We start from the raw sequence: 144,179 nt of genomic DNA on the forward strand, positions 1-144,179 counted from the left end.
ATAAAACGAAACAGAAAACTCCTTTGCCGTTTATCAAGCACACCTCAATCGTTATTCAGTTTGCAGCAGGAAAATAATAAAGGCGGTGGCTGTCATCATCAACTGAGTCACACATATGGCCAATGGACATTCATCTGAGGGAATGACCAACATTTTAGAGTCCTGTCCGCCTTGCCTTACTATTCAACTCCCATGTTTATTGTCAATTGCAGCCAGCAGGGAAAGCTCTCTGCTCTCTCCACAGCACTTATTTTTATTTAGCCAAAGAAAAACAAGATGGTATAAAAGTGAAGGCAAACTAATTTCTGCACACCGACATAGACAATCACTTTTTGTATTGAAGAAAGATATGAGCGACATGGAACTATTGCAAGTATGCATTTTAATATAGGTATTAATATAGAGGTATTAGCATAGAGTATTTAATATAGAGCTAAAAATATGCTATGATCACAACAATTTTGTACAACTTAAAAAAAAAATGTTATATTTTAAGTTCATAATTTTATGATCCTTACAGTTAAAGTTAAAGGAAGTATATTAAGGGGTCTTAATAGACCGATTAATCGCCAAAATACTTCGCCTTGAATCATTATTGAAATTTCATTTTCATAAATTTAAAAACATTCTATTGATGAAAGACTTCCCTAATAGACATATATAAATTTTAATAATTTTAATAAGAAGTATAACGCCGTATAATTTTCGGGTTGAGAGTATTGATAGTGAAACATTATCTTGATTGAGAAATAGTTTATAGTTAATGATATTAAGGTTCGTTAAGTCACCATATTAACCCTTGGCAGGGTATAGCAACCAAGAAAGACTCGGCGTGAAAAGATACTTTATCCGTTTTTCAGAATGGCTGCGTGTTGATTGTCGGGCAGACGGACTCTTGTGTTGCCTCTTCGGTCGGTTGGCCGTATTTACAGGTAAAAACCCCATTGAAATGTGCACCCGTGTTTTGTTTGGTAACAATCTGCTTTTTGTTTTCGCAGTCTCGTCGGCGCCAAGCAGCAACAAAAACAAAAAACAGCAGAGAAGACACAACTTCATTTTAATGGAGTAGACAACGTCAGCCATGGCGACACAAAAAGGGCGCCACACACACATTCTGGTTGGTCCTGCGTAAATGCCACGCCCCTTTTTGGCACATGGAGTGCGTCCTTGTATCTAGATTGAGTAGGTGTCACTTCCCTCCTTCATTTTTCATTTCTGTTCTTAATTGTGACATTAAATTTTAGTATTAGCAGCCATAAATTTCTGCCACCTTCTGCAACGATTAAATGTGACTATTAACCTCTTCGGTTCATACTAATGTGAAAGTAAATAAAACGCAAACCAAACCATAAAACCAGCGTCTGCTTAAATTAAAAATAAACTTGAGCTTAATTAGATAGAAATAATATTATATTTGTATTGGATAGATAGATACCTATTTGGTAAGCTAAGTTATTCATAGATAAAGATGATGATGATTGATAATTACGTTACAACATTTTTACAACTTATTATGTTTTAATAAAAAAGGTAATGTTGAAATTATTACTTGGAAAATATATTTTATTTTTTAACTCTTTAAAATTTAGGATAGGCAGTAAATAATAAAAAACAAGAGAGAACGCTATAGTCGGGTGCCCCGACTATCAGATACCCGTTACTCAGCTAAAGGGAGTGCGAGGGAGATGGAGATAGAAACTTTGATCACGCATAACTTTTTAACGAATGGTCCGATTTGAAAAATTTCTTTTACATTTCGATAGGTATTGATAAACACAATAAAACTGCATTTTTACTTTTCCGAAATATTTAAATTTTTAAAATCGTATATAAGCGATTGTGGGCGTTAAAGGGGGCGTGGCACCATTTTGAAACAAACTTGCGCTGCGTAGGAACATCTAAAATCTACATGCAAAATGCCAATCTTCTAGCTTTTATAGTTTCCGAGATCTCAGCGTTCATACGGACAGACAGACAGACAGACAGACAGACGGACAGACAGACGGACAGACGGAGAGACGGACAGACGGACATGGCTAGATCGACTCGGCTAGTGATCCTGATCAAGAATATATATACTTTATGGGGTCGGAAACGCTTCCTTCTAGCTGTTACATACTTTTGCACGAATACAATATACCCTTTTACTCTACGAGTAACGGGTATAATTAAATGCACATGGATAACTTGTTCATAAGTTTGGTGTTTTTATATGAATCACATCTAATTTATTTAGGGTCTCTGAAATGGCAGCCTAATATATTTTTCAAATGAATATAATAAGTAAAATGACTTGAGTTTTGCAAATATTGACCTCTCTGTTCATTCAATTTCCAACTTTAAATACTACTTTACTCTGGCAAACCTCTTGGGCTCGTCAATGGAAGTCTGTTGTGCATTTTGCAACCCAGATTTCCTGCGGACAGGCTACCCGCGTGTGATGCAAATGTAAAAGCTATCCCCCAAGCTTTCCGATCCCGCTCAAAATGGCCGGCTCAAGCGATTGGGAAAGGTGTCATTAACGAAGGCCAGCTCGGCGAAGCACCAGCAGCTATAGAACCACCCACCAAAAACCACCCACACCACCCACTTCCCGAGCCACTCAGCTATTTTCCAGCCGCGTCAACATAATTGATGAGTTTCGCTCTAAGCAAGAGGCGAATGTCGACATCGGTTTCCCGGGAGCTGTGTTTGGATGTTTGCGGTCAACTCACACACAGATACTCACACAGATACCCACGCACACCTCCAAACTATGCGGGTGTGTATTGTGTGTTGGTAAATTGGCTTACTTTGTCGACAGCTTAAGTCCCTTGGGTGTTTATTGAAATTTAGTTGAAAATAGCTAAACACTTAAGGTGGCATTTCGAGCCCATCGAAAGATAAATGATGGCTATACACGTGTATTTAGTTTCTTTATAACACGTCCACAATTTTGCTGAGAGCCGGCTTAGTTTGGTTTTAAATGGTTTTAAAAATACTTATTGTATAGCCATGAGATCTGTTTTAATAAATACTTTTTTAATAAAAAGCTTATTTAATATCCGATAGTACTTTAAGTACATTGCGAAATTCAAGAATTCATGAATGGCAAGAAAGCTTCTGAAAAGGAAAAGATTTACTATATTCTTAAAGTGCAATGTTAGTAATAAGACAAATTAAATCTTGGTCTTGGTAGGACCAATTATTCTTATTCCAATTTCTTTAAAAAAAAAACACCATACTGCTTTTATAACCAAAATATATATTGAAAGCTTGCTAACCCAATACAAATATTTAGCAAAATAAAATAATTGTATAGTGGAGACATTGGGTCAACTCCGCTGGCCTCGTGAATGGGCATGGCATTGTCCACCCTCGGCAACCTTTTCTTGACCTCGCACTGGTGGATCATGGCCCTGCCCATGCTGTCGCCGGCGAAGGACCGCAGTTGCCTGGCGACCTCGAGGCCGCACAACAAGGCAGCCCTGGTGTAGTAGCAGTCCAGGACATCGTTGAAGATGTGGCACACCTTGGTGGCATTCCGCCGTTCGTACCAATCCGCCGGAGCCTCGCACTCGATCATGTCCGTGCGGAGTTCCCTAATGCAGTTGTGCGACTCCTGCAGTCCTGTGCACCGCTTCCGGTTGCTCCCATCACCCCCCTCACACACCTCCGCCCGGAAGTAGCTCAGTCCGTCCGCCAATCTGCCATAGATATTATCCGGCGCCAGGACGCAGTTGCGCATGGAGCTGTGTATGTTGCCAAGGACATCGGTGATCTCGGCACAGGAGTCGGTGAGTGAGGGCTGCGCCAGCAGCAGGACAATCCGCTCGGGACTCACCACGTAGAGGCGGGCCAACTGCATCAGCACGGGATTGTCATCACAGAAGCGTTGTGATCCACCTTCACTCGACCCTGTAGATTGTTCACAGCCAGCAATCTTTCCGGCCATCCTGGAGGCCAAGGACTTGGGCTCGTAGCCAGGGGGACAGGTGGAACCCGACTGGCTCTTGTTTTTCTGACCCCCGCCATGGCGAAACAAGTGCGGGATTAATCCGTAGCGCTGGAAGTACCAGGGAAACCAAATCGCCTGACCCGAATCCAAATTGCCAAGCAGCTGCAGCAGAAGCAGCAGAGCTCTCCACTTCTGTGACATGATTATCGATTCTTTATGATTTTTATGAAAATTCGAGATTTCTCTGAGTGAACTTGGTTAACTCTAGAGATTTGAATGCCCCGAAAATGTATTAAGTATATATGGTGTTTATGTTTACAAATTCCATATAATTAGAAGTCTAGTAATAGTGTTTTTGAATCAGTAAATTTTCGTATGCGGAATTTATGAATTTTACGAACATATGTATATTTAAGTGGAACTGTGAAGTGAGAACTAATTTATTTAATATTCCTAAATAAATTTAAAATCCATTTTGTCAAGATAAAAAATGCAACAGCACAAACCACTATTAATATTCCATGCGAGTAGAATTTTATAAATGGGAACCAACCAAACTGCACACAATACGGCTTCTCTGAAAATCATAGACGTAAAAGCATTTCTAATAATACCCAATAAGCTTATGCATCGGAGATTTTATCAAGGTTTCTTTCGTCATTCGGCATCCGATTCATTCCATGCGAAATTATCACAGAAAAGCAACTACCATTCTTTGCCTCCGCAGAGCTGCCACAATAAAATGTTAAATTTAAAATGAAATCCTTGCCTTTTATTCTGTCCATTGGGATCTCTGTCCCACTTAGCCCCCTTCCAAAAACGGACTCGCTCGAAGGGGAATTCTTTATCAAAGCGTACACCTTGAAGGACTCGCACAATTCCGTTCGACTACATTTTTTTTTTGGAACAAGTTGTGGGGTATATATGTGCCGAGTGAATTTTATTAGCACTCATAAGTTGTAAAGTGTATGGGCAAAAGGCAAGCAGAGACAGAACAAGATGATTTCCGAGGATCTCCCTTTGCCTTGGCAGACTTTTGTGCGTTTGCCGCACTTCATGTTAAACAGATTTTTATTGCAGTTTTTTATTTGCGCCGACTCCCTCCCACTATGAATTTTACTTTGTCGCTCATTCCGCCTGCCTTTTCTTTCTTTTTATTATTAAACATTTCGCTGCTGAAGGAAATGAAATATTTTTGCATGTAAAAACCATTCGACTTCATGCTGTGACAATGTTTTCGCGCTGTTTATGTGGACGCTGCTCTCGCCGGCGTTTCTCTTTTTATTTTATTGTATTTTATATTTCTGTTCATTTCCGTCACGTAATAAAATAACAAGGTAAATATGCAAGGAGCAACAATTTAAACGCATCATAAATAAAAAAGGAGCTTTGAATTCCCAAGGACTCGGCACTTCATCACACTGTCATTGTCTTCATCGAGCCCAGGGAATCGAATTCGCCCTCCTGTCCGGAATAACTTCATTAGACATTCCTGATCATTAATCTCTGGCTTCGGGCTTATAACAGATTGTTATGTGTCCTGGGCAGGACCTACAACAATTAACTGGCCAAGGGCATGGGGAATAAGTGTGTCCTGGGCATTATCTAATCCAGTCAATGGCGAAATTATGTCATTAGCTTCAGCCGTGTTCAAATTTGCCCAATGAACTGTGTTAAATTTTCTGACTAATTGCTTCTGTATGCGTATGTCCTGTCCAGGACGCTATTGGCAAATTGTTGTTCGCCACACACAGCACAAGCGAATAAAAAAGAAACACTGAATAAAACAACCCACACAACGAATAAAAATTAATTGGTTTTTGATGTGCTGGCTAGGGAAATGAGATGAAGGGACCAAAAGATGAAGCTTAATTAAAGTGATTGGTTGTGGAGCAAAAAACCGCAAGTGAATATGCAGCAATCCAAAAGGTTGTGGCTGTAGTTGAAGGTCAGTCCGATTGAATATTCCACCAACTATTTATTGATTTTAAGCATAAAGGGGATTCTCTGAAAAGAACACCACAGTTTTATTTATGGAAACTACATTTTATATTTTTCCGTGGCCATTTAAATGAACTAAAATTTCTTTTATTGTTAAAAAAAAATGTTAACGTTTAAAATTGAAGTGCTCCAAGGCATGGTTTTTGTATGATGTTTTTTATCCAAGCGAGAAAATGTGTAAGCCAACACTATTTTGATGTATTTTCGCACTGATCTGCCGGTCAATTTTGTCTATGGGCGGAAACATATTAAGAGCATAATTTTGCGCATTATTTAATGCAATTATTTGAACATTAAAAATTGAACAGCAAACAACAAAAATTGAAACAAATGGCCGGAAATTTAAACGCATAAAAAAAGACTTAATGAAAGTCACTCACATGCCGGCACATAAAGATATCTGCATGATTGTTTGTTTGTTGCTGCGTCGGCGAGCATAATTAAAATGTCAAACACGGCATAAATCATTTTTCAGTTAATGTTAATGCACTTATGCCTGGAACTTTGCTAAATTTTTAATTGCATTTCCATTAAAATCAATAAAAAGCCAACGACTTGCAGCCAGAAGAGCTCTATATAAAAATTAAAAAAAAAACTCTCTCAAAACTCTGCTTAACTACCGAGTGCACTTTTCCATACCCAAAAACTACTGAAAACAAAATCGAATAAAAATGACACTTAATTTCGCCTAGAATGAACTTTTTAGCTAGCATCCAGGTGCGGCTGCTACCGAATGAAAACCTAATGAAAAAGCCAACAAAGTAAGGGCATTTTGGGCGACCAGCAAGTAGTAAATGGAAATTAGATTGCCTGGCGCCTTGGTCACCCGCCAGACAACAACTTGATACAACTTTTGCCCCCTTTCCCCCCGTTTCCCCTTGGGCCATCCCAAAGGGGACTCCAACTGGCGGCGTAACTAGTTCAAGTCGCTTCCAGTAATTATAAATTTACCTAGGGAATTACCAGGCCCCGCTGAGTGCCCATCCAAGGGAGCTGAGGTGAGTTTGGTTAAAACTTCTGAGTGCGGCTAGTGCAACCAGCTGAGGAGAACCCAAACTAACTACCTCGCTTCAAGTAATAATATTATTGATAGATTACGGTGCGCCACGAGTGGGTTTGTTTTCGATGATGGGCCCTGAAATGGAATGGGGTTAAGTATTTTAATGCTGTAGCTAACAAAGTTGATCCGAAAGTCTGTTTGCACTGCAGTTTCCCGAGTGGCTGTCATGCCAAAGGTAAAACTAGTTTAGACATTTGTTCGAGCGTCTCTGAAGAGCGGCTGGAAATGGTTAGTCCTAGCTAATTAAGTTGCCAACACTGAAAATGAGCTTGGCAAAACTTCCATAGGCCAAAACAGCACATGCAACTGTGAAGAGTTCATTTCACAGTGTTTTGTCAAAGTTCCAAGTAATTCAGTTGCTCATTAAATATCATGTTAATACGATTGTTATAATTTAATTATTCGATTTATGTAGTTAAATCAAAGAAGATGTGAACTCTGTCTGAGATAAATGATTTTAATTGTACATTTTTCTGTATCTAAGAATGTTAAACACAAAAATCATACAATGTTTTGTTAACATATAATGACAAGTCTGTCAAGTGGGTTCTTAAACTTTACAAATTTGATAAATATTTAAAGGCTAAACTAAACCTTCATAAAACCTTTTCAAATTAAACTTTAACATCTCCAAAGACAGAAGCCACAATTTAAAGCTAACGCGCAAATTAGGAAACTCCGAGGAAGTCTAACTTCAAATCGAAAACTGAGGCCGCTTTTTTTGACCTTTCCTTCTGGGCCAAAATAGGCTGAATCGAAAGCATACGAAGCGAATACGGAAGTGAAAGGTGTTAAGACCCCAGAAAATCCTCGTAGACTTTGAGCCAAGTCTTAGCTGGGTCATGCTGTTTCGGTTTTGCTTTCCCAATCCCCGAATTTCGTTTTGCTTATTCCCTTCAATTGTCTTTTAGGAAAAAAACGTGCCGGAAAAACTATTGGGAGAAGAGTGGTTAAAGGAAACCCTAGAACAATGAACAGTACAATATTCTTGAAGTGCAAAGTGCTTTCCGTTCTCTACTCTTTTGAGACAAGAAAAAAAAAACGATTTGGAAAAGGACCGACTGGAATACTTCGAAAAACGTTTTTAAGAAATCTAGTTCACTTTTGAGCACTATGGTATACTGTGGAATTACACGTGTAAATATCAACTAAGTTTTGTGATTAAAAAGTTCTCGACGTTCTTTAAAGAAATTAGCAGTAAAAGAAAGATCTATCGTTTATTATTACAATTAATCTAGAAATAAAATACATAATTCCACAGTTCAATCATAGATAAACTGTCAAGCTTTTCATATTTTCATTGCTTTATTCAATTAACTTTAGGTCTTGGATTATTATTCTACTAGTGGAGTCGCTAATCTTTACATTTTAATGCCCAGCCCAGAATTAATCAGCCATAACGGTCCCTAAGCGCGCTTTCGCGGAAACTTTTACCTAAATTACAATCACTTAGAACACTTTTAACAGACATTATGCACTCATTTTAGACTTCCGTCTAATTTACATGCTATTTAAATTATGCTGCTGCAAGGAGCAGGGCCACCCAGCGAAAGCCCGCACCCAATATATAAGGCAGCTTCATCAAAATGCCTGTCTGTCCTGCCCTCTACTCTTCCCTTCCAGCCCTCTGCCCCTTTGCCATCATGGATGCTGTTCAAACTTGCAGCAGCTGCCGCAGCTACTTTGTAAAAACTTTTGTATGGCATGCAGCGGCAGAGGGATGGGGATCCTGAAGGACGAGGGGCGGCCGGCCGCATCCTTTGGATCGCCTTGCTTAGCATCTCCAACTGCATAAAATTCTGCCCAATATAATTTAAAGAGCACACCCAAGTGGCCTTTACTACTCCTTCGTCCTGGCTGCGCTCGCTCCACACCTATATCCTTTCCCGCTATCTGTCTGTAAGCTTTTGCAATAAAAATGAATTAAATGCAATGAAGCAGCAGTCTGCACCGTGGAAAACCATTCTTCAGTTCAGTTTTTAATCCGAAAAAATGTTATACAAAAAATGTATAAAAGATGCCAAAACAAAATCTATGTTGTTACTCTTTTCTTTCGCACTTTTTATTTAATAATTTGATAAATAAAACGTTTTAGAATAACTAGCTTTAATTTCTTTTTGTATTTTTTACAACAGCTGAAAAGACTTTTATAATAATATTAAGAGTTACTCGAAGACTTCTGTATTTTAGTAAAATATTTTGTTGTGTATAAAAATATAACATTTTTTATGGAAGGTAATAAATTAGCTTTTTTACAACTACTCACAACTTATTTCGATTTTTTAAATTTAAATATAATAATATAGCTTAATAAACATGCAAATATACTGTTTTTCCTTGTGATTTTTTGTGAAACTGATATAATTTTTTTCAAGTGTAAAATCATCCCTCAGTCCCCTTTCGTCCCACATCCTCAGCCAGCGCCTCGGGCGCGCAAATTGTTGCAACAAAGTGGAAAGTGGAAAGAGTCGAGCAACTGGTGTCAGTTATTGTTGGGACAGCCAGGTGAGGTGGGAGTTCTGCTGGAGGATTCGTTAACGGCCACGCCCAGCAGCCACCGAACGCCCCTTGTTTCTGCATTTAATGGCAATTTGTAGTCGAAGGCGACGGCTTCATGCAAATTTGTGGCTTACAGTTTATCAAGCTGAGCTTCTCCGCCTCGTATTACGGCTAAGTTCCTCCAACCCCACAATCCATCAGGCATTGCGAAATGCGTAAGCTTGCATAAAATGCGTAAATGGTTGGTTTTCTGTTGCCTCGGGAAATGGATGGAAGAAGACTTCCCCAGATAGAGTTTCTATTCTTGTGGCTTCAAGCTTGCGCAAATGCGCTTAACATCGAAAGGGGGTTCGGCAAAGGGGGCCAATTAAGAAGTTGTATTGCTGTTGTGTACTTCGATCAGGATGATAAATTGTGGAGACCTAACATGGCAGATAGATGAAAGCAGATGCATTGAAAAGTGGATTACGCTGTGCAAAAGAGCAGGCCTTGTAAAATTGTGCTCTAGAATGTAGATATCAGGATTTTTAACAGCGGAAAAGAATGATGATGCTTATTAATGAGTGGAACTTATATTTTTTAAACAGCTTAAATTAATGTAACATAAAATGTTATTAAAATTTTTTTTTCAAAGTCCTCTAATAATTTTAAATATTATTTTGAAAATTATCTTGACAGGAAATCAATTGCACTTAATTCGATATAGAAAATAAATTGGGTAATTAAAATAAAAGTAAAGTAAAGTATTTTAACTTTAGATGTAGTTCACAAATAATACAACAAAAGTTATAGTTTGTTTAAGAGCATACTCTTAAAAGCTAGCAATGGCTATCAATTTTATTATTTCAATTCTCTAGCGATAAAAAAATTGTATGTATAAGGAAAGTAAACTGCAAATTCTTTAGTTCTTAATGAATTAAAATATGAGAAATTGTTCACAGAAGACTAAAAGACTTATGTCTGGGTTAGTAACCTTTTAAAAACCCCAAAGAATAAAATTAATGGTATAAAAGCTACTTTTAAAATCACTTACATAGTTTGTAATAATTAAAGTTAAAAATTTATTTAAAATAAAATATTAATGTATATGATTTTAAAAATGGTTTAAGAAAACCAATAAAATGTGTGTAGATGCCACCCCGACATTGTTACACATGGCAGAAGAGACAATACTCTGCCAAGGGCATACAAAATTGAAAGTTTTGCTTACTGAAATAAAAGTTAACTAGCTGCCGGAGGATAACAATAAAGGTCAGCTAAGGGATTCCAAAATTCTATCAGTTTAAAAACAACTTTCCTGGCCATTCCTTTTTTTTCTCTTTCTTTGCAGGGCTACAGAAAAAGTGCGTCCCACATGGCGTATGAAAGTTGGCAACTTGTTCGCGTGTTTTTTTTCATCTTCCGCTACCGCTAAAGTAAAAAGTGATATAAAAAGAACTGCAAAGACCGGGACCTGGGGAATTGGAGTGGTTGTTGTTTGAGAAAAAAAACGAGAACCAACGAATTGCAGTAAGCTATGCAAATTTTCTTGTTATTGTAGTGGCTGGTGTTGCGCTACTTCTTCTTTGGCAAATCAAAGCCGAAAGCGGCTAAGGAAACCGGCAGCAGCAGCTCGAGCCACTCCTGTGATGTCCTGTTGCGTCGGGAAAAAGGAAAACGTGCGCCAGCTGCTCCACCACTTACCACCATCCTCCATCCTCCATCCTCCGAAGATTTCCCTTTTGCCATTATTTCTGCATGCTTCACATGGCGCCTCGTCCTTGGGGATACTCGCCCCAGCTTTTGTATGCACATCCTTGTTTGTATTGTGTTTGCTGCCGCTGCTCCACCTCCTGCTGCTATTTGTTTGATTGTGGAAACATTTGCATGCCAGTATAGTTTTTATTGGCACAGCGTTGACACTGATAAGTTCCCCTCGGGCAATCCCCGTTCCCATTGTTGTCTGCGGGAAATTAAATAACAACTCGAAGGGACAAATGGGTGGGGCATGGAGGTGACTGGGTGCCCAGCAGACCACTTGCATATTAATTAATGCTTTTGGTTATTCCCACAGTTCCCGCCCCGATTTCCCCCGGTGCGTTGCACCTTCTGCTTCTGCTTCTGTTTTTTTTTTTTTGTTTCATTTTCTGATATTGCCCCTTCGGCTCTTGTCATTCGATTTGCATAGTAAACATCCAGTTCGAGTTTTAGCAAAGGGCACTTGCTTTCAATTAAAAATTATTAAGTATCAACTTGTTTTTGTAGAGGAAAACAAAGTGGCCAGCAGCTACTAAAAATATCAAACACCAAACAAAATAAAATACATTTTGAATATAACGACCTTAAAGATGAGCCCTGCCCTTATATTTTGTGACATTGTCTTATAGTTAATTAATCTTAAAATTATTGGCCATTATGACGTCCTTAGGTCGTTTAAGTATTCTTTGAGCGAGTTTATTTGTTCAAAACTTTTATTGACATTAAATCTCTTAAAAACAATTAAAATGTTAATTTTTTCAATTTTTAAGGGGATACCAATCTAAAAAAAAAAAACCATAATAATCCGAAGCCTTATTTTGACATTAAAACTTAAATTCATATACATAAAAGGAAACCTTTTCAGCAGTTGTATTACTTATATTTGTCTGATTTGACGACCAATTTCGAAAAAATGAATGAGTAAGAACATTAAACTGACAAAATTCGTTTGTCACTTCTCAAATTTCGCCAACCATATCGGTTGAATCGGTATAGGACATTGGGAATATTAGACACTCTCGAGACCACTGCAAGCACTAGCAAACAGTCATTGAAATTGAATCGCCGGCACAAAAACAGTCACAAAAAACACAATCTGTGTCTTGCACACTCCCTAATAATAGACAAAATGCCAAAGCGACAAAACTGAGAAATGCGGCAAAAGGGAGCGAAATGGGGAAAGAGTGTCGCTTTTGGTCTGCCTATTTTCAGATGCATGTGAAATGGAATTGAAAACAAACTGAAATTTCAAAAAAATAGTTGTATTTCCAAGCTTAACCTGATAGACGGTTAAATACCCTGATTAGCATTATACACCATTTGTTAATTTTTACCTCTAGAATACGAAGTTTTTTTTAACCAATTTTAAATCTAACTAAATAGCCTCTAATTTATGGTTTTGAATTAATGCTCAAGCTTGGCTTAATCTTAAAGTATGCATTTAATAAAGTACAAATTCACCAAATGCATTTATATTTTTTAATATCTAAGATCCTCAAGGTTGTATGAATATTATAAATGGAAAATGTTTTAGTTTGTAAGAGCTCGACTTTTATTTAAAAAAAAGTAGTGATGGAGTAAAATCGAGCTTAATAGTCTATATACCCGACGTTTTGAGATACTTTCTCCGTATTGAAACCCACAGAAAGAGTGTATTTCCGCCTTTTTTGCGCCTGTGGAGCTCTGTGTCCATTCATTAAAGGACTTCGCATTTCGCGGGGCGCAGTCAATGTCGTTGCATATTTCGACGGCAAACAGAAGGCGGTAGTTAGATTTGAAATCATCGCCGGATTCGGTTTCATTTTGGATCCCGCAGGCGCGTTTCTGTGTGAAAATACATACGTGCCCGTGACGACTGAAACTCATTTCAGCGTAACGGTATGCCTAATAAAATATTTATTCACCGCCCAAACAGGTGCGAAATTTTAAATGCATGCATTTGCTTTTTACACTCTCCTGTTTTCGTAATGTAATGTAATTTTATTTACTTATACATTCAGTGGAGAGATGCGAAAATTGTCCCTGTATTTTTTTTTATTATTTCTGGGCTGTGTGGCCCAAAGTGAATTTGTTTCCCTTTCGTTTCAGTTCGTTCAATTTGCGCTTATAGGTCGGAAATGATTTCGAGTGTGCACTTCATTAACAATCAGTGGCGTAATGAGGGGGGAAAATAAGGATATGTGCGTGCTTATCGACTAATACGTGAGCGGGGTTTTATTTGTATTTTTTCACTGCATATTTTTGTTTTGTTCATTATTAAATTTCTGTGTTTCGAAATTGACGCCTGGTTTGCTCCGGGCGCGTGTGTTGAATGGATTTGCGAATTTTATTATTTTTCCATGTTTTTGTTTAAGCTACAATTATATTCAAACTAATTGGAAACTGCTCTTACTGGATTGGCAGTTGGAATTTGTGGAAAAACTTTACCTAAGCGGATTATCCGTTGAAAATTACATTTCATGAACAGATTTCAATTTTTTTAATGTTTTGCCTAGGATGTAAGGAAATAATCCAGATCATTTAATATAATCATTGTAAACAATTGTACATTGCAATCAAACATAATTATAAGTTTATAGTCATCATTTGTTTTATGTGACTACCACAAACTTAATTTAATTTAAGTTTTTAATAATCCTTTTAAAGCCTTTCAATTGTAAATTTAAAACTTTTTCAAAGGCAAAAATCGATGGCTTTTGAAGGACTTCTTTAATTTAACCCTTTTGCGACCCCAAAAAATGACTTCTTTAAACGAGAGCACATTTCACTTATCTTTCACTTTACACGCAACATCAACTAGTCAACTTGTCTGTCTGTATCTGCCGACAAAGGAAAAAATATGGAGGAAAACTGGGAAATATTTGTTTATCTCAACGTATCTAACTATGTTAGGCTACATGGCTGCATTTCCTACCCTACACTCCACATTCGACCGCGGGCGAATTTGAAACCGAAAATGGCGAAATATGTATGCGAATCCTTGGCTCGCCTCAGGCGTGTTGTTTTTCTGTCCCGGCTTTGATTTTGATTTATGTTGCAGTAAACACAGCCAGCCGAAAGCAGGAGAAATGGCAGTGGCAACCTCATTTGCTACTTACTTTGTCGCATCATTTCACCATAGGAAACATACCCTGCTGGCACCACCAAACCCAAACACCCCCCACCCCCACCCCTGTACCTCAGTTAGACAACGCATGCCAACGCAAGGAAGTTGTGATCTTTTTTTTGTCTCTGGTTTGGTTGTTGTTCCGCAGGATTCTCCCCGGCGACAGAGCAAATGTTTGCCATCCCTCGAAAGCTTCTCACATAATTGTGGTGACGGTCGGCGGCGGTGGTGTAAAAACCCAACAGAAAAGAGAGTCCTGGTTCTCGGTTTCAGCGGTATTAATATTTTAGTCCTCGATACTCACTTTTTATTTTTACTTACCATGGTTTCACTATTCACAGTTTAAAAGTTCAATTTGCTTTTAAGTATGAAAATTATTATTACTGAATGGCAATTTTTTAGAGATTGTAAAACATTGAAAATTATAAATATATTTTTTAAAGTTTTTTAAGGTATTTTTTTAAAATTGAATGAATACAAATTTCTATTGTGATTGATTCAAAATCATCAATATAATTTTAAACTTAAATGAAAATTGGTTTAAAGGTCTGTGCTGCTTTAAATATTACTGTTTATCTTTATACAGATAATAAATATAAATTTATTTATCTGCAAATTTGATTAATTACTTAAATATTCCTTGGCATTTTTTTTGTTCTTTGACTTGCTTAAAAACCAAAAATTACTTATATTTCATGCATGAAAACGCCAAATTAGTAACCACTACCTTCAAGATTCCGAGAACATCGTGGAATGAGTCATTTTGGCAGACGCATTGTGAGTGTTTACGCTTTATAAAATGCAACATTTTCGGCGATGGCAGCATTAGAATTCAGCCTGGCAGTTGGCAAGGCGACAAACTTGCTTTTAGCCCAACTCGAAGCTTTGGGCAATAAGACGCGTAACGCTTTGTTTGACTTGAATTTATGGTGATGTTTCTTTTTACTTCACTTCAGTGCTTTTTCTGGCAAAACTCCCAGCCGACTCATGGCAAAGTGCCTGAGCCGGCAGACAGTGTCTGGTTTCTCTGGCACTTGCTCCAGAAATGTTTTAATTTCTTTGGCTCGACACAATAATTTACACACTCGTGCCGGCTGCTCGGCCATAAAATCCTTGTTTGACTTGCATTTCGGCCAATAATTATGTTTGCACATTTTATGTAGTCAGCGGCATTCCCTATTAAAATTTATTTGACAATTCGTTAGTTTGTTTGCTCTGTCATAATAATTCATTGCGTTTATGTGTTGTACTTGGTATTTTATTGCTGGGAGGTCTCATGTCGATGAATGGAGTTCCATGGTAGTTTCGTTCTTTTTTTTACTATTTGATATTCTTTCTTCTGGTTTTAATATATGCCCATCAATGTTGATTGCATACTCTTTTGGCTGCTGCGCGAGTTTATGTGGTTAGTCAGACGCAAAGAACGTAATAAAATTTTCTACTCCGCTGTGACATTGTACTTTTTACGGGTTATCAATATTCCTCGATCATAACTTTTCGTTTCAATATTTTAGATGTTTTTATGAAGCCAACGCCATCGAATGTTGTCATCTGTATTTATAGTGTTTGCTTCTATAACCTTGCATTCACTATTTTTTAAATCCTCTCTATTTTATATACGAAATTGGGTGAGCACTACGTTAGAATATTGTATTCCTTTCTATCCACAGGAAATGATTTACTTAAAAGAAAAATGTATCTGCTTTCATTGCATTTTATTTATGTTATGAAGTTACCTAGTCAGAATTTTATGATTCCAAAAGCTCAAATTAAAAGAGCATAAAATTCTACAAAACTTCCCAAATAACTAATTGCATTATTAACATCTAACATGAACTTCTCAACGAAAGGGCAGCTTTAGAGCTTTATTTAGAAAAAAAAAAACTGAAACACAAATCATTCAACTGAAAACTAAAAACCCCCAAAGAATAACCATAACCAGAAAAAGAAAAAGAAAATGTTGGTAAATCCAAAGAGAATTTTCCATTAACGCACGTGTGCTGGAGTCGAAGACCACATTGCAACAAAAAGAATTTGAAGCTCGGTTTGGGAATCTCAGTCTGAGTTGGCATGAGGGTTGCGTTGCGTTTTGGGGCGAAAAGCCAGCTTCACAAACTGACTGACAAAACCTCAACGTGCCACTAAAAGCATAATCATGCACTTAACTAAAGCCCAGCCAAAGGATGTTGTAACCGCGTGTGGGGCAGGATGTTTCGGGTGCTGAGGTAACGCACGTAGAACTTAAGTCATCATCATATAAATAAAAATTTATGACTTTAAATGTGTGCGTGAGTTTGTTTGTTTGTGTGTCCTGTGGTTACTGGAGTGCGGTGGAAGCCCCAAGTCATGCTTTATCACCGGTGTGGAGTTCCCCGATTGAGTGGCAGAGGGGGGAAGGAGGGGGGTTGTAGGTGATGACGACATGCGTGACTTTATTTGCACTTGCAGCTGCTGAAAGGGTGATTTAAAAGTGGTGCTATAACTGGTTGAAGTTTTTTTCAGAAGGCAAACAGTTTTCCAGAAACGTTTAACGTTTTGTGAAATTTTTAAAATACAAAACTTTATATTAATAAAATTTTAAAAATATTAATTGAATTGTCAATAAACTAAAACATTACCTTGCTTTAATTAAATAAAAACGTTTACCTAAATGACATCGCTTTGCAATGTATATGCTATTTTCTCTATGTTAGAAGTTAAGTAAGTTAGTAACTATCTATTAAGCAGTATGTCTATACATTTATTTAAATATCCTTTAGCCGCAGATGAAGAAAACTCAAGTAAATTTCCCATTTACTCAAATGCTTATCTAAAATAACACACCCCTTCCAGCTGTGTCGTTTTTGATGGCCTTTTAAGTGCTCCTAATCACACATAATATTCATGGCAAACATCTTGCCAGTTTCCTCACAATTATAACAACAGACAGCTTTTACTTTCGCCTACTTAGACGTATCCCCAAATGTAAATTTCGGTTCCATGAGGGGGCTTGGTAATGCGAGAAACTAACAACGGAAAGCCGCTTGCCCGGCTACTTTTCAAGTTAAAGTTATTATCCTGGGGGGCGGAGCCACTTGCAGGACGCGGCCACGCCCTCGTGCCAGACTTGACAGGACTCGGTAGACTTTTGAATAAATTTTCAATCTCCAGGACAACGAGTCGGGCGGCGAGGGGCAGGAGGAAAATCAGCATTATGAATATGTAGCTACATCTTCTTAAATGTATCTGCCTGTTGTTCGTGTTGTTGGCTAAGTGAAAAGCCAAAGCCGAGTTGCGCCTGCAACATTTTTAAAAGCCGCTTTACTTTCCCTCTAAGACGGCAACTTTATTAAGTTCTTTTTTTTTTTTTTTTTTTGGGCCAGCGAAAACTTTCTTTAGCTGCAGCCAACAACGAAAAAAAAAATAGCCAAAATAGAATGGAAAGTTCTTTGGCTTTCGTCTTCTTGCACTTCTTATTTGGCCTGACGTTGGCTGTTAAATGCTTTTAGCAGCTTTTTGTTGAGAACTTTAGCCAAAAGTTACGCTCGAAATGGTAAACGATTTTCGTACTAAGCCAAAATATGATTTAATTTCAGCTGATTTCGTGATAGGGAATTAGAAATAATTAAGCCACTAAACAGCTGATAACAAATACCCAATTAAGCCGAGGACAATTAATTGTAATGCCTCTAAGACAGAGAATTGTCTTCGGGCCGATAAAACGTGGCCAAGAACGAAGTGCGACTATTTCTCTTTGTGGTCAACCGCCATTAACGTTTATTACACCCACAAAGTGCCAGCAAAAACCAAAGAGCACATGCACAAAAATAAAACCCCCAAAACGGAAAACCCAGGCAAAAACAGCAATGGGCGAAAAAATATAATTAAAAATAAACATTACGCGGCGACAGACAATAAGAGGAAAAACCAAGGAAAAATTCAAAATCCAAAAGGAGAGCGAGCAAAAAAGCAGAAAAGCGAAGAAATGTGTAATAAAATAAAAGCAAGAGCCAGGTGAAAATTGCATTAGCCCGAAGGAGAGAGATATGGACAAAGGATCGAGGGTCCTTGTGCAGCAGCATTTTAGGCGCTTAATTGAGCGTTTTAGTTATGCTAATTGTTTGGCACCAACAAGGACAACAAACACAGGCTAATGGCCCGGTGCGAGATGTCCTTTTGGGTCCCCAATTTCAGCTCACATTTATTGTTGGTCATTTGTTATAAGTGGAGAGCCAGAGATCATTAAAACAAGGGGCTAGTGGTCTGCCTTTGAAGCACATTCCTCGAATTTTTTTTCCACCTTGAGGAACTGACAAATGTGCTCCAATTTGTTATGTTATTGTGCGGAAAAAGGAAGATGATAGTGGTTTAGGGGAAACTCCCATTAAGGTAACAATTAAGTGGTGATTCGGGGAACAAACAATTTCTTTTTGCTATAATTATGTGGATGAGATGTTAAATTTAATTGTCAGAATGAAGAATTGCTATTGATAATTGGGTTCTCTTTGGTTTAGCCACCATTTTCCATTAAATTAAACAGCCATTTTATTTTCCTCGCCTTTTTTTATTTTGATTATCTACCGTAAATTCTTATATCATACATATCTCGATCTTTTTGGTTTTCGTTTCATTTATATAATATATACAAGTACAATACATATATACTTTGACATATATAGGCAATATTTCGACTTAGGTTCTAATTGCTTACTATTGCCTTAGATTTTTTTCTTTTGTGTTTTTTTTTTTGGGGGGCAAATACATTTAGGCGTAGTATGTTTATATATATATTTTTTGGTTTTATATGGAACATATACATATATATAAATATCATTTATACGATTTATAAATAATCTTGACTTTGATATATAAATATAAATGTTTAGAGAACCTAAAATTAAAAGCTTAGCACAACATTTTTCATTTGCTTTGTGAAATGAATTTCGGAGTTGGCGGAGTGGCTTTGGAATGGATTCGGAAATCTCACAAAAAAGTATGAAATTCGTAGATATTAAAATTTTAAAATTTTTCAATAGTACCCCCGTGACCATCTCCGTTTTAGATAACTTAAACAAATATATATCGCTGCATTTTTTGATGAACTAGCGTTTTGCTTGTATTTCGCTTATCTTGATACATTGTCTTTGTATGTTTTGTATTCAATCCTTAAATGCATTTGAAGTTACTTTGAGCTAGCTGAAACGAGTGTCTGGTGTGTTAGTGTAAATATTTTTAGATACATCCTGCAGTTGCTTCTGGGTCTTGGCCTTGGGCTGAAATCTCCCCTCCTTTCACATCCTCTAACTATAGCTGGACTCCATATTACTGGCTACCTCCGAATCCCATTCCCTCCCTGAAGTGTGGCACTGGAGTTGCGTGACAATTGAATCATGTTAATTGCCTGATGCATCTGCTGTTGGTCCTGCCGCACTCGCATCCGCATCCTTTCCAGCTACATTTCGACACCCGCAGGCAGGATTTGGGATGCCCCTTTGTTGCGATGACCCGCATTCCAACGGCTCCTGTCCGTCGGATTGTGCACCTTTCGCTCGTGTTGCACGCTGCACCGCCGGCCTTTGTCATCACCACCATCGCCTGCAACGGCGACACTAATTGCCGGGCCAGAGTCCAACTGAGCACCGCCGCCACCAGCGATCCACCGAGTGCCCAGGATTGACTTGCACTTGGACGGCAACTGGATGAGCCGGCTCCCCGCCAGGCTGCTCCTCCGTCCTCCAATCCGCCCTCGGTTCCGTCGTCTTCTTCGCCTGAGGGTACAAAATGAAAGAAAAAGTCTAGCGAGAAATAGAAAGAAATGCAGACAGAAATGCAGGCCATGTATTCGATGTACTCTGGTAGCTCCTCCATCTAGCTACAGGCGAACTTGTGTAACTCAAGCCATGTACTCGATGTATTCTGCTAGTTCGCTTTTTTCTCCCATCTTCCTTAAAGACGAACTTTTATGACCTAAACTATCACCACTGGTGTTTTCACATGTGAGACTGAAATTTGAGCTTACTTAAAGCTGCAAGTAATAAATATCTGTTATTTTACATCAGAGTTTTGCCTCTGCTTCAATAATATCTTGTTATACAGAACGGCTTTAACCAGTGATATTTTTGAAAGAATTTATAAGATCTCAGAATAATCTTTTTTTATGTTTAATTTTTGTTGCCTATAAATAATGATTATTTTCAAATTAATATATTAAAAACTAAAAGTAGAATGTGCTAGTATATCATTATATAACTTGCCATTAAAACTATTTTATCTATAAAGCTGGTCTTTTTTTGTGATTTTCTTGCAAGTTAGAGTTTTTGATTTGCTTATTGCTATGAATGAAAATTTGAAATTAATTTTCAGAGTTAATGAATTGAAGTTACCCAAGCTCAACTGTAGTTCTATCTTCGAATTTTCTTTTAGTGTTTGTGTGTTGTGAGTTTTGTGTTTAAGGATAACAATTGGAGGCTCAACTCACCCTGTAGCTGCGTTAAATAGCTGTTCTTCTTGTTATGGAAATGGCTGTCCTCGTGCAGCGCATATTGGTCATAGAAATCGTCGGGATTAACATGGTTTCCATTGGCCCCGTTTCCGTGCTTGGGAAAAAGATCCGTTTCGAGGACGATTTTCTCGGTGGTTTTCCAATAAACATCATGTAACTGGGCACTGCAGCGGAGCTGAAGGATACAAAACATATAATAATTCTCACTCGGGAGTAAAAAAAACCCAAGTTACCTTAAGTTTTCCATTATCAAAGTGCTGATCGGTGACCACAAAGTGAATACCCACTATCGCGGTTTCCATTTCGTTGCGGGCATCGCGGAGAACTTTGTGGTGTCGCACAAGGGCGGGATTAACCTGGAAAAGCGAAATTTTAAATTATTATTAGGTTAACATAGATAAGAATAACTAAATAACAAAGTCGGACAAAAGAAAATATCTACAAATATATTGGATTTCGCAAATTATGAATGTAAAAATCTTCATATGCATTGCTTATGTTATTTAAGTTTAGCGACTGTTTAAATCTAAGATCTTAGAAAATGTGTTCTTAAATTCTACCCGCTTGGCATTATATTCAGATTTCTTTCCATAGAGTCATGGAAAGCTTCTAATAAATGAAATGTGAAATGAAAAAAGGAAACGCTTTTAGTTGTCTAGCGTCCTGGCATTTGAGAACCATTATCTTTGACGTGTTTTGCCTCTTGAAACTGTGACTTTGATTGACTGCATTGCTGTCACTTAGAATGCCCTATGCCCCAATTTCACTTTAAAATCTGACCAGCGATGAAGGTATTCTTTTCTGTTTTTTTGCGTCCCAATTTAGCGAGTTGCAATTGTTTCGCGTTTATTTAGCTGGTTTGTTTCCTGGTTTTGGCGGTATGTCTTTGTTGGCTTATTGTTTAAGCGCATTTTGTGGCCAGCGAGGGGAATGAATGGGAAATAGTGAGGGCTTCGCACATCCAATCAACCGAGCGTGGCCAACTCAACTTGGTTCGACAACTGGTTCAGCGGCATTCGCTTTTCCATTCAGCCAACGCTTCATTGTGGTCTGTGTAGGTGTGGGCTTAAAGTGTGTGTGTGGGTGTGGGCTACACATATGTATGTGTGCGTGTAAGCCTTGTTTTTCCGCCGCCTGTTACCCATTTTACCGATTCCGCTGCGGCTCTTATTATGCAGCATCAATAAGCATTGTTTGCCATTGAGTGATGCTGAAACTGTCGGTGACGATGCCCATACCACTCTCACTCCCATTTCCGATTGTTCAGGATATGTAATTTACTTATTTTCCATATGTTTTGGCCTTGTTTTGTTCCAGTTGAAAGAGCCCAATTTTATTTAGAGCTTGAAAAAGTCAATTAGTCATTTGAGAACGTTGATGAGGTACAAAATCATAAACTGATGGAAATTCAAATTCATTGATAAATATTATTTAAATATTCCATTTCAATTATTAGGTACAAAGGAACAACATTTTCGGGGCTTACAAAGTTCATAGTAATTATTAGTATTAATTTTCAAACGCAAATCATACACTCCATTGAAATGCAGTAGTTTTATTTTCAAAATTAAAAGTACACTTTTCCTCTCAGAATTATAAGTTAAGATAAGTTGTCCATTAGTAATGCTTTCCTTTAGTTGATATTTTTGGGAGGGAGTGTCGAAGATAAACCAAACCTCTGTGTAATTTTGAAACGACCTTCCGAAATAGTTACACCTTCATATTTTATCAACCGCATCTGATGGCCATTGCTGTTATCCTTATGTAGTCCTTTCAAACTGGTTTACAATTGGGAAGGCATTGCTCCCGACAAGTGTCAAAAATAATTGAGAAATGTAATATGCAAATCGCTGAAAATTGTCCACGACTCGAGAGGGCTCTTAATTCTGCACATTTCCCAGGCCCATTTCCATTTTCCCCAAATGCCAGGATATGGAAATGTATGGTTAGTTTGGAAAAAAAATGACACCTAAAATTTCACGCTCCCTTCATGGGCGGCATAATGTAGGGTTGTGCAAGGGGGCGTGTCGCCATTGCGTTGATCTCCCCGAATGCGTGTGTTTTTCTGGTAATTACAGGGGGCCTTAGCCCCCAAACAACCTCCCCCCCTCCCTCCTCCCCCTTGCCATAAAGCAGTCGCATAAATTCGCGGCAGATGCCAACGCTTGAAAACAAGAAAATTGTGTTTGCATAATTTCGGGCGTACTCAGTGTTGGAGTGGGGTTTTTGTTAAAAATTGGTGGGGGTGGGGGCGTGGCACTCACCTCTTCATTATTCACTGTCCATGTGAGATTGGCCGCCGGCCGCGAATGTCGCGATGTGCAATTACCTCGCAATATGTCGCCGACCCGATATCGAGGACGTATGCCCGATATGAATGGCGCATTGTGCGGCGTTTCTGCAACAAAAAAAAAGAAGGTGGTAAATGGGCGAAAGAGAGATGGCATCAGTTGCCAGGTAAATCGGATCGATTGTCACTATATTTTTGATACTCTGCGGCACACGGCAAACCAGAATCCAGCTCGAACCCCTGACCCCAACCTGTCGTCCTGTCAATTGCGATTGCCAAGTCTGAGTGTGTGTGATGTGTGGGTCCAATCAATATCCGATGGTTGTGTGAGTGCTTGTGTGTGTCGAGGCCCATTTCATAATTGAAATAATTACGAGTTCTCCAGGTCGGTCAGGCTGGAGTTTAAATTTCGAGACCCAAAGCAAAACGCAAAAATATGCAGTCAGGATCAGGCCTCAACACTATGCTTAAATACTTCTCACGTGTTTGCCTAAAAAGCTTCTCTACAAGTTTAATTTATTAAATTAGTTTCAAATTTTAGTTAATTAATTTGTTTTTAAAGAAAACTTCTTTCTGAGAACTGAATAATCCGTTTTTGAAAAGATTATATATTGAATTTATGTACAATTTGTTTTACTTTTAATATTCATGAATTTTATAAAGGGAAGAAATGTCGTGCAAGCTTTCTCTCAAAATAAATAATAGTAATAACATAGATATACATTTAATTTTTGGTCGATTTTCAGTAGAAAAAGAAACTTTTCTCTCTGAATTTGATTTTGTTTTAAGTGCAGCACTGTCAGACATATTTTCTGAAAAGAACTAATTTCTCTGGCTGTCCATTATCCTTGAAAGTCAGAATGGAAATCGCAGACACACATCCGGATGCATGGAACACATAAACATGAAATAGACACTTTCAAAAGTTTGTCAAGCCAATTCGAGATCACCTACGTCAACATATCCACCTACACACCAATCCACACAACCCACACAGTCAGTTCGGCAGTTTATTGACCGTCTCCATTGGCATTGGCCAAATGTTTGCTCTCAAGGCCTTCACTTTGTTTGCCGGCTTAAACGTCATCATCTTTATCTCGTTTACCCTCAAATTTGTTTGTATTTTGTCTGCTTAACTGCCAAAACATTTGAACTCGGAGTTTATTTTTAAGTTTTATGTCCACAAAATCCCCCCACACAAGTATTTCGAGTCGGTCTGGAAGGACTTGGTCCGGTCAATTGAATACGACAGTTGGTCAAGTTGGCAAGTTTGTCTCTGTCTTTGACTCCGCCTCGGGCGAGGCTTAACTTTTCTGGCTTTCTTCGACAAGTGAAATACTCGAACTGAAAAATTAATTTAGTCGGTTTAATATTTGCACTCAAGAACTTAAAGTTGCCACCCAAAAACTCTTTAATGAAATCCACCAGATACAATGCGCCTTCGCAAATGTAATCGGAAATGTTTCGTTACTTATTTTTCTGTATTTTTCACTTACCAATAACTTCCAATTCTGCTGCCGCTATTAATGTATGAAATGAGGGCGCATCCGCCGATACTTCGCAACTGTATTTACCGGATGTAGCCATTGTTACTGCGTCGAGCACCACTTGGCTCTCGTTCGAGGACACGCGCTGCAAAAAAATTGACAAAAATACAGGTGAGTGGAGAATGAAATAAAATGTGTGTTTTTTAAACTGTCCAGAGCTTACATATACCCATATTTATTTATATATATTGCTCATGTTGGTCAGATGAAAAATTTCAACAAACGTATCTCGTCGGATTACTTCCGGTTTTTATATATATTCTTTTTACACATATTTAATGGGGGCGTTTAATAATTGAGCACTTTCTGCTCTCTGGAAACCTATATAACTTTTCTTTTGTCTTTCATTTATAAATTATAATTTAGTATTCTCGTTTAAGGGACTATGACTTCTAGGCTCAAGTAAGGTTGTAAATCTTTTTGGTAAAGAAAATCCACACACAGTTTGAAAAATGAAATATAAATATTGACTTTGAACCATCCACACATCAAAAATATATTCGTTCACCAACATTTAAACCCGTTATCAACGTTTTTATAACATTCACTACTGTATATTGTATATATTTCTGTACTTTTTGTATTTACATTTTCTTTTGGAGGCAAACAATTCTATTCTCCCGCTATTTTCACCATTTTCTATATAAAGCAACTCTTCAAATGAAAAGAATTTTGTTTTCTGGTATTTTTTGTCACATGAGTTGGAAACAGAAATTTGAATGAAAAATACGAATGCAAAACACAAAAGCAGTAAGCAAATAAATAAAATGCCCACGTGTTTCTTTATACGCCTGAATAATTTTCAAACCAATTTAAAAATGCCAATATTTATTGAAAAATATTGCCTGCTGCACGGAACGCATTTCGAAACTAAATAAAAAAGAAAGCTCAAGACCCGAAAGGGAATCCAAAAGTTCAGCACACGTGTGCCTGCATGTGGGCTTCTGTTTTTCCGGCTCCTAACTGCCATGAAGCGGAAGTTAAAAACCGTGTTTTGATTTGATTGCGCATTGAAATTTCACATGTCTCTGCCCCTCCTTGTTAACTGTAGCGTTTCGTTCGATTTGAATGCCCTGGAAATGCAAATGTTTTACATTGTTAAAGCCGCAACCCGTTTAGTTTAGTTTAATTTATTTGGCTTCGTTTTTTTCCCTTGTTCATCCTCTCTTTTATTGGCTTTTCAAATGGCATGGGAAAACTAAAATGAAAATCTGTGGCAATAACATAGTTTCGCTTGCCAGACTTATTGGAATAGCTGGTGTGTTTTGATCACCAAAAAAATATAGGTGTGATTTAGAAAAGACAAAAATGTGAGTGCAATAGAGCATTACAATTTTATAATTACCAAGAAATAAAATATATAAATATAATACCATAATAATACAAATGATGTTTACTAAGTGGTTAAATAGTTAATAGTACTGAAAAGGAATTGTTAAATCATTAAAAACTAATACGCAAATAACGACTTTTTCGATTACCCAGAAAAAGTAATAATAATGGAAATGAAATATTTTTAGTGGGAAATCAGTTCATTATCTTTTAATGTAGTAATGATATTTTCATATTTTTTAAATTGAAAGATAATAAATTTAAACTTACTCTCACTTTGACGCCAGGAAAGTGAAAGACCTTCATGGGCGGCGTCTCCTTGGGAGTGTACCTGTAGAACTCCCTTCTGCCCTTATACCATTTTACGGAGTATAAACTATCATCCTCGATATCGTAGAAGCATTTTAGAATGGCCTTCTCGCTGCGCCGCACCGCGTGCGGAATTCGAACCCGGACATCCTTTAAAGCTTCGCTCAGCTCTGAAATGAAACAATAACACGACAAATAAGAAAAACAATTCTCCAACAATTATATTTAATTATTTAAAGCTGGCATGCTTTCAGCGAAAAGGGACTAAACAAACAAGTCCCGTGGGCCGTGCCTAATAGAAATCAACTGGAGGCGATAAAAAATCATCGCATTTTTAATTCACTGTTTGCTTTTATTTTATTATCAATTTCATTTTTTTTGTTGCCGCTGTTGTTTTGTGTCTTCGTTTTGGTTTACGGCGTTGTGCATAATTTATTACCGACATTTTTTTGTTTTTTATTATTTGGAATTTTTATTAAATAAATCCCTAGCCAATTTTATTGACTCGACAATTCCCACGATATTTTAGATGGGATTATACCCTTTCGGATGGGTAGATAAACTGAATAATAAAGTATTTTATTGTAATTTCAGCATTTATGCGAATAATTATTACTAATGAAATAGATTTTATTAATAATTTTTAAAACTATACTAACCTCTGCAAGGGTATTAAAACATAAAAATATAATAGTGTAACCGCAACAATATCTAAATTGTTTTGAAAAATATAAACAAGGTGCACAGTTGAATATTTAGTTAGCTTTCATTTATTTGAAAGAGTAATTCAATATCGACCATCCCTCAATGAAATTTAGCCAATTTTAATATCTAGTCTGATCACGTATTGACATGGCTTTCGGCATGGTTTTATGCCACAAATCTCTAACTGACTGAACACTTACATACCAATATGCTCGCACATCCTTACATATTTATAAATATATATATTTTTGGGATATTTCTGACATTTGTACGTATGGCTGATTTCCGGTTTTATTGCCATGGCGTTTTTAGGTCCTGGCTTGGCATTATAAATCAGCTTATAACATGAACAAGGCAAACTGGCCCATGTGTATTCAACCCGCTCCATTCCACCTGTTTGCATTTATTGTTTTTCCCTAATAAAATATGAATAAATTGTTGCCTGATTATGTGAGATGAAATTAAAAAAGATTTTATGCTATTGTCGTAAAAATGTAACACTGCTGAGAGGCCATCAAACATTTGTCACACATTTATAAACTCGGCAGGAGGAATTATTTCATTTTTTATGGCTAACATAAGCGTTTGATGAGAATTGAATGTTTTATATTGCCTTGGGGATTTTATCTTTTTCGATGCATTTTAAAACCAAATATATTTATGTTCGCTTGATTTTATACATGTAGTATTTTGAGTATTAAATTTCAGAGCCTGGGAGCAATATATTTACACAACACAGGAAATCTAACTGTTGTATTGATTTCATATTTTAAAAGTACTCATTTAAACTACTTAAAGCCCAATTTATCTGATACATTAATAAGTTAGTAACTTTAAAGATTTGGAGTAACTTTTGTTTTTTATAACAGCAATTTATGTTTAGCCAATTAAAAGTTATGGTTCATGTTTTCAACGATATTGTAGGTATGGATATAATTTAAATAAATTGGACCTAACTATTTCCGATGAGTTCTTTTGGAATCCGAACTCGAAATTGTAGTTACATTTCAAAAGCCTAAGAATGTAGTATAGTGTTAAATAGCGAACCCGTTCCCGGATGTCGCAATTTGTAACCTGTCATAAGCCAAGGGTCACTTCATGTCACGAAACTAAGCTAATTTGCAGTGGCACTGCCCTTGGAACACATTCTACTTATTTACAAGCAAAGCTGCTATTGTAAAGCGATTTCCCCCGACTGCAACTCAATTCCCTTTCATTAGGTTAGACTTTCTGGTTGCTCCACTGTCATTTAGCGCCTTCTGGCGTCGCTGTCTGTGGCTTCCATTTCATGCCACACTAAATAGACAAGGTTGCAACAATCCGGCAACAAATGAATGTCCAAACAAGCCAGCACGACTGTGGGAGGTGCTTTGTAAATCCCATCAAATAACTGTAATTGCAAAGTTTTTACAGCCAGACACGAGGAGCACGCCTATGAAGGCCCCTCAACCCTCGACTCTCCATTTCGCAAGGACAATGCACATGCAACCCCTCCATTTGTTGGTGAGCAAAGGGGGGGTTGGGATGTCCCACAGGACTCCTCCGGAGGAGGTGGAACTACGTCCCCACAACGTGTGCAATAAATATGAATAACGAGCACAACGTGAGTGGCACACAAAGTAAAAACGAGACCGCACTCGACATCGCAATGGCAGTGAAAAGGCAGAATCTGCAGGCCATCCTGGCCAACCATCCTGCAAAAACCCCACGCTCCAAATCCTTGGAGAGCACCCAACCTCATTGTTGGCGACACGCGGCGGCAAATATTTGCCTCTGCCGCTGCCTTTTGTTTAAATCTTGTTTATGCAACATGCATGGCATATATTAAGAAGTGCCGACCAGACTCGAGTGTCAAGCAAATGTCCAGCAGTGCTCTGATTTACACCCGGCCACCGCCAGATGGGAGTGCTCCGGGTGTCGGTTCAGTTAACAGATTGCTCTGCGGGTTGCTCACTCTTGTCCAGCTCAAGGACCCCAGTTGGATTAGGCGACATCGCATAATCGAATTGGGTAGTGGGTCAAGGGGCTTGTAAGCATCATCTCCAAAGCACTTTCTCATTTTTCGATTAGGGGAATGGTAGGTATTAAATTTGGTGGGGAAAAACTTTTGGATATTATGAATTAAAAAGTAATTGGTCCAATGTTTTTCTTTATCCTTAAATAATCACGCCTTCAAGTTTGTGTAGATTGAACACTATTCTACGATTGCTATAATTCTTTCACTATACAAATATCATTTACCCTTTTAACTCTCTTCTATCATTAAAACTGTCTTTCCGAACTCTTAGTTTTTAAGAAGGAATAATTAAAATTAATTTAAAAAAAAAGGTTCGTCAAGTTTGTCAGTCATCTTGTTTTAATGGAAGTCTTTATGATTTTTGATATATATAAATAAATACTTTTTAAAATTGTTTTAGCTTTGATTCCAATTAAAAAGAAAACTATTTTTTGATAGTGCATCGTATTTTTTGGATCTAATGTCATTTTTAGACAGGTTGTTGACCCTAGTTTGAAATAAATTAAATTTAACCCTAAGCATTGCCTTTCCTAACTCTTAGTTGTTTAAATTATGACACTTTCTGTCAAAGCATATTTCGGAAACTTGCAGAGCCAGCTAATTGAAAAGAGTAAGACTGAGAAGGAGCAAACTGAAAGTTTGGCCAGTACTATGACCTGAACTGGTACATAATTTCCCTTCCACATGAACTCCCTGCACAAGAGCAGCATTTGCCTGACTGACCACACAGTGTACACGAAGAAACTGACGAGCAACTATGAGTTTCCTGGCCAAGTGGAAACTTTGCAAAGTACAAGTTTATGGAGCTTGGCTTTTGAGTTACACTTACACTTATGCAACAGATGGGCCGAGGCAGCAAACTGGCGTTTTAATTTTCTATTAGCAGGAAACTTGGAGTTCTGCGGCACTTACCCCTCAACCCCAAGGAAATTATGTAGAATGTCTGGCGCCAAATTCATCATAATTTGTGCTGACGTTAAAAATGTAAAATCCCATTTCGCTGTAACCCAATACGATACCCAGCTTTCAATCCCACTCCCAAATGCCTCCATCGACCACTATTAGTGTCTCGACATTGTGCAGTCATTATTCAGTCAGATTTGACTGCCATCTGGGGTTATCAGCCTCCCGTTTCGAAAAGCGAGGGAGGTTTATTCAGGCGGAGTTGACGCCATCGCGTCGGGGATGCGACTCCTTCGTCCTTTGGGGGTGGCTTGAAAAATTGTTGACAATTTCAGCTTAATGCATTTTTATGTCACTTCTTCTGGTTTAGCGAAAATGAATGCTCCTGCCGTTGTTTGTTTGTTTGTCCTGCACAAACACAGACCCACTCCGTCAGTCACCAGCACATGAGCTGGAAGAGGTCCTTGCATTCGCAGAGCCACCAATTCTGACCAAGTCTCCCCAAAAACTTCACCCCCTGCCGGATCGCTGGAGCCATTCAACGTCAACATACAGGACACTGTCTGCGTCTGTGTCTGTCCTTTGTGTTGATTATGAAATTTAAGCACAAAAACCCGTGACAGTCTGGCCGTCCCCCGTTTTTTGTTTACGCTTAAAGAGTTGGCTCCTTGGTGTTTGGCTTTTAATGGCACATTTTCCACTTTTCGGTTGGCTTTTGGGGGATGCTACATTACAATTTAATGTTTTCCGCTCTGTAATTGCGAACAGATTCGTGGAATGGCATAGTCAATGTGGAACCAAAGGAGATCTGATACCCAAAAGGATCGGTTTCACCACTTTTTATAATTTTGTTTGGTTTTTAAATCAGTTTTTTGAGGGTAAAGTTATTTAAAATGATTTCTATTAATTTAAAACAATAAATGTTTACTATTTCTCAACCTTAAAAGCCACCAAAATGATTTTCTAAGCCCTTAAGATATTAGCGATTGAGAACGAATCGGTTGGAGAAAGACGGCAAAGCAAATCCAACAAGTTTCAGGCACTTCTTCTTAACAGTGCAAACCCAAAGCCAACTTAACATCCTTGGCCATTTATTTAAAAACTAAATAAGACAAGCATCGCTAAATCGCCAACTAAGCTCATAAAATCCAACGAACAAGTGCCCGGGTGTAAAGCAACGTGGGAAATGTTCAAGTACGAGCAAAAAAGAATAAAGGGAAAATAGATAGTTGGGTGGTGCGGGGTGGTGGCGAGGTGAAAAGCTATGAAAAAGTGCAAGGATCAAACAGCTGAAAGTGAGGCACACTCACATAGCTAAATAATAAAAGAAAGTGGGAAAAGCAAAAATGCTGGCCTCTGGAATGAGTTGAAAAACGAAGGGACCAAGACCAAGCGTATCGTGTGGTGTCTGGTCTGATTTTAAAACCTACTCCCCGAAAATCCCCGTCTCTCGTTTCTAATCTAACACTGGAAATTGTGCAGGAATTTGTTGCAATGAGCTTTTTATTATCCTTTTTCGATCTCACTCGTATGTGTGTGTGTGTGTGTGTACTACTAGGTTTCCTATTTTTTGGCGATTTTTGCTCGCTTTTGCATTCATTTTCCGATGCGAGAGGCGAAAATTGCAGTGCCAGCGTGTTTTTCCTCGCACGGAGCACAGGTTGAAATTTATACTGTTACCGTGTTGCCACGCCCCCAAACACACACACACACATACACACACACACTGTGTTGCGCCCAGACGTTCAAATTATTTGAGGATTTGTTAAATTTCCCCGGCTTTCTCTGCATTTTTTGTCCACCAACCTATTTTATTTTTTACACAATTTGTCGTGGCAAGGCGGACAAAATGGGCCACACAAGTGTCTGTTAAATGGTCGTTTAGGCCGAGGGGAACTTTATTTGTGGGCCGGGTGGGTTCAAGGTTCCCTTTTTGCCTTTTCTATCGCGAAAAGAGCTGCTGACTTGTTGACCTGTAAATAACTTGAGTTTAACGAAGAGATTAACGTTCCAGATTCGCTGGCGAAATTTTATACATTTTTTGTGAGCTCCTATTTCACGGGGAATAAAAAATGGTAGGGTTTTGTAATGGACAAAAACGAGCAATGGTGATTTACGAATTGCTGAATAGAATTTCTGAAGCTTTAGATTTCTTTTAGCGACTTGAGATCTATGATGAAAGTATTGCTTTAATAAACACAGTTTATTCTGTTAAAAGTTAAAATGTTATATGATATATTTATTTATTATATTTACACAAATAAAACGACTTAATTTTTTTACATATCCAGTGATTGATGTTTTTTATTCATTATTTATTTTATGTTAAGTCATTTAAGCAACCATTATGCAAATGTTAGCCATTTATCAAAATAATCATAAATCTCTGGCCATAAAAACTATTTCACATATCCGATCTATGCGAAATGGAGACATTACCAAGCAACCCCCATGTCATTTTATATATCTTTATTTTCTAATCTCACCCACTTATGGACTTAACCCACCCTTGCCATACCCTCACCCATAACATCCACCCTTGGGATTAACCCTCCCCCGCCGGAACCGAGTTTACTTGTAAGATGGAGCGACTGGGAGCACGCGTAATTTTTAATTTACCATGACATAAATCGTATAAAACTGTCAAAGTCACTAAAAGCACGAAGCAACAGCCTGTTCCCTGCTGTCTGCGATGTCCTTTGTCCTGCGACCTCCTCGGGGGCACAAATTACGTCCCAAGCACACAGAAGGGTGTCGAAAGTCAACAGAGGAGCAGTCGAAAAAGAAAGGTATAGGGGCAAATGGAGCGACTTCAAAACAAAACAAAGGAACAGGATGTCGGCCCAGGACTCGGGACAGGCATTAATAAGTAAATCTGCAGCATGTGACGGCTATCAGTGGCACTTCTGCTTCCCCAGGACCTGCTCGATATAGATATGTGTGTGGATGTCCGCCCACTCGCAAGTAAACCGAAGCCATTTATATTTTATCTTGTCCTTGTCGTCGGTTCATGCGGAGCGAACTTCTCTAAAGTTCCAGCTACTGTGAAATGAAGTTGCCACTCCTCAGAATCTGTGGAATTTCCCGAACGTGTGTGTGTGTGTGTATCTCGGCCGGAAGTTGCAATTCCTGCCCTCAATGCCTATAAATTTAACTTAGTCTTTTGCGGAACTTCTTCGCCAGCCGCCTCAGTGGCTTTTGTTGTTTTGTCATGTTTTGTTATCCTATTTGTCCTGGCCAAAAGCAAGTCCGTTACGGACCAGCTGAACCAACACATATCCTGGCTTGACTTAACACTCTGGCTGTTGATTTTCGGTCGAGGATTGCATTAGTTTAATTAGGTGAACAGAGGTGACAGCAGCCAAGATGGATGCGGTCAATTTGCTTGGCCTGGCTATAAAGCTGAGGCCATAAAGTTTGTCACTTTGTTTAAATTCTTAATGCAGATTGGAAACTTGATAGCCAAGTAATTGCGAAATCTAAATACCTCGTTCATTATTGAACAGGTAAATAAGATGTATCAAACCGAAATCGTTTGTTGCTCGAATAATCATTTAATTAGTGCAATACAACAACCCTAATGAACAAATTGGATAGGAAATATTATTTTTATTTATTTGATATCTAAACATTAAATATATGAACTTTAATCAACAGAATTCCGTATGTTAATGCGGAAAAAACGTTTTTCTTTTTCCAAGTCTAACCGAAATCCTTTTAAAAAGGTAGAAAAACAGTGTGTTTGCCTAGAATAGACTTGTCTGACATGTCTGCCCAATCGATGTGAGTGACATTATGATAACCCAATGACAGCTATTTGCCAAATCAGTCTTGTTAGCGGGAGGGGAAGAGCCTTTGTGTAAATCAATTGATTGGCAATGCGTTTTGATTGCCAGCCAAAATTTTGCACGGACACGCGACTGGATGGGGTGAAGATTTGTGGCCGAGGGTGAATCGATTTGGTTTGGGTTTTTGTGCGACGAAAATGGGATCTTCCCCTCTTTAATATATTATGGCCCGACATGCACTCTGAACGACGGGTTTTATTCTCTAGAAATCAGCAGGCAAGGCAGTCGAAGGGGGCTGTGATAAATCCAAATGAATTGAAATTGCAAATTAAAGCGGCTTGCGTTAATTTCCACTTGCCTGCTGCAGTTCAATGACACAAATAACCGGAGTGGGAAAAGAGTATATAGAGTTTTCTTCAGTTTTCGAGGGGAGTGGCAGTTGGCAATTTATTGAAAGACGAATTTCTGGCTCTGAGCTGACAGCCTTAATTCGCTTTGATTTGTTCCGACCGGCGGGGAAACAAAATGTTCAATAAAAGTTTTCCATTCAATGTGAAGCGCAGACTTCCAATGAATGAAACGAGTTTTGCAAGTCAACGTGGGCTACAAATATTTGCCATTTTCTTCGGAAACGAGTAATTAATTACTTAGTATTTATGTTTGTTATTCTTACTATTAATCAAAATTCACAAAATAAAATAATGAATAACAAGAACTAGTTTACAATACAATTTGAATGAAGTATAATAAATAAGTGAACTGGTCAATATTTTCTATACAAACCTTTAAATTATGATAACAAAGCTTGAAGTAAGTGAATTAGTAATAAGATTAATTTCCATCTTAGACATTATTTGATTTTTTATTCGTGTTATATAACAAGCCAAAAAGCAATTTTATTAAAATAATAAAGCAAGGGCATTAAACTGATAATCGGATCATATTGTTGCTCTTAGCTTCAGCCACTCACTCAACCGAGCCATGTTCTTTGTGAACACATATGCAATATTCTCTTAGATATATGCTTATTTTCTTAGGAAATACATTTTTTGGCTTGCTTATATCCGTCAAACTTTTCGCTTTTGGTGAGTTTATTCCTCTTGATTTATTTTAATATTTTATTATATTTCTCGTTTGATGCAGAATGCACTAGAAACTTATCTGTCCTTTTTCGCATCTGGTAGATTTCATTTTTTTCTTAATAGGTTTTGGCCTTTAACATGAATCAGTTCAACCGTTTTACATGAATTTTGCTTTTGGTTTTTTTGGAATGCAGTGTCATAGCATGTGGATTCAATAGTAAATTCATATATTTAAAAACTAAGTAACATATCAAGCTAGCTTGCATAAAAAAAGTCCTAATTGTTTTATTAAACAATCAACCTAAAATTAAGCGTTAAAAGTTTTTATTAAAGAAAGATAAAGATATAAGTACAAAAGTACTACATATTAGTATTATCTAGTAGAGTAAGAATAAGTAAATTTTATTGCCTTGACCCGAATAATTGTTGTCAAATGCACTGTTTCCCAGTGCCTCCATAAAAAGGGGGTCAACGTTAACAGCAAATTAAACGCAAATTACCTGCCAGGAACACAATATCGAGCTATATGTATATACACCTAGCTGCATAGATATGTGCATGCATCAAACATCAGGCAGTTTGACATTGCTTAGCCTACCGCAACAACAATAAATGTGGGTTACCTAGTGGGTGGGCGGATTGGATGGGTGGTGGGGGATGTTTGGGGGCCGGACAATTACCAGGAGGGCAGAAGGCCAGGAGGCAGACACCGCAGAACAATAGTTTCCTGTTTCCTGAGTGCTAAAGTTTTCATATGTCTGACCCATGGAGTACAATTTCGTCCCCCCAATTCACCTTACCTGTTCCATGGGGGAAAAATCGAGTCGTATTTTGGAAGCTCGCATGCTCAAGTTATTACACAGAAAATATAATACTTTAAACAATGGTGTTACTAATATTTATATACTCAGCTATATTGTCAGCCATAACAATACATTGATATACACATTTAGTAGTAGTGAATTCGATTTTATAAAAAATAAAAATAAAATTTATTTAAACATGTTACTTTTGATGATTTTTTGCCTTAAAAGTTGTTTAAATTAAAAAGAAAAATCAATATATTTAAAAAACATTTCTTGTTGTTTAAAACAAATGATACCAATCTATAGAAATAACCATAATAAAATGTTAAAAGAAGGTATGTAAAAGATATAATGTATGAACATTGCTTAATCATGGGATACATTAGTTGTAAGTCACATTTCTTCGCAGTGTAGTAGGAGTTTGTGCCCCCTACTGGAACATTTTTAATGCAATTTTCACCTAGCTAGGGAATCTCCCTCCTAATCGCCCCTTCTGTCGCTCCCTTGACGTAATTACTAAATACTCCTGGCGCTTTCTCTGTCCTGGCGAGGTCCTTTTCTCCAGCACTCTCCTCCTTTCTCTCGTCCTGCATTGTTCTTTGTTACTTATTTTCTTATCGTCTCGGATTTGTGGCCGCAAAATGTTTCGTGAGCTTTTGTTTGGAATTTGGCTAGTCCGGCTTTCATTTTTCTTATTTGTCTGGATATGGGTTTTTCCTCCTCGCCTTCTGGTCTCTCTTTCCTCTTTTTTTTTCTATTTTCCTCTGCCGCCTGCGGTCTATTTTGGTTGGCATTCCTTAAGTACAAGCGTGTGCCATGTTTATTTTTAATTAATTTTCCCTAAGCAGTCTAAGACCCTGCCACCGCCCAAACCAAAAAATCTCCTTCAGGCCAGAGAGAACTCATTGAAGCTCTCGATTTAGTGTCTTCTTTTCTGTTTTGTTAATTTTTGCAATTTTCTACTTAATTACCTAACGGGTTGAGGGGAAACCAGTCTCCTCTGCCATTTGAGGCCAACCGCATAAATGTTTATTGTGGTAATTGCGGCAGAAGAACAGAAGCGTCTAATTTTCTTGAAAGTTTTGTGTACAGACAATGGAAATATTACTTAACAGATATTTAGTATTTGAGATTATTTAACGTCAGTAACATTCTGTATGTATGAAAGAATGTAATTAATTAAAAGTAACCCAATAAACGCTTATGATTCATTGCACATTGCCATGGGCAACGTCGGTGGCCCAGAAAACATTTAAGTCGCATTCCGATTTTCCCGCGATTCAATTCCAGTACGCTGGCCTGTCGGAACGTTCCGCTAATCGTGCAAATTTCAAGCACAATTGAAGCCAGCTCAATTAAACCCACAGAGATTGCGGGCGATGAAAGGAAAAGGGTAAAGGGGAAATCCTGCCGCTTCCATTGCCCCACTATTTCCCCGCCCGGAAATTCACTCGAGGATTCCGTTGGCTGGGTCAAATTAAATCGAAATTAGCCAGGTTTAAAGTATAATGAGCGTATAAATGATTAATTGTTTTTTTCGGGAAATTGATAAGGCCAGGAGGGCAGGCCGTGCTGTCGCTTAATTAACTTGACTTTATTGACTGCGCGAATTAGTCTAATTGGTCACTTGTCACTCGATACCCGTAAAGGCTCCTCAAGACCGAACCTTTCTTGGACAATTTCCATTTGGAAAAAATCATTTTCATTTTTTTCATCATTTTTGTCCCTAGACGCGCTTCGCTGAATGCCGGACTGTTGAATTAAATAATCTTTTATCAATTCCCAAAAGCATTGTCAACAACAATTGAGGCCGGTCTTTGGGGGCCTCTCAACGATTTGTCACAAAGCGATTTCTGCTTATTTTCACAATAATTCCATTTGTCCTTTTGATGGCAAACAACAAAAAAAAACTTTTCCATTCTCTTCTCGAACGACCGCAAAGTTTCAATTACTTGAACTAATTTATTAATGTTGTTGAAATGTTATTCGGGGACTTGTATATCTGGCTGTCGGCTGCGGCATACTTTGCCTGATATTTTATGTCTGGGAAGGAGAAGAAATTCAAGAACTAAGGAGTCTGAGGAATTTTGCAAAATTAAAATGAAATAGTTCGAATTTTTGCGAAGGAGAGTTAGATAGTTAACTTTGAATATTATCAATTCGCTTTTTTTTTATTTTATTGTTTGTAAATAAAATATATTAAAACGACAAACACCTTTAGGCCATCCTTTATTTAATGAACTTCAACTGTTCGTTTTTTTCGCCATCAAATTAATGTCTGTCATGAATGCTAAGTGATGGCTAATTCAGTCAGACTTTAAGCCCGGCTCCTGTCGAGTATCGGGAAATCAATTTAACTTTAATTAGTATGCCAGACATGCATGTTCTGAAAGCACTCATTTTACAGAGTGCCGAGAATAATAAAACGGCCAGCTGGAGCTGCATAATTTTTGGCGTTAATTTAATTTACACTTTTCAAAAGCGAAACGGAAGTACACCCCGTTCACCCGGTGGCCGTTTTTATAAAACACAGTTTTAAAAACTATATAGAAATAGTGAAATTCCAGTGAAAATGTGTGCAACAGCTATAAAATATTTGACAAGCAGTAGAGAAACTTTTGCAGCTAATAAAAAGCGGAAACTCCGCGCAAACCGGATGGCAAGGGAGTGTAATTTGACTCAGACATAAACATCAGTGGAAAATGCGTCTTGTCAGCCCGTCTATTGGCTGTTTTTCCCCCCCATTTCGGCTCCCGCGTAGCGAGCATAAATAATAAATATGGCATGTAGTAAATGTAAATGCGCACTGGAAATTCCATAAATTCAAAGGCCCAGCTGCGCATTCCCTTCATGACATTTAACACTTTGGCAAACAGCAGCCCGGCGAATCGGTGAGGCGGCAAGTTAGCAAGCCATTCAAATGCACTTGAGTTTCCTGGAGCAACAGCTGCGTCCTTCCGAGGACCAAGCGAAAAGGATACCCGTCAGCGATGTCAGCGTGACGTGATTGGCATGGCCAACTGGCAGTGGCCAGATGGAAATTAGTTGGCAACTACTTTTGGATGCGAAGGCACAGTGATTAATGATCTGTATGCCATATCGCGAAACGTGCTCAGATTTTTTGAACTATTTAGACATGAGCTGATGAAGAACACTTGGCTTATTTGTTGACAAAATTCTAGACTAAAGAAAATACAAAAATAAATAAGGGTGTTTTACAACAATTTGTGAATAAAATTTAATAACATTTAAACATTTATAAGCACTCATATTGCTTAACCAAGTTTTTAATTTAGTTATGGCTTACAATTATTATTCATTTGTATAAGTGTATAATTATAGGTGCATATTTTAAATGATTTCGCTTGCATACATTTTGTATATGTTATTTGTATAATATTATTATTTAAGTTTTCTAAAGACAATCTAATTTTATTGTTATTTTTAATTTATAGGAAATGGTTTTGTTTGCATACAGTTTGGATATGAATACTTTCATTTCTAATATGAGATTTTGACATTCATACAAGCTTTTATAACAACAATATTATTTCTAAAGCGAAAGAAGAAGTCCCAAGTTAAAAATTAGAATGTGGAAAGAGGCCATGAGTAATAAAATTAAAATCTAGCAATATTAATTGACCCACTTTTAAGAATCCCCTCACGAGGCCATCTCTGCCGAACGAAATGGAACATCGCTGACTGGTTGGCGGGCGAAGGCGGCAAATCCAAATTAAATAAGATTTGTTTGGCTGCCGTTCAAAGATGCCGAACGGCAGGTCAGGTCCTTCTGGCCACCCGCAGGATGTCTTAGCCTTCTTTGCCGTCTTTACCGCCGGCAGCCACATCGTTGGCCCTCTGGCCTTAACTTTCGTTGATGGCACCGACCCGATGCCGCGCATTTTAATGAGTCAAAAACACAGCCCATTTGAGTCGGGGGCGTGAGATGTCGGATGGTTTGCCAACAAACATGCGTCAAGTTCAAGTTGGCGTGTGAAAGGCAAAAGGAACCAACGCCTCTGTCAGAGCCAAAAAATAAGAAACCAGAGGCAGGCAAACACAAGAAAGGGACAAAAGTTTTTATCATGACGTCTTGGCCTTAATTTCGAGTTTCAGTCTCGGCTTTCGAGGTTTTTGGTGTCGGCCACATTGTGTCGTTTGGAATTGTTTGCTGGGCGGGGCCAAAGAAAAATGTGTTTAGAATGCGGAAAACTTGTTGAAAATTGAGTTTTGTGTGAAGTTTTATTCATTGATTTGCGGCTCTTATGTGGCTGTGCTGCGATGTGGTTTCCTGGTGGAGTTTTGTGGCAGGGAACGAGTGCGTAAGGCCATGACATGTGGTTTCTGGGACTAAATTACTCTGGAACCTCTTAGTTGTCCTTAAAGTTTCAGAGTTCATTGCACATAAAAACAATTAGGGTTTTTTGGAAATAGTATTAAATATTTGATTTTATGAATTTCAAGTGTGTTACCACTTTTATATCAAAAGTGTAAATTCACTTATTTATTCAGTCGTTCCTTTAATTACATAAACGATTCCCAATCAACTCTTTAGTTTGTACCTTGAATGCGCGAATGAATGTATACCCCATTGTCAATAGCACATTGGAATGGTATTAATTAAATTGACAGTAATTCTTGGAGCTTACTTGCCACACTCTTCGATAAATCGGGCCACAACCGACTCCCCGCAAATGTCAATCGCAATTGGCGAATGCCAGACCTCTGGAAAGTTTCCCTATGACCCGCTAGTGCCATTCGATACGTACGTGTTTATTGCAAACTCGCTTGCACGTTCATTATTTGAGGTCACAACAATAGTGAAAGCATCCGCCACTGCGAAATGTGCAATAATTTTTAGCTGGAAACTTTTGTTACGAACGAAGCCGACACGGTTCGACGTTACGACATGGAGATGGCATTGCGAAAAAGGGAATTTTTAATCAATAACTTTGATTACTTTCGTTGTTGTCGCAGCAATTACCAGGTGTTTGTAAATGGTATGGGGGAAAACTGTCAAGTTTATTAATTTGCCACTTGAAGGTTGTTGCAGTGTCTCGTAAATTTCTTAATGGCAACATATTCATTAAGTTTTTATGGCTGCGTTGCCGGCGAAGGTGAAAGTTGAAAGGCTGGGGCAATGGTTATGTTTTGTGCCGTTTGTTGATTGCCCGACTTGCAACAACCAGCAGTTGCACATGTGAAGGCAATATGGCCATTAAAAATGCAGCACTACCTCTTCTACCTCTTCCCAGGATTGCGAACCTTCTTCGCTCCGGTGTTATGAATTGCAATGCATTTCGTAGTGGCAGTCCAAAAGGTCAGCTTCCAAAGGTGAAAAGGAATTTTGTTTGGAAGGAAACTCGTTGGAATATTATTTAAAACAATTTAATATTTATTGAAAATTTTAAATAAATCTCCTTGAAATCACAATGGCCCTTTATACCAAAGGGTAAGTTCAATCACTGACTTATTTAATTTCTCTATATTTATTCAATGACAAAACTAATTTAAATTCCATAATAACCTACTTAATTAGAAAACAATTTCAGCATTCAGTATTTCCTCTTCAAAATTGGATTTACATGTAATGAAAAAAGCCCTTAGCTTTTGAAAATCGTTACTATATTCCCTAATATACCTAAGATATAAAATTATACTAATGTTTAAATTTATAAAAAAGTCGCCATCAAAGGACAGGCAGTTATCATTTTCTGAATCAAAGGTCGTTCAAGAGCAAAAACTAATTAAGTAATTAGTTGATTAAAAAACTTCCGCAGTATATGTTGTAATTTCACTGCCCCGCTTTATAATGCATTTAAGCAAAGCTCGGGTGGGCGGTCAGCAGTGGGCGTGGCATGTGGGAGGGACGGATTAGCGGTAATGGATGTGAAAATTGTTGATTCTCCGCCCGTTTGTCGTGTATGTGGAACGCTGTGGTGTTATGCGTCAGGCATTTACCCACGTAGATATTAATAATGATTATTAACTATTCGCCAGTGTGGCAAGGAACAGGATCGGGCAACAACAACCACAAATTCGGATAATGGCTGGCATGCATGGCATATATGTTCGCATACATGCGTATATTAAAATTCTCGAGCATGCAAATCTGTCGCCAACCCGAGGGCGAGCCAGATAATTAGTGTGTTCTAAAAACAATAATGCGGAGGAAGGGACTTAAATGCCGTATATAATGTTCTTTACAAACTCTCACTCTACAATTTGCTTTCACGGTGTAAACTTTTCATTCAAGGGCTATTTATCCTTTTATCTCCCCTTGTATTTTGTTTCTTTTTTCCTGTGCAGGGTAGCTCACTTCGCTCTATCACTACTTATAATAGTAAATTAATAAATTATTAACAACTGCGACATTATTTAGCTATTTAAACCATTAAAAATTTATATACGACCCTAAGTTAATTCTAAGAAAGATAAAAATTTGTCTTTTCCAATGAACATGAGTTTTATGAACAGTTTTTCCATTACATAATGTCTTGACATAGATTTACCTTTTCTAAACAAATTAAATATAATACTATATTATTTTAAAAATGTATTAGGGTAAAATACATACAACGGCATTTCATTCTAGCCATACTAACAATATAAATTTGATGTAGACTTTATGATTTTGATAATTGAAATACCTTAAAATGGAAAATCAAAACCGAATTGGATAGCTAAAATCCTCCGAAACTATCCATGTATTTGTTTTCGGTTTATCCCTCTGCTGTTTGCGTTCCTGCTGCATTTTGTCAAACTAACACATCGTTTTCCGGTGCATAGTTTTGGGTCCCAAGCCGATGCCAATGACCGGGGTCAGATGGGACCCTAATGGTCGCATAAGGCACGCACTCGCACACAGGCGAAATTGTTTCCTGTTATTATGTAAATTTCTTCATGGCTCGAACCGGTCCTTCTTGCCCGCCAGCCTGCCAGGGAAATAGTTTTTCGAGGGCTTTGCATCCTCGAATTGACCTTACCAGAGCAATTAAGCCGCTTAACCCATGCCTGCAGCCATATTTTGCAGCCCCGCTCTCGATGGGACGTCGCCATAAAAATTGTTAAGCTTCATCCCATCCGCTTGACAACGAAAACGAAGCGAAAATGAAAAATAAAATGGCCAAAAACATTTGGCCGTTACAGCTGCAGTTTGTCAGTCGTGGCTAAAGCTTCAATTTGTTTCCCTTCTGCTTCTCCACTGCACGGTTTTGGTTCGCTTTTTTTTTTTTTTTTTGCTCTTAGCCGAATCGAGATTTTTATGCATTTTATGTAACGATCCGGGCACCTACCCAACCACCCGCACAGGTCTCTGCATCAATAATAGTTGTTTGGGGGTTCCCATCGGTGCACTGGGGAAAGAATTTCAATGTAAATTCAAAGCCAAAATTTTTGAATTAACACTGATCCTGATTCAAAATATTTATGAGCTGAAATGTACCAGGTTTCACTTATTGTTATAAGACTTTCAAAATGGTCTCTATAATTTTTCTGTGTTTTTGAGGATTAAAATAAAGTTTTTGTTTTAATTTTAAAATAATAGGTTTTGAAATAAGAGCAATAAATATGTACTAAATTAAAAAGACAACATTTTAGTATTAAGACTAATTGTTGGTTTAACATATTATTAATCGAAAAGGTATCAGGATTTAAGACCTTTTTTTTATAAAATTGTTTTGCTTGCCATTTGTCATTAACATCCAAATACGCTCTCCTACTTTTTTAAAACTCTTTATTTTAAGCACTATATTCTCTCTGTGTTTATTGGTTTGGTATGGTTTGGTTTGGCGTTTGCACTTGGCTATGATTTTTTAGCAAACGAGCAAACGACTCAAATTCGAAATATCCAACACTCTGACAGGACTCAGCTTATTCATATTTTGCAGTTCCCCTCGTCCATGGATTCCGCCTGTTAGTTTTAAGCATGCCAAGCGAAAGGCGAAGCCAAGTCGAGCATCCTCGAAGGGGAATGTGCGGTGGCCTGTCTCGAGTGGAGGAGTGGTTGGCGGGATGACATCGGATCAGGAATTCTACGCCACGGATTGCACTGTAATTGGTTCGATAATATATACAGGAATTGATTTTCCAACCAAAGAGGTTGCCTCGATAGAGCTTTAATTAAAGACGGAATGAAGCTGTCACTCGAGGCGACAATTTGTGACCTGTTTGCTGGTGTTGTCGGGTTCGTTGTCTTTATTCTTTGAGGAAAATAAAACTACCAAAGGAAACTGCTAATTGCTTAGAGTGATTTATTAAATTAAAAACTAGAATTTGATCTTGTGAAGTTTGCTTTATATAACGAAAGGAGAAAATATCTTGAGTTGAGCCATGCACCTTAAACCATAAATGTTCAAACACATATTCATGTTTCACTTTCCCTTGACAAATTATAAACTGATTGAACCCAATGGAATAAAATCAATAAACTTTGGTAAGGCCATACCTTTTTCCCTTGCAATTTAAATCACATTTGCGGCTAATACAAATTACAGCCTATTCTGCTTGATAGCCACTAATTTTCCCACCGACAAACCTCAAGGCCAGAAAAGCCCAAATAAATGACAATTTCCCCTTACATTAAGACATTAGCACGAGTTTTGAAACAAACCGAAATGGAAATAATACTGTCACAAATTTGCAAGCACTCTCGGCATGTGGTTATTAAAAGTAAATCAAGTGCACGACCGATTTACGTAGCCCCAGACTAATTAGCCTCTTGTGTACTGAGCCAGGTACTCGGAGAACCGAATCCCCGACCCGCCAAATGTGGGTACAAAAACATTTTGCTCTTTCCCCATTGTTGTGCGTGTTGGAGATTGTTATCGGGCGCATGAATTGTGGGTGTGTGGGTGTGTGGGTGTATTGGTGTGTTGGTGTATGGGTGTGTGGGGAAGGTCCTGGGAAGGTCCCCGGAGTACAATGTCGTCGTCTACACCCAGTGCACTTGGGCCCGGCTCGATAATGGCAGGTTAATAAACGTTTTTGTGCGACATTGAACGTATGGCGAGACGCAGACGCCCAGGTGTGGGCAACATTTTGTCCTTCGTCCTTTTTGCATCGCTAATGTCTGACCCGCCCATGCCAAGGATTACCCGAAAAACAAGTGGGCGGTCTGAACCTGCGATGCAGGGATTGTGTGCATATCGCACTGAATCTCGGTTCAATGGGGCTTTATTTAAGGAAAATGCCTCGAAGGTATTGGAGCCAATTTAAAACTGGTCAATAACCTTTGCAAACTGTGAATAAATTATCACAAACTTAAAAGAATATTTAAATTATTCCATAATTTATTTACATTTTTGTAAAAAAAGAACTGTTAAATTTTTAAAATAAAAAAAATATTTTCATAAAAGGTTTTTTCTTGTTTCACAAATTTGTATTTGTATTATTATTTGTAAACAGCAATTCAGGTTGAAAATTTTAAAAAATGTTTAACGGAAATAAAAACTACCAATATTATTAAAAAATGTTGTTTAATTATACAACCATTTTTAATGATGATATAGATTTCAATTGCTTTAAGATTCGAACTGAAGTTTCAGTTGTATCGATTTGTATTGTTGCAATAAGTTGTAATATTTTCAAATATGAAAACCAAATATTAAGCATTGCTTACTATTTTTGCCTTGTATTTTTATTCGTAAGCTATTGTAATCCCATTTTTCCACAACTTAAAGCTGGTGTTATTTTGTCTGTAGTCTTATAGGAAAATAGTGAAAGCTGGGCCCGACAGTCACTTGTCACAGCATCCACAGCCTACACAAAAGTAGTGGGCCAGACTCTAAATAAAGACCGAAAAGGTAGGCAACACGAAACAAATGCCAGGCACGTTGGAGGCATTTATCAAGAGTCCTAGTCCTTGCATACACCTACAGATGTGTCGTGTGCAAAACAAGGAGCCGGGGCGAAAGGAGCTGTGGAAAAGGATAACAGGCCCAAATCCAGATCGCTCCGAGTGACAAAGAGTCGAAAATTTCAGTCACGCGAAGGGCTTAAATGTCGTTTGATGTATTCGCCGTCATTTAAGTTTCTGCTGATGGAGTGGCCCATAAATATACATATGTATATACATCTCTCTATATATATTTATATAGATATTGGAGAAAAATCAACTGTCAGATCCCGCTTTACCCATAGAGAATATCTACGGCTCGGGGGTTAAAAGGTAAAGGCAAATGCATTTGTGTGATATATCCCGCCTTTATTGACATGTGTCCTGGCAGTCTGCTCTGGAACCGATTGACTGGGCCGAAGTTGCAGATAAAACTTGAATCTGCGGCGCACGTCCAAGGGTTAAGACCAGGTGAGTGGCGGCGGTGGCAGCAACTTGTGTGATTTATTGAATAAATCAGTTTGGAAGTCTCCTCCCAGCAGATGCTGAAATATTTATGTGTACGTACGTTCGGCTGTGCGTGCGGTTTTTCAAATTTATGTGCGATGGTAAATAAAATGAGACCTCCAACGGCGGCGAAAGCCGCAAAAGACGAGGCAATAAAAACTTGAAGTGTGTGTAAAGCTCGGCCAGATATAATCCTATATGGAATGTTTGTTCGTACGCCAGAAGACGCCGACAGCATGAGTTATTAGTTTAAAGTATTTCGATTCGAATGTGGCCACAAGTTAAATAAAATTTCAGAATTATGATTTAGTAAGCTATGTTTGTTTGTTCAATTTATTAGCATAATTTATGTATTCAATTGATAAGCACTTTTAGACACAGGATTAATTTATTTTTATTTCATATTTCTATTCATTTTTATACACACGTAATTTAAATGTGTGCTGAGCTTAAATAATATATTGGCAATTATGGTGGTGTAATTTCAGATTCTGTTTCTTGTTTAATTGACTATTTAAAGAAATTCATTGATTTGTAAGACGCTTGATTTTCGTATTTTGTACACCCTAATCTCTTATTTGTTCTCTATTTATGGATATTAAGATTTAAAGAATCCTTTATAGTGTCAAAAAGTGTCATATTTCGTTTTCAACTGCATTTCTATGCCATCAAATTGAATTAAAACTCATTAATATTTCGGGCAAAAGCTTTTATTCGTGCAGGAAAAATAATAAAAATGTTTCCCACATATATGCTTTTCAGTTTCGCTTAATTAATAATTGCATTTCGATGTTTTCCATCAATTAAACTTATTAATTTTATGTTTTGTTTAGCTCTGATTAACTTTTTCTCTTTATTAAATTTATTATTCCGTAATGTTCGACGTAATTTTTAATTTAATAATTTGACTAAAGTCGTTAAGATAATAATTTAAATATGCCGCTGATTACCAAGTCATAGTTTGACATTAATGAGCAATTTTTCATTTATTATTGCAATTTTATATTGATTGAAATTTTCTGCTATTATTTTTGATGAATTTTTAATTCACTTACCTAATGTGATTGCCAGAAGAAATGTGGTCAAAGCCGTTTGGTAAACAGTTTGTAAAAACCGCATGTTGATATTCGTTTGTTTCGTTGCTGAAATTAAGATGAGAAGAGTTTAATTTTAAAAGATATGGAGGAATATGAGGATATAGGTTACTCATTGGTTAATAAATGCCTTTCTTTCTATGATAAATTGTTGTAAATGAATATAAAAGTAGCTAAAAGCCAGCTATGGTATACAAATATTAAAAAAAATTAAGTATAATGTTGTTTTTTTGGAATGAAAAGCTTATGGGGAGTTTAAGTCTAACTTGAGCAAAGCCCCAGAAATATTCTTAAGGGCGCCCACAGCTAAGCCCCAAAATGCCGAAACGGTGGCAGACAACAACATCGGTTCTTAATGCGTTAAACTTTGGCTGCAACACGTAACTCTCGTTGGCCAATGCACCCAAATGGGCCGACTGGCTTCCTTGGGGCAGGTGTTGCAAAGTGAGTTTCTTATAGTCACTACTTTGGGCCAAAGTATTGAAAGCAATTTTGTAATCAGCAGGAAAAGAACAAGGGGAAACTGTATAAAGTAATAACTATAAAGAAAACTGCAGCGATTTTCCTCGCCCACATACACATTGCCAAAGTCGGAGTGAAAAGTTTGCCATTAACTTGGGATGAGGATGTGGCCGAAAAACACATTGTTGCCTAACTGCACATCAAATGCTCCTTCCTTGACTGTGAGCATAACATTTTTCCATAAATTCTTGGCTTTTTTTTTTGGGAGCCCATTTAAAGTTGAAAATCGGATTATAATAATCCCCTGGTCGACTTGAAAGAGCAGTCCAAGGATTCGACGGAGAAGCTTTAACAAGTTGTAATCTTTTATGGCAGCAAATTGTATTACAGCATCGGGCCAAAAGGAACCGGGCCAAGAATATCTCGTATGCGAATTGCCAGTGCAGCTCACACGGCCCAAAGACTCCACCAAATGGCTATTCTGTGTACACTCCATTAACTTTGCAGACCCTTGGCTTAATTGCTTTGGCTTCATTAAGGTCAGCACAAAACTAACCCACAAAGGCGGAGAATTGGGTAAAAACTTTCAACTTTTTAATTTATGCATTGACAAACTTAAACGACGGAGTGCGACAAACAAAAGGGCCAAGTCTGTTCCCAATGCGATAAGCCGCAAACTGCACTCCCAGACATTCTGCTTCCCCTTTTTTTTTGCAGACAAGAGACCGAAAAAAAAGGATATAATAAAAATCCGTTGCCCTTAAACCCGTGTTCCTTTTGTTAATTGCATTTGGACCAAAGCTAAGTAACGAACTGAAAGAAACAGATTCTTAAATCCCCCTTTCCCATTCAGCTGAAAGCCAGTGCAATCTGAAGTCCGAATGAGCTTGGCGATTTTCCGGACTTGTAAACAGGATTTTAGGTGCTTGGGCTATACTTTAGTTGTTAAAGATCCTTTTAAAGTGGTATTTAAAAATTTCAGGTTGGTTAAATGTTGGTAATATACAGACAATTGTATTATTTCAGATCCCAAAATACAACAGAAAAATTTCTACACATTTTCTTCAGTGTTCATTGTTCAGTAAGTTACATTTTCTATACCAATAAAATACTGATATGTACATATTTACTTGTTTATTTCATTCTAATTGACAAAAGCTGAATTGCAATGCAATGGTTATTTCCCAGACATTCTCTCATAATTCTCTACTTCAAGATGAAAATTTTCATTTTTAATCCCAAAAATCAAGTTCATAAATCCTTCAATGGTCATCTAATCAAAATTTTCCTGCTTCCTTCAGCCATGGCAATTTGCAAAACTATTATTGCAGCAAATATATCCAGTCATCCTTTACCAATCGCTGTGCCATCTGCTGCTGTTGATTCTGTAGCATTTCACAGATTGCTCGATTACAAAACAACTACGGAACGGCAATACAATGGCAAGGACATACATTTTTAACCCACCAAGATAGATTGCAGAGCACTGAGAACTAAATCAAAATAGGTTTGCTGAGAGGAAGAGACCGATTAAACCGCTTTTAGCCTTCAAAGGCACAAGGCTCACACACACACAAATATGGCAATAGCAATGGAGTTGCATAGAACTTGTGAAAATTGGTAAACAATTTATGTGGTCAAATAAAATTGCACCGAAGTGGAGCAATGCAGCAGCAGAAAAGCCAGACACCACAACAGGAGCAGAAACAAATTTATGACCGCTCAGGCCAATACCAGAAAACTCGCCAAAACTTCCGCCACAGAAATAGGGATATTTGGCAAAATGAACAGGGGCGCAGTTTTTTTTTAATAAGAAATATTAACACATTTATAGTAATACAGTTTACTTGAATTTATTTATATATCATAAAACTTAAGATATAAAAATAAAAAGATATAACCGCATTTAACATTTACTTTAAGAACATTTGGCAAAATGAACAGGGGCGCAGTTTTTTTATTAGAAGATTAACACATTTATAGTAATATAGTTTACTTGAATTTATTTTTAGATAATTAAATTTAACATTTACTTTAAGAACATTTCCTTTAGTTTATGTGGGAAGGTTTTCACTTAGATCATTTTGAAAATAAACATTATGGTTTTGTTTCCCTAAAACACTTCTCCGGAAACTTTACAAGGTAAGCCCATTGGAAAAGCCCTTCTAAATGGCCTCCTTAATAATTTCACTGCCCACGCCCATGGGCATCGGCAATAACTGCATAGATGCAGATACCAAAAACCCAGGAGAAGGCCGAAAGTGAAGTGGGCTTGTATGGGGGCAAAAGAGGGGCCATTCAAGGATATAAATTACATGCTTAGCTACTCGAGGTTTCCTAGCCCGATTCGCTCGCTCATATGCAAAAGTTTTCCCCCATTTTTTTTTTTTTTTTGGTTGCAGCATGGGATTTTTGTTGCAGAGATTATGAAATAAATTTCCACATGCCACAACATTTTCGCAGCCGCAAAAGAACAACAAATACGCTAGGTACAGATATGTATGTTACACTTGAGATGCGCCTTTAGCGCCAAAAAGTAGGCAACGAAGTCCTGAATTACACACATACTGCCACAGCTTGGGGAGCCACTCCAGATCCTTGAAATCGGAAAACCAGTGGCCATGCCAATAACAACAATGGATTTGCATATGAGATATTTTTCAATCGCCCACAGGTCTTTTGTACCGTCATGTTTTTGCATTTGCCGGGGCGAAGTTTCAGTCGGCAGAAGATTTGTGATGCCGGCAAATAAAAAGTTGTCCATCCCAGCGGTGGAAAATTGTGCAAGTTTCTTTCGTTTTCAATTCATATATCACAAGAGATAAGAACTAGAATTGGGAGTTGTTCAAAACTTTTCCGCGATATGGCAGTTTGATCTTAAAAATTGATTGGAAATCCTTGGTCCCATTGAAGTTATATTTATAAACAATTGGCCCCTATAAAAGCTTTAAGCAAATCGATAGAAGTCTAGTTTGCTTAATTTCGCGGTGTAAGCGGTTATTTTTGCTTAAGAAAATATTAAAACCGCAAGGCATTTATACCGTGAAGTAAACACAAACATTTTGTTCATATATGTAAAGTACCAAACTAAATAGTCAAACTCATTATACAATATGCAAACTTTAACTCATAACCCAACAGAAAGCTTATAAATTAATAAGTTAATTGCAAGTATAACATCACATTATAAGCAGCATTCGATTATGCAATACATATTAAATGCCTGCCAGAAATCAGGACTAACTCAGTAAATTTAGTTATAATTAAATCAAACGTTAGGTCTGCCAACAGATTATAAGTCTATGCTCAAGTGAGATAACGAAGCAATAATCTGAAAGTGAATTCCATTAGGATAACTGGCATTGATTAGCTAACTTATAACAAAATTTTAAGAGCAATTATTTGCGCTAAATAGACAAATATTCCTATAAATCTGTACACAGAAATGGGTACAAATATGAACAAACAAGCCACTCAAGAAAAATTGCAAGATTTTGTAGAGACTCTCACAAAAAGCAAGAAAACTAATTAACACCCACGCCTGGTTATACTTTTCTTTTGCATTTTACACTGAATTTCGCTGTGCCTCCTTGCAGCGTGCTTTTTCATAAGCCACAGCAATCGCATCCAAACCGAACAACAAAAACGAAGAAAATAAAAGACCAGGACTTTAAGAGAAATATCCTGGCCAAGAGAAGAATGCGACACCGTTGCAGGTGGCAGTAAAAAATGGCTGAAATTTCTCCAGCTGAACAGCGCTCTGGAGGACGGGAGCCGCGGGTCATCCGAGGCTCAGATCAGGACACAGCTCATTAAATGCTGGGCACAGTTTACCGTTCACCCCTCTCGGCTGATTTTACACAGCGAAAATATATTAAGTAGCCCCGTCAACAGTATACCACACACCATTTATCTAAGTTAATAATTTCCTGACACTTTTAGTTCAAGAAGGAAGAGATATTAAAAAAAAAGTCAATTTGGTCACATTTCATTTCATAAAAATCAATAAATGGTAATTTTCAACTTTTTCAGAAATACGTTTTGCTTATATCTGCAAAGATTAATAAACTTTGAACTACCGAGGCTAGCTTTCTTTCTAGATTTAAATATTATAATTCCACCAATCTAATATTTTTTTACAGTGTGGTTCTGTTTGGCTTGGTGCTGATGTTATTTTTAAGCCGGTTGCAGGATAATCCGAAAAGGCTGGCGACGACTTAATGCGCCCCTTGGCTGTGCTAAATAGCTTTCATTATTTACTTTATTCTCACATAAAGCGTGCGAAAAAGTTTGGTCCAAGCCATTTTTACAGAGCTGCAAATTTTCAACAGAAAAACAGAACAGGATATGGAGAAAAGTAGAAATGGAGCGGAAAATAAATGTCCCTACTCGACTGGTTAAAGGTTTTCTCGTTTTGTTTCGAAACTTTTTTTTTTGACTCAGCTGCTTGTGGACACTTGCCTGCGCTTTTCTTTCTCCTCCTCCTCAGGCGGCAATAAATCATTTCACATATCAATCAGTCAATCAAATAAATGTTTGACTGCCGCCCAACTGGCTGCCCTCCCTCATCCGATATTGATTGTCCCACTAAATACAATTTTTGCCTAGTCAGTGGGTTGCCGGAAAGTATGGAAGAAAAACTCTGCCAGGCAGTTGACATTTTCCATCAACAAAAAATGGGGAAATTGAAGGAGCAGGGCCCAGCTCAAGACATTGTTGCCTAGTTCCCCGGCAACTATGGGAAATGTTTACGAAAAGAAGGAGCCCGGGCTCCCGGAGACATGCTCCTTGGCAATTGACAAGTTTTGTTTGCCTGTCGGATGAGTCGGGGCACGCCCCTCTGTCTATCTTCCGGCTTATCTTCCGCTTTCTGGGATGTGAAAGGTTACCCCTGAATTTATGAAATTGGCTTGCCAATCGCAGGAAAGTTGTGCATCAAGAATTAAACGTCGAAGATTGCGATATGTAATTACAGAAGCATAGATGATTTTGCAAACAGCACGACTGCTCAGTTAGTATCGGTGATCTTCTCTGACAGCTTTTTTTAGCATTCCTTTTCATGTCAAATAGCTTTTATTTATTTTAATTCAAATTAATTATTACCTAATAATAAAGATTTAATATTGAAAACTATTAGCTTTTTGTATTATTATTAAGCTTGTGTATGTTTAAGTTTTCTAATTATTGGGAGCTAAGATATTTTATTCATAAATTAAATCAGCATAATGTTTTAAAACAGTGTTCAACTTAATTTGGGTTTTGAAAATTGGAGATAAATGGAAACATTGTTTTCTGATTAATCCTATCAAAGAAGCCCAAAATCAAATAAGTAATCTAATTCTTCAGTACTAAAACGTCAACTAGACATAGTAAATAAGAATGTACTCCTACCTTCAGATTAGTTTTTCCAGTGTTTTTTCTCTCAATATTTTTTTTTTAATATTTTCAATGTTATTCGCTAGTTATATTTCACATGTGTACATGCATACGATTTTTGTTTCTACTGGTTTTTGTTGGTTCTCTTGCTGCGCACAATTTGGCAAGCAACTTTATTTTATGCAATTTTCGGTTGATTTATCTGCGAATCCTTTAAGGCGCACCCAGCGAGTATCCTGTGTGTCCTGGCGAACGGGGATTTGGTTGTTGCTCCTTTTTTTGTCCACCTAAGCCGGTTGCTTCTCCGCTTTTGCTCCTTTCTCGTTCCTTATCTCATTTCGCGTATCACGGAACTCGTTAAAATCACCTTAGAACACGTGACTGCACAAACACACACTGACACACACACACAAGCTCAGGGGAGGAAGCAACAGCTTCACCCACTCACACACACTCAGTTTGGGGCTAAGGCAGATCCTTTTCTGGATTCTTTTTCCTATTTTCCGCCTTCTGTTTTGGTAAATGCTGTGTCAAAAACACAAAAACTGCATCGCACACACGCACGCCGAAGCAAAGAGTTCAATCCTGCGGTTTCAGTTCAGTTAAGGTTTTTTCACTATTTTTTGTTGTTCCTATTTCCGCTGTTCGAAGCCTGCGATGTTCGTATTACGGCGAGTATTAAGTGATGATCTACGCACGTCCTCACGCAAGGACAACGCAATGTAAACTGCAGCAGGAGTCGCAAGATTCGCGTCACTGCGAGTCCTGTGCACAGATTTCCCAATTGGCGAACGGGCAACGAAGTCGGTTCGGAAAATCCGAAGTCCTTCGGCGGAAAATCACGAATGGAAAAGCGAGGGGAGAGAGAGAAAAGTTAGTGGTGGGTTATCAAGGCGAGAAATGCTCAAATTTACTCCACTGCTTGTTTCCCCTTACACTGCTTATATTCCCCTTCGCACTGCTTGGCTTCTGCAGTTTTCACCTGCTTGATAACTGCTTGCCCATACTCACCACGATTCCCCTTCAGCAAAGTTAACACACAGTGGGCGAAATGGCTAGAAACCCTTAGCTACACTACTTTTCAGTTTAATTGCTGATTTTATGTGAGAGTAAAGATATAATGGGATATAAAGCCAAGGCATAGCAGAAATAAAGATGTAGTTTTCAGCTATGAAACATAGAAAATTGGATTTATTTAGTTAGAATGTTAGAATTATCTTTGTACACTTTCATTTTTGATATATTTAAAAACTTGTTTGGCAATACACGTTTTGATTAGTATTTGAGAATAGGTTTTGATTTGATTTATGATTATGGGTATTTGATAGTCAAAATGCCACGACAAATGGTAGCAACATTGACGCATGGTCAGCCACTGACCAAAATTGGCGACTCTTCGGCTGGCCAGTGACTCCAGATCCAGATTCGGATTCAGCTTAATTGTAAATCAAATCGCTTGCCAAAAAGTCCCACAAAAGCCTACTTGAGGCACTTAAGTGGAACATAGCCCATGTAAATGACCGTCAGTCTGAGTTTGAGATGGCTGCAGAAATTAGTTGCCATTGGCAGAAGCACTTTGCGCCCAAAATGTCATAATCATAAAAATTTGCAATTATGCTGATGCGTATTGCGGTATACGGTGGCAACAACCGACAAAGTGGAGCAAAACAGTTCCAGTTCATTAGCCCAGCCACGCCCCTTTTTCGCCTCACAGTTTGCTCCGTGTAAGGACACACATTCGATTTTGTTGTTGCCTTGGGAGTTTTTTCTTGGCACGACTTCGAAACTAAATATAATGCAATACAAATTATGCAGACTACTGGAGACAACAAAGTCATTAGCCTCTATTTTTAGCTGTCTGCCAACCAGGCTGGAGTACAGAAACCTAACTTGTTTGTAATAAATAAAGTAACACGGCAAAAGCTGTGGAAATGTACTCCTTAAAATGTCATAAATAATTTAATGATCATTTCATCGTTTATTCAAAAAGGACGAATGTTTAATGAAACATATCAGATTTAAACATTATAGACTTTAGCTAGTTTTTCATAGACATCAATTTATTCATATCAAATGTTTGTGACTGTTTTACTTATCACTTAATACATTGTGTGGTTTCCTTTTTAAGGTTTTTTCTTTTTCAGTTAATTTACATAAATTCATTTCTTACAATACGTGATTTCGTTTAGTTAGATTTCATAAATAATTCACAATATTTTTGTTTAAGACTGCTGCTCTGTGTTTTTCTATATAAATAATTTCGAAATAAATTAATCGCTTAAAACGAGTGCTACTACGACCTATTGGCAAACTGCTGGGCACTTTCCCGTGCGCAGCTCTGCTACTTGGAATTTGAGTACAAATGCGAGTATAAGTCAAGGTCAAGGCTGTGTTTTCGGGAAGGACATCGCCGCAGAGAGTTTGCCATTTTCTTTTCTTCCTTTTTTTTCTACATTTTTCCGTTTCGATTCTCCTGATCTTAAGACTATCAAATAGATGGGCATGCAAAAAAAAAAAAATGAAATAAACAACAGGGGCGGATCACCACTGGTTGGAGGGACGGCGCTCAGCGCCGGGGGCCGCACTGCCGGAGAACCGCGGCGAGGAGGAGTTCTGCGAGGAGCTGCTGCTGGGCATTGTGCTGCAGGCCGCCTCGTTTGCCAGCAGCGTGTGAATGGCCGTCAGCAGCTTCTTGCGAGCCCCAAATGCCGCGATACCCAGCTCCATCAGGTTGTCCTCGGTCAGCGTGGTGAACACCTCCAGGTCGATTTCGTTCAGCACAAAAATTTCTGCAAGGAGAGACACGAAATGAAGCTTCAGTCGTACACGGTTCTTCAAAATACACAGTTTTAAGTTCAAGAACTTGTACAGATGGGATCTTCTTAAAAAATTATACTTCTACTAGCATAAAATACAAATCGCAACAAAAGATTTGGAAATGATGATTGCAGTAACGAAAAACTGTGTAAAGCAATTGTCTGTAATTTTAAACTATGAGTAGATAAAAACGAAAAATAAATAATTCACCATTAAGAAACTAGAAATAACTAAAAATAACAATTTAACGCAATTTTTCACTCTAAATACAAATAAATTTTGTAAAATGCAAAATAATTAGAGTCTAAAGTATGGTCTAGGAAATAGAATGACGGAAATAAATAAATAATGGGTATTCATAAGATATATACCTAGATATATGAGAAAAGAATAATTAAAATTTATATTCATGACTCATTGGTCATTTTCGTTTACCCACAAATAGTGTGATTTATGAAGTGTTTGTGAACTGAAACCCCTCATTGATTGTGTGGAATGAAAAACTCCCTCCAGTCGAGGCCAGACACATAAGTAAGCTTTATAAAACAGATCTCGAGTACACAATTGGTAAAAACGGGCACAATCGGCGGGATCTACTCACTGATGTAGTGCTCCAGACCCAAACTGGTGAGCAGCGTCTGGATGTCCTTGTGCTGGGCGAGCTGCAGCCGTCGATTGACTGGTGTGGCATCCAGCAGACCGGTGGTGGCGCTCAGTCCGTAGGGGGATCCAAGTCCTGGTGGCAGGCGCCACCCACCGCCGGCACCGTTCTCCCCGTTCTCCAGCGGGGCGGGGGCGGGCGAGGTGCTACTCAGGCCCATGCCCATCCAGGCGGGCGTGGGTGTGCGCAACTCCCCCGCCACCGGAGAGCGCTCCATGGCCTTGTAGCCCAGGGCCCGTTTCATGTCGAAGTCCAGGGTGCGGTGGTTAGTGTGCTTGGATGCTCCGCCTCCTCCAAGGTCGTAGTGCAGACTGCGGTAGCTCTCGGCACTGCCGGGCAGGAGATGTGCCCCACCGCCCGAGGATCCTCCTCCGCCGCTGGAGTTTCCCAGTCCCAGAAGCACTCCATCGCTGAGGCGGCGACCCAGCCGCGCCCCACCGCCACCGCCTCCTCCTCCGCCGCCGCCGCCACCACCTCCCTCACTTCCATACGTGGAATCCGGTGAATAGTGCGCCCGATTTGGACCACCCGCCGTGGAGGAAGTGGAGGACACGGCACCTGGCAGCTGGGCATATGGCGGATACGACTGCTCCAGCGAGGTGGTGCTGCTGCTGAAGCTCTGGTAGCCACTGGTGTTCTGACTGCAGCTGTTCCTTGGTGAGACGGCGGGTGGTTTCAGTGGCGCCACCGCTCCAGGAACCTGCAGGTAGTTACTATTGTTGTTGTTGTTCTGGCTGCCACCCACCATCGAACGACCTTGACTCTGCTGGAAGCTATTGTGCAACTGCATATACTTCTGCGTGGGCGCACATATCCCGGTGGGCGTGGCCAGGCCATTGGCATTGAGCAGCAGATGATTGTTGTTGGCATAGGGCGTCAGTTGGCCAGTCAAGGCGGGCGGCAGCAGAGATGGAGTCTTCGGGCTGTCCACGTAGCCCGCCAGGAGAGCAGTCAACTGGGTGCGGTAGGCCAGGTTGAGCTCCTTGTCCTTGGGCATGAAGTAGAAGTCGGGGATCTCGGGCTTCACGAACGGCGTGGCCAGGCGCAGGATCTCCTGGCGAGCCTCGTAGATTTTGTCTGAGTAAAGCGAATTTAAGATTAATAAATATGTCACACGTTAAATAAGATACATTAAAAAGTATATACTTATAAAGCCTGAATTATTCGTTTTGCTTAAACGAATTAACTTTAAAACAATAACATAGCTTGAAATTTAACTTATAAATATCAGTAGTAAAATTAGAGCACCAGTTCATTTACTTACAAATCAGATAAAAAATAATAAATAATAAATTCATCTTGAAAATTGTAATAGGCATGACTATTATTATGACTATTATTAATAGTATTTTTTTTTTTATCAAAAAATGTGTATTTGTTTTATTTAACAAAAAAATAGTTCACATTTACACATATTATTTTAAAGATTATTCTGACCATAATACATTTTTAGCAATCAATTAAATGTTTTGACCTTACAAGAATGTTTAAAAACTAAAAATCTCATGTTTAACTTTTAAAGGACTACGCTGTACAAAATTACTCATGTTTTAATGATTTAATAGGGGAAAACCAAATTTTGTTGGAGTGATTGGTTGTCCAACTCACCTATAAACTTCTCCACTCCCTTGACCACAATGGCCAGTGTGCTCTGGCGCTGTTTCTGGCGCAGGGTGATGTAGACGCCGTACTTGGTGTTGAGGCTCATTATCTCGGAGGCATCGTTCTGGTTGTCCGGAAAGTCAAATATCAATGCTACGGGCAAATTGCCAAGCAATTGTTGTCGCGCCAAGTAGACGTCGTCGATGCGTCCGCTGATCGTGACCTGCGACTTCTTCAGCGGCTTCACGTTCATGTCGCTCAGATCGGGGAATATGATCTTGGTCTGAGTGCGCTCCATGATGCTGAGCAAGTTCACGTTGTTCTTGCCCTTGACAATCTCGTGGTGCTGCGGCGAGATCTCCATCTGGACGTTCACCAGGATTTGACTCTGAAACGGCGGTGGATTCGGTCAGCACATGATCAGCACATCAGTTATCTGTCTTCAACTTACCGCAATGCTCTCGCAGGCAAAGTTGATCAGCAGCTGAGTGGCATCTCGCACCTGCGCCGATTCCTTCTCGGATCCTTTCACCAGAACCAGAGAGGTGTGCAGCTTGGGACGCGTGGAGAATATGACCTGAAAGGTTGCAAAATGGAATTAGATAAGGTTTAAAACGGTGCAATAAATATAAAATAATTTAAACATTTGCGATATATCAATAATAACAATGGTTTGGAAAAGGAATTGAATTGATTTTTAATTGTAGTTTTTATTTATGCCCGTCATATTTGTAAATGATTATATTGCATTTTAGTATTATAGGTCACATGGAAATACTTCTTAGGGCTTATTGCTTATTAAAATATGTCATAATCATTTAATAATTTAAAAATAAAGCAATTTAAGTAAATGCCCGATTTTTGTAGTTTCAAATAATTTTCTTTAACTTATTTAAATACAACTATATATACCAAACTTTGTACAAAAGCAAAACGAATTCTGCAAATATGTAACATTTGGCAGTACAAAAAGTAAGTAAGGTAAAAAATTACTAAAATCGGAGCACCTAGATTTCTTATTTCATAATTAGCTTTTACAATTTGGCCGTTTTCCAGGGAATAGTTGCGCATCCTCAAATGGCATTTATTTTGGCTTATTGTGTTTCTGTCTAGAATTTTAGCTTAGTTCTCACCTGCACATTGAACTTGGTCTCGATCATCTTGATGTAGGGTGTCTCGTGGTCGGGCTGCGGCTTGGTGGGCCCCATCACGGGCATCTCGAAGGAGATGAGCAGCGGGGTGGAGAGCCGGACGAGGGCCCGGGCCCGCTCCACGCCCTCCAGACTGCCGCACAGCGACACCTGGTTGGACTTCTCCGTGGGATTGGAGCGGTTCGAGTCGGGGAAGTGGATGTGGGTGTGGGTGTCGTCCATGATGCGCTTTATGTTGTTGCCACCTCGTCCGATGATGTACGAGTGATCCGTGTAGCTGACGTCCATTTTCATGATCACACGGGTGCCCTGTTCGTAATTGGGATTATAATTAAAACAGATCAGACTTTATCAGTGGGCATAACCCACCCTCGAGTCAAGGCTGCTCAGGATGCGCTCCTTGGCCCGCTGCACTTGCTCCACCTTGCCCACAATCCTCACATGCGGATCTTCAATTGAAAAATATATTATTTACATAATGTTCCATATAATTTAGTCCAACTATAACCTCACCCTTCTTGCTCTTGGCACCAATTTTGAGTCTGCAAGGCCAGCTCACATACGTATCCGTCGTGTTCATGATCTAGTAAAAAAATATGTATTGGATATATGGCGTTTCTTTTATACCAAGTCAGCAGAGCTCTTAGCCGGTCCTAACAATTACTTAAAACTACTTGCGTTATACACTGAAATTTATGGTGGTACAGTAGGAATGCCAAACAAAGACATGGATCAATTAACTTAAAAATTTTGCTCAAAGAGTAAATAACTTAAGATACTATTGAATCGGAAACATATTATTTTATGTTTTAAAATTTATAAGGCATGGCATTCTAAGTGTTGAAAAATAATTTAAAAATTGACAGCATTTCAGATAACCATTAAATAATGATAAATTAAACAATTAGCAAATGCAATATTAAACAATTTTAAATTGTTGGCAAAATGTATACATCCAAAATTACTTTTTAATAATACTCAAATACGTTCAAGACATTTTTGAACAATACTGTTGAATGCACCCATTGTAGAATGATTTATTTATAGAATTCTAGTTTCTTTAAAGTCAAGTGAATTATAAATGCAAAACATTTGACAATACGAATATTATAGTTTTAAGTTTTGGTGGTCACTTACGTCATGGAAGAAATACTCGGCTCCATTCATTCCCTCAATGGCGCTGTCCGCTATGGGGAAAATATTAACTGTTAAATAAATCTAAAAATATATATATATTAGGCCAGCATTACCCTTTATCAACTGCTCCAGTTTCTGCCGATCAACCTTGAAACGTTCGGTGTGCAGATCGTCTGGGTTTTGAACGCCCAACTTCATGGCGATGGCGCGTATGTCACTCCAATCGCTGTCCACGGAGGAGATCTCGCTCTGGGTCTCGCTGGGGGCCCCACTGCCCGCCGAGGTGGTCGAGGGAAGGGCCTGGAGACTGGCCAGGGATCCCATGGACCCACCGTCCACCTCCAAGCCCCCCATCGGCGATTTGGCCATATCTGCGGCCGTTGGAAACATCATTTTGTTGAACGAGGCGCAGGACAGCATCGTGCGGGTTGAATGAATGGATCAGTGAGTCGGCTAGTGGATCGAAGGATATGTCAAAAGTCAGCAGGTGTAGGTGAGTGTACCGAAGAGTCGTTTAGTTTTAAAAACCAAGAAAAATGTCCGTCTAGATGTCGAGGCGTTTTTGGTCAGCGATGAGAGATGCGTGCGGATGGGTAATGCAAGTTGTGTTTTGATGAGATGAGCTGGCCATGAAAAATGAAAAGTCCGGAGTCGAAAAATAATATGGTGTTTAGATTAGGGGAATTTTGTGCTCTTTTATGGCCCTTTTATTGCATATAAAAGTATAAGATTAAGTTTAATTTAAATTTAAATTGCCATAATAACATCTTATTAATATATATAAAATATCTTTACATAACTTGAATACTTATAATCATCTATTTATTTATTTTTAAAAAAATTTAACAGAATCAAAAATACGGTGAAAATATTTTTTCGTTTTCATTGCATAATTTTTTTTATTTTCAAAAGTTGGATGTTTTTCCTGGCTTCCCTTACTAAAATATTAAAAGTTATTGAGAACTTCAAAATTATTATATCTACCTGTTATGTAACATATTTTTAAAATTTATTTTTGAAACTATTTGTATTGGTTTATATTACGAAAATCTGTAACTAAAGTGTTCGGTTTATTAACGAAATTAATTTTATTAATAATAAGTTGGTATGTATCGACTTTTCTATTATCTAAACTTATTTACCAAACATTAAAGTATAAGTGTTATGGGAAAATATAAGAGGATAAATACATTTTGCTTTATTGATACCAAATGATTTAGCTAACATCTCAAATGACTTGTTTTCTTAAAGTGACTCAAAAAGATGTTAAAACCTTTAACATTTTAGTTCTATATTTTTAATGTTGTTTAGATCGTGTACTTAAATATATAAATTTGCTTCAAAACTTACTGTCCTAAGCCGATTTCTTTAAACATTCCTATTTAAAATATATAAAACTATTACCAACGAAATGTAAGTAATAAGTATTAAGCCTTTTGGAGAACTCGAAAATTCCTTGTTTTTCCTTAGACATAACCTCTCAAAATGGAGTGCTGCTGCCATGAGGTTTGCACTTTCCCCTTTCTCTCGCCCTTAAAAACGGGGAGGAAAGAAAGAACCCGAGAACCGTATTTTCCCCCGCACTTTCACTTTCCCCAACCAAAGAGGCCAATGGCGAAACAGGACTTACCGCTGGCAGATCGCGATCGCTCGGGGATCTCTACTTGAGGTTGAACAGGCCCTGGAGGTCCAGGCAGAGGGCGTGCGTGAGGTCCTGGACGAATTGGATGGCCTCGACGAGGCAGACGTTCATAACAAAATTACGTATTTGTTGAAATCTCTCGACGAAAGGCATTTAGGGTGTGATCTGCGCAATGTAAACCTATATATCAGTATATAGCTGGGTGATTGCGACGGGTCGGGGATCGGCGACTGTGGCTGTGTCAGAATAAAAACTCGGGCAATATCTCTCGCTAATTCCTAAGGGACTACCACTTCTATGTACGGCTCGAAGGCAACTGAACGCGGCTCTCGATTCCGCCGATCCACTTGCCTTGCCTGCTGTTCGACTTGCATTATTTCTAACTGTAGAGCGGATGAATTCCGCATTCCGCTGACTGGAGAAGATCTGGCGAATATTGTTGTTGCTGGGTCAATGAACCACTCCCGGAGTAAGAGATTCGATACCAGAGAGCGCAAAACAAAACAATGTCGGAGAGGACTAACAGAACTCCAACATGTTTCCTTCCAGGCAGTTAACAGCGATTACAATGTTCCCATGTAAAATCGAAAATGTTGCCAACCGTTTTCATTCATTTTGGCGCCAGAAAAATGGGAGAGAAATACGGCACGAAAAGAAACCGACTTTGTTCGCGCCAAAAAACACGCCACTTACCGCAATATTGGAATCTCGGATCGGAGCACAAAACACATAGATATCTCAGGTTAGTTTACTTAAACACAATCAGTTGTAAAATCATTTTGACAAATAACAAGCTCGTTTCACGTAAAAAAAATTATTTATTCGCTTGCTAATTAATTTTGGGCGCAATTAATTTTCCGTCAATTGGTCAAATTAAGGTTCGAATGGGGATTCGGCTGGCAGTCGATGTATTTTTTTCAATGTAACCCAGAAAAAAAAACCACGGCCGAAATGCGAGTAACAGAAAAACACGTGTGTGGAAAACACAAAGGGAAAATGCAATGAAAAGCGAAACTAAATTGTTGTCAGGAAATCGTGCACCGCGCGTTCGTTATTATTAATATTATTTTTATTTAATTTTATTTTCAGTTATTTAGAATTAATATATCATTAATGGAGGGAGCGCGCCGTGCAGTTGTCGTCATTGAAGCGCGCTGACTATCAAACTAAGCTCCGCTTGTGGATCCATGTTCCAACTGACCTTCAGATCTGAAAGCTCTACGTTCCATGGCGACCAGCGGGAGTTACATGTATGTATGTATGTATGTTCTAAATCCATTCAATTAGCTCTGTAAATCACCCTGCTTGCTCTGCGTATATGTTATCAGTGCACGGCCGGGCTTTACAATAAGGTTTTAAAAGTGTTTATCAAAAGTATAGTTTTAGTAAGGCAGTTTAATCTGGTTATTTATCATAATTTTTTCAAATTTACCTTGAACCAATTTGTTTTAGAAACAAATTCTGTTTATCCATATAAATACAAAATAATAATCCAATTTCAAATGTTTGGCACATTGCTATTAATAAGGCTCGAAGTTCTAAATCTATCGAAAAATATTTAATTTAATATCTGCCTTAACAGCAACTCTTTCGGCATCAGAAAAGCCCAAAACAATAGCAAGTTTCCGTACAGGAGTTCCACTGACACAACGAGTTTTTCCTGAAAGGGGATATATGTTTACTATATACAGGTATATTACCACCCACTTGGAATACAAGTCATAATGAGCGATGCGGAACACTTAGAGATCATAGAGTTATATATAGATAGAGCTTTTTTATTTGAAAATATTTTTAAAAATTAATTTTGTAGCTTAGCTCGGTTTGTGGTTCCAGGTCCCAACTGACTTTCATATCAGAAATAAGGCTATTTATACATTCCATTAGCCAGTGCATAAACAACTGAAAGAGCTTTTAGTCAGCTGGTGAAAGGGAATACGGCATTAGCTTTCGACGTCAGCGCCTTTCACCAAAATTGGAGCTTCGAACACTTCTGAAACTCCCCAGAAGGCGCTTTGGTAAAATGTAGGAACAGTGAGCTTGAAAAGTATGCTTACCGAATTTTATGTTACCATATTACGGAAATCCTTTGACTACTGCGAGCTTTTTCCCCACAAAATACTCCTTTTATTTTACTTTGTAATAAAAAATAAATAAAGTCATTATATTAAATCTTTATAGAATTTCCAAAAGTTTTTTATTGTTTTAGGCTCCCTTAATAGAGATAGTGAAATAAAAACAGAAACACATTTTTAGTCTTTATTGAATAGGGGGTTACTTTATTTCCTTGCTGCGTTCTTTTTACATTACTATTTTGTTTTCTTAGAGCTTATTGTTACATTTATTCTGGCTTTACACATTTTTGGTTATTTATTGGGGATATGAATATATTTTAGTTAATGCTTAACGCATTTGCTTGCGTTTTTGATTCTCATTATAAATCTAAGACTTATCTTTGTCCCTAGCATCTAGAAACATTTACTGCTCTTTAGCCTATTTTCATATCCTTGGTTAATTGTTTTTGTCCTTTATTCTATATACATAAAAGTAAATTTTTACATTCTTAAATATTTCCTCTCTATAATTTTATAACTATAATTGAAACCATATCGAAATAAAAGGTAAAATCAAAGTCTCCTTCGAGTTGTTTAAAAATGTAATGAGCATAAATTAGGGAAGACAACTTTCACAACACGATTTGATTACAGAAATCTTGGCTCATGCATTTTAATATTATATGTTTATATATTTGCATTATTTGTTTTTAACATTTACACCAATTTATTTTATTTTGTATTTACATTTTTATTGAAACTTTTTAAATTTGAGTATTTATTTATAAATCATTCAACATTTATTATTATAATTTTTAAAACGCAATCTTGCTTAATATAATTGTTTATTTTACATTTTTGCCCTTTCTTTCTTTTAAATTTAGATTACCCATTGCATTACATTGATTTATTTTCAAGGTAAAGGAACTATTTACCGCTGGATTTTTGTTGGCCAAAAATTTTAAATAATCGTTTATTTTCTTTCAGTTTTAATATTTCCAAAATTAGAGTTAAATAAAAATGTTTCCTATTCATTTTTGTTTGATCTATGTGTTCGTGGTTTTCTACAAACAAATGATTGCTTCAATAATTAATTTTGCATTTAATTTCCACAACCGTAAAAAGTTCCTTTCTGTACAGTGGATGTTATTTCATATTAATTTATTATTATATTTACACACATTGACTTAATGCCGTAACATTTTTCCAAAGAGAGAAGACAGTTCACTATTTATTTGTATTACTTTAGCTTGTGTTGTTTACAATGCTTAAACTTTCAAAAACACACTTTAAAATGCACTACGGTACCCGAAAGCTAAGCTCAAGTGCAGTCTAAAGTTCAGCTTGCTGTTCACTGTGCACATTTTCTTATATGTATCTCTTTTCGTTTATTTTTTTGGTGAATATGTTTAATGCTTGATATACATACAACGTAAGAGCTTTTAAGTACATGACAAATACTTGACATACTTTTTGTGTTTCAGTGTCTTAAGCACATGCATTCTTCACCCTGTACGAAAATTCCCAAATTAACTGTGCATTTTCTGTGTTTTTTCAGCGATTTGGTTTTACGTCTTAGTTTTTTTTTAATCTTTTATAAATAACAGTCAGGGATATTTCGGCAATAATAAAGAATTAAATATAAAACAATTTTGCATTGAACATTAACTTAGTTAAATTGCAAAAGATGATTATGAAAATGAGGAAAACTCTTTATTGTCAGTAAATTTGTAATGCTTAGATAACTTTGGCTATCTGAGTCGCAAATTTCTAAATAAAGTAACAATCAAAAAATGATAATAAGCGTATTATTATTTAACAAAGAAAATATAACTTATAACTCAACTTATAAGACCTCATACGTTTTTCAGAATAATTGTAAGATTTATATAACAAAAATATAGTTTTGTGATTGCAACGTATAGGGTATCCGCTATTTTATTGGTTTCACCATATGTCATATTTTCCCCCGACTTAACATTAATTTATTTCCTGTTATTATTCATCGATTTCATATCTACTTGCCGGGTATACTTTCAATAATTAAATACGTCGCCTTTCTGCACTTTCCCTGACCTTATGCATTTAACACTTAAGAGCTACGGCCAAATCGATTTATGCAGCTGGCTCATGCAATCAATATGAGTACGAATGTATATTAATTATGCCCTTCAACAATTCGGAGGTGAAAAGAAGAAAAGGGCAGTTTTTCTGCACGGTGGCGAGCACCTTAAGCTACTTTCGGAAATGGATTTCATCATCAATTCGGCATCAGCACGCGCTCCAACGCGACTGCATCATCGCATCCACATCCACATTCACATCCATCGCCTGCGATTTCTTTTGCCGCTTTTGCCGCCGCCGAGTCATCAATAATCGTTGATCCGGCCAACTGGCCACGCCCCTTACACCCCTAACGCCCCCCACAAGTGTCGCTGACAGCCGCTTAATGCTGCTCGCAACTCCTTTTCCAGCGGCAGCAGCGACATCTGCAACATCAGTAGTTGCTGTTGCTGCTGCTGCTGCTGTTGCTGTTGGTGTTGGTGTTGCTGTTGCTGTTGTTATTGCTGTTATAGTTGCCGTTGCTGTTGTTCTTGCTGTTGCTGTTACAGTTGCCGTTGCTTTTGCTGTTGCTGTTGCTGTTGCACTCGTGCTGCCAATATTCGCATCACCATCATCATCATCGCGATTCTGAGCTGGCATCGCCATTGCCATTTGACAATTATAAAAGCATTTGACGCCCGATGCGGATGTTGCCGCTTTTGAAGCTGTCACATCGATGTTGCTGCTGTGATGCTGCACCTTGCCAGTCGCCGGCTTTGTGTGTTGGCAGTTGATAATTTGATGGGCCAGCGGCCCTAGCAGAAGAAGAAGAGCAGCCGCTCCACCGCCCCCACAGATCCAGTGCCACGCCCCCGCCAACTGCCTGTTGATGGGGAGCTTTGTTAGCTGCGATGGCCAGAATTGCCAGAAGATTTCGTGTGCAGCTGTCGAGGCGCCCGATGCCTTGTTATCCGCTGGAAATAGAGAGATACAGACAGGTGAGTGCTGGTGGGTAGGGTACAAAAAATACCCTTTGCCATTCAAGGGGGACCTCTGTTTTTCACCTTTGATGCCTTTGTGAAAACTAAAGATATAAGTGGAAGTTTGGCCTAAAACAGACTTTCACAGTTGTATTTGTTAAAGTTATGGACTCTGGAAGTCCAATTTTGGGTCACTTGTGAAAAAAGTCATTAAAACTTAAAAAAAACTAACATGAAAATGGGTTGAAAATTTGATCAACAGTAAAATGACTAATTTGAATGGTACTTTTTAGAGAATGAAATCACAAGTCTTTGGAGGTATGTCACTTTAAAATCTGATTAAATTTGGTAAAGTTATGGCCTCTGGAAGTCCAATTTTGGGTCAGTTTTTCTCAAGTCACCAAAAACTTACAAAAAACTAACATGAAAATGGGTTGAAAATTTGATCAACAGTAAAACGACAAATTTGAATGCAGATTTTTAGAGAATGAGATCACAAGTCTTTAGAGGTATGTCACTTTGAGATCGGATTAAATTTGGTAAAGTTATGGACTCTAGAAGTCCAATTTTGGGTCAGCTTTTCACAAGTCACCAAAAACTTACAAAAAACTAACATGAAAATGGGTTGAAAATTTGATCAACAGTAAAACGACAAATTTGAATGCAGATTTTTAGAGAATGAGATCACAAGTCTTTAGAGGTATGTCACTTTGAGATCGGACCCAATTTTGGGTCAGCTTTTCACAAGTCACCAAAAACTTACAAAAAACAAACATGAAAATGGGTTAAAAATTTGATCAACTGTAAAACGACAAATTTGAATGCAGATTTTTAGAGAATGAGATCACAAGTCTTTAGAGGTATGTCACTTCGAAATCGGATTAAATTTGGTAAAGTTATGGACTCTGGAAGTCCAATTTTGGGTCAGCTTTTTACAAGACATCAAAAACATACAAAAAACAAGAGAGAACGCTATAGTCGGGTGCCCCGACTATCAGATACCCGTTACTCAGCTAAAGGAAGTGCGAGGGAGATGGAGATAGAAACTTTGATCACGCATAACTTTTTAACGAATGGTCCGATTTGAAAAATTTCTTCTACATTTCGATAGGTATTAATAAACACAATAAAACTGCATTTTTACTTTTCCGAAATATTTAAATTTTTAAAATCGTATATAAGCGATTGTGGGCGTTAAAGGGGGCGTGGCACCATTTTGAAACAAACTTGCGCTGCGTAGGAACTTCTAAAATCTACATGCAAAATGCCAATCTTCTAGCTTTTATAGTTTCCGAGATCTCAGCGTTCATACGGACAGACAGACAGACAGACAGACGGACAGACAGACGGACAGACGGACAGACGGACAGACGGACATGGCTAAATCGACTCGGCTAGTGATCCTGATCAAGAATATATATACTTTATAGGGTCGGAAACGCTTCCTTCTAGCTGTTACATACTTTTGCACGAATACAATATACCCTTTTACTCTACGAGTAACGGGTATAACTAACATGAAAATGGGTTGAAAATTTGATCAACAGTAAAACGACAAATTTGAATGCAAATTTTTATATGACGTCAAAAACTTAGTACGTTTTCAACTTGAAAATGGGTCAGAAAATTGATCGACGTTAAAATGACAAATTTGATTACAGATTTTTAGAGAATCCTTTTTTTTTTATTATAAACTTATTTTTTTCTTGAAAGTATTTATAAAGGGGCAATATAAAAGTGACCCATTTACAAAATCGTATTCTTTATGCTAACAAAAAATAAATGCAAATCAAAAATTATAGATTATACCTTCGAGAAATGTTTGTACCTCTAATAAAACCTTTTAATTTGGTGATCAAATATGTGTTTAAATATAATTAAGTTTTCATCCAAAGCCTCTATTCCATTATACAAATTTTTGGAAAGCTATGCGCAGCATTGTAACAAACTTGCGTAAGATGCAGAGGGCAATACCAAAAAAATTCCATTTTCCTACAAAAAAAAACAAGATATTCAACCAGACTGGTTCCCTTGTGTGAGTGGGTGTGTCAACATTGCATTTGCATAAAGTTCAGAGCGGAATGCAGGCAAGGAATCGGAACATGCAATCTCCCCATTTCTCCTACTTAATATCGAGGGTGGGTTGCAAACTTCCGTTTTAAGCTATGCTTTGGGCGCTGTGGCCAAAATATTGTTGCATACGTTGATATTCCGCTGGGTTCCGTTTGCATTCCCCATCGCGTTCCATCGGTAAGCCAGTGAACTCAATTTTAAATACAATTTTCAGCTCAATGCGTTTACACACTTGTTATTCCTGGTGTTGTCGTTACTTGGTGTTAAGTAAATGTTGCCGCTAGTAAGTGGCAAGGAGGGAACCGCAAAAGGAAGTGAATGAAAAAAGAATATACATAAAGGTCACCCCCATCATTTTTGCCAGAGGCTTCCAATCACGATTCCGTCCTGCACAGTCTGCCGCAATTCCGCGACAATCTTTCATGTCTAAACTTAGTTTATAGCAATTTGATTTGCCCGCCATCTGATTCGATAAGCCTGCTTCTTGCTCCTGGTTGTTAGCAGTCTGGAGGAATGTTTATGCAGCACAATTTTATTTACATAATTTACATTGTGTGCCCGACATCGACAGGATGCAGTGGGCCGAACTAAGTGGGATTCAGTCCATCTCTGCTGTTTGCCGAAGGCTTTGCCTTCCATCAATGTGAGATAGGATCACTTAAACATATCGTAAGTGCAGGCAGATCTTTTTTATTTGGTAAGCTATTGAATTGGATATTTATTTATATCGAGACTTAAAATCTAAGAAAACTAAACAAATAATTGGATTGGCTCTCGGCTAACGATAAGTAACTGCATTTGTGTATATGCAGTACAATAAGAAAAATATTTGTTTTGTTAAATCTTCAAAAATAGGTATAAATACTCAATAAATGTAAGTGAAACTTTCTTTTACTTTTGTGAACAAATTTCTAACGAGTAAAAGGTCACTTGTCGGGGCTAAAGAGTTTTTAGGGTTTTTATTTTGTTAAAATAGTAATTCTTTAAATGATTTTCATAGTATCAATACCTATGGAAAACTAAACTTCTAATTAAGGACTTTTTACACATCGTGGTCTGGTTTGATGGCAAGATTTTATTCAGATGTCCTCCTTTTCTAACACAAAGTACTTACCCGAGTAGTAAGTCAAATAGGACTCGTTGTGATCCTCATAGCCGCCCCGTTCGCCATTGGTGTGGTCCTCGAGGGGATAATTGTTGATGTCATACGATCTGCCCGAGGCCATTATCCTGGGACGGTCCTCCTCGATGACACTCTCCATTTCCTCCTTGAAGATGTCAAAGATATTGGCCGTGCACTTGAGCTGACAACGGGAAATGGAGAACAGAAGCGGTCTTTATTAGAATCTCAACTGGTGCGGATTGTATTTGTATCCTTACCCTCATCTGGCTCTTGAGGAAATGTTGATTGGTGACCATGAAATTTATGGCACTCGTCACCGATTCCAGGGTGCTGTTCTCCCGCCTCTCCGTCTGATAGGTCTTTATGTGGTGCGGTGGCACCTGCAACAAAGGGATCGAATAATGTCAAGTGGCATCTCGAATTTGCAGCGAAATCAATTTGTATATATTCAGCAATCCTTTTGCGATGAAGTGGCCCTGGTCCGCAATATGAAAGCGAAAACTATTCCCCGAAAGCTGACACTTTGGCCCGAAAAATAAAGGCGACCACGCCAGAGCGGCTCAGGCAAATTTATAACTTATGAATGATGAATAGATTTACGCTTGAGTGATTAACTAGAGCAGATGATGGTGATGCTGATGCTGATGCTGATGACGACGATGATGGGAAGGATGGCGAGGATGGCAGGAGCCAAAGGACATGGGTGAGCTGTGTCGAGAAGACGAGGCCACTTTGTTTGCGGTGAGTTTAGTTTGAAGTGCCTGGCAGATACGATGCCCAGGCCCCAAGCCACCCCACAACCACCCATAAACCACCCACGCCACCCCATCACCCACAGCTGACAGCACACATGATGATGGGTGGTGGGTGAGTGGTGCTCCTGTTGAAATGCGCTCGTTAGCTAAAAGATCAAGTGGCCGCACCCACTGCATGGCCACCCACAGTAGGCAACACTCAAGTGCTGTTTGTGTTAGTTTTCCCTGCTTTATTTTCGCATATTTATAAATATGTTTTTTTTTTTTTGTGCTGAGTTGCTTGTTTCGATGACGATTAAATCCGAAACTTTTGCATTTTCAAATTGCAATTTATTTATTCTTAGTTCGGATTAAAACAAAATATTTGTTTTTTGTTTAGTGATTTTACTTCGTCGCTTTGTATTTTTTATGAAAATAGTGTTGATACTCGTTAAACATGAATATGATTTAAACAGACAAGTATTGAGAATCCTTAAAACGTTTTTATGAATATACTTTTAGGTGCCAACCTCTTATGTATATCCAAAATAAATACATGTAATTAAATAAAACTGCTTTCCATATACTTAATTTAGTATTACTGAGCAGTTTTTCTCTTTAAATTAATGTTTTGCAGACAGATTAGAATCATGAATCTTTAAGGCCGTGAAACCCACTTCATTTACTTTGGAGTTAAACACTGACTAAATCCAGCCAACTTACAACTTGATCTCTCACCTACAAAAGCACACACAAAGGCCGCAAATTTGAAATATGACTTGGAGGGCCTTCGTGACATTGACAACGCATTTACTATACTCCAGCCGCTGCCAGCAGGTAAATGTAACCCTCTGTCTGGCCTGGTCTGGTCTGGTATGGGGGGCAAACAATAACAATAACACCAGCCAAAAGTCTGGGAGAAAGGCCGTAATGTTCTCTGGGCCGCCATAAAAAGCGGCAGAGAAAAACTAGCTGACAACCTAAACGTTTCTTGAAAAACCGAACGCAAAATGCCAGGACATGTCAGGCATCCTTGCAGCCCAGCCCCGCATCACACCTGTGCAATCATGCGGAGAGGTATGACAGCAGCTGGGCGCAAACTGGCAGGAGGCAGTGTGACCTCCGGTTTGGAGTCGACAGTCGACAGTCGACTGCTGTGGTTGCGGCCATAAAACATCCAGACAAGCCCAGCCCAGTACAACCCATCCGGGCGAAAGCGAATGGCATAAAAACTGACGGCATATCAAAAAATGTATATAGCCGAAGAAGAAAAAGCGGGCAAGAGAGTGTGGTTCTAGGCAAATATAAATGCCAAAGATGGGCCTGCAAAATGGAAACGCCGCACTCACAGGTGCCAAAAAGTATGCAACAGACGAGAAATGAAAAATCGCACACTAAACGCAAAAAATTGCAAAACCAATGGCCACGTTTCACCTGCATTTTCGTTTTTTTAAACAAGTTGATTGATCAAATGCGAGGAGGCAATTAAAGAGTTTACTATTTAATGTACTTCGATTTGAAAATGTTCAAATAAAAGCAAATGTTTTGATAGCTTAACCCGAGTGTTTTTAAATCGTGCTCGCCCAAATTTTAAAAAGCCTTTTAAATTATAAACGATATTGAAGTCCGGATAAGCCATAGACTTTTGCCAATGCAATTAAAATCTGTATTAAAAACTACCAAGGTAAAAAGATATTATTTTAAATTTCAGCACTTTTTCATACATCTGCAGAAAATTAGTGCACAAATTGCGAATGTCTTTTAAATTGGGAGTGCACGTATTTTTGGGTTTTTGTATCTATATTATGTTAACTTGTATATTTAGAACTCAGTTAATTAGTGAAATTATAAAATTAAGATCCAATAGTCTACATATTATTTAAAAAAGGCTGTGCATCGATTTGTTTTTTACTGTACATTTAAAATATTTGTTGAATATCATAATTCTTTTTATTTTTAATTTATAAGTATTTATTTATTTAAATGACAAATTTATTTAGATATTATTGGTATTTACAATAAGTATTTACCATAATGCCTAAGCACATTTTTAATTTTAATCAATTTAAATCAAATTGTAATGGTAATCCCAGCTTTTTAATTTGGGAGAGCACCTAGGCTCCAATAAACTTGCATTAGCAAACCGATTTCGCCACTCAAAGTGCATTCGAACACACAACCAAGTTTCAGCCCCTCTCTTAACCAACGACTAATTGAAAAACTGGCGGCCCATCAATTGAAGGCGATCAAAGACCTAGGTTCACCGTTTTTCGATTGCCTGCTAATTGAAGGGCGGATGGGGGCGGAATGGGCGTGTCCGGCTGTGGATAACAGTGGTAAACGAAACCAAAACTTACCACAATACCATTAATAGTCCATGTCAAATTAGCAGCCGGTTTCGAGTATTTAATTGAGCAATTGCCGTCGACCAAATCGCCGATGCGATAACGTGCCTGTATCCCGGTAACCACAGTGTGCTCTTCCGGCAGCTCTGCAAAAAGTGGGCCAAAAGAGAGGGCCAGTCGTTAGCCAAGGAATGGAAATGTAAAATTAGCCGAAAAGGACGAAGCCGGTGGCAGGCTCAAATAGATTTGTTCTAATTAATTTGCTTGCCTCGACCGCCGGTTCCTTCCCTTCCCATTAGCCCATTGCAATTCTTAACGCTATATCTTTTTTTGATTTCTACGTTAAGGTTTTTTTCTTTTGTTTTTTTGGTTTTTCACTTACCAACCACCTCCATTTCGCCGGACACCATGGCCGTTTGGAAAGTGGGCGCCTCCACGGATATTTCGCATGTAAATTTTCCCGAAATATTCAGCGGCACCGACTGCAGAACGACGTGGCTCTGATTCGAAAGGTTGCGCTGCAAAGGAGAAAGCGAAGGGAGAAAGTCAGCGGCGGGGAAATGAAGAACGTAATAAAAATTAGTTGGTTCAAAATTGGCTGGACGCGGTGCATAGAAATTGAATATAACCAGCGGCGGCGAGTGAAAAGTGAAAAAGAAAAAAGAAAAGGGATAGGAAAAATATGAAAATGTTGTCTTGGCTGTGAATGACGAAAAGCACAGCTGCTGCTGCTGGTGAAAGATTGCCTGATGGAAAGTGAGTGCAAATTGAGGGCATAAAGGTGAAGGGTTGATTTTAAAGCTGAAGTGCTCATCTCCATTTGATTAAGATTTTCTTTGACTCAAAGCTACTTGACACAGTGTTAAGAGTAGCAGCTGTCTTTTGAATCCGAAAAGTAATCCTTATTCCTTTCTCTTAAGCTTCTAATAAGATGAAAGTAAGAAGCATAACTTGACCCATCTGAAGAGCTCATTCAGCGCCCATTTTACGCCGATTTTCAAATGGACAAAAATAAAGTATTCCATACGCTTATATCTTGTATTTTACAAGGAACTATAATAATTTTTTCGACCGTGGGAAATTAAGAATTCTTAAAATTAAAGAAAGAACCGTAAGAATTTGGGTAATTTATTTTATTTACAATTAAAATTATACATTTGTAGTTTTTATTTAGCCGAATATTTTCCATAAATTTTCCACATTTAAGCTCTTCAAAACGTAACTGGGTATTTTTCAATTTTATAACGCTTGTGAAATTTAATATTTCGAAGAGAAAATGAGGAAACCTCATATAACAATTCACTTAATAAAAATCAAATTTAATAAATTGCATTTAATAGTGTGCGTCATTTTCAGGATAAATAACACATAAAGGCAGTGGAGGGAATAAAATTATGTTGAGGAAGTGGTGGGTGGCGCAAAAGGTCATTGGTAGTTCCACAGGATCAATGGCTGAATGTTTAACCCAATTTGTTGCCGCTGATACCTAATTGGCCCTTGTGTATTTCACCGTTATAATTAAAGGTGGCTATTATACCCTTTCTACAGGTCCTTTAGGGTTCAATATAAAATATGTTTTAATATTTTAAAAGTTGCAGAAAAACTTTACAAATCAAGTGAATCAGACAATTATTTAAGCGTCAATCACTTTTTTATATCCCATCAAATAAAGATTATTTTAATCCTTTGCGTATATTATTATTATTCTATTTTTTGGCTACTCAAATGGAAATAATGTTCGAGATTAATTAATTTTTTTAGACTTGATTACACAAAATATTACTAAATGAAAAATTAAATATTTATAAAGTGTATTTAGAGAGTGGTTTCATGTTTGATGTTGTCAATTTTCCCCGAGGCCTTATGTAATCTGTATATATTGTTTTTTAATGAGCCGCAAGTCAATTGCCAGCGCGACTAATTGGCCACGCCCAACAACTCTTAACGGATCCGTCTCCGGATGGACTGGCATAATTACAACGGGCAGTGGGGCAAATAAGCCGGCAAGCGTCGTTATGAAAACGAATACAGCCGGGGTCCTGGCAATCAGCCATTATGGATATAATTTACACGCAACTGCAGTAACATGTGCGCGTTATGGGGACACTGTGTTATGGAGAATTATCCATATTCACAGCAGCGTCTGGGTGCTGTACTTACCTCGACATTGAGGCCACTTGTCATGGCGAAGACCTTCATCGCCGGATTCTCCTTGGGCGTGTAGCGATAAAACTCACGCTTGCCCTTGTACCATTTCACCGAATATAGAGTATCGTTTTCCATATCGTAATTACACGTGAACAGCGCATTGCTGCCACGTTTCACCGCCTGTGGTATCATTACCGACACATCCTTGAGTGCCACAATAAAATCTGCAAATAAAATGAGTTTGGTTTTAAGTGAAATAAGCCTGAAACTGCACGGTTCGTAAATATAAAGTGTATTTAAAAGTTATACGATTAAATGTACAATTTATTTTATATCTCTTTTGTAATCAATCGTTAAAAAGTTCACACTTTTAAATGCTTTTTTGAGAGCTTCTTAGAATTTTGTTTAAGGTTGTATTGTTCAAATTTTACTCAATAACAGCAATCATCAATATTGAATTAAGCTTTATTTACATATAATTAAATTCATATATTTCATTTTAAAACGCACTTGACTTTATTGAAATTTATTTATTTTATATATTGTAAATATTAAACATACAATATTTTTTTCTTTCCTGTACCAATTTGCACACACCATGTTTTTCGTATTCAATTTTTTGTACCTTGCCCAACAATAACCACTTGAACCCCATCAAAAAAAGGGCGGCAAGCCAGAAAGGTGAGTGGAAAACTGACCTTTTCCCCGCACCTTAGAATTTCGATTCGATGCTAACTACTATGCGAAACCTTCCTTTGAAAAGCGAGTGACCAGCTGACCCGACCGCTGCCTTCCATTCGATGTTTCAAATGACAACACAAAATGTTGCAAGCAAAGTAAAACCCCATCCAACCACCGATTTCTCGATTTGCTTTCTTTTCCCTCAACCCTATCATTTGACTACTGCACTTTGGGAGTGAGTGAGGGATTCAAAAACTGAAAAGAATTGAATGAAAGACTAAAATAAATAAAGTTTTAATTAAAAATTATTTAAAATACAATATATAATCAAATTATACAAGGAAATGTTTAACTTTAGCACAATAAAAATTGAATTATAAGAACCAAACTCATATAGGAAGAAAACAGAGTTACTTTCAGCAGTGAAAGTATCTAGCTAATATCAAATTTAAAAAACACATTTATGTATAAATTAGAATAAATTTTTAGTAAATAATAAATGATTTAAAAACTTGCAACTTAAATATTCCAATCTAAAAATAGGTCTAAAGTACATCCTGATTTATGTATTTACAAAATGTATCGCTCAATTTCATAAAACATATTTAATTAAAAACAATTTAAATTGTGGTCTTTCCACGATTAATTACGAACTGTTTCCAGTGCATGTTGTTTTTTGTTTCGTTGCCTCCGGTTTGTTTTTCTGTTTCTACCGGCACACAATGCTTTTGTTTCCCATATTGACCCATATAACGAGCGAGCATTTTGCCGTGCCCTGCGACCCGCACTTGATGTGGCTGCATTTATCGCAGGGCGAACTGAAATGTCCCCTGCACATTGTTGTTTAGCACTGACCACCGTCCGATTGCCAGATACCCAACTATCCAACTATCCGGCTGCTCAGATACCCGATCCCCGATCCCCGCCCCAAAAGAACCACAGCAAGAACAACAACTTTCCCTGCCATTTTATTTTGTTATAAAAAACTTTTACAATCTACGTTTGTTAAGTATTTTAACTGCTTTCCCTGGTCAGATGTGTGGGTCGCTACCTTTCCCTTGATATATGTGTGTGGCAATGCAATATAAACCAATGAAAATTGCAGGGGCAACTCTTCGTATCGTACACTTTCCTACCCTTCTATCCCCGGTGGGAGGAAGTTTTGTGTCTGCTTTGGGTGTTTATCTGTCAGTTTATGTTTACAAATGTCCACTTTTAATGGTTCACCATTTAACTGGAGGGAAGCCAACCTGCACAGAACTCAGCAAAAGTTGAGTTTGGAGTCTGGAGGGAAGCTACTCCACGACATGCTTTATCATACATATTGCTATGTTTTGTTGTGTGACTTTTTATACTTCTACGTCAGCTTCGTCTTCTCTTGATTTCTTTTATTGTTGCTATGGCTTCTATAAGCCATTTGAAATGACTATTTTTCTGCTACCGTAATTACTAACGAGTGGTATTAACTTTCAGTTGAATTAATTACCAAAGAATTTTTATTTCATTAAGCTGAATCATGAAAAATGTTTCGTTATATCTGATTTGAAATTTATCTTTTAATGAACTGTTATTTTATTTGGTTTATTAAACGCTGTTCATTATTTGCTGCTAATTATTTAGTTTATTATATCCACCTGATTTTTTCAGCACCTAAAAACACAAAAATAATTCCCCAAAATAAATTGCTAAGCCCTGGTGGATCACACAATAAGTAGCTTTAGTTTAGGTGGCTTACTACAGCTTATTGCAAACATGTTTATAAATTTATGTTCTGGCTTACACTGGCGTTTTTATTGATTTTGCACACTGTTGAGCCATTGACCGCAACTTCAACGAATTTTGTAATTTGTAATAAAACTTTACAGACAAAATGCATTTAATTTGGGCACATTAAGTTATATTAAAAGCTGATCAAAAGTTAAGCAGCAAAACAAAGTGCCAGACAACACAGACAAACCAAACAAAAATAAGGTCTCCTCTAAGTTGGCTTGTAAGTGCTTCTCACACTTAAGAGAAGCCCCCGAAAATGTATTATTCTCCATATATATATGTATAAATAGCAGACTCAAAGCAGACTCCAGACCGAGACGCGACCACAGAACTCGACCAGAAAAAAGAAAGGCACAACGGGAGGAACGACAGCCAACCGATGACGACGACGGGTATTGTAACTGACATGCCTGTCAACACTGTAGCCATTGCCAGGACCTCGACCATCACCCGAAACCCACGTCCTGCCCCATCCGTCTACCCACTTTGCAGTCATTTCAACTTTGGAATTTCAATAAGAGCCTCGGCGAGTGAAAATGCCGCAGGTGGTAGGCACACAGAGTGTCGGGACGATGGGAAAACCAAGTTGCCGGCTGGCATAAAGAAAGGCAAATAAACCAGAAAAGTAAATACATAAATTAAAAGTGTAAAGGCGAAAAATGTTTAATTCGCGAATGGATGCGTTGGGATGTACTCAAATGGAATGGATTGGCTGAAGGACTGAAGCGTAAATATATAGGACTCATTATAATAAACCCATTCCAAATAAATATAAGGTGTGGACTAATGGAGAATGTTATAGAAATTAAAATGATTTCATATTATTTTGGAGTTGTTGTACTACATTTTGAATCACTATTTAACCTTTTTAGAAGACTTAAGTATCAACTAACAAACCACTCTCACATTTTAGTTGTAATAAGAAAACATCTAGCACGTAATAAAGCTTTGCTAATCATTTAATTTATTTATTATTCGATTTAATTTGGAACTTCTAGTTTTAATAGTCATTTTTTAAAAGTTTTTAAACCTTCGAACTTCAGCCTCTACATCATTTTGCCAAAGTCAAGTTCCAAAAGTAATGCGTTTCAGTTCTTTTTTAAGCCAAATCTAACTGGCCATTTTTCGCCCAGCTCGAAAACCCATTACTAGATCCCAGTTTTTCCTACACTTTTCGCCTTCACTCTGTTAGTCCAGGCTTTTGGTTTATTTTTCAAACAATTTTTTATCATCAGCTGTCAATAGTTCAGCCAGCTGACCCATCGAAAGGAGCAACCCAAACGAAAAATAAGCCAGAAGGAGATGGGTGCGGGACGGGAGGGGAGTGAAGGGAAAGAAATCATTACATAAAAAATGTTTTATGTTTTGCTATTGCAACTTTGACCAGGCGGTGTATGAGCGTTGCAACTACAACAGCTACTACGAAAAGGGGTAAAATTATTTGTTTTTGTTGTGTTACATGCTCCGTGGCTTTGGAAGTAGTCCAAACTTGCACGTATAAATACATTTTTGATGCCGACTTTGTTGCTCTTGTTGTTTTGCAGTTTCATTGCTTGCCATAAAAACTAAAAAATCGACAAATAGAAATAAACGCATTTTTATATGTATCTGTATTTATGAACCCCATAAATATGTCAAATAAATTACGAAACAGTCAAAATATTGTGCCATGTTTGTGTTGCCAAAAGTGTGTTTGTGTTTATGTGTGAAGTCATATATGACTATTGGGCCACATTTATAAAATCTATTTTTAGGTATAAATTTTGTACTGAACTAAGCTTTACTTTTGGCTTTAATAGATATGTATTGTTCTAAAAGACGGAGAACTAAGATTTAAAGAAAACATTTTTAGAAGACATGGATGCATTAAATATATACAAAATATTCAGATAGTCATATTAATTATTAGTTAAAATAGACTGGAGTTGTTACTATATGAATATCTTTTATATTTCTTTCATATTAAATGATTTTAAATTCATAAATATGTTACTTATCAGTTTTAGTAACACCAATAAGCTTATTTTATTGATTCCATTTTATTTATTTTATATTACTTTCCGTTTATTTGAACAAACACAAATGGAGCATTGCTTATTCAGCATTTGATACTCAAATTTGAAAAGCCCAAAACAAAAACCTCTATCTCTAAAATTGTCCGCTAATTTGGGTTTTCTCTTTTGTTTGTTTTCTGTTTTGGTTTTGGGTTGTGTTTTGTTTTCAGAGTGTCATAAAATTTTGTGGCCAACGTTTTGGACCCCAATGACAAAAAAAAAAAGCAAACGAACAAAGCTCAGCCCGCAGACAATTTCATTAGGAGGGAAGTTAAAAAAAATTACTCACATTATGAGATACTCAATGGCAGCAAAAAGGGGGGCCAAAGCCTAGAAATGAGGGTGACCAAAAGCAGTAAAAAGCGAAAACCAAATGCAGAGTTTCGCAGTTTTCGGCTTTTACCAAAATGTTTGTCACTGCAATGCACAGCATTCACATATATGTGTGTGTGTGTATAAGCAAAGGACACTTTGTCCTGTTTTCACAGGGGGAAGGGGGAGGGGCCGGGCCGGGGGTCATTTGGGCGCTCTATGCGCTGGGGCTATTAAATAAACATGCAAATTATTGCGCAATTTTTGATTACGATTTTTCAACACGAGCCAACCACCGCCAACGACAACAACAACAACAGCGCGTCTCTTCTGCATATTTGTATATGTAAATCGAGCCACTGCCCGATACACCACCCTTCACCCCCCTGCACCACCCTGCACCCCCCTGCAGCCCCCTGCACCCCGTGGTTTCATCCTGCAATCTTTGCATGCATTCAACACTCAACGCCTATTTTGCATACAAATTTTATTATTATTGTATTGAATTGAAGCCGCGACAATGGCGGCAGACTCCCACTTTTGTGTGTGTTTTGTTTGGTTTTTCGACACTCTGGTTTGGCGAATTCTTTTTTTTTTGGGAATTATGTTAAATGAAAATCTGTGCAATTTTTAGCATGACACTTGTCCATTGTCATGTTTTTTCTTTATGTATTGTGCATCACTCGAAATTGAATATATCAGAATGCTTGTGAAAATAAAGGATTAAATATTTAAGTTACGATTTTGTCACAAGATACAAAATGGGGAATAATAAATTGGGAACACATATTTTTATACCCTAGCAGAGGGTATTTTAAGTTAGATAACTGTGAGCTGTGTGTGTATACTTGTTTCATTGCTTTTCTGGAAATCTGCTCTTTTCTACAAAAATGTATCTTATGTAAAGACTTCGATCTTAAATCCGTAGAAACATGCATTTACTTTTAATTGAAATTGTCTACTCTATTATTAACTAGCGCAAGTAAACGTGTTATCAGTGCTTAACCGGCACTTTGCCTCGGAATATAAGTCATTGTTAAGGGATCAGGTGAACAGGCATCTTAGGTAACTGCATGTTAATTGTTAATTATTGTAGACAACTCCTTATCTGTTATCAGAAGCAAAACAGGCACGTAGCCTCGAATTCAATGTCTTTGTAATATGTGTAAGTAAGCTGAAAAATAAGTGAAGCTAATAATTAATTGCAAGGCATCGCCAATACATCTTAAGCCTTCTAACATGGTCTTTAATTCAAAAGCACGGTGCCTGTTTGGGTTCTGATAACATACATATAAGAAAAGGAGTTTAAAGTTTGTGTGTATACTTGAACTTTATAATCTTAGGTTGTTAATGTAAAGGCAACCGTTTCTACTCAAGCTAGTCCCTCAGTTTTAAAGCTATCTGCTTGAAACTTTCCCAAAAGTTGTATTTCTATTGCTACTACCTGCAATAAGTCGAAACGAGCCGGATCGGGCGACTATATCATATAGCTCCCATAGGAACAATCGGAAAAACAAAAATTTCCAAAATATTATAACTTTGTTGTTTTTAATTATTTCTGTTGTATTTTGTATTATTTAAATATTATTAAAATACGGTTTTAATTAAATTAAAATTTGACAGCAATATCATATAGCTGGTCGATTTGTAATAACTGCAAGGGTATATAAACTTCGGCTTGCCGAAGTTTTCTTCCTTTTTTGTTTAAATATATATTAATAGAGGTTTAAATAAATTTTGAACAATAGTTCACCGTGCAGCTTTATTTCCATTCCATTTATGTGTGTTTAATTTTTCTCTGCTCTTATATTAATTAGCCATTTTTATTGTTTTTAATTGTATAATTTAAGTATTATGGCAATAAAATAAATATTCTGGCATTTCCTCCACTCAAATTTAAATCAAAAAATAATTTTAAGAGTAGAACAATGTACAGTTGGGCTTAACGCGAATTTATAAATTATTTCGAGCTTAAAACTGTTTTTAATATAATAAGAGAACCCAAACAGCTAACCAATAATCCATAAATTATAACTGTGAAAAATGCATCCATAAAATGTGTTTTTAAAAATATGCACAGATAAAATCATCGAAAATCAATCAAACAAAAGGAGGGCAGAGAAAAACTGGGATACTATTCGGGCATGTATTTGTCATGTCATTTTCAGCGGTCCTGAGGTGGGCGTAGGGGGTGTGGCCCTTACAAAGCTGGCCAGGATTCAGACGAAAGGACCCCGGGTTTGGCATTCATTGGAGATTTGCATGAGTGTCTGTAGTGTGTGGACTCGCAGGCGACCGCCAAAGCGTCGCCAAAAGCATCATCGCACATGGAAACAACAATGGCCCGACTTCTGACCCCGCCCCCTTGCTCCGCTCCTCCCATCATAAGGCGGTTCTTTAGTCGAAAAGAACTTTCCGTAAAAACTCATTTCCATTGATATGCAATGAGCTAAGGAAGGACAAGAGCGGTGGATGATGGCATTGTTATGAGGGGTCTCTGCCATGGATACTGTCGGAAACGTTTGTGCTTAGAGTTTGCGATTCTAGAATACCAGGTTTATTTTATATTTAACCACATAAATCTTCTTAATGCCTATTAATACATTTATTTGCGTTTCATTTTTTCTCCAGACTCAAGACTCTTTCTGGTAATTAAAAAAAATTTTTTTTTGATAGTTTGTTTTTTGCAAGTCTAAGTCACAAAAGTTTTATTAACATTTTAAATCCCTTAGAGAATTAATTGGTGTAAAATATTAAAGAATTTTTGCTGTGAAATTATAACATACAAATTTAAAATATAAACAAATTATCCTGCATCCAAGTTATTTAATTAATTTTATTTCTCGATACATTCTTCACTATTATTTTGAGCGCCATGGCCATCAAAACTTGGCTTGACTTTTCCAAACTTTTGGAAGATTAGGAAACATCAAGTAATTATGGTAGTTAACAAGAAAATATTTAATAAATTCTTTAACTCGCCAAATCATTTCAAGCTCTTCCCGGTTGCCATTTAAAAATTCTACTGTTGATCCTCCCCTTTGTGGAGCTCTGACCGACAAGTGCAGGGTTTAGAAGTGTGCAATGTGCCAAATATAAACATAAATGGTTTGCTGTGTGACAATTGGCTGGCGTGAGTGGGGTGTGTCAACTACCTGGTGGACAACAGTTGCTGAAAGCCCGCATGCAAAATGCATAGATACAAATATACTTTTTGTTTTTCGTCAGCAATCTTGCATGGCCAGCTGCAACTGCAGTTGATGGATCGATTTGTGTGGCCCTCTGAACCCCCGGCGCATTCCATCTAGACCGACTCGTCTCGTCGATTGTTGCATAAATTAAAATTCGTATTTCTTGTAAATATTTGCTGTGAAAAACGGTTTCCTCCATGTGTGCATAAAGAGTTTGAATTTCGAGTGGTTTTCCATGAATGCTTCAACGATTCGAAATGTTTGTGAATGTTCTATATGAGCACTGGATTTTCAAGAGATTAGAATATTGAAGGGACTAGAGAAGGGAACAACTACTGCTTGTAGACTCCAATAAACAATAAGAATAATAATGCCAAGCAATTTTAACCATGATAAATTTAAATACACATCCATGATGCTTTAAAAAACTCTTTTCGGCTTCGTACATTGTTAAAAAAATATTTCCAAAATCATACATATTTTCATTACTTTTAAAGAAAAAAAATTATTCATGCAAGTTTAAAAATATTTTTGTTAATGTTTTAAATGACAGCGATATGCATTCGATACCTTAACTCATGTGGAATTATAAGAGCAACAAAAATATATTCGTCGATTCCAATATATACATAGGTCCTGATTGACTGTCTATTGGTTTCGCGGCCTTATCATTTTTACATTTTATTTTTTTCGGCCCGTAAAGTTTTTGTTCCCTATCAAAGTAATTTCTTTTGCCATCCGAGAGTTTTCGACAATGACGGTAACTATATGCGATATATGCAATATACGGTTCTGTGTGTGTATAGATGCGAGCGGCTATGTTATTTCGCCAGACATCGGGCCGTCAAACAAACCAATTTTCACTGCTTTTCCAATAACGTGTCCCATGAACCACCACACCCCCCACCCACCGCCCACCTCGATCTGCTGTTAACTGTAAACTGCAAATTGTTGGTTTCCAGTTCTTTTTTTTGCTCTGACAGGACAAAGTGGGGTTTTTTTTTGCAGGGGAATCGTTGGGTTTTTGGTAACAGCTGCGCTGTTAAAAATCGAAATGAAGTCTGACTCTTTGGCCAGACTCCGAGCGTTCTTAATTAAGGCATTCTGATAGAGAACTCCATGGCCGACAATGGACAATAAAGGATTTCAACTTTTTGCTGCAGCCCGCCCACCTTATTGTTTCCCCTGTTGTTCTTCTTATTTTTTATCTCTTTTCTGTTAATGGACAGTTTTACCATTTGCGTATTGCCTAACCAAAAAAGAAAAAAAAAAGAAAAGGAAAAATGGGGGGGAGGAGAAAATGTGGGCACCAAGGTAAATATCGGGATGCCAGAGAGAGAGTCCCAAAATATCAATTTATCTTTAGTCCAGAGCTCAGGAGAATTGTGCATGCTTTGCATGAGAAGTGGACGTGGCTCCTGGGGCACGTAATGTTGCAATTTCTCAGTGAGGGAAAAACCCAGGGAAACCAGACCGGAAAACCTGCTGCCGTCGAGTGCCTTGTTTATGCAATGACGACGCATAAGTAGCAAGTTGATTTCGGTCCGGGGGCCTGCATTTCGCTATGGAAAAACTGTCTGAAACAAAATAAATTACAAAACAATGTTGCCGGGTGGAAGGTGAAAGGATGGAAGGCCACGCCCACCCAATGCCAAGTTTCGTGTGCAGTTTCAGTTGCTGTCTGCCATTTTCCAGCACCTTAGCATCACCATCATCGTTACCGTTGCCATTGCTTCTTGACAAGCTGGCATCTTCGGATCTGTGGGCACTATAATCTTAGGAAATTTATGTGAAAGCCTGGCAGGCGAAAAGCGAAAGTGAATGGGAATGAAAACCTTCGGTCTGCCGTTCCGTACATTTTATTTATGCCACTCAAATGGAGCTTTTGGGATTATTGATTGGTCTGGGGTTTGGTCTGATTGTTTGATATCAGCAGTGAAAACTCTGAAGATGCGTTGCGGAGAAAAAACAATTGGAGAAATTCAACTAGCAATAGTCTAAAATATTCATTTTAACAAATCTAAGCAAAGGACATTGTGGAAAATGAATAAACTTAAGAAGTATCTGGTGAATATTTTTTGGTTTAATCATTAAAATATGTTAATTTCAAATGTTTCACAAAAAAAAATTATCTGCCTGTTGTTTTAATAGCTAGTTTTATTATGCCAAAATATTATAAAACAATTCGACCTGCAGTTTATTCGAAATACTATTGCACTTTATATTGCATTACAACAAAATCATTTCTAGGTCATGTCAAACTTGCCTCCTTCAAAGGATGTTCAAACATTTACAGCAGCAACCACAAAAACTTGAATGTCCTTGTTTTTAGCATTTTAATTGATTGTAGCGAATTGATTTATAACAAGTCCGACTTGTTTGGCTTGCTCTCTGTCTTTTTGATATATGTAAATATTGTTGATTTATTGGCCGGCCAGGGTTATTTTCTAATTGTGTAAATGTTTTTGGTTTTGTTTGACTTGGATCATCGATTGGCCATATATCATCCGACCCCGGGGCTGAGTTGACAATATTCGCATTGATCAAAAGCCCAAATCGTAAATTTCAAAGAAACATTCCGCAAATGAGCTGTCAAATGCAAAATAGTCTAGCAGTCCACCTTTGGAAGATGAGGAATTGGCCATGTCCATATTACGCCCCCCAGAACCACATGTAAGTTCAAATTGGCCTTCGGTGTGGGAGTTCACTTTCGTTGCGAGGACCTTTTGACACAAGTCCCAGTTATCGTCCCATGTTTGCAGTTGGCATTTCGGACTGGTGTCTGTATTTGGCTTGGGTTTGGCTTTCGCTCTGCTTTTGTATTAATTGCTGTGACATATTTAAGTTCAGATTTTATTGTTCTCCATCCCTGGGCATGAGCTTTCCTTTTTTCTTTGTTTGCGTGCCAGAGTGTGTGTCTCCGTGTGGTGCCTCGGCCAAATTGATTGAAATTACTACTTAAGTCAAGCTACAAGTCCCCCCAAAGAAAAGGCAACTGGCAGCGGCAGCTCTGGTCATGAAGACAGTGCAGAGATGGCACAGTGGGGCAAGATTGTTACTAGACTTAGTAGTGGTGAGATTATCAATTATGTCATCAAACTACATATATACGTACTACGAATCTAAACATATGCTAAAGATTAAGCAACTAAATAACAAAATTAACACAGTAATAAATAACAACTAAATTTAAAATGTTTTACAAGATGTACTAATTAGATATTTATATGATACTTATTTATATTTAATTCCTCTTGTATTAAAAAACTCAGGATTACTAAAATAAAGAGGTAGATAGTCTGGACTAAAATTGTTCATTTAATGGCAAAACCAGAACAATGTCAAGTGTGTTTAATAATTAAAAAGTATTTATTAGATATTTATTTCCTCTTGTACTCAAGAACTCACCGTTCTTAAAATAAAGAGACGGATAGTCTAGACTGAAATCAAATATTCAACTATTGGCAATACCATATCAAAGTCAAGTGTATTTAATTACTATACTTTTCAATATTTTTGACATTAATTAAGCAAGTGTTCTTGTATGATTTTGAATATGGCTAATGGACGAAGCAGTTACTGACCCACTGTGCTACTGTAGATGGGGCTCCAGCTCATAGCTTTAGAGGACAGGCAGAACATTTCATTTGAAATCCACAAGGCGAAAGCCAGCTAGGATTTGTAATGAAGATATACAGACACGTTCTGAGATACAAACACGCACGGGGGAAAGGGATACAATCGCACACATGTCCGGCTCAAATCACTTAGTTTCACATTACAAAGCCATCCTGACGAAGGAGGCGAACTCCTTTCTGCTTGTGCGATTCCCCGCCTGATTCTCATCGAACATATAAATTAATGAATTCGATGCTTATCAATAGTAGAGCAACAACAGCACTAAGTCCGTCCTTTCTCCTATTAGTTGGACCCCGATTATGTTCGAGTGACTGAGATTTGCAGTGTCTTGTCTTGAACTTAAAGTCAACGCGGGGAACAAGACAAGTCCTCGGCGTTTTGGTCTCCACACATTTGTCTTGTTCGCATTTATTATGGCACATTCACTTGATAATAGACTTTGGCCCCTTCAATCATCCCATTGTTGTTTGGGCTTATCCCTTGGGGTTTTCCCCCCTGTCTTCCCAACCGTTTTTTCTCGGCGGGGATTTGTAATTTGGTTTTGATAAGGGCCAGAATGCTGTGCTTTAACTGATTCGCCCAGCGATTATCCACGAGTGGCGGTGCTCTCGAACCAAGTCTTTATTTTCGCATTAGGATCTAGTTGGATCTATCTTATAGAGTTCATTAGTCTTACCCTAAAACGCAGAAAAAACGGTTCGATACTTACAGATGTCATTATCAACGAGACTATTCCATCCATAAAAGCAATTCTTTAAAGTATTGCATTATACATATTTAAGATATTCGACCGATAACTACTGAACTAAACTGTTTGCTTTTCTAAGTAATTGAACTCTTCAGTTTGAGGCCCCAATGAAAACTGTTAAGAAGTAGCCTAATTAGAATGAATGGGCACTAGGCAAAATGAATCCACTACCTGCATCGTACACCTTATAAACTGCTCTTCGGAAACCAAAAAAGGGCAATAACGATGGCTAATCGAAGTCTAGAAGCCCAATGGCCCATTCATAGTGATTTTAAAATGCAGTTATGCATGATTCTGTTGCAATCGCAAGCAAAATCGGAACAGAGGAAGACCAGTGTCGACTGGCAACCATTTCTGGAATGGAAACTGAAACTGGTATGGGCATATCCTGAGTCTTGGCAGCTGAATAAAGGCAGAATAGATGGTCTCCTTTGAGCTGGCGGGAAATCCAAATCGGATTCCCATCAATATGCAATAAGTGGCCTTGGATTGGCCATATTTGATACCAAACGGTCGTCCCAGTCGAAAGGCGAAACAGAATGTATGCTTTAATGAGCTTTACGGAAGAAAACACAAGGTAACCAAATGTCACTTTTTTCTCTGCAGACCAAATGGCACTGGATTTTGAACCGATGTAAGTGATATATAAAGCGGAGCAAATTATTTAACTAGAATTGTTAATCGTCCGCCGGAAATAAGTAACATAATTTATATAAATTTAAATAATTTTGAGAAATTTTATGTAAAAGTAAATGTCTTTATGAAATATTTATTTATTAATTTTTAGAAGTTGTTCACAAATTAAATTCGTAACCGATGAATGAAGAAATTAAAGTGATTAACGTGATCTTTTTTAAATGTCAATCTCTGAATAATAATTTTAACGAATTCTCATTTTAATTTGTTATCCAAAAATCAATTGTCAGAGCAATAAAAGTGGGCTTAAGATTGTGTGGCTATCTTCATATGAGCTAGTGTTAAGGAAACAAACAAAGTTTAATGCCTTCCTTAATTATTTTTCCCTGTGCAGTCACATTATTAGTTCGTTGCCCCAAGAACTTTGTCGCTGATTGATTTTCCACCCCGTCCAAACACAAAACCGAACATTACCAAGGAAAACTTTCTTCGAACTGCCATAATTTCTTAATCTACATCAACTGTTGACAGTTTTATTAAAAAAATGTTCGCATCTGACATGCCAAATGTGAGCAAATGAACAGGAAACGGAAGCTATACGACAAAAGCAACTCAAAGTGGAGCAGCCGCGGAGCAGAACAGAAAATAAAATAAAGCGAAGGAAAGAAACCCGAAAACAACTCAAAAGATGTGTAAATTTGTTCGCCGAAGACAGGACGAAGGGCAAGTGCCAAATGTCACTTGGATTTGTGGTGGCTAGCAGCGAGAAGTATCGAAAAGTATCCCAAAAACCCCAAGGAAAAATGTCTCGAAGAGAATCCAACAGCCGTGGCTGCTGTATCGAAAGTAGAAATGAGAAAAGTTTTCGGCCCCAGAGGGTGGTGGTGTATGGAACACAGACCGATGGCATTTATTTTATATTTGTAGCAACTTTTCCAGGGGGTGAAATTTAGTTTAGTAATCAAAGCAAGAATTTTTCGATGGGGTGGCCTTCGAAATCGGCCCCCAAAAAATTTGTTTGTTTTCGTGCAAAGGCATAAAGAACATCATAAGGGAAGCAGGGAAAAAACAACAACCGAAACTAATGTAATGGAAATTTCGAAATTATTGAAAATAAATGAAAGCAAATAAATATTCCGAGGGCATTTTATGGCCAAGGGAGCGACGGCATCTCAGCAAGGCGATGGACCAAGGCGTTGGCTGTTTTTATCATCATTGTTATCTTGAACAAATAAAGGTTTTACCGGCCTAAGGTTACTCAGCTGGATTACAACATTGTTTTTCTTATTTCAGGCAAAAGTATTTCATATTTAAAACCTCTATGCCTTCAGTCTTATAAACTGCCATGTGGTGGCAAATGATAAATTATTATTATTCTATATTTATTACTTAAGAGATTGAACGTAAATTAAAATATCTAACTCATTTTAGATTTACAAAACCCTCGGGAAAGTGTATTTTAATTATTGCCTTGGTTCCCTGATCTCGGCTAATTTCTCGTTTCATGTCCTGCTTAATGGCGTGTAAGAGTACAAATTGCCTAGATTAGTGCCTAAATTAAAAGTGAAATTGAAATAAATTAAAAATTTGCCTACACACACACATTTGCCAGTCGTGAAGACCCAGAGAAGAAGATTTTAAGGGCCACTTAGACTACTTTTTTCTCACAGGCGTTAAGAAATATTCTTAATGGAATTTATGAGGCTTTCTGAAGAGTCTTATTTTGCTTTGTTTATTTTTGGTTCTTGCTGGTATGAGAGGACACAATTAAGAAGAAAGTGGGTCTGTGGAAGTGTTTATTATTTGCTAGGAAAATCAATTAGCTTAAAATTGAGAGCAGTTTGTGAAAATGTTCTACATTAGACAAATGAATGATTTATTTTGACTTAGACTTGCATTTGAGAAAATATAATTACATGGCAAAAGTGGTTTTAATAAAATGAAAAGTAATAGTGATGATAATAACTGTCGGTTTCTTGTTCCAACCTTTTATGCAATAGAAACACTAAAATATATCAGAGGATTAAACGCAAAATTCAACTTCCGGTTCCTGTCGCGATGATAAATGTTTATGTTATGACATGTTTTAAATTTTCAGGTGCATTAGTGTAAAGTGCTTTTTCCTCGCCGAAAAAGATTCAAAAGAATGGCGGTGAAAAATGTCTGTGAATTGTGAGCCAGGCAAGACGAAGAGCTAAAATGCTCTTAACACTTTCCATCTTTTTTTTCCCCTCTTTTATTTCTAAAATTGTTGCCCTTTATGCGGTGGCTTACTTAGTGTGTATATGTGTGGAGTTAACAACCTGACACCTCATATTAAAATGGAAAGCTCATTGAGTAGCAAAGTTGTGTCTATAATAAATTTAAGCCAACGAGGCGTGAATCTACAAATATTACTTTCTTTTTTAAGTTGTTTTAAAGTTGTATTTTACCGAAAACTTTGTTTTCACACATTTGATGGTAAAATGTTTATCGTTAATTTTTAATGATTTAAATGGATTAAATTTTAAAGATAAAGGAACGTATTTAATTTAAAATATTGAAAAATATTCAAAGATAAATATATTTGTTTATTTTTGAGTTAAAACCAGTTTCCATATTTAAATCTTAATTTGTTTTTGTTAAATGAATTAAATATTTAAACAAAAACCAATTGTTGTATAAAGTTTCTTTAAGCTTCTCTGAACTACCATAACTATAATATATATAAATCTACTTATATAAATCTACTAAACCGTAAGCGACACTTTTGTCGCCCATTCGTGTATCCTGCAGCTGTACAATTTATTTTCGAGTATGAGTGCGTGTGTTAAAATTTAGCACAACATTCTTCCAGATGCACCTGCTTCAGTTTCAGGCAGAGCGGCACACTCAACTCCTGCCGCCATTTTACGCATTAAGGCTCTTTTGCGATGGCGCAAAATGCAATTTATACATTTCCGTTAAGCAAGCGAAATTCCAACAATATTTTTTCGCCTCTGCTCCGCCGAGTGCCGACATGTTTTTGCTTTTAGCGGAATGCCATACGGAAGCGACAACATTGTGGTGGATGCCGCACACATCCAACTCCAAACTCAGAAAACACCTCTACCTCTACAACCCCGTCGAAAGCTCCAATCTCTTGTAGTTTGTCAGGGAATTTAAACTAATTAAAATGCTTTCTAAGGGCATTCGGAAATTTCATAAAGCAAGCAAAGGCACAGAAGCAAATCGGATTGCGTTATTTATGGCAATATAGGGCCGCGACTTTTCCTCTTTTGCATTCGCCGCTCTGGGAAATCAAGGAAAAATATTTAATTTTCCAAATCAATAAACACGCTGATTGCATTGCCTGACAATTGGCATCAGCGTGAGAGTGGGGTGGCAATAAATCTGGGCATGTGTAAGCGATGCTTTGGTATTTATTTGCCTTCCACTGCCCGTCTCCCCAGTTATTGGTGGTCAAAAAGGAGCCGAACAACAAGACAAACTGTCAGCTTGCATGTTTTGGAGTGGGAGTGGAAGTGGAAATGGAAGTGGTAGTAGCCGGATGATTTGCCCCCTGCCCTCGGGCACCGAAAAATAATTGAATTCCCCAAATGCCAAAGTGGAATTTTAATTTGCGCTCGACACTTCCTAGTTGGCCTCAAGCCCTCGAAAGTTCGAAGAATTGCTGCCACTGATTGCTGATCAGTATGCAAAATGTGTGCGTGCCAAAATCAGCGCAAAAAACGCTGCGTGGCTGGGTGCAAAAAAAAGGGGGGACAGACATTGTCACACGTACTTTCATTGCACCCCTCGAATTGATGTCTTAGAAAATTAGCAAACGTCTTTCTGCCAAGTGCCGTCTCTCGTGACTTGGCATCTCAACACCTTTTTTAAGCGATTTTCTCTCCTATTTTCCATTTTGCTTTTCCCAATCACTCTCCTTTTTCGAGAATCCTTTACTGCCAAAGCCTGATTGTATGCAATGCATTTTTTATCACCATGTCTGAATGAACGGGTTGCTATTTGTTTAACTGGAAGGTTAATTTAATTTTTGGCTTCAAAAGGTGAGGACAATTGATGAAGGGAAGGCATATTTATTAAGGCACTTAATGACATTGTTTTCAGTTAGAAAATATTTTTTTCTATTTTTATTTTTCATAAATATAATGAGAATTAACTAGAATTTAAATGATCAGCTTGGAGTAAAATAAAATATTAACCCCATTAAATTTTTTTATGTGGTCAGATAATAGTTTCTCGTTAACGAAGACTTTCTGGTTTTATTTTGAAAAACTCGTTTTTGGCAGTGTGTCTTGACCAAACCGACCACCATTTTGGTTTAAAATTAAGCTTCCCCTTTATATATATATCCTTCTCTTTTTGTCGACAGTATCGTGGCATTTATAAACGCATACATATGCATGAGATCATAAAGATTGCGACAGTGTTCGTGTGTGTGTGCGCTTTGTGAGTGCAATGCATTTGTCATAAATGTAAAAAAACGGCAAAAGAAACTCTATAATGGCATACATGTGTGTCCGTCAGTCTCGCTCGCCCCCACTCTATAGCCGTCTCTCTCTGCCGTTCTACCTATCTCACTTCCTCCCACTCTGGGAGTCTCTCGTCAACGGCATAATGAATGCATCCGGCATGCATTGAAAACTTGACTCATATTTCATACCCAAAAAAAAAAGGGAATAAAAGTTCTACGGGTACATTGACCATCTTGTTGGGGCTTCATTGTTGTTGTTCGCCCGGTTGTTGTCAACAAATTTGTTGCATTTCCATGTATGTATGTGTATATGAGATTTAAAGCCAGTTTTTCACATCGTTTTGATGATATTTCATAATCTTTTATGCCACACCAACCACTTCTACAAACAGTACGCATTAAATTGCATTTTAAATCAATTTTTTCACTCGCATTGTGCAAATTAAATGGATTTTTTTTGTTTAAAACACTTTTAAGTGCAGCTCAGACGACTTTGACGTGCGTAGGCCACTTTGAAGTTGATATACATTATGGGATTACAAAACAGAGCTGGCAAATTAATTTTCAATTTTGATATACAATTTGGATGAATTTCAATTTGATGTGTACGAATGTAATGGACAATAAAAACGAGTTGGATTTACATTGTTTACTCTTTTGAATAGGATTGTGAAGGGTTATATGAGCTGCTAATAAATTAAGTGAAATATTTTATAGTGTAATCGGAACATAGAAAAAGTATCAGCTTTGACTGCTAAAACTACAAAGCTTTTTCAGATGAATGGCCATAAAAATCTACAAAGAAGGTATGTTTTTTTTGTATATCCGTTTTATCGTACACATTGACACATTTTATTTTCATTTTATTTCAGAACTATAGAGAGTTTTTCAAATAACTTAGTATCGGTAAACCCCTTTCCTAACTTAAGTCTAACTAAAATGCATAAACCGCCATCAGATTACGAAAATATTTTCAGCTTGTGCTGCTCAACGGGCTGACAAACTGGCTGACATCAACCGCACTCTTCGCGCAATTGTTGGATGCCGACAAAAGGCACGTCAGTCGCCTGCCTGCATTGCAGCCAAGTTGGAATGTCAGAGCAGTAAACGGCAAATGTCTGCTAGACAAAGACGACTCAGCACCAGAGCCCCTCAACCTTTGGTCCTCATCCTGCATTCGGGGCCTTAATTCGTGCATCCACCTGCTGTCTTGCCGAAAAAGCAAAAACAAAAAAACGCAAAGTGCAAGTTCATGTGATATGCAAAGTGGAGTGTATGAGGGAGTTTCTGTGCGGGCTTATATGCATGTGTTCTGCACTCTAAAAAAAACTTCGTTGACATCTTATAAACTTGTTATAGTTAAGTTTTACTTTCATTAAATTTGGCAGTGAAAATTCAATTAAAACTAAACTTTACAAGGGTGCCAAGGAAATCACTTTGGTTTTAAAAACACCTATTAAGGTGTTTAAAAGTTTGCAATAATCTATTTTATATTTCAAAGAACGTATCAATTGAATTGAACGTAATTAAACGATTTCAAAACCGAAGTGATTTTTGGGGTACTCCTGATAGTATTGTAGGTTTCAATGCAATTGGTTGAATATAAAAGATGGTTTGTAATTAAAAAAATTAAAATTATATTTAATTATAAATCAATTTGCCATTTTTAACTTATAAGTTTTCCAAGTGCACAAATGCTGAACAGAAGCTCTGGCAGCGTGAGGCTGATAAAGCGCAGGCACACCAGGGCGTATGTGTGATATGTGGTATATGATCATGATGATGACGATAATAATGATGCCGTTGAAGAATGCTAACTGACTTTTGTGCCTCCTGGAAAATTGAAAACCTATCTGCAGCCCACTCGCTGCTGCTTTTGCTTTTGCTACGGCCTTCCATTGTGATTGAAGCTGCCCGCAGAGAACAAACTTTTTCCAGCCAGACCTATATTGAAGGATATAGCCAATTTTGGCCTTTGTTCCAAAGGAAAATGCGAGGAGGGGCCCTCAACATGTTGCATGTTTTTCGCATGCGCTAGCCCAATGTTGAATGGAATAGTTTTCCCTTTTTTGGGGCTCGGGGAGTCATCGTTGAGTTTTCCACTTAATCCCCACATACGATGCAGTGCATTGTTTATTGTTTGGCCCTCAAAAGGGATGGTCAGCACTTTCCCTTCGACAGCCCCTTTTTGTGTGCGTTTAGCATAAATTAGAAAGTATCGATCGATCTGTGGCGAAATTGAAAAGGGAATCCAGTCGTAGTCGCAAAAAGTTTCAAATCAATAACGAGCTGGGAATGTTTTTTCGGCTAAGCTGCTAACCAACAGAAATTGTAATTTCGATGAGTACTCGTGGATGGCAGAAGCGAAGGAAATTGAGGGGAAAATAAATAAAACTTGTGCCCTACCGCGCTTTCGGTAATTGCAAGAAAATCTCATTTAATCCCAACAAATTCGACTTCATCACGCAAAAAATTATGAAATATTCTCCGTCTCTAGGCAGCAATTGCTTTCGTTTCTTACATATACATTTATCTATATTTATATATCCTTTGCCGTTGTTGCTGGTCTTAAGTTGCCTTTTTGTTTTGCTTGTTTACACATTGTCCCGCTCGCGCCTTTTGGCCAGACAAAAAAAAAAATGAATATAACCAGCAAAAATGGCAGTCAGAAGCATTGGTTGGATATTTAGTATCGTAGTTTCTTTTGCAACATCATCATTTCGGTCTTGTTGCGGTTGGATGGCGGTATTTGTGAGAAAAAGAAGAGCTCAATGAGTTGAATCCGTTGAGTACTAAAATGGGGGTGGATCAAGAAATTGGTCGCTTGGTAACCTTTCTTCTTTTTTTTTGATAACTTGTAAGCCGATTATAATTTAATCGAAAATCTTTTCATATTTAAAATAGGAGTATACAGATAGGAGTATGGCTAGTTAAATACACTTTTAAAATAACATTTGATTAGTCGTCGAATGAAAATGATCGATTACTGTTTTAGAGCCTTTATTCTGAAATGGAACTTTATTTGTATATACAAAGCAATTAAAATAACTAGAATTAGTCAAAAATAATATATACTTAAGATTGTATAAAAAACTTATTCAATTTAATTACGTATTTTTCGATCACCCCTCGAGTTATTTAACTGCTTCCTGAGCTCTTCTGGCCATCGTTTCATGCAGATGAATGCGCGTATTTATGAAAAATGTTGCTGTCATCGCTCTCTGTTGTTTTTATTGCCATTTGCTGAATGTGCTTTCGCCTCCGCTTCGGCTGATGAGAAATAATGTTTGCGGAAAAATAAGATTTGTTTATTTTACGAACGATTGATTTCGTCTTCCGCTGTCCTTGCCGCTCCATTTAGCCAGCTTTTCCCACCCACCGCAGCCGACCACCCACCACCCAACACCCACTTCGGCCACTTGTCCGCGCTTCATTTTGCGCGGCTTAAAAATTAATTATCGCCAAAGTCGGAGACTCATCTAGGACTTGCGTCTGTCATCCGGACAGCCATCAGAGTCATTTATATTTTGGAGGCTTTGCCGAACTTTTTGAAATATCTCATCAAAGTTTTTGTCGTCCTTCGACGTTTTTGTCACTCGACTTAGCTGTGATTTGGACTCGCCCAGTTTATAATTCACTTACCAGGCACCAGAATGAGGAGCAGCATCAGAGAAGTCCAGCAGATGCAGCCACGCCCACTTCGTTGTCCATGGGATCCACACTCCTTGCCCCTCGCCCTCCAATCGTTGGCCATTTGCATATGACGGGTGGCCGCCCCTGGAATAGTCGTCGTCGGCATTGAAGATAGATATTTTTACTATTTTTCTGGCTGTGCGCTATCCTGTGCTTTTGTTATTTCTCTTTTCCAGGATCTTCCTTGGCTTCCGCTCGGGCCTTATAAATATATATTGGCCAATAAATGTCAATTGAATTTGGCCTATTTCTGCAGATGGTTTACCCAGAGGCAGATACTCAGCTGTAATTGTAAGAAAATTTAAGCTTGCGATTAGAATGGATTTATCGAAAGTACGAAGACTACGACTAGAATTAAAACAAGAGAGAACGCTATAGTCGGGTGCCCCGACTATCAGATACCCGTTACTCAGGTAAAGGGAGTGCGAGCGAGATGGAGATAGAAACTTTGATCACGCATAACTTTTTAACGAATGGTCCGATTGGAAAAATTTCTTCTACATTTCGATAGGTATTGATAAAAACAATAAAACTGCATTTTTACTTTTCCTAAATATTTAAATTTTTAAAATCGTATATAAGCGATTGTGGGCGTTAAAGGGGGCGTGGCACCTTTTTGAAACAAACTTGCGCTGCGTAGGAACTCCTAGAATCTGCATGCAAAATGCCAATCTTCTAGCTTTTATAGTTTCCGAGATCTCAGCGTTCATACGGACAGACAGACGGACAGACAGACGGACAGACGGACAGACGGACATGGCTAGATCGACTCGGCTAGTGATCCTGATCAAGAATATATATACTTTATAGGGTCGGAAACGCTTCCTTCTAGCTGTTACATACTTTTGCACGAATACAATATACCCTTTTACTCTACGAGTAACGGGTATAATTAGTGTTTCTCAAAACTTCAATGTTCAATTACATGTCCTTAGCTAACAGGGTTTATATTATAAACCCTATTTCTGATTTATTATTTCTGATATCTGTCGGACATGTTTAATTGTAATCGTATCCGATATGAATATTAAATTGAAAAGCTTGATATTAAATTACTGCAATTTGAATTTCAAAACAAAAAATTCGCTAAACTTCATTGCTTTTTGATTGCCCATTAAATAATTCAGCAAAAATCAGTTAAATAATTCATTAAGTATTGTGGACCAGACCCGTTTTATTTCATTGCGTTCAGCACCATGTGCATGCCCCAACGCTCTTGGCAAATACAGTGATTAATGCAATTAACTGCAGTACTTTAATTAAAAATCGCCTCAAACACAGATGCAGAACAAACACACACACTGAAATCGATTTCATTTGAACACTAATCCGTGGATGTGTTGCACTGAGCAAATGAAAAAATAATAGCATTAAGAGACGGGGCAAAAACTTAATCCAGAGAAAAAATATAAGAAAAATTGGAAGGAAATGCGGAAAATGGGCAAATGGAACATTTGTAAAATAGCTTAAATCGTTGGGTAAGATGTGAAAGAAACAATTGGAAAAATCATCTTAGGTTAAAACCATTTTTTCAATTAAAAAACACATGTTAATGAGAAGAAAGAACTTAATTTATAAGCTGAACTTGATTTTCTTTTTTAAGAGATATTATAAATATTATTTTGGTATTGAAAAATATAAATTTATTTTGAATAGCTAAGAGGGTATAAACAATTTCGGTTTGCCTAAATGAGTTTTATTTTTCGTTCTTTTAAACTTTGGTCTGTTTGCCGATTTCCCCACGCCTTTTATCCAATTCTGATACCCTCTTCCTCTGTTTAAACGAGCATTTCCTAATTGTCTTTCCACTTTACCAAAAAAAAAGGAACCATAGCGAAACTTCAATCCTCAGTTTAATTATTTTTCATTTAAATAAAATTCACACACTCTCATACCCATTGGCATTTACATACACCCACATGCGCCCCATTTTACTTGCTTGTTTATGTCGTAAAAACTTCTTTTCTCTCTTTGTTTTTTCGGCAGCGGCTTCGCTTTTGGCCATTTTCTTTTCACTCATGCCACTTTTACAGTCGTTTGAAACAAAAGTGACACGAACACACTCACACACGTTGGCCAAAATCCCTTCAATAAATTAAATACCCTTGTATCGCTGCTGTTGGGTATTTCGGGCGATTAATTATAAGATTAACCAACTTTTCCTTCGAACAATCAAAAATAGTATCTTAAATGCATATTATCCATTTTACAGCAAATTCTTTCTTGTCTTTTTATTGACGAAAATAAATATATTAAAATCAAAATATGAAATATATAATATACAAAAATATATTTTGTGGAGAAGGGAAACGTTTTAATAAGGCTCTTTCATTTCTTCTTTCTTTTGTTTTATATATTTTGAAGTTATCCTTTTGGAAATAGGATGGCAAACTTTGGCATTCAAACTGTTACCAATGCCAAAACATTAGACAAAACAACTTAAGAGAAGAAACACGTTGAAGGAAGATTGCCCTCACACTGCATTTAAGGTAATGAGCACATACAAAATGCAATTAAAAGCTTGTTGCCAAAAATGCAATTTTACGTATCTTTTTCTTTTCTCCCTACAGAAAACACATAAAAACATACGTACATAATTGTGTATGTATGTTTTTAAGCTTGGACTTTGCAGTTTGCGCACAGCATGCAAAACATTAATGCATTTTATGGCCCCCAACCGACAGCGAATGCTTTTAACGATGCCACGGTAAACCTGTGAACTGAAAACCCTAAACGTGAAAATGGCTACTGTAAAAATTTGTTTTAAAAGATTAGTAACAAATTAAAAACTTTTAAGGAAGGATATGACTGAAAATTAATATTGAAGGCTATTAATATTTATTTTTGAGATGATTGTATTCTATTCTAAAATTATTTGGCAAAACGCAGTTGGAGATATATTTTATAATACCCTTTAATAGAGTAATACAATTATAAACTAAAGTTCCTTGTCTTTTTATATAGAGAAATTTTAAGCCTCCAAAAATTTTTTAACAAACTTTTCTGCCAATTAAATTTGTCGTTTAGTTTGTAGTTAACAACAAAGGTATGTCATGTCAAAGGTATGAAACAAAATTGAAATTCAAAGCCTTAAAAATCCTTATTTTAATCATTCGTTAGTATAATGGTATATAAATGTCTAAAGAAACCTTTTCTTTCGGCTTTTTCCAAGTGCGTAATCTCTGCTTTTAAAGCTCTGCAAACATACAAAACGAATACACTTGAAATATTTTGTATTTTCTTTGTAAAACACCGCTTCCATTATGCAATGTGTAATGTATTGTAAGTAAAATTCTATTCTATCTCTTTTCTATTCTATCTTTTCAGTTTTTGCATCTCATGCAGTTCATTGGCCCTGGTGATTTCCATTCTATTTTCATTTTGCCTTACTTTTTTCATCCTTACATCTCCTTGGTTACGGTTCACTTATTTCATTTGGCTTGATACCTTGTGGTATTTGAATTGTTTGCACAATTTATTTCAACTTCGGGTTCGGAAGTGAAGTTGGAAACGAGACCCAGTATGACAAACATTTTTGTGCCGATTTGCTCGCCTAGTTTTGTGGGTCAAGTGGAGCATAGGCAAACGTGTGTATATATGCAAATGTATCCCTCTCTGTGTTTGAGTGGATGAAACCACCAACTGCAATTACGAGCAGATCAAAGTGTTTCCATCAGATTAACGTTGTGGCAACATGTGCTTTGTATGATGAATATGTTGACTGCTGATCACTAAAGTTGGTTAATCTTTGATTAAGTTAAGGCACTTTTTAAACTTGTTTTATTTGTAACGAAGAAGAAAAAAATGTTAAATTAATTATAGGTACTTTGAACTTTTCAATATTTTTAAATAAATTAAGAGTTTATTAACTTTCCTTAAAAGTAAACTACGCTTTATAACTTTTAGTGCAAAAAGTTAGGAACAAAATCAAATTAATTCTAAAAGGATTTTATTTAGATATTCTTTGATTTGATTTTCAATGCTTTTTGTGTAAGTTTAAATTAGGTGCTATTGTTGCATCCAGCTTAATTAGCGCAATAGAACAATCATGCATGATCATAAATGGTTAATTTGTGATTAATGGAATCGAATAACGCGATGCCGGGGCTTATAATAAAATCACCTGAAATCATTAAGCCCACAGGCAAGGCCCTTATATCAATAGGTCAATCAAGCGCACCATTCATTGTTCTCTGACGCCTTGCAACCCGTTCCCCCGAATTCCATAGAAATTCACCTGGTTGGGTGTGCTCACGTCATCGTTGTCGTGCAGCTGGCAACCTTTCTTAGACCGCAAAAACTCATTACGACTACCCCTCGCCCAATCCTCACTCCCTTCGTGCGCTTCTTTGCACTGGCTGTCTCTGTCGCTCGCTGCGTTTTTGCTATTTCGCAATTAAAACTTTCATTAAAGTAATTAAAAATTGCAACAAAATAAACAAAAATACAATCGAAATCTGCAAGGTCTGGCAAGGGAGGGGATTTTGTTTTTTCGGTGACGGCGGAGGGGGCAGCAGAATTTGACAGACACACAAAAATGCAGTTAAAAACCACCCAAAAAAGGGGGTGGCTGGAACAAAGACAAAAGTGTGACAAATATAAACAGGGGTATAAATAAAATGGTTAAGTGCTGGCTGGCTGGCTGGCTGACTGCCTGGCAGGGGGATATAATAAAATGTGGTAATTGTAAATAAGTGGAAAATGAGTGCCGGGTCTGAGGGAGCTGTGTCTATTGCATTTGGCGGGATAACATTTTAAATTCAAATTAAACGACCGGCAAAGCCACAAAAGGATTGACATGAAGTTAGTGCCACCAGGCAGGAACAACAAAAAGGGAAAATGCGGCAACTTGACTAAAGGCAACCACAGCTCTAGTTGGCAGCTGTCGTAGTTGCACCAGCAGTTTACCATCTATTGTTTTATTTGAGCTTGACATTTGCATGGCAAATACGAAAAATAAAGGGCAAAAAGGTGGAGTTCGACTTGTAAATAAAACCATTCGTTGGTTTGCTAGTCTTCAATTAATTTCCAAATAATTTGAAAGTAAGCACAGAAGCAAAAAAATAATAAATAGCAATAATTCCTCTCGGTTCCAAAAGAGCAATCATTGTTCTGATGGTTTTTCTCTAAGGCTGCATTTAGCCAAATTAATTTCATCTCTTGATACTTGATGCATATAAATTGGGAAATCAGGCGATTAAATCTGAAAGACTGGACTATTAAATTCGAATGCCGTTGAATTGAGGTCACATTTAAAATATTTAAAATGTTTTTGTGTCGAAAAATACTAAATATTTGGATTTTATTGTCATGGATTATGCCAGACCTAGTTGGAAATATTTTAATAATTGAACTGACTTATAGAAAATAAAGAGACTGCTTTTTCTCAAAAGCTTTGCGATGTATAATAATAAAACAATTAATATCATGAGTAAACTTTAAGAACTCAATTGCAAGAGTACACTTTACAGAAATTTCTCGGGGTTCAATTCACAAATATTTGTGAATATGAAATATGAAAGGAACATATTTTCAAATTCATATTTACATCTCACATGTGGGAAATTTGATGCCTCCGCCGTGTCTTCGGGACGGAAATAAAAGATTTTACAAGACAGTGCCTTCTCCCTTGGGATTTTCCGCACATTCTTCAGCAGGCAAACAACTTAGCCCGGCCCAAACTCACTCCGCCGAGGAAAACGTTTAAAGGCAACTTGACACGCCGGCAAATAAAATCTAAACTTCTTAAAGAAACCCTCATCTTTCCCCCCTGAATCCGCTGAGGGGTCGATGAAGCTAAAAACGAATACGAAAAGCAGTAAAAAAAATGATAAACGCTTCAACTGATGACACATTCAGTTTCACACACGAACGACTTTCAATTTACATTTGATGTTTTATGTTTCGCAGCATTTACCAAACGAAAAGCGAAGAAAAACCGAATGAAGCCAACGGGGGATGGAGCGAAAAGAAAAAGAATCACTCATACGCACCCACGCACATGAGGATTGGCGCCCGACGTTTGACGCCGCATGGCAAAGCGCTTAGAAAAGAAATAGCACAAAAAAATACTGGGACCCAGACCAAGTAGAACTTACCAAAAGGCAGTAGCTCGAAGGAGTGGAGGCAGGAGTGTTCTACTGACGACAACGGTGCCAAAAGGACAAAGTGCGGGGAAGCAGGCAGCGTTGGGTAAATAAACGAAAAATATTTTGTACTTCAAATAGAAATAGAAAAGCCAAAAAAATCAAGAGCTTAAGCGAATAAGCCTTAAGCCAGATGCCCTTTATTAACCATTACATCATAATCCTTGAAAACTAACGGATTTTATATTTCTAAAATTATATATTCAAGATTCTGCTTTTACAAAAAAATACAAGAAAATGAAATACTTCGAATAGAGTATTAAAAGTTTTTACAGAACAAGAAACAAAAAAACCCGAAGTCGGTTGGAAATTTAGAAGAACACCTAATTTTCAACAAGATCAAAAAATCTTGATTTATTTTTAAGAAAGTTGATTTTAGACTTTGATTGGTCCGCTTTATAGAATTTTTGGTTGTAAACTTCATTTTAATATCCACTAAATATTTTCGAATTTTGTAATAAGCTCGTTGTCATGCAAATAACAAGTTTAAACAATGTCCACTCTACATCCTCGAATAGCCAACCAAATTACTTTCTAGCCCGCAAAACCAGCATGAATTTCCGAAAAGAAGAAAAAAACTTCTTCCAACTTGTAATAAGCAGCACTCAAGGATATTTCTTACATATTGACAACTTCGTAGTGTAAACTTTTCAATGGTCACTTGTGAGCGTTTCCCCGAAAACCGATGCTTGACAAGTTGCCTCTTTTGAGATCGGCCACAAAGGCACTTCAGATGGAGGCCCACAAAATAGAAGAGCCGCACTCAGCATGCGGTCAGCAAAAAACAAGAAAGTAAAACAAAAGCACCCAGAAAGCAGTTTGAGCAGAAATTGCCCATAACGAGCACTTGACCAAGGACAAAATGTGAGATGCCAAAGTTCAGAGGAATTCTGCAGGCATCTTTTGTATACCTTTTTCTCGGCATAAGTATCTGTATCCGTGGCAAATAAATTTAAAGCGCTCGAAACGAAAAAAGCGATGCACTTAAAGACCCCACATTTGTCTCAATGAAGGCCGGAGTCACATAAGTAACGTTTAGTTCTCTTTTTACCTAATTTATACAGTTTACACTGGGCGGCTGTCTCGATGTCCAATGTCCGATGTCCTGAGGTCTCTGCGGTCCACCATTTATGTCCGGGTCCGGCTGTGGAAGCCATATAATTGCGCTTATCTCTTGGCGCACACTCAAGTGGCCCGGCTCAATATGTTTTTGGAGTGAAATGAAGTGCCCATCGTGTCCACTTGGAGAAAAAAAGGCGGGGAGTGCGGCAAAGAGGCTGTGGAAATGGAATCCCGGTAGGAATTTTTGTATTTGATTTAAAAGGAAATACCTTTTTTAGCAGAAAACCTCTCTTGTTTACCCTGCTGTTTTTCTTTTTCCTCGGTGCTTCCTTTTTTTGTGGTGACATTTTTATACTCTGTGTGTGTGTGCAAGTGCTTAGGGCTGCGAGGGGATAACTTTTTGGCATGCTACCAATGAGATTATCTTAAGTGGGGTGTTGTTTTTCGGTTCTGGGGAAGGTGGAGAACCCTCAATTGCAGTCTTGAAGCTGGGTTTCCGTTTTTTGTGTCTGTATAGAACAAGAAATGAGTTTCGCAATAGTTTTTAACTGTCTGGGGGGTCTGTGGTTTCTTTTTCTCCGGCTGCGGGATGTTAGGTAAATCGATGTAAATTGCTTTTTAAAGAAGTTGAATGAATAAATTATGTGCTCAAATAGAAGGCCAAATAGGAGAAGATTCATTGTCAATATAAATAGTAGGGACTTTCGGAAAGAGTTTCTATTGAATGAAAAAAGGTTCAAGAAAGTCAAATTAAAAGCAATTATTTAGAGAAAACATAAGTTTAACTTAAATTCTCTCCTCCGGAATACATGGTCGAATCAGTCTAGCAATGATTTAGTTATAATTAGATTTTAAATCTTTAATAAACACAAATCTTAAATAATAATAATTAAGTTGAGATGTTTATCCTGTAAAATAATTCTCCATACTAGCTCTTTTATGACCGAATATTCAAGCCATTTAGTAAACGATTTAATACTCCGTTTAAACGAATAGAATATTTATTGTCAAAGTTAAATTTTCTATCGTTTTTCGATACATCCTCGCCCAGGTCTCTCTGTTTTGCTGAGAGTGCATCTTTTGAAAGCCTCAAGTGTGAACACACATTATAATAAACGCCTCAATTGTTGTGCAGTCATCTGTGTAATTTATGTTTAGCTAATGTTCAGGGATCGATGAGCTTGTCAGCTTTTGTGAATCACAACGCCCGCAGACGCACACGAGGTCCTGTATCCTATATCCTGTCCCGCACACACATGCCCTTACATTAACCCCCCGAAAACCGAAGGAAGCTGGAAAATGACGTTAAGGTTGCTTCGTTGAGTCTAATAGACTTTCATGTCTGCCTCGACATCGCCGTTGCCCCAGTTTAGAGCAGGTCCTGTGAAAAATCCTTTCGCCATCCAGACCCCATCTCCCACATTTTGCTGGTGTTATTCTCCCCAGAGTCCTCGTTTTTTTTTAGACATGTTTCAATGATTTCTTATTTTTGCCAGAGGGGCGAATCTGTTGCGCTGCTGTTTTGTCGTTAGAGAAATTCAATTTTTTTTTATTTGTCGCTCCGATGTTAAATCATTGATGTGTGAAATTTGTGAGCTCCGCCAGAAGGAGAGCAGCATCAACAACTTGACTTTGATCGATTTTTAAGGCAGTTTCTCTAGCCCACTTTGATTCGCCTTCTGCCTTTCTAGCTGGTCTTAAATTTCTTCACATCAAGTGGGCCCTGAAAAGAATTTTCCAGACTCTGGTCCCCGTAATCTGAAGTCAGCTCATTCCAGTCTAGTTACTTGTTTTGTAAACAGCTCGTACGCTTTCACCAGTACTTAAACCAAAAGCCCGAAAAAATTCCGTGTTCAACAAAATTGGAAATCTTTTCTTAAACGGAACTCTTGCCTGAAACTAACTGTGAGTTGGGATTATTCTAGTGGTGTTTCAGCTAATTTCTCGAGCAGCTTATCCTCTAAAGATGTGCTGCCAAGGAGCCTGTGGATCGGTATCTTATGCCCTGGCCTACGGACCCGTTGGTCCCGCTCTGCCGGCCATGAACTATGCCAACTGCTGCTGCGGCCCCAATCCGCCCTGTGGTCCCTGGACATGTCCGCCCAACAGGTGTTGTTGCGCCGGCGAGTGGGGCTGCTTCGGACCCTTCTACTGAGCACGAGTCCAAGGAGGACTCCCAAGGAGTCGATCATGGAGTCCAGGAAACCCGAACAGAATAGGACGTGGAATTTTTTTGTGCTTTTGGTTTGAACCTTGTTACCTTCTGTACAGGGTTTTTTTTTAAGCAAGCAATAAATTAATGTATTAAACATAAAAAATTATTGGTTTGGTAAGCAGAGGGTAATTGAGAGATAGTAATTCCACATTTCCGACCAAATTTTCCAAAACTGGCTTCGCAGAAAAGTGACGCCTGCACTTCTAAGCTCATAATGATTGTGATTCGAAAAATGGCTTCGCAGAAAAGTGTCTAAAAGCGGCACGTCTAAGCTCATAACCTTTCTTACAGACATCCGATTTTAAAGTGGCATACTTCTAAATGATTGTGGGTAAATTCTCTAAAAAACTGCTTTTACAGTTTGGTTTGTAATTTTTGGACGGTTTTTCGTCATTCTTATAATGCTAATCACTTTTTGGCTTGCATTTTGGGGTCGTTATGGGATACGGATGCTTCTCTAAAAATCTGCGTTCTCATTTTTATACCCTTGCAGAGGGTATTATAATTTTGGTCAAAAGTGTGCAACGCAGTGAAGGAGACATCTCCGACCCTATAAAGTATATATATTCTTGATCAGGATCACCTCCTGAGTTGATATAGCCATGTCCGTCTGTCCGTCTGTCCGTCTGTCCGTCTGTCTGTCCGTCTGTCCGTCTGTCCGTCTGTCCGTCTGTCTGTTTCTACGCAAACTAGTCTCTCAGTTTTAAAGATATCGAATTGAAACTTTGCACACACCCTTCTTTCCTTTGCACGCAGTATATAAGTCGGAACGGCCGGGATCGGCCGACTATATCCTATAGCTGCCATATAACTGATTGATCGGAAATGCCATAACTTTGGTGTTTGTAAAGTTAGGAAGTTGGGATTTTCTATGGGTCTTATATTTGGCCAATCAATCTGACCTACCAAATTTCATAAGGATCGGCCGACTATATCCTATAGCCGCCATATAACTGATTAATCGGAAATGCCATAACTTTGGTGTTTGTTAAGTTAGGAAGTTGGGATTTTCTATGGGTTTTATTTTTGGCCAATCAATCCGACCTACCAAATTTCATAAGGATCGGCCGACTATATCCTATAGCTGCCATATAACTGAACGATTGGAAATGCCATAACGTTGGTGTTTTTAAAGTTAGGAAGTTGGGATTTTTTATGAGTATTAAGAATGCATCATATGAATAATTTTGGAGAATATAATTTACAGAGTATTCTGCAAGGGTATATCAACTTCGGCTCCGCCCGAAGTTAGCTTTCCTTTCTTGTTTTTTTTTTTTTTGGGTCGATTTTTAATAATTTTCCAAATTTTCGCAAAAGTGTCCAAAACTGGCACGTCTAAGCTCATAACTTTTCTTACAGACATCCGATTTCAAAGTGGCATTTATCTAAATTATTGTGGTTTAATTCTCTAAAAATCGGTGTTCTCACTTTTTTTTTATTTTTCGTCATTTTTAATGATGAAAATTTTCAAAAACAGAAAAATTACTTCTACAAGTAACCAATTTATATTTCCCCCAATATAAAGAACGTTTATTAGCTAGAGGATTTTTAATTTAGTCCATGTGTAGTACAAAAAAAGCAGCACTTCATAATTTGGTCCCTTTCCTATCTACAATTATTCAATTTGTCTTTATCCTTAGTTATTTTCCTTCTTCTGACTGCTATCCAAAGTGCATAGCTGGGCATCCAGTGGGGACAGGATGTGTGGTACATAGCAGTTATTAGTGTTCTTCTTGCGGCTGGTATCAAGGACATAACACTTGTCGCAAGGTCCGCAGGGTGTGGGTATGAAGTCTCGGCCAGTGAAACGCAGTGTGGATAGGGGTGGATTGTTGCAGGCTAGATCGTAGGAGGCACAAGCCCAGCCGCCGCACATGGTTACGATTTGGATGCCACAACTGCATAATTAAGGGATAAAATAAAACAAAAAAATTATATAACTAAAATATTATAATTGTAGGGTTAATTGTTAAATTAATTAAAATAAAAAATTTGAAATGAACTAGGTTAAAGTAATTAAAAATAAAATAAAAACTTACCCCGCTGGAAGTGTAAGGTGTATGATGTTGTTCCGACAACTAATGGACAGGGACTGAATTGTGATTGTTTGATGGCTGACAGTTGGCAGTTTTCAGGGCACACTTGGTGTGCTGGTTCATGAGACTAGAGATTTGTGGAGCCACTCGATTCTGTGGTCACTCCAGGACAACGGATCCCGCCTAGCATCCGCAGCAGCCGCCGCAGCAACCGCCGCAGGCGGAGCAGTCGTTACATGGACCACATGGCGTGGGTGCGAAACAGCGGCCAGTGAATCGAAGTGTCGACAGCCGCGGATTGCAGCAGGCGATGTTGTAGGAAGCACAGGCCCAGCCACCACACATCTTGACTATGTTTGGTTTGGGTTTTTTTCAAATTTAAACTATCTGTATTTTCTTCTTGTAAGTTTAGTTTTTGCCTGGAGCGGACACAAAATCGAGTGTTTGGTGCCGAAGTGGAAAACGAACTGAAGTTGACTGGCCAAACGGCTACCGAAGGCGATTTTCCGCTCTGACAGCTGTTGACAATCTCATCGAAGCCTCCCTCGGGCTACCAACTGCCTACGCTTCGTTAATCTGGGCTAAAATGGAAACTGGCTAAATCGCAATAAGAAAATGGGTGGCACCATCGAGCACAAGTATGTTGATAAAGCTCAACTGGATGAAACATTAGACAAGGATTTTATGTTGAATACCGACAAAATAGAATTAAATATAGAGATGATAGTTTAAAATTTTTCAAATGGGATGTATTCAAAATATTTATAGAATTTAATGTTTCTAGAGTTTTTAAAATAACACTTATATTTTAATAATAATTTTCATCTATAAAAGCACAATTTGTAATACTATAGAATGGTTATGGAATGTAAATTGAAGTTTTTACGAGCCGAACTTAATTTTGTAGTTAAACAAAATCCCTACCTTTCTTTTTTCGTTCTTTCAAAGTGCGCCTAGGTCTGATTTCATTTCATAATTCCATTATTTCTACCACACATTTTCAACTGCACAGTTGGCCATGCAAATATCTATCCGGCGGATAACGAACCGTTATGAAACTTTTGTCGCTCCTATCCACGACACTCCATTCCGGCTCCAATTCAACCGGGCGGACACAATCAATTACATTAGTATCCGACGGAGCAGAGGGTCTGCAAAGAGGGCGTGTCTGGATGAGAGGATCTAATAGACTGGCCCACGCATGGTCAACTGTGCAAATAGCACTCAGAGGAGTTACGGCAGAGTTCGGTGGTTCCGGTTGAGTATTTTGAGCGGACATATGTGGCTTTTAAATGAGACCGAAAGGCCAATATCATTTTAAGTCTTGTCTAATTGTTTAATTGCCGATTATAGATGTCAGTATTCTAACAGCGATGGGTAGAAAAAAATATGTTGAAATTTAATCTTTCCCAAGTTTGAATAAACAAATTGGCCATTATTAAATTATAGGATGTCCTTACGTATACCTTATCTCATCTTGGTAATAAGCTTAAATTAAGGTTTCATGTGCAATATAATATACATTTTCTAGGTATTATTGTAAAATATATAAGCCAAACCTATAAAATTCAATACATTTTCTGAGTTAAATTATAATATTTAAAATTTGTAGATTAAATTAACTCAAAACCTTTTTTATAACCATGAGAACACCCGATCTTTGAACCTTATCTGTGTAATCTAGGTTCAGACGCCAAATGTATTTATCCGGGTTATCACTATTTGTTTTTTCACCTGTATCCTTGCGCTACATGTCATTTTTTCAAAAAACACTTAACGAAACTTCAGGAGTTTTTACTAGACAACAATTGCCAAATTATCCAAGTGGTTTTTGCGACGATTGGCGGACAAAAAAGGGTGCTAAATAGGCGCCTGGAGCTGTGAGCGGTCGACTACCATCATTGCCCCGGAGTATTTAGCACACTTTTTTTGCGGCCAGAATTTAGCAACAGGTTGTCAAGGACTTCTGGGATTTGTGGAATGAGTTGTGCGGCGCCCAAGTGTCGACCGCGCTGTGGACCCTGCGGTGGTTGTGGATCGGGATGTAAGCCCTGCGGCGGAGGTGGCTGCTGCGGATCAGGTGGCTCCTGCTGCGAAGGCTGCTGCTGCGGATCAGGTGGGTCGTCCTGCGGCGGATCCTGCGGTGGATGCTGTGGCTCCGGGCCTTGCGCCGTGGTCTCGTACCGCCTGACCTGCGGCCCCGTGGGTCCCTTACTGCCCTGCATGAAGTGCACCTGCAACTGCGGATGCTGCACCGGCTGCTGTGCCCCGCCCTTCTATTTTGTGCCCAACAATTGCCGCAATTGCTGGGAGTGGGGCTGTTTCGGACCCCTTTACTAGTACCCTGTAGTATCCTGTTGTTGCCATTTTGATGGAACTTTTCATATTTTTGAATGCAATAAATTCACGTGTCAGCCAGAGTTATTTCTTTGGCTTTTTTGTTTGCCTTCTTTTTTTTTTTTGCCTTTCTGACAGGCTAACAAATGACCGAGGTCCAGTTTCAGGGTTGCCATACAGTTTGCTCCATGGAAATCATTTAACATTCGAACTTTTGTTAGCTAGCCCGCAAGTAAAAAAAAATGGACAGGGAAAAGTTTCCATTCGAGAGAGGCTAGCAAAACAATGGAAAAATGGGTAAAATCTGAAAGCTGCTTGTTTTGGTTTTGCATACGAAGCGAATTCGGGGGCGGTGTTGAACAAAAAATGTTTGGGAAAAGCAAAATATGCGTGCGAAAACCTTCCTATCTATTTGGTTACACGACGTACTTATGTAGGTCATGGATCTGACAGTTTTTGTTCAATTATTCGGTTGTATTTTTTAGCCACGCTTGAATAGCGAAGACAGGTCAATTGAACAAACTTTTTGACAACACTTCGCGGCAAAAAAACAACCCAACATTTTGGCTTAAAAACTGCCATAGTTCGAAACAATTTTTGGGTGCTACTGCCCATAAATTAGTTATTTAATTAAAGCTCTAATTTATTGGTTTTGCAAATTACTAATTAAGTAATGGTTTGAGCAGAATTAAAATTGGTTGACGGTACTTAAACCAAATAAACAAATATTTGATGTATAGTTCTAACTTCCAAATTAAAGCATTTTCCATTATTAATGATTATTACCGTATGTTTAATTGTTTTTCTTTCTCATCCACCTTGAAAAAATCCACACTTTGATATTTTTCTTGTGGTAATAGGTTTTTTTAAAACTAATTTATATTGCTCAAAGCTGAAAATCGAACTTACTGACATAACAATATTTTTAATACTAAACTATGGTAGGTCCTGAAATGTTAAATTACTTATAAGAATATCGGTTAATTTTTTTACTTTTGTATTCTCTACTTTATCGGATGTCGTTAAGCGTCAAAGCCAATCGATTTATTGTTAATGTGGTATTTATTATTAACATATAAAATATTTAACAGGTTGGCTTTATTTTAATTCTTTAAAAATAATGAAGATGTAGGAATAACTTGCTGATTAAATCGAGCGGTTACAGCATTTTCTTACAACCAATTTTGGTTTTAATGTTTAGGTAAATCAATACAAAAATCGAACTGTCTTAAGTTGGAAGAGACTTGCGATTGATTCGATTTGTAAATCAATATAATGTAATTTAAAAACATTTATAATAAAAATTCAAGCAATAGTCTCCAAAAGTTAATTTGTTTGTTCAACGCGAAAAGCTATGATCTCAAAAAGGTTTTATCTTGAAATTGTGTATTTCAAAATGTAAGCAATTATTTGTGCATATAAATAATTTTTAAAATGTCTCAAAAAGCCAAAACAATTTTGGCACATTTATCTTATGTATCACTATGTATCTTTTCTACTATAAGAAGAAAATTGTTAGACACAACACAAATATTAAATAGTACATTATAAAAGCCAAGAGCCGTAAAATATTTTTCTAGAGCCCCACTAAAATCCCGAAGTGAAATCACAGATATCATCATCACCTAGTCGCAACTCTCAACTGAGGGTAACTCACCTTTGGGTAAATGGGGAACTCGGCAAATGTTATGACTGTCGGCAGTTGTTGTCTTTGTGTGTTGTGATTGTTGTTCTGCCGGCAATAAATTAACTTATTTTAGCACGTTACACGGCTTCTCACACACACACACACACTCGGCTGCTTTTTCTTCCGCACACACACATGACACTAGATGGGCGGTGGGCGGCGAGAAGTGGGTGGGTTTTTGGGGAAAGAGCAACGTCAGGGGATTTCGGGACCGACCAGAAAATATATCTCGCACTGGAGGATAGGGCTTGACCTATGTATGCCGGGGGCGCTCAGTTACACTCTTTGCCCTTTCTCGAGTATTTTGTGGATTTTGCACATTTCTCACATATTTTTCATAATTTTCGCGAGCCAATCGCGTTGGGTCCAAAAAACGTGTGTACGAAATAAAAGTTTTGCGAAACGAAAAGTTTGTCCTGTTTGCAATGTTTGTTCTTTGTTTTGGCAGCACTCAAATCTCTGGTGAAATATTAATTTTCACAAATTCTGACACTTTTTTAGCCGGCATTTGTTTGTCCACCGAGTTTGCTACTTCTATCCCAATTTTTGTTATATTTTGTTTTTTTTTTGGGGTGAGGCTGTTGTTTATTTTATTTGTTGTGATGGGATATTATTTAAATTTATTGGCTCGTTGGCCCTCGTCTTTGGCCGTGTTGTTGTGGTTGTACTCGTGGGCGGTGGCAACAGCACAGCGAACCAGACGATTTGACATTATCAACGTAACTGAAGCATCAGCGGCAGGAAGCTGTCGGCCCTCGACGGAATCCCAACAACAGCAGCTGCTGCTGAAGGACCCGATGCCGATGCTGTTAAATAGAAGCTGGAATCGAAGGAATTCGGATGTAATCGTGTCCTGCCAGCGAGAGAAAAAGGATAAAGAGCTCGCGCACTCGGCACTTGACGAAACCCGAGCCGAACTCCTTGTTTAGGTCAGGGAAATTCCAGAGAGCGCCGAAGAGGGGCAGAGAATTTATTCAAATTTCGAGGTGATGGGAAAGCTTTCAGTTCGAAAAGGAAATGTCTTTATTTAACAGGGGTAGAAAGGGATTTTTGTTTTAACAGAAGACCCAAAGGGATTGTGTAAGGATACACCAGAGCAATGTTAATCTGAACAAATAAAACAGATTAAAAATTAACATTAATTTGATATTAGAATTTACATTACCCTAGATTTAGCTCTATTAAATTTGTAAAACGTTTTTTACCACAAAATTAAGTAATCGTTATTGAAAATAAAAAAGTATAGAGGTCTAAGTATAGATTTAATACTTAATAATAAAAAGCGTATACTTTGAAATTAATTGTCTAAGACGACGAGCTTTAATTGTTTGTTAGATAATGTTATCTTAATATCAAAACATTAAAATTAGTTTCGTCTTAATGAAATTTTTGTTTTGTTTGCCAAGTCGAAAAACTGTTCAAAATTTCAAGAAACCTGTACTTTAATTATAAAACTCTTTTTCTATCTAATTATAAAGGGATTTAAAGTAATTAAACATTAATCCTTTAACTTTTTATTAAAACTGAGTTGAACTTTAAAAGAACTTTAAATACATTGAACTAGCTTGAAATGGCATTCAGGAAGAGGAAAATATAAAACATGAACCTTAGGAGATAGTGACTAAAGCGGTCAACTACAAGCGGAACTAATGCACAACATGCAAAATGGAAACCATATTGACAAGATATTGTATCCATATGGAAAACTGGAGAACGGGGCAAAATAGACCAGCAGCGGTAGAAACATAAAGCAATAAACAAGAAAATACCAAATGCATACGAGGCAGCAAACATGACAAGCAGCAGTGGCAGCAAACAAAACAGAGCAGGGAAAGGATACAAGTGAACATGAATACATATATAAATATTTATATATATATTGCTGGATATACTGTGTGGAAAAGGATGCTCTGGCTAGACAATAACTGTAAAATGTAAATATTAATATTGTCATAATAGACAAGACAAGTTGAAAGGCAGAACAGGGGAGTGGGTGGGATGTCCGAAAAGGATAACGATGACGGCCAGGACGATGATGATTGCCCCTATCCTATCCCAATGGATGCGATCCTGACGAATAACCGCAAAAGTGCCGTTAAGCTGCGCACTACTGGATGCGAGCGAAACGTAACGAAACAGAATACAAAATGTCAGCTCATTTCCGGTTGCTTAATTTGAAATCGTTGTGCCAAAAATTACAAATGAGCTGACAATGGCACACCGAAGAAACCAAACAAGCGAAAAATAACAGGACACGGCAGGACTGCCAGACAGGGAGGGGCAATGGCAATGGCGATGGCGATGGCGATGCCGACAATAAGCACAGAATAGCAGCGTCTAATACGCAAAATAAACGAGAACTGGCCACAGCATGACAGGCAGGATAACACTGGCCAGCTGGGCGCAGTCCTTTACAGGACCCCAGCCACCGGAAAACTTTCCACCACACCACCCCTACCCATCGTGTTTTACAATTTAACGCACATCCTAACAAGGCAACGCCCCATAGTTTAATTTTTGTCTCTCCGCCTCAATGTGTGCATGCATTTCACACACTCAAAGAAAAAATCATATAAATGGACAGTCGGGACTAAGCCACAACAAAATCTGAACTCAAATATTAAAGTAGATTCATATCATATAGGAATAAAAATGTACCAGCATTCCATTTTCAAATCGTTTAAAAACAATTTAGTTTTAAGTTGTCAACAATTTTTGTCTGTAAGTAATCCAAAGTATAATATAATTTTAAAAGAGATTTCTGGAGAATATATTTTGTATATTGTATATTTTCTTATTTTTCTTGGATTCTATTGGTTAATAACTAATAATAATACTATTAACACTACTAATAATGGTACACAACTTTTTTTTGAAAACAATTATTATTTTTATCCTTATTGAAACTTAAAACTGAAATTTCAAGTTCTTCGTACTTAAAATTAAGATAAGGAATATTTAAGATACAAAATCATGCTACTTATTTCTCTAAGTGCACACTCCCTTTCTGTCTTTCATTCACATCTCTCTCTCTCTTCCGCTGGGCTTGCTGCACTCTAATCTAATGATGACAAGGGGGAAGCCCCTCACCCAACTACGGCTTTGAGTGTCGCTCTTTTATTGCGTATACGCCATGTGCATCTCCCCCTCGACGCACACACTCACTCACATGGAGTTGGAAGCCACAATGTGTCGAAAATTTGGTGCGTTCCTCGTCATTCACCTTTTCGTTGAGTGCAGGCGATAAAATGTACGGCGAACACACTTTCTACAACCGTCAGTTCTCCCCAAAACCTCCATCTTTACTTTTTTCCGCTTCAAGAATTCGTCCAGCTGCTGACATCTTTGGCGGCAAGGAGGTTTTACTGCCAAATGGTCAAGTTGGAGACTTAACTCGGCTGTGAATAAAGGGGGATATGAATTGAATTCCGTATAAAATAATATGAGCAGAAAGTTAAACGAATAGCTTCATTTATATAAAGAGTGATTTTCTTTCGTAGCTTTTTTTGCTTTGTTGAATTATTTATTTTAATTTAGAAGTTAAAGTAACCATAAAACATTTTTCTCTTTATTTCCTTGTAGAAAATATCATATAATCATAATAATATATAGAATTATAACCTAGTATTTATAGCCCTTTACTAATTGTGCAATATTTGTAAATTCCTTTGAAACCCTAAGACAATTGTGTTTCCTGGTGTCATTAAACACAGCCCCGCCGCTTAACACCTTGACTAGCGGTGTTCCAAAAACTTAATTAACGTTCATCAACTAATTGCCTAATTTATGCAAGTCAAATAAATGTCATGTCAACATATAATTAGTTATGGCGCCTGTAGTGGCGGTAAGCAAATGCGGATATGTACGGGAACGTGGAAAATTTGCTAATTTATGCATGATTTAAATTCGCAATGGTAGAGAGCGCCTCTTTCGCAGCTAATTAAATTCTTGTAATGAAAAAATAGAGCAAACAAAGAGAGTGCCAGGGTGGTGAGAAAACTAAGCCACTTCTCGGGGACGCAGTGTCGGCTGTTTTCCCAACTTGGCCATACTTGCCATGCACTTTTGGGGTCATCCTGCTAGTCTCTAAGGATGTTCTTAGCCTTGTCAGCGGCTCCTTCTGTTGGCCAGCATAATTTTGTTATTGTTTCTGCATTGCATTACAAGCAACTGTAGAGCAACTCTTGCTGCTGCTTCTTAATCTATTGGATTAGGGAAAATTCAATTAAGTCGGCCCAAGGAGTCCCCTTTTGCTTGGCAGCCTTCAATGAAATTAAACGGCGAACGCTCCAACTTTAAGTTTGACATTTCGATTCGTAAATATTCCATGTGCCATTGAGAGCAATTACTTTTGAACGATTCAGCCTCGTTAAATATTTGTTTAACTGGCTAAGCAAAATATCGCCCACTAAATCCATGTCAAAATCCAGCTATAAAATAATAAATATGCCTACAAAAAATACCTAAATCATTCCATCTACGCGAGGCGAAAAAAAATAGAGCAAAGCCTCATAAAAAATGGTTGCGAATTTCGAACCAAGTGCAAACATTGTTGTAACGCAAATATTTACAACACTTTAAACTATATGGCAGTTTCTGAAGCACCAAAAAAACACGATAAAAGGGTGAGCAAAAACAAATGTGTATCAGTAAATGATTGAAAAAAATTTGTATTCTGACTCCCCACACATGCGGAGGGCGAATAAACAATCGAAAAAACGAAGCGACTGATTTCAGTTACAGAACATGGAATACGAAAAACGAATTAAAAACTCACGTTTTTAACAACTTTTAAATAAGAATTATAAAATATGAATAATATATTTATGAAACTGCAACTAGAAAATACTATTGTTTTTAACAATTTTTTACAAATTATCTTTTATAAACCGAAGTTACATGAGATAGCGTTGACTAAGACAAAACCATTTTTAATTTAATAATACAATTAAAATTTTAATACGTTTTTTTTTAAAGTAATATTATTAAAAAAAATTCTTTAAATTTGTCAAATATTAATGTTGATTTAGGTAAAACATTTTTAGAATCATTAACATTTTTCTCCTCTTAACTTGACTTAGCTGTACTCCACCAACATTAATTTACTTTTGCTTCAGCCTTTTCGTGGATTCTGTGTTTTTCTCGTGGGCGGTTCCTTTGTCCTCTGAACAAAATAAGTCATAAATATATTTCGCTGATTTCATATTTTTCCACAAGGTTGCGAAAATAACTTGCATAATGTTCCTTTCGGGGGAAGGACGAACAAAACAGAAAACGGACTTAACCGAGGCACAAAGGGAATCCCAACAGAGGGGAAAACCCGACGAGGGGCCAAACGAATAATTCACAAAGAATGAAACAGCAAAGAAAGGCTTACTATTCGCTGGGATATTTAAGTAGATTTGCCTGTTGTCTTTCAACTGTTTCCCATTTTCCATTTCCATGGCCAGACTTACTTTCATATTTTATCATTCTTTTCTTTGCTCTTTCTCGGTCCCTATACCTTCAGCTCTTTTTTTCGGTTCGCTTGTTTTCGCGCTTCCTCCTTTTTATTTCCACGCTTTTGTACTTATAATTTCTCACGTTTTCCTGCAAATGCAGCACAAAAATTTCTCGTAGTAACTTTTAATTTCATGCCATTTAATTCGTTGAAAGCGGAACGCGTAAAAGGAGCAAAAAATCGGCATCTGAAGAAAAGAGAATACTGCAATTATGCCCGGGTTTCGGGTGTATGTGTATGTAGGGCGCAAAGGAATTTGCCACAGGACACGCTTTATAGCAAAAGTTGTTTCCTTTTTTTTTCCATTCGGCGACTTTCTTGCGTTTTCTTTTTGTGAACCCGAACAGCTCAAAGTGGACAGCTAGAGGTTTCTCTTGATCTTGAAGAATTTTCGTTTATCTCTAACAGTTGGTACAACAACAAGCTTGCGTTATCTTTTGACCTCGTTTATCTTGAACTTATTTAAAAGACTCTAATTAAAACAAACATTTTATTGATTTTATCGATAAAAATGTTTAAAACCTTTTTTACTTTAATCTAGTGTAGTGTATTAAAAAGGCTTAAAATGTGTTTATATATACAATGTTTTATCTTTCTCCGAAAAGTCACGAAAACTTTATAAGTAAAGAAAAACTTAAAATGGTTAACAAAAAAGGAAAACTTTGCCCACATTTTTTTGTAATATTACTTAACCAAAGCTGACATAAAAGATCAGTTTTAACGTTTCACTAGTTTTTCACCTGAAAATTAAGTACCAAGTTTGCTAATTACAATTTGTTGAAGGGCACAAGAAGAAAGTATACGTGGTTTTCATAATTTTCCTCGACTATGTGACAAATATTAAATATTTAAGTTGCTCGGATGGCCAGCTAGAAAATTGATTAACTTTTACCCGGCAAGTGGAGGTAAACTTTTTTTGGAAAGCATAAAACGTATAATGGAAAGCCAGAAAGGTGAGGCCAACTAATAAAGTTTGCGGTGAAAGTAGCTTAGGCCACGCCCACTCATTGAAGCACTTTACCGGAGGCTGCATAATTTGCACATTTGTTGTGTGTGAGTTGCGACTGGGCTGTGGGTTGTGTTGGGGGTGTGGGTGGGGGGGTTTACTTTTACCTTGTTCATGGCGGAAGTTTTAAGACATTACTTAACTGTTATGTGCACCGCAAGGTAGCACACACACGCCCACTTTCACGCAAATCACTTGGGCACGAAAGTGAAACTCGAAACTGGCAACTTTTCCTGCAGCCCCCCAAGGACCTCCTCCATAAACCTACTCTCACCCCAGTTCATCGTCGGCATCCCGCTTGATTCACTCAACTTGCAGCACGTCGACCTCTTCATCATCATCGCCCGGTCTTTGCAACAAACTGCAAGCAAGTTGCAACCTTTTATGCGTGATGTGCCAAGGTGATGGAATCAGGATTTGGTGCTGAACAACTATACAAACTTAAGCATCTGGCGCCTGCAGGCCAGGCACTGTTCATTCAGCAACATATTATTGAAGAAGTATCAGGTGTAAGTTTTATAGAGCTTACATATATGAACAAATTGGCTTCATCGTGCCAATTGATTACAAAAACGCCACATCCTTAGCCCCCAATAATATATTTTAATCAGTAATTCAGAGTTTTCCCCTGAAACACAACCAATTGATTTCCAATTTTTTGCAAACATGTTATCAATTTGCTAGAACAGTTTTATATAGTCCCTCAATTTTCTCGTTTGGTGTCAGTCAACATATTTTTCGCGAGCTCTGACAAATATTTGAGGTCACAACATATGTATCAATTTTCTATTGTGTTCCTTAAGGATCTGACAAATAGCAGCTCCAGTGCAGAGCAACAAAAACCACATCGCACAAAAGAACAAACAACAATAAATTGATGGTGTTGAAATTGTTATTGAGAAATTGCGCCGCATCATCGCCATCGACGTCGACGTCATCAAGATCAAAGAGGCTGAATAGTTTGGCTTATATATTTTTGCTGCTCGAATATCGTCCTTCTTCATCGCTGTGCAATGACAATACAATTTAATATTGACAGCGGGAAAACAATCGCCCCTCATACGCTTTTTTCCATTTCTCTCCTATTTTTTCGACTGTCGATATTTCATTTATCTTGTGAGTTGTTCATTTTTGACTGTATGACCATGGGAAAATACATTTTCTTACGTTGTCAAGGTATTTTATGTTTTCGTCAATTTGTCAGTTTTCAATCAACTTGACTATGGAATTGAAGGACTAACAAATGCGTAAGTTGTAATCAAATGAATTTTTATATTGGCAAAAGAAATGTAATAAATAAAGTTTTGTCGCCAAGCAAATAGTCGAAATACTTTGTAAAATTCTTATATTAAGCAACAGAGTTTGGGAAATTCAAAGACTGGAATGTATAACCACAAAACTTGTAAACCAATTAAATGAAATATTAATAATAACTAATTACATGAAAAATGCACACAGAGGGAAAAAAAAGAAACAAGAGACATTGTTTCTAATATTTTTTAATCAATCATTGGCAGTTGTCCACAAAGGGAAAAAGCTGTCTGGCATGAAAATTAGTTCTGCAATATTTCCATTATTTATCGATTGGCTGGCAGTCACTGTCATCTCTTCCCTTCGCATTTATAATTTGAGCAAATATTATTTTTTCACTCATTTCATAATTGTCCTTACCATTTCGGATTTACGGAGGGTTTTTTTCCGAATATTTTAGCCGCATTTGAATAATTTGTCAAAGGCATTTTATTGTCATTTGTTACGCTCTATTAATTATGTGGCACACACACACACACACAAAAACCCAGTCCACAAATCGTTTTTTCCCTTCCTCTTTTTCCCTTGCATTATTTATGCTCATTTTATCGCGTAATCTGTTTGCGAATGTTAATTGCTAAAATGTTAAAGCAATGGTTTTTTGCAATTATTTGTTTGGTATTTCATAAAATAATTTTTTCCTATTTTGTCTGTTGCTGTTTATAATAATTTTATGTGTTTGCTGTCAATTGTTTAATATTTTAATTGTTTTTGTTGCTGTTACTTTGACAACTCGAGTGTAAACCGAGGGCATATGCTTTCATGAAAAAGTGTGCGGGCCATTGAATATATTTAATATGCCACTGGGACGATTACACAAAATGTTTATAATTGTATGCAGTTTGATAAATATATTTAAAGAGAGTTGTGTGCTTAATGTGTTTATCTACAAGCGAAAATCAGAGCATAAGGGGTTTTGTTTAATATTCTGACAGTGGGGACATTTTATGAAGTCTTAATAGAGTGAATATGAGTACAAGATAACACAGTTAATTTATTGCTCGTAATAGTAGAATTATGGCGTACCTATTTGGATTTGACTTACAAGTCAATTCAATCATTACGTTAAAATTTGGCCGTGACCAAACTTATTTCTGCCTTCACTTATTTTTTCTTTAATTAATATTTTCCTGCATAAAGTACTCATTGCAAGTAAATATTCTGCTTCCATGCACAAAGATAAAACCTTTCAAGTATAACAGCGAGTCTCTTTCATTTTACGAAGGGATTCATGAAAGTTCACAGCTGAAAAAAAAATAACAGATAGCGGAGCCATAAAAATTGTTTATTGCGGGTAAAGTAAACTACAGGGAGGAATCATAGAACAAACGTCAATGAAACTTCCAATAAAATGCAACTACACAAAGATAAAATATTGCAATCCAAACTCCATATTTTAATGTAAAAAATAAATAATGGAGATATTTTAAATATAATTATCATTTATTTACCATTTCTTAAATAACTATTTACTTTTAAAGGTTTTTGATTATATCAATTAAAACGATTTATAATTTAAAATAAAGTGGAATACACTTAAGTATTGAAATAATTTTAAAGAATTTTTAATTAATTTAATTGTAAGGCACTTAAGAAATGTACAGTGTAATATTAAAAAAAAACTCAGCCAAATTGTTATTAAATGTCCAGATACATTTTCTCTTAGTGTACCCAAAAGCTGAGATGTACAATGCAGTGCCCTTGGACTCAAACATCAACCCGCACTCACTCCCACATGTAGGCATGCAAATTTGTATCAAAAAGTTGTTAAACCTTCATAAAACGCGGCAGATGAAAAGGTTTTTCGGGGCGGCGATGAAAGAAAGAAAAGGAATTTGTAACTTTGTGTTGTGGCCGCCAAGGACCTGTAGGTGTGTTGGTGTGTATGTGTGTGTCTGCCTGTTTGCCTGTGTGTGAAGCACAAGGACCAGAGAGCGAACATAATTATGCAAACTAATTAAAATACTCATACGACGCGTTCAACTTGCGCTTCTGTTACTGCCAGCCCCGCCCTCTTTTTCTTGGCGCCCATTTTTAATTAACAGTAAGCGGCATTATGGATGGTGGGGGAGGGGGGGGGCGAGGGCGGAGCTATGAAGCCTTGGATTCTGGGGCCTGAGATCCCCCACTGAGGAGCAAACAAAAATGAAAGACACTCACTTCCGCTTGACATGACGTGGAATGTTCTGCACATGCATTTGACTCCGCTCAATGGCGGGCTGTCAATGTGTGCGTCGGTGTGTGCTGGTGTGTGCTGGTGTGCGCAGTGCACAAATACAAAGCGAAACCGCAAAAACACAAATATAGTTGCATACTTCTGAGCGCCTACGAACAAAATGTCAACAGCGATAGCTGCAAAAAACAGTAATGCCGGGTTCTCGATTACATGATACTCTTGACTCGCCATGGCCCTTTTTTACCTTTTTTATGTAAATCTACATTCTACCATACAGATAATTTCACAGGTCGTGGCAAGAATTATTTTGTAATACACCCAAAAAACAAAATGACCTAAAACGCTGCTAAAACTACTTAAAGTGTATTAAACTTGAAACATAAAATGAGTTTAGACCAAGTGTTTGATTAAAATTAGATACAAAATTAATTTGATCTTTTTTAAGTTCACTTTAGACTCAGCGATTTGACTCTCGATTTGGGAAATTTGCAAATGTAAATAACAAATGTCGTTTATCTCGAGGTCAGAAATTGCTTGCTTTTCCACCCACTTAACCTCCAGTATCTTAATTTAAAAGTAATGACTGCATTAGATGCACTCATGTACAATTCAGTTAGATAAAACATTGCCCATATATCTTAATTTTTCACTCATCATTGCACTGGTTTCTTGCAGTGCGTCATTGGCATGATTTCCCTCAAGCCTGGCAGGCCTCAAAAAGTCAGCAACACGTTGCCTCTAATGATATGACTAACGCTGACAGCCCCATTCGCACACTCGACTGTGCTGTGTGCGTTCTGTTTGGGGAATAAATTGTTAATTATTATTTGAAAAGAGTTACAGCCGCGCAGGCCGCAATCCTGGCGCTGATGAGGACTTTGGCGGTGGGTGAGCTTGGGCGGCGTCGAGCCTTTTGTCGGGACCTGCATCCTGCATCCTGCATGGCAGGTTTTTGTGGTTGGCTTGGTTTGCAGTTTTAGTTTCGGCCCCCGATTCTCCCGGCGGGCGTGGCTCGACATGGTCGCCTGCGCCCGGGACTCGCGGCTGCTGCATGCCCATTTGAATCCGCATTTGGTTGCTGTTTTTGGATGAGGCATCTAAATTAACATTCGCGCTCCTCCGCCCTCGGCAAGTATGTAGCGTCCGCAAGATTATGTCAGAGGGATCGGTATAAGTTTTCATTCATTTTTAATAATTTTACAGAAAAACAACATATTCTGTCTCCGAAAACTGTTAAATTAACTATTTGCATTTAAGCTTTATTGTAATTTTTTAAAATGTTGAATGTTTAAAAAGGCTTAAGTCCATTTTTTAATCAATATTGTTCACCAAAATTTTTCAGTTAATGAGCTCTAAAAAAGCGCAATAGTTAAATGTTCCAAGTGGAATTTTTTATTAAAATTTTTTATTATTTGAAGAGTATTTTAAATGTTTTTCATTTACTACAAGCAATGAATTGAAACCCAACTTTTTATTATTCATGTGTATATTCAAGTATCGGTTTTAATATTTTTTATAATAAAATAAACAAATTTAAAAAGATTGTAAACAGCTAAAACAGTTTTTATTGATATAAAAAAATTGAATTTTTTAATTAATGGATTTTTATTAGCATATAAGAGGACTTTTGTGGTATAGCCTACGCCGCTGCCGTGTATTAATGTGTGGCCCCAATTCTTATGCGTGTGCTCATTTCGAATGCGCATTACAACGGCAACAAGAACATCTGCAACAGTATTTTTTAGCCTCTCGTGCCGTTCGGCATGTCAATTGAAATGCAACCAAGAGTCGGGCTTTTCAAACCAACCCACCATTCGCCCTAATATACACACACACACAACCGCATTGCCTGGGTGCAAATTAAAAAGTGAAAAAATTGCATACATGGCGTATGTGTAATATTTTTATTTCACTTGGCTTCTAATTAGGCAAGTCAGCTGTCTCGCTTTGACATTTGCATTTCGCTTTTAACTAATTTGTTGCCGCCAGAAGGAGATTTCTTCGCTGATTAATGCGCTCCGTGCATTTGGGCCAAGCAATGACAATGATCCACCCACAAGCGGCTTTCCACGAATGTGGGACAAGAAAATTGCAAATATTAGGTCTAATGTCCAACGAATGGGGTTAGTTAATGTGGCACATATCATCTGGAAACTGGGGCGTAGCTTGACTCCATTTCTGTGCGCCTTTCTGCGACTTAAATAGGGTAATGCGATCACTAAAGAGATTCCCTAATGTGAGGTAAATACATGTTGTTAGGATTTCGCTACTAGTACGTTATAGCTTAATAAAAAAGGACCATAAGTAACAACAATATTCAAAGAATAAATTCAAAGGTATTAAGTGTTAAGTTACTTTCCTTCGAATGTACGTCAATAAAGCTGCGTGAAATATTGTAATATTTGAAGTAATTTAAATTAATTAAAGTTTGAAGTCATTTGAAAATGATATTGGAAGTCTAAAATATGGGAACTAATTATAACATTTTTTAAAGTAATTCCTGGTAGCTAGCTACATTTTCAACTACTTCTTAGGAAACTATCACTACTTACTCCACTTAGCTATTGAATATTAAGTAAACTTACTTTTCACTTCTGAAAAATCGATCTCAATTCAATTTGTTTGATTGCCGAGGTGACTTAGATCAAACGAGCCAAATTCGGGCCACGTATCTGCCCCAGCCCCACAGACACACAATCAAATAAAATGGTCGAGCAATAATTGCGCGTGTCGTTTGCTAACCAAAAACGAAAATCCCGTTGTGTGTGCGCATCGTACCTGTTTCTCATGCGAAATTAGTTTCAAATGGTTACCACTAATGTGCAAAGCAGCCCGCACAGACCGCTCACATTCCCGGTTTTTGGGGCCTCGACTCTCTCCCACATTAATGCCTTTTGATCTTCTATTAAAGGTGAAGCACTCGTTTTTGTGTTTGGTTTACTTTTTGATAACGCTTTAATTTTCAAAGTCTAGAACTAACTTCTAAAATTGATTATGATTATATTTATATTAGCAGGAATGAAATAAAACGTTTATTATTAATCCAATGTAACATATTAATGTTTTGTTATTTAAAGACCTTTTTAATCCAACTCAAATTATGCAGTGATTTGTTCACTCATCTAATTAGTTTAAAAAAGACGCATTTTATGACTCTTGAAATTTAAAAATTCCTTTCTAATACTAATTACCTATATTTATTAACTTATTTTTTCATATATCATAAATGTTAATTAGAAAGACATTAAATATAAAATATACACAAGTAATCAATATATACACCAAAGATTTGAAAAAATATTTTTTTTTTTACTGATGGAATAAACTGAGTCCAATTAAATTGAATTTTTATTTTCCCACTCACTAAAGATTATATTCTAAAGGTCAGAAAATTGTCCCCTTTAAAAAAATACAAACCCCTTGTTTCCGAAAGAAAGAGTACTGGAACTTCCACCTTCGCTGCGACAACAGAGATATTCACTTTATCTGCGTTTTTATTGCCATAGCCGGCTTTATTATTGCCGTTTAGCGATTTTTTATGGGCGGGACTTTGGCAATGTAGGCGGTGGCATGCGCTTTTTATTGCGCTGCATGTCCTGGCCGCAGGAAGGGAAGTGGGGGGGCGACAGTCGAGGTCATTTGTTGGGGTCCGCTGGCTTTTTGAAAGCCATAAAAATCGAATGGCGTCGGCGGCATCGACGGCATCGACGGAATCGGTGGGCAGTGAAACCAATCGATTTGCTAAATTGCAGTGCAAAGTACAAAAGCATTCACACACAGCAGGGCGAATGAGTTAGGGAGCGAGGGGGATCGGAGCGGCCACATGTCCTGTCATTTATTCGAATGTCCTGTTGCACCGCTGTGGTGCGATGGTTCCAGCGGTTGAGCTCGGCGGTTGCACGCACCAACAATCGGCCAAATGGGTTCGCCTTCCTTTTCCCCAAAATATTTATAAATATTTAAATTTGCGTTAATTAACCAAATAGATAGAGAGAGCTGGCGAGGGGCAAACTTTAGTTTTGGGCAAAATACTTGGACTTGCTCAAAACTTTTAATTGCACTTTGTTTGGGTATTGCGTAGGAAACTTATCATTAAAATAGTTGTTAAGCTTGTTTAGTTGCCCAAGAAAGTGCAGCATACTCTTTGGCGCTTGCCAGAAAATTTTCCGGATAAATAGTTGCCCCTAGCGGGTTTCGATGGCTGACAGAATATTCTTTGACAGCCGAAAATGTGCGATCTTAATGAAGGTAAAGAAAGATAGGAAGCTTTAAAATGTTCACATTTTCAGTATCAAAATGCAAAGCAAACTCCAGGTGTTGAATGAACTTCTCAAATGCGATAACTTTGGTTATTAAAACTTCTCATAGATGTTTAATGGTTTTGCGATTTAAATCATCTGACTTCACACAAAAATGTGCATATTTTAGTGCACTTCACCATGAGCCAATATTTCAGCCTCAACAGTAGCGAAAAACCACCGTAAAATATTTTACTGGGCATTCAATTGAAACCCTGAACTACATTCCCGAACTATGGGCGCTTTTCAAAAATTTCCCTTTTCATTACATCACTCGGACCCGGCCCTTTGACATTCCACTTTTCCAGGCCAACAGCTGTCAGATTCATGCCAGTTCCCGCTCCTCCTATCAGCGTATTTCTTAGTTCATCCGACCACAAAAACCATCTCATTTAGCCATGAAAATCTTGGCTGCCAGAAGCAGCAGAAGCGGCAACAAATACCAGAAGGCACCGGGAAGAAAAAAAAATAAAATAGGAGGCACGACGACCTGAGCCGTATCCTTTTCATTTTCACCCAACCACAAAGCACATTTCGCTTTCATTCCATTTTAGAAATTGTGAAAGGCGAACCGAAATGAAAATGATGAAAATGCAACTAATTCCTGGCGGCTTACGGTTATTATGAGACCTCCTTCTTGGGCACCCAGTAATAATAATTCTCCTTTTTATTTTTGCGCCCGAAAGGGCATTAAATCGAAAGCGACCGCAGCGGAGATTAACCTTCAATGCGCCCAGCCTTGAGCTTATTTAATTTTTGTGCGCTAAGCCCAAAATCTGTTCAGGACCGAAGGGTTATGGTGGAAAGGTCTGGGATTTGTTTTCGGTGCGGGCTTTAGTGGAAATTTAATTAGTTGCAGGAGCTCAACAGGTTGCCGGGAAGAGGGGAGGGGTGATGGCCATAAACCCGACTTGGGCCGGGCTAAGCCCCGTTCAAACTGCATAAATCACCATTCAAATTAGAAATTAGTCCAAACAATCGCACACACGCACTCGAACATCACTTCTAGACAGACCAGGGCACTTGAAATCCAATCCTGGCTGATCTCTCATCGCTCCACTCAGCTACTCAGCCACTCAGCCACTCGTCGGCACACTCATTATTGGGCTCAAGTGCAAATTAGTGTGTTTGCTAGTGGGTTATTAAGGCCTCCTCTGGAAACTCCGACTCCAACTTGGCCTTTTGTTATGCTAACTAAATGAGTTTTCTGCCGCTGCCATATACGCTCGGTGTCTGTTCTCTTCTGTTTTGCGCCTGCAGTAAAACTTTAGTGTACAAATTTCATTTCATTGTTTTTCGAGTGCGCAACAACAATCAGAATAAGTGTTAAGGGCCTTTCGGATAGTTCTTCCTTTTTTTTTTGGTTTTTGGAGTAGGGAGAGGGTCGAAAAAGTTTTGCAATTAACATGAACCGAAAAAAATAATCACCGGAACAGCCTAAGAGGCTCAAAAGAGGCAAAAAAAAATGTGCACAGACTACGCTCTACCGCAATTACCACGTGCCAATGCCTCGGGCCTAAGAGCCCAGCCCAGCATTGGTTATAAAAAATTAATTAAAAACAATTAAAGCGGCAGAAGAGTAGAAAACACAGATAATAATGAGTGGCATACGGGGGAGTCTGCATAAAATCACCTTAATTATGTTTTCGCATCCTCCCCGCAAAACAAAAAGGGAATGCTAAACAATATGCAAAGCGGCAAACCAAAGCGCGTCATCATAAAAATTCAATCAGGCCGCAAAGCAAGTGGCAGGAAGCCCTGAACCCGAAAAAAGCAGAAAACACCCAGAAACCAAAAGGAAAAACAACCGAAAAATATCGCGCCCAAAATGACATTAATTTACACATCAGCGAAGCGCGTAAGAGGAAGGAGGAGAGTTTTTGGGAGGGGGCTTGCTGGACGGAAACAGGAAGTTGCACAACAGCCCGGCGACAAGGAAGTAGGCGGTCGACATCCCGCGACCAGATGACAAAGCGGGCAATAAAAAACAATCAGAACGGAGCATTGGGGAAGTCCGAAAGAAAAACAATTTGTTAAGTATCTTGGGGCCAGAAAATACGGGCTAGCACTGCTGCGAAAACAAACGTATTTAGTTGGACACATTGCTATTAAACGGTTTCTTTTAACGGTGTTATTAAGTCCCTTTTCCTTTAAAACAAAGTCTTAAACAAATCTTTCGGCTCTTATTAAGCTTAACACATTCTAAAAAATGTACTTTATCTGAATATCAGGATATTCCAGAATTTAAACTTACAAAATGAAGAATCGTTTAAAGATATAACATTCCGAAATTACCAATTTTTTGGGATTTGTTTAATAATAGATATAATTGAATTGGCCCCTAAAAATATTGGACTTATAAGAAAAGTTGAGTTGATGTCCTTTGTGTTCATTTAATGACATGCAATAAATAACAAAAATAAAAGCAGTATTATTTTTACATTTTTAAGTACATCCCTTAAGCTTGTGTTAACAAATAATAAAAAAGTACTTAAGAAAAGCCAACACTTCCAGTAGAATAATATTTGCAGGACCGATAGCTGCTCGCCCTTTGGCTAAATTATGAAAACTATTTAGGTGAATGTCTAAGCAAATCAAGTGCAGGATAATAGCAGGATCAACGATGGCCGTAGGCAAATCAAACTGCTTGTCCACTAATCTCAAAGGCCAGCCGTAAGGCGAACAAAATTGCCAACAAATGCTGAGACAGATGTTTGCATTCGTACGACTATCACGTGTGCCTGGGAATATGCATAATTGAATTTTATAACCCGAAAGATTGTTATTGCTGGAGATTTGTGTGGTTGGCGGCAGCGTTCGTCTGCATTTTGCAGTTTCCGAATTCGCAAATTGTCAGTCCTGGGATACTCCTTAATCTGTATTTGCTTTGTTGCCTGGAGAGCCAAACCCAAATATTTCCCGAGCTTTTGTCCAGAATATCAAATTGGTGCAGACCAAGACGAATTTCAAACTCTTATCAGCTCGGTGACAGTCTGTTGTCAGTGAAAACAAATTGTCCATTCTGATTGTTCTTATGACACAACAATTAATCACAGCATTAACAACAAGTTCGAGCTAGAGATGAAGAAAATCTCTACGAAATTAATGCGGAATTGTGTGAAATTAAATGCCGTTTATGAATACTAGGCGTATACGCAACGCCGGAAATTAAACATACGCCATGCGGCAGCAGAAGGATTGTGAGACCCCGGCTCAAAGCGGAAGTTAATTGTTATGCGGAAAACATAATACGAAAAGAGGCGGCCGGCAGGAACTTGGGCGTCGACAGAGGGCAACAAAGTCCTACCCAAGATGATGCACAGCATAACAAAAACTTTAATATTTAAATATGAAAAACTATTTATGTAAGACTCATAAACAAAATAAACAGACATACGAAGGCCCGGTCCCTCAGCAAAAACAAACACCAAATGGAAATTATAAAATTAAAACGACGATATCTAAAGGCCACTGGATGCCCTAGAAAACTTGGTTCACAATAAATATACATCAACAGTTTGTTGATTCGTGATACTAAAAGTTATCTCTTTATTATTTTAAGACCTTGAAATATAAGCATTTACATTTCAGAAATAACTTTATTATTTTGAGACGGATTTGATTTGTCTATCTTTTTCAAAAAGCCGAAATGCCTTTTATATTCCTAAGCCAGATGCAGAGTTGTTTCACTCGCTCGACTATCATCTATTACATAGAGAAAAATTACTTTAAAAAATAGAATGTTTTAATTTTAAAGGGATGAGGTGTAACTATGTTATTATTGCAGCTATAATTTTTTCAAACTAAAATATTGGCCTATTTTAGTTATATCTTTATAGTTTTAAAACAATTAAGTTCAGTTCCGTTCAAAAACTTTATAATTGTTTTATTATTTTAAAATTTTTCAAGAATAATAAATTTGGTTTCGACTCATTGCCAAATCCGAATTTATTTTTTTCTTTTAGGAAGATAATGTTATTTTCATCAGTGTACACTCTTCACTTTGGACGAATGCAAAATTTGCCATCCACAGGCTACGATGCCCATGCCCCATTCCTTTTCAGCAGGTCCGCATCTTTTTGGTGGCCACTGCGCGATGCGAAAATTTTAATTTATACATTTTCAGCCACGTTTGCGTGTGTGCGTGCGACTTCCTGTTGCAGAATGGAGTTTTGTGTATGCAGAAGTTTGCACAACTTGTTTATGATTTCTCATGTCAAATACGCTGGTAAAAGTGCCTCGATGAGGGCGTGTCTGCAATTGCAGTTGAAATAAGTATCTACAAGTGCTGGCTGAACGAGAGGGTCTGCTCGCCTCCATTTCGCACCAGAGAACTTTTTGATTTACTATCTGAGTGTGCGTTTGCATATGCAAGCCTCTTGGCTTGTTCGCCATGTACCATCTTGTACTGCATGCTTTAAGGCACCGGAAGTGCAGTTCACGCTGCCATTTGCTGAAGGAAGTCCCGCCAGCAACCATGTTAAAAATATACATTTGAAGTGCAAAGTTATTCCATTTCAATTTAATGTGAGTGGTAAAGGCACACACTTTAAGTTGTATTTCTGGTACGATGGAAGTAGCACTTTTCGTTTTGTTGTAGTCAATATAAATATTAATAATTAACTCCACAAGCCATACTTACAATTTTAAAATCCCACAGTTTCAAATAATTTAATCTGAAATAGGAAAATCTTATTGTCAAAATATAAATGATGGATCTTATCCAGAGTGGAAGAATATTGAGAATACAAGCTGAATCGCAATGTGTTTGTTATATCCCTTTAAATGTTTGCCTGTCCCAACACATTTAAAGTCTAGACAGTCAGTCATCCAATGCAATATCATTACCATGTTTGCCTTCTTTTTTTGCCAGCTGGAGAGAGACAGACAGGCAGACACCCGCACAAACTGCAACTTCAAACCAGAAACTTTTTATGATTGCTTTTTTTTGTTTGCATTAAATGCACTTTATGCTGGGAAATCTTTTTATGCGCCTGAAAGCACGCTTCAGTATAATTTGCGGTCATGTTCATTGATCTCCTGGGAAGCATTAAAATTTAATGATTTATACAATGTGGCGAGCGGAGAGGGGGCTGGGGGCCCTGGGGCGGATGCAAATGAATTTATGTTATGTCTCTGCTGCTATTTTGGTTTAAGGGTTAACATTGTGAAATTAACAACAATTTGACTTATGCGCGAGGGAGGACCTCACACGCACACGCACACGCATCCATTCATGTTGGGTAACAATGTCTGAAGCCTAAAAGTATGCTAAACAGCCAGGAAAAGTCATAACTCAGCCTCAGCGGAGGACCAAGGAAGTGGATGTGGATGTGGAAGTGGGGCTGGGATTTTGGGCCAAGAGAACTTGGCGAAAGGTGGAACGGCTGGCGGATGTGGGCTGCAACTATTAATCAGGCTTTAATTGTTTTTGTGTGCGTCGCTCGGTTACATTTGTGGTGCCAGATAGACCGACACACACATACACATGGATCCTCGCCACGAGGACCTCCCGCTCATTGCCCGAGGCCCCATGCATCATGTGGGCCGAAATCTTTTTGTAATCTCTGGCATTTGTCTGGATTTTTCGTAAAGACTTTGAATAGATTTATGCTCCTTTGACAGGCACAAGATGTGAATGCGAATCTCTGGGAGAACAACCGTCTCACATGAGAGAATGGGCGAGCTTAAAGTGTCTTAAAGATATGCCACTGCCGACCAAGAAATCCTCCAAGAAAATGTATAGTCTTACAGGAGCAGAAAATGAAGTGCCTGAAAAACTGCAAATTGTTAAAAAGGTATTGAAGAAATTCATTGCGAAGTTTTATCCATTTTTAAAATGAAATTCTTACACATGTGTTAATTTAAATGTCATAAAAGAGGAATATCTACAATTTTCTAATTTATTTAAAATAGTTATTTGTTGTAAATTGTTCGATTTTTTTTTTGACAAAACATACAAATTTTATATTTTGTGCAAGAAATTCTACAACACTTTTAGGACATGTTCTTCTATTTTTACTTTGAGATAAGACGACTTGGGATCTATATAAAATAACTAACCTAATAAAGACTTTTCAATTTTTAATGAAATTAAAGTGGAAAACAGCCGTTGTATTTTTAGGAAAAAGATACATTTAATTTTCTTTTTTTTTCACCTGCTGGTCTGCCGCTTTCTCTTTCCCCTGCTGTCTCTTATCATCGTTGGGGCATAAATCACGCGTTTAGTTTGCCAAGTGGCCTTTTCGACCGTTTTGCGTTTAACTGTCGTTTTGGCCACTCTTACGTTGGCCGCCACAACTGGCCAACAAGGGCGAACCAACATATTTAGAATATATGGCAACACTTTGGCAGCACCGACACAACCCTTGACCACAGCAAGTGCAAAAATGTGAAAAATAAAACCCGGCCCGGAGCACAAACACAGACGATTGCTCAACCACAGCGCAAAAACCACTCCAAGTTTCGCACACCCGCCCACACTAACATATCCATGCGGGATTGTTTCTGGGAAGAGAGTGTTGTAGTTCGGTTCGGTGTTGTCATTGCCAGAGTTGCCAACGACCAGAACAACACGGCCAGAGCTGGCCGCACAAACTTGTAACGTAAATTTTGTATAAGCCCTCGCAAACACACACCCACAAACTGTTTCGGCATTTGGCATTAAGATCGGTCTTAAAATATTTTTCAATCGGCCGTGGGGACAACGATTGTTAAATTTTAAAGGTAAAACTATATAACTTCGAAAGGAAAACTATAATCGAAACTTTAAAAAAGTTTTAAGTTAAAAGATTTATTTCTCCCAGAAAACGTATTTCAAAGTTTAATATATAATAATAACTTATATTCAACCATTGTGTTGAATGATGGCTAGATTGCTTAATAAATAGAAATATAAATTGTAAAAGACTACTGCGATACAATTAAACAAAAAAGACCTAGCTAAATGGAGAAAAACTAAATAAATAAATAAAAATAAACTGAAACCCCAAATGTTAAACTGCAAATTCATCGAATGGTGGTACAATTGTACGATTTTAAAGCCAGTTTGTATTTCCATTTTCCTCGCCTAATCAGCCAAGCGACAATTCAGGCTGCCAGAAAATATTTTTGTGTGCATCCAATTGTACAATTGTCTCGTTTGCTGTTTGTCTGCCAAAATGTCGAACTATGGACGGCCTTCATGTTTACATTAATATTATTGTTTATCAAATAACAACAGCAGCAGCAGCAGGAAGAACAGCCATAATGGAGAAGTTGTTAAATCGAAAAGACATAAAAGTATCATTAAACTTTCGTGTCTGGCAATTGGTTTGGTTTGCATGGGTTTGCTTAGATTTTGGCTGGGATTTGGCTGGCGTTTTTATGTTTTTATTCAACGTTTTTATCTGGTGTCCTTCGAGTTGGCAGACAGCAAATTCACATTCTCATAGATTTTGTTAAGTTGTCTGTTTGCCAAAAATCTATGACTGCCCACCACATCTCTCTCCATTGACTTTGTTGATTATTTATGCACAGAAAACAAATGCCATCTGCCGACATATAACACAACTTATGGATCGCTTCAATTGTTTTCATTTTTTCTTGACTTGTCTGCTGGCTTGTGTTTCAGTATTAAAAATGTATTGTTGTTTGTTGATGGATTATACGTTGTTGATTGAAATAAATCCAGTGCTCTTAATTATTTATCAAGTAAGCAGGTTACAATGGTATTTATTACAAAATATTCGACAAGCTTCTATAGTCTTTAATTTTGATTTAAAAACAACATTTTGGGGGAAAACACGACCCAAGTAGCCAAGGCTCATTACTTTACAACTCGAAAATATGCAAACAATGCAGTACATGAAAAACAGGAGCTTGAACTTGTTGAACTTAGAAAACAAAAAACACAATAGAGTTTTCTGTATTCAATATAAAGGTAATGAAGCTGGAAATGCTCTTCTAGTAAGAATAATAATATAGGATAACAATTAATATTTTTATGATGAATGCTTACTCCAAAGTTAAAGAAAAATCATAAAACGATAGTAAATGTTTGATTTAATTTGTAATTTTGTAACAACTTGGCTAAGAGCTTTCACTTCGGTCAGAGTATCCAAAGGACCTTAAGGAATAAAGAATGGGCTTATATTGGGAGTTGGGGGCAACATGAGAGAGGCAAAACAATGGAGCTCATCAGCAGCAACAGGAACGCATTGAAAATTGGAAAATCCCTTCACAAGCCGTGCCAAAGCAAAAAGTAAGAAATTCAATGGAAAAATGTTTTCTGCTCAAATGCCTATCACATACGAACGACTGTCAAAGGAATCCCTGATTCTAGCCATGTATTGTTAGCAGTCATGTAGTCGAACACTAAGGTTAAAGGCTATGTTCTACTTTTTCCAGCTCTTTATTTCGAACATAAACTATTGTGTGTATAATTTCACCTAACGAATGACTGGCTCCCCGTCCAGTTTCTTCAGATTCGGTAGACGACGCACTGCCTCGGCGGTGAAAGCGGCGGGTTCCATATTCTCGCTCAAAATATTACCCACGAATGTGATATCGCTGAGGTTCGGTGGAATGGCTATGCGCATAAACTCCACCCAGTCCTTGATAACGTTATTCGATATATAGAACACACGAAGGGCCTTCATCGATTCGATGGGCTTGATCTTCTCGATGTTGTTGTAGCTGACCCACAATTCCTCCAGCGTTTCACCCAGTGGTTCGATGCCATTGAGGGTCTTCAGGTTATTGCGTGCCAAACACAAGATCCGCAGATTTTTCATCCCCGATATACCAGATATCTTCTCTATCATGTTGGAGGACAGACTCAGCTTCTGGCACTCGGTCAGACTGTTCAGGATCGGATCCATTTTCTCAATCGGTGGGTACTGGAACTGCAGACCGATTTCTATGGCGGTACTGGCTGGCTGTTTATTGCGATCCTCCCACTTGGCCAGGGCATCCTTCAAACTTGTGGGCTTGGACATGACTAGTTTCCCTTTCCTATATTCTTGTATTTTTATGTGAAAAATTTTTTTATTTTTCGATTTAAATTTGAAGTACAATTGCCTCAGATATCAGTAAATGCAATGTATACCAGTTTTTCAAAGCCATCTATTCTCTATTCTAGGGTATGGATATTTATAGTCATTCCAATGGAATGGTTGGTTAAAGTCTAATTAATTTAAGCATCTAGGACGTTCCTTAAATCAAACGAATAAAACAAAAAGTTTTTTAAAATATAGATATTGTTGCCGCTTTATTTAATGTAGCTGTAAATTAAGAGAAATCCTGCGTAAATATACCTTTGCCTTAATAAATAATGCAAATTATATTTCTTGTATCCCTTTTACACATACTTGTGCACATTTACAATAAGTTAAAATAATACATGGTGTATGACATCAATGTTGTAAGATTCATTAAAGCAATAAAATCTGATATATATCTGATATTTTCTTATCCGCTACCTTTAAAAGTATTTCAGTTAGGCCACCATATTTTAAAGTTTTTGTTCACTGAATAGCGTAGTACCTTGGACTTAGTATCTGACTTGCCAGCCCAGGGGTAATTTATTTATTTGCGCATGTGCCCGCCGCTCCCCAATCGCTGTCTGTTCGCCTGTCTGGCGCTCAATGATAACTCCATTGGCCTGGGCCTTTGTTCTGGTCTGGATTGCAGACTGGGTTGGAGTTCGGGTTCGAGTGGCTCCCTATTGTCATATGCTACCCATCGCTTATTTTCCTGCCTTGGCGTCATGTTCACTGGCAATCGAGGGGGAAAAACGGGCTTTGTCAGAGGACTTCGCGGCACTTTATTACACACATTTGAGGTGATAATACAGTTCACATTTAGCCCCAAGGGTCTGACTTTTTTGTTTTGCTTTTTCCTCGAAACCTTTTTGCTCCTCTTTAAATTGTATACAGCATTTTTATTAAATATTTGCCGCAGCTGTTATCGCGAATATAGCCTGATCAATTTTTTGGCAATAAATTATTGAATTTATTTGTCCGAATAGCGGCAAAGAGAAAATGTTTAAATTGGGTCAAGCGTTTTTATGCTATTTTTCTTGATAATCGTCCAGAAATTGGTAAAAACATATTTGATTTCTTTCCGCTATTTTCGGTTTTATTTTTTGTAATTCAAATAAAATTTGTGCTCTCATAAATTGCGTGTTCAATGCGGCAGAACGGACACCAGCGAAAAAATATAGATGGCTGGAGGGAGAGTCGGGGTAGATGGAAAATCAGTCGAAATTGCATGCAAAGTCTAATTTATGAATTGGCCCAAGGCACACCAGCGATGAGAGGTGCTCGGATGAGTAGGTATCTATATTTGGCAAGTGGAACATGTCAGTGGCGAGGGCGTGGCCAGCTGTCAGAGGAAAGCCAAAAAAATGGCCAGAAAAGTTGGCCAACGAGGCGGCTATTTTGATGCAAGTATTTGCGATAAAGTTGCCGAAAAACGTGAACTAAGTGTTCCGTGCCTTACAAAAATGCCAAGCTGTCTTTCTCAATATTTGTTCGATCGTGACTGCTTTCATACTGCGGAAATTTAAAATATTATGACATATTCTTAATTCTTGGAAAAAGGTATATAAAGGGTTCGACCATCCAGAAGACGTTTATAAATAACATCTCTTCAAATTGTTTAAAAAATTTTGAATTTTCATTTGTCAATATAGTGCCAAAAAGTACTTTCTTACTATTTTGCTTAGTCTGTGGTACAAAAACCTTACCTTGATTTAGAAAGCACCCTGTAGCCATACTTAAACGGAGCATTTCTAAAATGCATTTGACCAATTAAGCAGTGTCCTCCTCCCGGGAAAAAAGTGGTTTAAGGCGGGTGGAACCCCATTCGACCATATGGACACTCTGGGGTGGAAGTGGGGGCAGTGCGGTAGCCCCAGGACCCACAACATGTCCTGTCACCCAGCGCCGAGCTGGACGTGGACATGCGGTAAATGTTGCAGTTGTTGACAGTCGTGTTTGTACTGTTTAGTTTCAGTTAACAAGGCGGGTTGGCTGCTGCTAAGGGGAGAAGTGCGTAGAACTTGCCAAATGGATAACAGACTCTCATATATTTCATTTAATTTTTTCCAAGCCAACCATTTGCGAAATGAGTTCTTTTGCGACATTATAGGTTCAGCGGAAAGCCTTTTAGTTCACAGAAATTAGCACGATTAGCCAAATTATAAGAATAACTAAATCTTTCTAAGTATATAAAATCATTATTCTTTTCAGGACCAACACTTACAGAGTTTTAATTCTGTTATCCTTGGAAATAATTGCTCATTTTATTCGTTTTTGTGACAACTTTGTTGAAAATTTATATGTCTTTCACCGAAGTCCGAAAACGAATACAAATTTCTGTTTTTCCCTTACTTGTCGCATTGAATTCGTATAAAGTTAAGTTAAGTTTTTGTCCAAGAAACTATTCCATAAGTGACAAAACTCAGCCAAGGACACCTACTTTTTGCTGGTATATCGAGTTTGTGTTGTTCTTGCCGTAAAACTTTTATGTATGAAAATATTTTTCCGCATAAAACACCTGGCTTTACTTCGGCCGATATTGGGCGAGAAAAGAACAGAAAACTGGAGAGAAGCACAAAAGCTTTTGCATATTGAAAACTTTCCATTGGACAAACAACATGGTGGAACATTGTCTGATAACAGAAAGGTTGTAGTCGAGTTTTCCTTTGCTCGGAGGTTATTCAGGGAGGTTTTTCCAGGGAGTCTGGCAAAGTTCTTCACATTGGTGAACATATTTTGAAAGCCTTCAATAAATTATTTCTCGAAATGGATGCTACTTTTGCAAAACCAGGAGTTGCACCTTAATTAATGTCGCTATTTTGTAACCCATAAGTTCATATACAAAACTAACACCTTTTAAAGAATCAAGAGCTTTTATTGCTAATATTTGAGTTTAATTTTCAGATTGCAGCCGAAACGAGGAATCAATAATGCTGTTCTATTCGATTTCAAAGGCCTCTGCAGCGTCAATTGACAAATATTACCAAACGTAATTATCAATTTCAAGTGCAGCCATCGAAGCCTTTGTTTGCTGCAATCATAAACGTCAGACAACTTGGCCAAAACGGGAGTCCCTCGTCTCTGGAATCCTGATGACTCAGGCGGAAAGACGGCTTGTCTATTTGTGGTTGTGTAACTCAAAACTCGATTGCCTGTGTGCGGCAATGTGGGTGGGGCAATTGTTGGATGATATATGAAATTTCGGCTTCTCCCCCACATCCGCCTTGTATCGATTGGGGAATTTGTGGAGTTCTGCAGCGATGCCATCGAAGAAAGAGCCCAGCCCTGCAGATTCCCCCTTCAATTAGGGTGTTTGTTTGCTCTTGCGGTCTAAAATGTTTCATCAAAGCCTGGATGATATCTTGGGTACCTCGAATAATATTAAGGATGAGTGTAGGCCGAGACAATCGCTTGTTATAACCGAGATTTATGTTAATAATTAATATTGTAGCGATGTAAAATTGAATATTATCTGAAAGGGCTTTGTTGATTGGTTGGCGTAGGTTGAATGTTTCCAATTCATACATTATTTCTAAAATCTAAATATCTTAAGTGCCTGGTATTTTGTCTTAGATTTTCCTGTAAGTGTTTTCGTAGCCATTGCGATCTTTATTGGCAGTTTAGCACTTTATAGTTAAATACAATATACATATAGGTGAAATTAGTATACATTAAAGAATCCGAATTGAATATATTTTTAAAGTAAAATATTTCTTTGTATATGATATTACATATTCCACTTTGATTTTATTATTAACCTCGTTCCATTTTAATATTTGAACATTTACAATTAATATTTATCTTTTACTCCTAAAATTTGATTTCGGTATGTGCTCTGTCAATTGCATCTGCAAGATGTGACCTCAATTCATCTTGGTCTGGCTAATTTGATTACGAGTAGGAAACAGAAAATTAATGCAGCAGGACCAATCGTCTTATGGCGAACCGAGAGGCCTGCAGGACATGACTTGTGTGATGTGTGGAAAATGCGGCAGGGCAAACATTTTATAATTTGCTGCAGCACGACGCAGCGCATAAGTCAGCAGAAGTCCTGGCCAAAGGAGGCGAGGGGTCAGCGGATGGGGATGAGGACACTTACTAGCCGAATCCTGCAACATGACAGGGAACAAAAACAAGGACAGCCGCATCAGCCAGTCTGCATGCGAACTTTGCTCCGAATCCACACCGCAAATGATTGTGCAGCTGACAGTTGTCCGTTGCCATTTGGGGAATTTAGTGTTAATTATGGTCGTAATAAGTTATATAACATCAGGCAATAGGAACTCAACCCAAAGATGCCACAACTTGACGGTCAGTAAGTTCAGTTCCCCTCTCCCAAAATGAAATGGATTCCACACACCACAATAAATTGTATTAAATGTTCTGTGTGTTGGTTGGGTTAACGGACCGTAGATCGTTTATCCATCAGCACTCATGACTGTGAAATGTTCTCACCTCACAGTTTGTTCCAGTTCCGCATTTGAGTCCCTACAAAATGGGCATTTTCTGTTGTGTCCTCTATTAAATTCGAATAATTTTCATGCACTCTGAAAAAACGGTTTTCATTTAAGTACAATCGTACTTGATTTTGGAGAACTATATGCTTAAAAGTGTTTTGCTCTGTGGTTTCTTGACCTTAAACATCTTAAGAAAGTGCCATTAGAGTGATTCTACCTATTTGTTTTAAAAAGATCCGTTAATTTTAAAATCACTCTTTTCAAAAGATGCATTTAAGCTAATAAGCAATTGACATCGAAAAAGTCACGAGGAACCTTGGATCGTTATGTACTTAAGATGGGTACACCAACATTTTCTAACTGCAACTTAATTGCGTCTTTTCATGACTGCAGAATATAAAAGTTGTTCTTCTTGTTCCCTGGCACTATGCCACCGCAATTACATGCAACTGTCTTCCACTTAGCTGTTTAAATTTACATGTTTAATTCACGCCCAGCTCCTCTCATCGGCATCGGCATCGTCATCAGAGACCTCTTCAGAAGTTGAGAACACTTAAGACCTTTACGCAAATCGCTTGATAATTACTTAAAATAATCTGCAGACAAGTAACCACAGGCGAATGCAATCCTGCCCAGGGCCACGCCCACACGCCCACACAGACACGGGGGTCTAAGAAATCGTGCAAACAGAACAGATCTCGGGAAGTACACAAATGGGGGGTACAAAAGTGGGGGGGCCCCTAGAAATGAGGAGTGCAAATGATTCCCCTAAAAAAAAGGCAAAAGGCAAATCCCTTTTCAATTTCCCTGGCACGTCTCAGCAGCCAACAAAAAGGACAAAAGAAAGGAGGCAGGCATTTCCATCCCCTTTTTTATGTGTGGAAACTCGAAAAACAATTAAGCGACAAGTGTCTCAATTTCAACGTCACTTACAAACATTTTATGCACCGTTCTTTGTCTGTGGGTGTGTGTGGCTGTGTAGGTGTATGGGTGTGTGCAGGACATAAAATGCAAAAAGTTTTTACCCATTGAAAGTTACGTGTCGGCGAGCAGGATCACAGAGACAACCAGGACCAACTACCAGAGCACACCGAAAAAAGTTAGAGAAAAACTTAATTATTTGTGCCTCTGAAGTCCTTCATGGAGAGCTTTGTGTGTGTGTGTGTGTGTGTAAGTGAGTGATTGTGCGAATATGCGCATAAAAGTATGCAACGCATTTTAATCGAAAATGTCTGCAGGAAATGTGGTCACCATTCCAAGGTTCCAGATTGAGATTTGGCTTGATGATGGGTTCTGGTCAGATAAAAAGGGACTGTAAAACAATGCAATCGTTAAATACTTGAAATATAGAGTATTTCACTAAATATGGGAATAAATCACTACGCATTTTCACGTAAGATCGGTTAAATTCAAAAAGCACCAAATTATTGACATCTTTAATCAAATCAAATAAACACTGAGCTTTAGGTCCGATGAAATTAATTCAAGACAAACAGCATACTGCAAAGCAAATGTAAAGGCATATACATATTGAATTACAATGGACTTCGACGAAACTATATATAAGATTACCCTATTTTACTAAAATACATACATATTAATATCAAAGCAAATAATCGATATAATCGTTACCCTAATGTCTTGATTTATTGAGTAAGCTATACCTATTTACCAAATTATTTACTGAAGTGCTGTAGAAGTTTGATATTCTCCTAGGGATTAAATTCCATGCGCCCCCAAATATGAATTAAGTTCGGCTCGAAATAGATTCCGCTCATAGAAAATTTGTAAGTCCCCCAGCCACACACCTAACGAATTTCTATGCGCTATACGCTATTCGCTAAGACAAATCCCCTGGGATTATGTGATTTCGTCCCGTAAACTCCGGCAACGGCAATAAAGCGACCCGGAAATGTTGAACGGCTGGCCGGGCGAGGGATTCCGAGGAACCCGAGACGCCCACTGATGGACACCGGGCACCTCAACCGGAACACCCCGGCGCCATTGGGAAGGCCAGGTGTGCGGTTCAGGTGGGCGGAACAGGTGCCGACCTGGTCAACCAATGCAGACTCGCCGCACACACACGGGCATTCCTGCCAATCGCTTTCCATTTCGTGTTAAATTACACATTGAATCGGATTGCGGTGGCCATAACATTGTGGCCAAAAGGGAAGGAACGGAACTGCGGTCGTTCGGGGCCCTCAAATAGGTTTTTGCGGTTTTTTAATCAAGTTATTTGCCCAGCAATGGAGAACCGGAGATTTACCAGGCAGGGCAAGAGCACGAGCAAAAGAACCGAAGTCCTTAGTCCGGCAAAGTCGCATAAATAAATATATTCCGATGGCAATTTATTAAATGTTTGCGCAAATAAATCACAAATGTTTTTTCCAATCAAACTTTTTCGGGGCCCCTCACAAATGCCTGGCCAACAAATCTTTTTGTGGCCCTTTGTTTGCCGGGCATCAAATTTATTGCGTTAATTCGCATGTAAAACATTTCTGCGCACATTTTCTTAGCATTTATCAAGCGTTTTATTATTGACAGTGCTCGGCCTCGCATTGCCAATATACATATAAATTTCTTGTCTTCTGCAAGGGCTAAAGTTTTCGCTTAAAATAAATACATATCTAAATTATATTTATGTTCATCTTGGTCAGCAATAAATTTGGACTTGAGATGAGTTAAGCGTGAGTTTGGGTTCATAAGTATGAAATAATGTTTGGCGTTTGGCAAATTGAGTTTTGATTTCGATTTTACTTAAGGCATTCGGGTAAAGGGCAAAGGTCAAGAGTCAGACGAAATTAATTGACTTGGTCAATAGCAATTCAATGTGTCTGTAAATGCTGTCAATGAAATATTTTTAATTTATTGTTGGTAATTACCCACGCAATATTTATAATATTTTACTTAAATAAACAAATACTAGTGCGGTAAAGCTAAATAAAAACTTATATTTAATAGCCGCAAAGGTAATGAAGTTATTTTTAACAATAAAGCAAATCCTTTCAAGAGTTTTAATTGTTAGTAATAATTAAAAATTTCCAATAAAATTAAAAATACAGCTTTATTCAAAATTATAATTAATACTTTTGATTAGCATTATGATGTCCAGGCATCAATACAAGGAAGCCCGCCTACTTGTGGTATATCCGATTCCTACTTAAATGTACCCTCTTCTTTGTTCCACACAAGCTCAATAAATTCCTGTTGTTTTTGGGATCGGGGATGGCGCGGCAAGGGCGTTGTTACAAAAATTTCTGAACAAATTGAAAATTCCAAAATTTGCTGAAGCATGCGAGCAGAAAATGATAGAATCTACGATGAAATGCACAAATGGAAGGGGCGGGCTGGAGGTTGAGGAACCGGGGGAAACGGAGTAGGAGGAGGATGCACACGCACCCAGCATGTATCCGTAACTCCTTCTGACATCAACTGCACAAAGGTCACGGGGGCGGTGGGTGGTTGAGCGGGTTGGGTGTGGGTAGTGACACATTTGGCGTGGCAATGGCATCAAAGTCAAAAGCTACATTCGCTGCCGAGCGGATGGAGGTCTGAACAAAAGTCAGTTGGGAAAATATTTTGTCATGTCATCAGCGGCATCAGCAACTGAAAACTGGCAACTGTTGCAATGGCCATGGCCACCAATGCCACCACCACCACCACCACCATCAGCAGCTGCACCACAGCCCCACCACCGCCGTGCAGACTTCTTCCTCAACTCGCTCCACTGCTTTTTCCTGTCGCCGCCAAATGTGGTTACAATAATTTATGCACTTGTAATGACTGACAACAAAGCGTTCAAGAAGCCAGGAGTCGTCATCCAAGAAGGACCCAAAAAATAAAGTGAAAATAAGTATTTTTCATTCCCTTACCGAGACTTTAAATACCTTTCTTGTGCTGTGCCTGATCTTTATTTATGACTTTGAAATCAAAACAAAATTTATATACCAATCTTTTAGTAGCCATAAACAAACTTAAATTACAGTTTTGAGTGATTTTAACTCTTGCTTAAAACTAACTTTAAATTTAAACATAAGATTATAAGTTTGTACTTTAAATAAGTTAAATTTTTTTTAAAATTTTTAATGAGTTAATTGCAAAAAATATTTAAAATTTTTTAAAGTTTTTAACGCCTTAAAGGTCTTTGAAATAATTAAAGAACTGTATTTTGCTAGAAGGTGATAAAGATAAGTTTACCTTCTTTTATTATAATATTAATTTGTAGGATTGCAATGTTTGCGGCTTCTCATGGCATACGTGTTCTTTTAACCTCGAAGGATATTCAGCAGTAGCCCCTGAAAGGGTAGAAAAATAGTTCATCCGCGGAAACGAAGAACCCGACTCAAAGCTTCGTTCCC

At 37.8% G+C, this 144,179-nt stretch overlaps 10 protein-coding genes across 13 annotated transcripts; 2 read left to right on the forward strand and 8 right to left on the reverse strand.

The window, feature by feature from the left end:
- Window positions 1–3,229: 3,229 nt before the first annotated feature.
- LOC108046061 lies at window positions 3,230–4,163 on the reverse strand. Its single transcript, XM_044460431.1, has one exon. It carries the CDS (start codon window positions 4,136–4,138, stop codon window positions 3,230–3,232), a length of 909 nt encoding a protein of 302 aa, XP_044316366.1. The 5' UTR covers window positions 4,139–4,163.
- Window positions 4,164–18,875: 14,712 nt separating this feature from the next.
- Window positions 18,876–53,585, reverse strand: LOC108046062. 2 transcript variants are annotated; one of them, XM_044459723.1, is made up of 8 exons: window positions 52,890–53,585; window positions 46,998–47,084; window positions 26,261–26,469; window positions 24,608–24,743; window positions 23,086–23,219; window positions 21,055–21,177; window positions 20,798–20,996; window positions 18,876–20,087 (listed from the first exon to the last, which is right to left on the reverse strand). In XM_044459723.1, exons 2-8 carry the CDS (start codon window positions 47,059–47,061, stop codon window positions 19,708–19,710), a joined length of 1,245 nt encoding a protein of 414 aa, XP_044315658.1. In that variant the 5' UTR covers window positions 47,062–47,084; window positions 52,890–53,585; the 3' UTR covers window positions 18,876–19,707. The 2 variants fall into 2 exon arrangements, with proteins under 2 accessions (XP_044315658.1, XP_044315657.1); XM_044459722.1 differs by having other exon boundaries at window positions 18,876–20,114.
- Window positions 53,586–54,913: 1,328 nt separating this feature from the next.
- LOC108039702 (protein bicaudal C) lies at window positions 54,914–60,662 on the reverse strand. The gene is made up of 9 exons (XM_017116779.2): window positions 60,356–60,662; window positions 60,243–60,292; window positions 59,619–59,688; window positions 59,475–59,554; window positions 59,088–59,414; window positions 58,406–58,531; window positions 57,961–58,342; window positions 56,293–57,429; window positions 54,914–55,663 (listed from the first exon to the last, which is right to left on the reverse strand). Exons 1-9 carry the CDS (start codon window positions 60,660–60,662, stop codon window positions 55,416–55,418), a joined length of 2,727 nt encoding a protein of 908 aa, XP_016972268.2. The 3' UTR covers window positions 54,914–55,415.
- A 65-nt stretch (window positions 60,663–60,727) lies between these two features.
- LOC108039703 lies at window positions 60,728–63,023 on the reverse strand. 2 transcript variants are annotated; one of them, XM_017116780.2, is made up of 3 exons: window positions 62,578–63,023; window positions 61,873–62,049; window positions 60,728–60,865 (listed from the first exon to the last, which is right to left on the reverse strand). In XM_017116780.2, the coding sequence occupies exon 2, from the start codon at window positions 62,035–62,037 to the stop codon at window positions 61,903–61,905; it is 135 nt and encodes a 44-aa protein (XP_016972269.1). In that variant the 5' UTR covers window positions 62,038–62,049; window positions 62,578–63,023; the 3' UTR covers window positions 60,728–60,865; window positions 61,873–61,902. The 2 variants fall into 2 exon arrangements, with proteins under 2 accessions (XP_016972269.1, XP_016972270.1); XM_017116781.2 differs by lacking the exon at window positions 62,578–63,023 and having other exon boundaries at window positions 61,873–62,197.
- A 1,776-nt stretch (window positions 63,024–64,799) lies between these two features.
- LOC108039701 lies at window positions 64,800–112,754 on the reverse strand. The gene is made up of 9 exons (XM_044460141.1): window positions 112,021–112,754; window positions 96,517–96,850; window positions 75,397–75,608; window positions 73,619–73,754; window positions 73,249–73,382; window positions 70,415–70,537; window positions 70,149–70,338; window positions 66,563–66,955; window positions 64,800–66,454 (listed from the first exon to the last, which is right to left on the reverse strand). Exons 2-9 carry the CDS (start codon window positions 96,671–96,673, stop codon window positions 66,210–66,212), a joined length of 1,590 nt encoding a protein of 529 aa, XP_044316076.1. The 5' UTR covers window positions 96,674–96,850; window positions 112,021–112,754; the 3' UTR covers window positions 64,800–66,209.
- LOC108043502 (male-specific sperm protein Mst84Dc) lies at window positions 105,545–106,093 on the forward strand. Of its 2 annotated transcripts, none has more exons than XM_017122248.2 (2): window positions 105,545–105,680; window positions 105,728–106,093. In XM_017122248.2, exon 2 carries the CDS (start codon window positions 105,742–105,744, stop codon window positions 105,928–105,930), a length of 189 nt encoding a protein of 62 aa, XP_016977737.1. In that variant the 5' UTR covers window positions 105,545–105,680; window positions 105,728–105,741; the 3' UTR covers window positions 105,931–106,093. The 2 variants fall into 2 exon arrangements, with proteins under 2 accessions (XP_016977737.1, XP_016977738.1); XM_017122249.2 differs by having other exon boundaries at window positions 105,546–105,680; window positions 105,742–106,093.
- On the reverse strand, window positions 107,520–108,209 carry LOC108049299. Its single transcript, XM_017130437.2, has 2 exons — window positions 108,030–108,209; window positions 107,520–107,888 (listed from the first exon to the last, which is right to left on the reverse strand). The coding sequence occupies exon 2, from the start codon at window positions 107,864–107,866 to the stop codon at window positions 107,627–107,629; it is 240 nt and encodes a 79-aa protein (XP_016985926.1). The 5' UTR covers window positions 107,867–107,888; window positions 108,030–108,209; the 3' UTR covers window positions 107,520–107,626.
- LOC108049301 (male-specific sperm protein Mst84Db) lies at window positions 108,209–108,506 on the reverse strand. The gene has a single exon (XM_017130441.2). The coding sequence runs from the start codon at window positions 108,369–108,371 to the stop codon at window positions 108,210–108,212; it is 162 nt and encodes a 53-aa protein (XP_016985930.1). The 5' UTR covers window positions 108,372–108,506; the 3' UTR covers window position 108,209.
- Window positions 109,773–110,446, forward strand: LOC108049298 (male-specific sperm protein Mst84Db). Its single transcript, XM_017130436.2, has one exon. It carries the CDS (start codon window positions 110,007–110,009, stop codon window positions 110,364–110,366), a length of 360 nt encoding a protein of 119 aa, XP_016985925.2. The 5' UTR covers window positions 109,773–110,006; the 3' UTR covers window positions 110,367–110,446.
- A 21,956-nt stretch (window positions 112,755–134,710) lies between the features above and the next one.
- On the reverse strand, window positions 134,711–135,385 carry LOC108049289 (dynein axonemal light chain 1). Its single transcript, XM_017130430.2, has one exon. It carries the CDS (start codon window positions 135,317–135,319, stop codon window positions 134,771–134,773), a length of 549 nt encoding a protein of 182 aa, XP_016985919.2. The 5' UTR covers window positions 135,320–135,385; the 3' UTR covers window positions 134,711–134,770.
- Between the last annotated feature and the right edge of the window lie 8,794 nt (window positions 135,386–144,179).

Source organism: Drosophila rhopaloa, unplaced genomic scaffold, assembly GCF_018152115.1.
Source record: "Drosophila rhopaloa isolate 14029-0021.01 unplaced genomic scaffold, ASM1815211v1 contig_2, whole genome shotgun sequence".
NCBI lineage: Eukaryota > Metazoa > Arthropoda > Insecta > Diptera > Drosophilidae > Drosophila > Drosophila rhopaloa.

Excerpts from the sequence above, each read along its gene's own strand:
- LOC108046061 (XM_044460431.1), bottom strand. The coding sequence starts at position 4,138 with ATGTCACAGAAGTGGAGAGCTCTGCTGCTTCTGCTGCAGCTGCTTGGC.
- LOC108046062 (XM_044459722.1), bottom strand. The coding sequence starts at position 47,061 with ATGCGGTTTTTACAAACTGTTTACCAAACGGCTTTGACCACATTTCTT. Across the intron at positions 24,744-26,260 it reads TTCCTGGCGTCAAAGTGAGA|CGCGTGTCCTCGAACGAGAG; the intron begins GTAAGTTTAAAT and ends ATTTTTTTGCAG. Across the intron at positions 23,220-24,607 it reads AGCAGAATTGGAAGTTATTG|AAACGCCGCACAATGCGCCA; the intron begins GTAAGTGAAAAA and ends TTTTTGTTGCAG.
- LOC108039702 (XM_017116779.2), bottom strand. The coding sequence starts at position 60,662 with ATGCTGTCCTGCGCCTCGTTCAACAAAATGATGTTTCCAACGGCCGCA. Across the intron at positions 59,415-59,474 it reads TGAGCAGCCTTGACTCGAGG|GGCACCCGTGTGATCATGAA; the intron begins GTGGGTTATGCC and ends AATTACGAACAG. Across the intron at positions 57,430-57,960 it reads GGGAGTGGAGAAGTTTATAG|ACAAAATCTACGAGGCTCGC; the intron begins GTGAGTTGGACA and ends CGCTTTACTCAG.
- LOC108039703 (XM_017116780.2), bottom strand. The coding sequence starts at position 62,037 with ATGCCTTTCGTCGAGAGATTTCAACAAATACGTAATTTTGTTATGAAC.
- LOC108039701 (XM_044460141.1), bottom strand. The coding sequence starts at position 96,673 with ATGCCGACGACGACTATTCCAGGGGCGGCCACCCGTCATATGCAAATG. Across the intron at positions 73,383-73,618 it reads CGGCGAAATGGAGGTGGTTG|AGCTGCCGGAAGAGCACACT; the intron begins GTAAGTGAAAAA and ends CACTTTTTGCAG. Across the intron at positions 66,956-70,148 it reads CTATTTGACTTACTACTCGG|CGGATAACAAGGCATCGGGC; the intron begins GTAAGTACTTTG and ends CTCTATTTCCAG.
- LOC108043502 (XM_017122248.2), top strand. The coding sequence starts at position 105,742 with ATGTGCTGCCAAGGAGCCTGTGGATCGGTATCTTATGCCCTGGCCTAC.
- LOC108049299 (XM_017130437.2), bottom strand. The coding sequence starts at position 107,866 with ATGTGCGGCGGCTGGGCTTGTGCCTCCTACGATCTAGCCTGCAACAAT.
- LOC108049301 (XM_017130441.2), bottom strand. The coding sequence starts at position 108,371 with ATGTGTGGTGGCTGGGCCTGTGCTTCCTACAACATCGCCTGCTGCAAT.
- LOC108049298 (XM_017130436.2), top strand. The coding sequence starts at position 110,007 with ATGAGTTGTGCGGCGCCCAAGTGTCGACCGCGCTGTGGACCCTGCGGT.
- LOC108049289 (XM_017130430.2), bottom strand. The coding sequence starts at position 135,319 with ATGTCCAAGCCCACAAGTTTGAAGGATGCCCTGGCCAAGTGGGAGGAT.